At 36.3% G+C, this 111,273-nt stretch overlaps 6 protein-coding genes and 3 long non-coding RNA genes across 11 annotated transcripts; 4 read left to right on the top strand and 5 right to left on the bottom strand.

Moving 5' to 3' along the window:
* Positions 1-6,651: 6,651 nt before the first annotated feature.
* On the top strand, positions 6,652-7,788 carry LOC144429789 (protein FAM200C-like). The gene has a single exon (XM_078117998.1). The coding sequence runs from the start codon at positions 6,652-6,654 to the stop codon at positions 7,786-7,788; it is 1,137 nt and encodes a 378-aa protein (XP_077974124.1).
* An 8,812-nt stretch (positions 7,789-16,600) lies between these two features.
* LOC120347943 (uncharacterized) lies at positions 16,601-25,032 on the bottom strand. Of its 2 annotated transcripts, XM_039418053.2 has the most exons (10): positions 24,875-25,032; positions 24,021-24,095; positions 22,483-22,557; positions 21,014-21,088; positions 20,605-20,676; positions 19,029-19,103; positions 18,594-18,665; positions 17,944-18,009; positions 17,311-17,385; positions 16,601-16,727 (listed from the first exon to the last, which is right to left on the bottom strand). In XM_039418053.2, exons 1-10 carry the CDS (start codon positions 24,948-24,950, stop codon positions 16,711-16,713), a joined length of 678 nt encoding a protein of 225 aa, XP_039273987.2. In that variant the 5' UTR covers positions 24,951-25,032; the 3' UTR covers positions 16,601-16,710. The 2 variants fall into 2 exon arrangements, with proteins under 2 accessions (XP_039273987.2, XP_039273989.2); XM_039418055.2 differs by lacking the exon at positions 19,029-19,103.
* A 2,710-nt stretch (positions 25,033-27,742) lies between these two features.
* On the bottom strand, positions 27,743-31,517 carry LOC120348035 (uncharacterized). The gene is made up of 5 exons (XM_078118182.1): positions 30,353-31,517; positions 29,888-29,962; positions 29,277-29,348; positions 28,844-28,912; positions 27,743-27,959 (listed from the first exon to the last, which is right to left on the bottom strand). The coding sequence occupies exons 1-5, from the start codon at positions 30,435-30,437 to the stop codon at positions 27,952-27,954; spliced, it is 309 nt and encodes a 102-aa protein (XP_077974308.1). The 5' UTR covers positions 30,438-31,517; the 3' UTR covers positions 27,743-27,951.
* Positions 31,518-41,898: 10,381 nt separating this feature from the next.
* On the top strand, positions 41,899-43,388 carry LOC144429563 (uncharacterized). 2 transcript variants are annotated; one of them, XR_013478851.1, is made up of 4 exons: positions 41,902-41,976; positions 42,429-42,552; positions 42,781-42,855; positions 43,286-43,388. It is a non-coding gene; the product is annotated as an uncharacterized LOC144429563 (long non-coding RNA). The 2 variants fall into 2 exon arrangements; XR_013478850.1 differs by lacking the exon at positions 42,429-42,552 and having other exon boundaries at positions 41,899-41,976.
* Positions 43,389-51,523: 8,135 nt separating this feature from the next.
* Positions 51,524-55,188, top strand: LOC120346965 (uncharacterized). The gene is made up of 7 exons (XM_078118212.1): positions 51,524-51,931; positions 52,179-52,250; positions 52,827-52,898; positions 53,248-53,319; positions 53,910-53,981; positions 54,543-54,617; positions 55,066-55,188. The coding sequence occupies exons 1-7, from the start codon at positions 51,853-51,855 to the stop codon at positions 55,071-55,073; spliced, it is 450 nt and encodes a 149-aa protein (XP_077974338.1). The 5' UTR covers positions 51,524-51,852; the 3' UTR covers positions 55,074-55,188.
* Positions 55,189-59,350: 4,162 nt separating this feature from the next.
* Positions 59,351-60,778, bottom strand: LOC144429581 (uncharacterized). Its single transcript, XR_013478877.1, has 2 exons — positions 60,596-60,778; positions 59,351-60,015 (listed from the first exon to the last, which is right to left on the bottom strand). It is a non-coding gene; the product is annotated as an uncharacterized LOC144429581 (long non-coding RNA).
* Positions 60,779-61,676: 898 nt separating this feature from the next.
* Positions 61,677-67,951, bottom strand: LOC120348018 (uncharacterized). Its single transcript, XM_078117997.1, has 9 exons — positions 67,842-67,951; positions 66,728-66,786; positions 66,390-66,429; positions 65,840-66,064; positions 65,526-65,651; positions 64,138-64,239; positions 63,938-64,076; positions 62,602-62,686; positions 61,677-61,802 (listed from the first exon to the last, which is right to left on the bottom strand). Exons 1-9 carry the CDS (start codon positions 67,900-67,902, stop codon positions 61,677-61,679), a joined length of 963 nt encoding a protein of 320 aa, XP_077974123.1. The 5' UTR covers positions 67,903-67,951.
* A 16,816-nt stretch (positions 67,952-84,767) lies between these two features.
* LOC120346966 (uncharacterized) lies at positions 84,768-93,811 on the bottom strand. The gene is made up of 12 exons (XM_078117996.1): positions 93,695-93,811; positions 92,575-92,633; positions 92,237-92,276; positions 91,721-91,912; positions 91,407-91,532; positions 91,281-91,299; positions 89,630-89,775; positions 88,846-88,984; positions 87,532-87,616; positions 86,681-86,762; positions 85,556-85,764; positions 84,768-84,968 (listed from the first exon to the last, which is right to left on the bottom strand). Exons 1-12 carry the CDS (start codon positions 93,753-93,755, stop codon positions 84,768-84,770), a joined length of 1,359 nt encoding a protein of 452 aa, XP_077974122.1. The 5' UTR covers positions 93,756-93,811.
* Positions 93,812-99,778: 5,967 nt separating this feature from the next.
* Positions 99,779-100,905, top strand: LOC144429660 (uncharacterized). The gene is made up of 3 exons (XR_013478959.1): positions 99,779-99,840; positions 100,222-100,293; positions 100,875-100,905. It is a non-coding gene; the product is annotated as an uncharacterized LOC144429660 (long non-coding RNA).
* Positions 100,906-111,273: the final 10,368 nt, after the last annotated feature.

Below are 111,273 nucleotides of genomic sequence, written 5' to 3'. Positions count from 1 at the left end.
AGTAACGTTATGCAGATTTATTCCTTGGCTCGACGTCAACTTGTCAATAAATCGCCACCCCGTGCCGGTACTGTACTTCGGCCGCACCGGTATATATAAAGCCTAAAGGTAGCCTGTATAGTACAGGTACCGAAGTTACTGTAAGTTATGTGAATTCGTTTTATCCTAAGTGTTCATTTGAACTGGTTCGCTCTAACGCTTTTGAGTATATATTCTAATACCGAACGTGAAAAATCAGAAATACCGTGACAGAGCTGACGAACGCCACCTCCAAATTAAAAAAATATTCCAAGGCGGAGAAGAAACCATTCCCGCCATTTCTGTATGTAGTGGCTTGAGTCGACGTAAATATAAGATAACATTTTTGAATATGAAATGAATCAATCGTGTCGCAAAATTTGTTGTAAAAGTGTTTTATTCTTTATATGAAAATGTAATATAAATTACTATAAGAAATACTAATTGGGACCTGGAATAACTTATCTATAAACAAGCCATCGAACTAATAAATTTTTCATGTATCGAAAATATACATCATGCAGGTTCACGTACCCGGTATGTTAGTCGTTGCACGGACCATAATGTCCGTGTTTATGTTGTGTATATATATTTTCGTGTTTATATGAATACCCCGTCTCCAATGCTGTTTTGTCGAATTTTAGTATTATGGCAACATTAGAATTTGCAACATAAGACCTCTTGCCATTTATAACGCGCCGAGAAAAAATTGGCATCGGCTTCCTTTGAGTTATATTTGTTGTCATTACTTATCGATCTTGATCGGTAAGTATGTTAATAGGTATTTGTCTGTTGGATACACGCGATATCTCACGAAAGCGAAGGTTGAATCCGCTCCAAATTCTGCATGTATATTCATCATATCTTGGACCAGAAGCCTATCGATTTCGGATGAATTATGTTGTATAATTAGGGAGTTATTAATTAATTAGTGGTGGAACACGCGGTGTCGCTTTTGAATCAAAGCGAAGGAATCGAAACTAATTGTGTGCGTCACAATGTCCTGTTTGCAATGTGGAGTGTTCAGGAATTTTGATTGCACGACGCTAGATCGATAAGTTGGCGGTCCCTGATTGTTATCTCGTTTTATTCTTGGACGATTTAGTAAAATCTGACATCCCTGTATTGCTATCAATAATCCATTCATATAATGAACCAGTCGAGATCGATGAAATTCCCCGGCCTTGTATATCTCAGACAACTTCGACAGCGGAATAAGTCTGTGGAGAGATGATTTAAGACAGGGGTCACCAACGCGTTGCCCGCGGGCACCAAGTCGCCCGTGAAGACCATATGAGTCGCCCGCAGGTCTGTTCCAAACTAAGCTCAATAACGGCGCTTATGAGTAAGCTACATCAAATAAATTTTGTCCTGCTATTCTTGTATAAATCACACTTATATGAGAATCGGGAATGGCACTATATTAATTATTGTAATCATCAACCTGATTTTTATTTGACCTCAGTCATGTGATGGGTCAATTAACCTCTTCCAATTATGACATCACACTGATATCACTTACCACGAACCCGCGCTTTTTCTTGTCCGTTGGTTTGTGGAGCAGCAATAATTTGATTCCAAAGAAAAATGGCAGAAAAACGATGAATAACCCACCATTTTCACGATGAATGAATGGGGTGGATATATTTTTACCAACATGAAAACAGCCTGCGCGTGTCTCATTTGTGGGGCGATTGTAGCGACGGCAAAGCGAAAAGATATTTCACGGCTTGTCACGCAATCTACCGCGCTAACTAACTATCCACTGGTCAGCGCAGTACGGGCAGAAAAAACTCTCGATTCAAATTATACAGCAATTCTATTTTACGAGACCATTGTTTCGTTCAACCTATCTTTGTGAATCAACATTTTTGACATAAACTCAGGATAGGATGGGATTTACATATTTATCCCGGGGGAGAAGATAGACGATAAGACGGCTTAACCATATGACGAACCAAGGCCTCTCGTCTGGTTACCATTTCATGTCGGGTATGGGATTAGTTAGTTATTGGTTTTCGTAAGCATGGACTTGATGGCGAGGGAAGCCATCCCAACGGCGGCAAGGGATCCAGCAATCCTCTCGCACATAACAATTCTCGCATGGGATTCTAACCTGCGAACCTAACGCTTAGCACACTAACGATGGCCACACAGCCGCGACTTTTTAGAAGTGTACATAGAATTGGTAGCCCGCGGCTTAATCTGTACCCAGAAAGTAGCCCTCGGCCTCGAAAAGGTTGGTGACCCTTGATATCAGATATCAGTGGCGGCTTTTTTCTAGTCTTGTTTGAAGAAAAAGTCAGGAATAACATTCGTATTCTATCATTGCATCAAAAAATGGGTCCCAAGTGTGCCCCCCAATTAAAATGTCAAATCTATTGGGAATCACATAAATCTTATTTTCGAATCATGTTTGGCTATACATACTGTGGATGACACGTTCGTGGTACGTAGTAGGCAGTTTAAACGTTATACACATAGCCTACGTATGGATTATATATATCCTGATGATGCTTTATGCTCGTCCAAATACTCTGATCTGCCCCAAAAGAAATATTTCACAAAATGATATAATAATATTGTTGAATATATTTTTATTTCATATTCAGCAAAGTCAAATTTATTTTCTCTATTTGCGTTGATCTTGAAAGACTTGACTCTTTAATGAATTATGACCATCAGTTCTATTTAAAACTTTAAGAGACAACAATATACTTTATGAACAACATTTTTTGGACCAGTATAGGGCCGATGATATTGTAGAAATTAAAAGTGTGGTTGCTTGCTACTATAAATTTATCTTTAAGACAAACCCCATTAGACCGATCGCAAAATTGCGATGAATTACATTCATCGTCAATATAAATTAGAAATCCACGGCTATCAAATCATTCCTCTTTCCAAGTAAAACTGAATTTGTATTGGACCAATTTTTACGGGTTGTTATATCTAATTGATATTATGCCTAATATGGCATTAATCCATCTTTAATTTACGGGAGAGTATAATGTTTTGTAACTTTGTGGTATACTGTATTATGGCACCCTTTATTTCATGCATGAGTGACCTTGGTTCCTCTTTCGCCCTTCTTCTTTTGTTGATGCTTCAGTCGATGACTGCGTGTTTCTGCAATACATTTTGAATATCTACAAACATCGTCTATTCTTCGAGTTCACGACACAATATATAATGGCGACGAGTATGCTTAAAGAATTCTAATGCCGGTGGATTAATTTTATACGCAATGTAACCTTACTTTACGTGAAAAGCGACGGTAAATACTCCGGACATTTTGCTGATTGTCACTGCCTGCTTGATACAAAAAGCTAGCCTACACACCGTTTTGCTGTTTCTGCATTGCTACAATTTCTGCTACCTTAATATTCTATTTACGGAGAAACGAGTTCTCACGGATTTCCACCACCTGCTATGTTTTTGGCCAATTCTGGAAAACCACCAGTTGCATGGAAGCAATGGATTGCGTTGTTCCAAAACTACATGGTTGCTACTGACCATACTGAATTGCTGCTAAAAAAAAGCTATACTACTACACTGCCTATGTGCTGAAGGCCAAAGATTATTTTACACATTGACAGAAGATGCAGTTGTGTTCGATGAAAATGATGATGTATACATGAAAGCTGTTAAAATGCTTGAAAAATATTTTCTACCTGCTGTAAGTGTTATTGCTGAGAGATATCGGTTCCGACAACGTTCTCAATTACCTGGTGAATCCATTGATGGATATCTTGCTGCATTACGTGAGTTAATAACCGGTCTTACTACTTACTGAATACAGCGCGAAACACCGCAAAGAGCGCAAAACAGAGGGAAACGGCGCAAAACAGTGGGGAAACAGCGCGAAAGAGCGCAAAACAGAGGGAAACAGTGTGAAGCAGAAAATTTTTTTGCAATGAGTTCGGGGCACCTTGTTTCGAGTTGGAGTACCACGGCAGCAAATTAAAAACAAAAACCAACGTATGTAGCCAGTAATGCTGTAATGGCAGGGTCTGCCCCTGCTGGTGACACATTTTGGGTACCATAATTTAGAACATTTTCCATATGGATATGGTTGGCTTTAGGGTTAGGGTTAGATCAAAAGGGACCTCCAGAAGTATGTGCACCAAGATGGCGCACAACCTGAAAATAGTATGTGTGTGTGTAGAGGATTCAGGTTGTGCGACATATTGCTGCACATACTTCTGGAGCACCAAAAAGGCGGTCTTACTACTTACTGAATACGGCGCGAAACAGAGGGAAACAGCGCAAAACAGTGGGGAAAGAGCGCAAAACAGAGGGAAAGAGTGTGAAGCAGAAAAAAATTTTGCACTGAGTTCGGGGCACCTTGTTTTGAGTTGGAGTACCACGGCAGCAAATTAAAAAGACAAACCAACGTATGTAGCCAGTAATGCTGTAATGGCAGGTCTGCCCCTGCTGGTGACACTTTTTGGATACCATAATTTAGAACATTTTCCATAGGGATATGGTTGGCTTTAGGGTTAGGTGAAAAGGGCTTCCACAAGTATGTGCACCAAGATGGCGCACAACCTGAAAATAGTATGCGTGTGTGTGTGTAGCAGATTCAGGTTCACCAAGAGGTAGATATATTTTTGCATGATGACCTATAATCCGGTACATAACCTTGTAAATATACCGGAAATAGCGCCATAAAACCATGGCGAGAGGCGCCGCGGTTCTTTCGTGGCAGGAGGTGGTAATGACTGCGTCTCCTATTTTGCGCTGTTTCCCTCTGGTTGCCTTCTGTTTCGCGCCCTTTTGCGCTCTTTGCGGTGTTTCGCGCTGTATTCAGTAAGTAGTAAGACCCGTTAATAACTGATTGTAATTTTTGTGATCCCGATGAAATGATTCGTGACCAAATCGTGGAAAAAACTAGCGTGAATAAAATTTCCCCCTTTGAAAAAAAATATGTACAGTAGCAAAGTACAAAAGCAATATAAGCATGCGTAAATCCCATTTGATAATCTCTATGCCATTTTGGAGGTACACGTATTCTAGAACTTCTACGAGTCAATTCAGAATTAACAGTGTCAGAATTATCATTAGCAGTATTATCAACAGAAGGTATCACAGTATCATTAGAATCAGGTAAAGCATCATTAGTGAATGGGATGACAAGCAGATATATGTACACACCCTGACTTCAATCAGCAAGTATTTGTGGTGTCAAGAATTCTTCTGATGAGTCGCTAATGGGGGGGGCTTGCCTTCCGGGTTTGGACGCACTGAACCTGACAGCCGCTGAATTTCTCATGCACAAAACCAGACACAGTTCCGAAACGAACTTGCTTTATTTTCCACTCAACATAAAGTGCTATTGTGGCCACTCGTGTGAGGTTAAGTGATTTAAAATAGTTTGGACTACAATGCTTCCAAACCCTAATTGATTAGATACACAGATGTAACTAAATGCACAATAAAACAGTTTGAAGTTTAAACCTAATGACTAATCCCTATCCTAACACATCTCTGCATAAATTACAATCCTAATTTTCCTATAAGTTAACATTAAAGCTACAGCATAAAAAATCACGCTCCTTCACCAAACACTGATGAACCAAGAGACTGTCGCAATAACAGGTTGCCACAATATGCGCAAAGTGACAATTAAGATAGGGCACTAGACTGCAATAACAAATTATTATCTCAATGGAATAAGAGTCATCAAAGTGATACCTAACACAATTCTAAATAGGTGAGATAATATGCAAACGCCAATGTGAAGTGACATTTACATCGAAATATGTACATAAGACACAATATGTGGCAACACTTTAAACCATGCTTTTTTTTATACAGAAAAAAGGGTAATTGACTCTATGTCGTCACCTAACAGAATAACTAGATGAGAATGAAAGAGATAACTATTAATCATCCTCAACAATTAGAATCAGGTAAAGTATCATTTTGTACAGGGTTAGGATTAGCACATGGAGAAATTTTGGATTGATTCTATCTACGACCATCACTTGTAGAATATGTAGCAGGACCATGTACACCAGTTATCTTTACAGGTTCTCCGAACTTCATTTGACCTTTTGCAACATGACCAGGTTTTTTAATTCTCACATAGTCACCAATATTCAAATCAAGTTGTTTGGCACTGCGTTTCTCTTCAGTATATTCTTTACTTGCATTTTGTTTCTTCATAACATGTTCGTATACGTTTTCACTTGATCAGTCTTTCATCATATTATGAATTTCAAGAATATCAAGACCAGTTCTCATTTGTCTATTGTGTAGCACAGGGGTCGGGAACCTATGGCTCGCGAGCCATATATGGCTCTTTTGGTGACCGCATATGACTCCCAGTGAAAATCATATATTCTAGGGTTAATCTTAGTATTGTTACCAGATTTCAGACTATTTTATGGCCAGGTATGGCAGAAAATTCGCCTACGCGCTTGATAAACGCGCTCAGCGCATGTCTATGTTTTGTGAGAGAATTGACAGACAAGCATTGTGACAAAACAGAGGAATCTGGAACTTTGAGACATCACGAAGTGATAGAATCGCGGAGCAACGAAGCCTACCGTCCTATTGTACACTCCTCATTTGTAACTTTAATATTGAGACTGGATTAGCAAAACTAATTTTTAAAGCACTACAGATATGACCAACAGAAAGAAAGATGATGAGTATGGGGGATTTCAGCTTGAATGGACAGAGAAATTTGCCTTTGTGGAGAGAAAAGATCATTTAGTTTGTCTAATATGCAATGCTCAAATCGCGTCGATGAAACGGTCGAATGTAAAGAGACATTTTCACACATCTTTCGCATCTAAATATCCAGAGGGAGACATCAGGAAGAGGGCATGCTTAGAACTACTACGCCAAGTGAAAGCGAGTCAGCAGCAACTTCGAGCATGGTCTCAGAAAGGTAACTGTAATTCGGCTAGCTTTGCTGCCTCTTTAGCAATAGTGAAGAACGGAAAGCCGTTTACAGATGGCGACTATGCCAAAATATTTATGCTTGATGTGGCCAATGAGCTTTTTGAGGACTTGTCAAATAAAGATACAATAATAAAAAGAATTAAAGACGTGCCTCTGTCAGCACGTACTGTTCACGATCGCGCTATCATGATGGCAAATGAAGTGGAGGAAATACAATTAAAGGATATAAATACAGCGGAATTATTTTCTCTTGCTTTTGATGAGTCTACGGACGTAAGCCATTTATCACAGTTCAGTGTAATTGCAAGGTATGTTGTGGGTGACACACTGCGTGAAGAAAGTCTTGCTGTTTTGCCACTGAAAGGAACAACACGAGGAGAAGATTTATTTCGGACTTTCATGGAGTTTGCAACGGAAAAAAAGCTGCCGATTGATAATCTTGTTTCAGTGTGCCCTGACGGAGCTCCTTGTATGATGGGGAAAAACAAAGGGTTTGTAGCGCTTCTTCGTGAACATGAAAAAAGACCCATCCTAAGTTTCCACTGCATTCTACATCAGGAAGCCCTTTGTGCTCAATTGTGTGGCAAGCAGTTTAGCGACGTAATGGATGTGGTCACTTCGGTGGTTAATTTTATTGTTGCCCGAGCTTTAAATGATCGCCAGTTTAAATCACTGATGGCTGAAGTTGGAAACAATTATCCCGGTTTGCTTTTGCACAGCAATGTGCGTTGGTTGTCAAGAGGGAAGGTGCTCAACCGTTTTGCAGAATGCTTGAATGAAATCCGGACTTTTCTTGAGATGAAAAACGTTACGCATCCTGAGTTAACCAATCCTGACTGGCTCCGGAAGTTTTAATATCTCGTGGACATGACTGAACATCTTAATCAGCTCAATGTGAAAATGCAAGGAATTGGAAATACAATCCTATCCCTTCAACAAACTTTGTTTGCATTTGAAAAAAGGCTGGAGTTATTTATTGAGAATCTTGGAACGGGTCGGTCGTCTGTTACATTTCAAAAGGCTGAAAAACTTCAAAGATGTAATCACTGCAAATAATCCCACTCATGATTTCGATCTCCAGCAGCTAGTTGGCTTCACATGTAATCTCCTGCAGTCATTCAAAGCGCGATTTGCAGAATTTTGTGAGCGCATTAGTCTTTTTAAGTTCATCACTCATCCATATGAGTGTGCTGTAAACGACGTCGACTTGAGTTACATTCCTGGTGTCTACATCAAAAATTTTGAGTTAGAAGTTGCTGACCTAAAGGTTTCAGACGTATGGGTCAACAAGTTCAAATCACTAAATGAAAATTTGGAAACACTTCAACGACAACATGCGGAGCTCGCGATCAACCATATATGCACAGAAATGAAAAAACTTCAACCCGCAGACCAGTTGATTGTCAAAACTTGGAACGCGCTTCCAGCCACTTACCGCGAGTGTGTATTGCTGTATTGACCATGTTTGGATCCACATATGCATGTGAGCAGTCGTTCTCACACTTGAAAAACATTAAGACAAACCAGCGATCTCGTTTAACAGATGAAAGCCTCAACGCCTGTATGAAACTTAACCTCACCAATTATCAACCAGACTTCAAGACCCTCAGTGACAACATGCAGCATCAGAAGTCACATTAAATGTATATTGGGACATTGTATGTTTTGATTTTTGAGTACAAATTCGTTTTATGGCTCGCACAGAAATAAAATTGAAAATATATTCGTTTTATGGCTCTCTTGACAATAAAGGTTCCCGACCCCTGGTGTAGCAGAACCGAAGGAGAATGTCCAGTAGTAGCATGTTTAGTGCATCTATATATATAAAAAGAAATAGTTGAATAGCATCTTTCAACGGCTGTACAGTCAGTAGAGCAGTTTTTACAGCATTCCAACGTTCAATTTCACCAGATGCTTGGGGATAGTAAAGTGAAGAGTAACTATGTTTAATATTTCTTTGACTTAAAAATTCTTCAAACATTTGTGATCGAAATTGTACACCATTGTCACTGAGAATTTCATTGCAGTAACCTTCTTTGCAAAAAACATTTTTCAAAAATTTTATCACAGAAGGTGTATCAACTTTCGAAGTAAACATAACTTCAGGTCATTTACTGTAGTAATCAATCAATGTAATAGCAAAACGACATTCAGCAGGAGCACTTTCATTAGGACCAACAATGTCAATACCCAGCTTTTGCCAAGGTTGTTTAGGCAAAGGAAAAGGTTTCAATGGAGCAATTACAAGTTTAGAAGATTTATCATGAGTATTGCAGACAGAGCAATGACGAATCAAGTCTTCAACTTGTTTATCCATATCTTTCCACCAGTATAGATCTCGTAATCTTTGTTTAGTACGAACAATTCCTTGATATGTCATATGTGCAAGGTTAATCAACTTAGTAGTAAGAGCATTAGGAACAAGGATTCTTTCATCTCGGATTATCAACTCTTTGTAAATTGTCAGCTCATCATGTACATGATAAAATGTTTGTAAAGCAGAATCAACATCTTTTTTGTAAGGCCATCCATTACAAATGTAACCTTTCATTTTAGAGAGCATAGAATCATTACGTGTCACTTCTTGTAATTCTAGTAATGAAATGGATAAATCAGTATCCGTAGTATTCAGAAAATTGCACACAACATCATCTTCGCAATCAGCATTTTCAGTAGAATTAAAGGTAATCTAGATAGAGCATCAAATTTATTTTCAGCACCAGATTTGTATTTCACTGTATAATCATAGTGTAGCGAACGAGCATTCCATCGAGCAATTCTCATAGATTGTTGAGTATTTCCTTGGGATGTAAGCAAAGTAGTACGAGCTTGATGATCAGTTTGCAGCTCAAATTTTCTACCCCATATGTAATTATGGAATTTTTCACATGCCCATACACAAGCAAGTGCCTCACGTTCACCAACGGAGTATTTTTTTCTCATTCTCAAGTGTTTTGGATGCACATGTTATAACACGTTCAGTCTCATTTGCATCAATTTGACTCAAAATAGCACCCAAACCATAGCCACAAGCATCAGTAGTAATTATAGTAGGCAAATTAGGATCATAAAAAGCAAGCGTAATATGGTCAGAAATACACTTTTTAGCAGTAATAAAACTTTTCTGAGCATCAGTATCCCAGCAAAAAGTAACATCTTTGCGTAAAAGACGTCTCATTGGTTCAACAATAGTAGCAAAATCATGACAAAATTTAGAATAGTATCCAATCAAACCAAGAAAGGAACGTAAAGAAGTAGCATCATGAGGGGAGGGAGCATTTAGTATAGCATTAGACAATTTAGGGTGTGGCATTAAACCCTGAGCAGTAAGAACATGTCCAAAAAATTCAATTTTGTCAACATTAAACTCACATTTATCATACAATTTCAAACCAAGCTTCAAAAGTCGTTCAAAAATTTTATGTAAATTAGCATCATGTTCTTGTTTGGTACGACAAACAATTTTTCCGTCAAGTGTTCAATGACACTTTTAATTTCGATAAGTTGATTCAATTAATCATGTGAAATACAATTTTTCATTTCACGAAAAACATGATCCAATGAGCTTTGATCATCAATAACTTTGACAAACATGTCTTTAATTTTTTGTTTATCATCACAGCATAAAAGTAGCCTTTTGCACCTTGCAATGCTTCTCTTTAGAAAATCCAGCATTTCAACAAACTGAGCCTTGATTTTATCACCTGAAGAAATCTTGACAATAGCATTTTTCTGTGAATGCTTGCCACTTTCGGCTCTGGACTGTTCCAGTTCTGAAATTCCATCAGTCTATGTTTTCGGTGATAAAATGTCTTCTGCATCTACTTCAGTTTTTCTACTCGTACTGGTGCTGGATGAACCATTTCCTGACGCCATGATCCAAAGCGTCTCAACTGGTGATTGGATTTATAGTATTCCAATATACTGATTATTGCACCGATCCACACAACAAATTTTCTCCCGGTTCAACACTTCCCGGTAATTTGAGACTAAATTACTGTAGTGTATTGCAGACGGGGCAATGGACCTTCCCCCGACCTTTGACCTTTATTGTTTTGATTTTGGTCGCTCAGACAAACATTGCAAATATTCAGGCTTGTGTAGGGCGATAGAGTGGTGGTACGTTGCTCGTTTTAAAGGCTTTCGAATGGCATTTCACTTGTGATGGCGGTATTTTCGTGCTTCTAAAGTTATAACATATTGTCAAGTGATTTATTATTAACGTTATTCCGCCTTCACATTGCCGTTACCGTACCTAACTTTGTTCCAAAAGCTTATTTAACATACAAAAATGGAATCACTCAGAGATGATTTTTCTATGACTTGGTTCTCCACGAACTTTGTTTTCCACAAGCTGGAGAAGGATACAAACTTTTCATTGAAAGGTGATATTTAAACTTATATGGTTGAAGAATGTCAGTGGACTGGGAGACCTGCGTGACTGCCGGTACCGTATCCCATGGTTCATAGACTAATAGATAGCGTCCAAGTTGGGACTGAATTGGTGTCAGTCGTCAATCTTGGTTCAACGCTAGATTTCAAAGCCAGGTGCTATAGATAAGTTCAGGAGTATCTGCCACCACATCATCTTCAAATAGTGGTGTCGCTGAATAGTCACCAAATCTCTGATGCAATTTGTACATGCTAGGCACGGTGAGGGCACTTAAGTTTATATCGTATCATAGAAACACAGATTTATCAGCTCATTAAGATGGGTGCAAATATACTATTGAAAGATTAGATTCAACAGGTTTATTGAGGTATTATGATCGATTACATACCAAATAAAATTACAAGACCAATAATTTTATAGTGATAAACATGGTTTGAAAATTGCTACATATTCATCAGAACTACTGGTGCTTGTTGCCATATTGCTGGACCAACTAAGACCATCTAACAGATGAAATTGAGAGGAATAAAAAAATTTCCGCTGAGCCAAGCATGTACAAGCCTTCCCCAGCATTGGTGACAACCTATATGGTGGGAACAAAATAGATCCAACAGTTTTGTCGTCTGTAGTTGGTGCTAAGCCCACAAAGTTAGATCAAGCCAGAGTTCCGATCATACCGGTTTAACCAAAAACAGTCTGGTATCTGATAGGATTTACAATATAGTTTATTCATTCAGTGTAGAAATAGAATATAACACATTATAAAAATATATATGATGAAGGAACAAGCAAGTTAATCCAAGAAAATTACTACAAATTATACAGTTTTCCAGATATTGTGTTGCATAGGATAAAAATACACACCAGATATATGCTTTCAGGCACAACAAACAAAATCCATGAAAGCAATGGAACGTCAAAATAATAGAAGTAAATCCATTTCACAATTCCATTCACAGACATAATGTATCACAATGATTTTACTGCAGAGTTATTTTAATAAAGCTGCCTGGTTTCATCTCTTGATAATATGGAAGAATTGCGCTCTCTGAGCACTCACCTCCTTGTTATTTAGACAGCCCATAGTCAAATGGGCAAACATCCACCACTTGGTTCGGTTCTAAAGTTGTCAGGTGATTATGAACAAGTTGTAATTTATATGACCGTGATAAATGAAAAACAACCTAACAAAATAAGGATATTTATCACACACCACAGTTACTACCAAGTGCAGGGCCAACTCTTGGTATCGGGAGCAGCTTGGTGTGACCATTCCGCACAAATAAAGATATTGCAATCACCAGGGTCGCACCGGACATGGCATGCATGCGAATTATTCTCCATAAAGTAACATCCATTTATCACCAATGGATTGTAAATGATTCTGCATGGAACCCAAGTCATCAATATTAATTTCCTTCTTTATTTAATATTTTTACAGTTAGCAAATAGGACAACAATGCTGGAAGAAGTATGTGTTTTCTCATTTTGAATTACGTTAAAAGTGTTGCCCGATTCTGAATCTTGTTAATTCTTTAGTGCCCTTTATTATTATTATTTTATTTTCTGGTAGGTAGCCGCGTACTTTTGAAAAGTTATGCTCGACTTCCAGTTATCTCTGCATTTTGCTTGTATATTGACTTTTTGTGTTGTTTTATGCCAGAGAACCAAAATAAAATGATGATGATGCTTGCTTACATTTTTCTGCTGTCTGACAAAGCGCTGTCATTTTCATCAGCGGCACTTTAGGTAGTTTCAACTAAAGAGTCTAGGGCCAGATATGGTTGGATCCCTGACAATCCTTTTTCACTTATGTCAGATTTGCATGTCTCTGTATCAAATGAAGTAGCTGGTGACAGATCCTGTTAAATTATGGTATAAGTAATCCTTACCTCACAATTTGATAGTGATTTTTTGTTGGGCGACAAGAATCTGATATAGGGTCACAGTATTCATCAGTTGGCTCATCGCCTCCATGAAAATGCATAATGGAACGCATTGCTTGTATGATAATTTATTTTATATAAGAATTAACATATTGAATATATCATAGGTATCGAAAACAATATTTATGTTGGCCTACCTTGGTACACACATAGGTATTTCTGGTGATTTTTCATAGATTAAATTGACTGTGAGGCCTGTTGCATTACTTTATCCACCTCATTGTTTTTTTTGGCGGCCAATATGTGGCTTTGAAAAAGGCACAAATACTACTGTAATGGAACGGCAGGGGTACCGTACAGGTTGCCAGACCAACAAATACCATATGCGCAGCGTTTACACATAATTAGTCTACCGAAATGATTTACTTATAGATTCTGTTTAATGAAAATGCAACATCGTATCGAAGACGAATTCTTCCGTACTGACATAGGTACGGTAGGCTTCCGGTACCCTTGATTGCATCAGCATGACTGTCTACTATTTTTTGGTTCGAAATAGCAGTTGGTTGACCTGTACGGTACCGTACCTGTAAGGTGGCTGCAACGGGTACAACCTTTTAGTATAGATATATAGATTACGTGAACTTGATTTGCAACAAGTAACATACAGTATTACAGCTTTCTAATTCTCGCAGTCCTGTGAAGGAAACAAAAAGCGAAAAGGGGGACAAAGATCTGCCTAAACCGCCAGCAGTGCGGAACGCGTCCAAAGTTGTCTGAGCGACTTTTCAGCGGAGAATGTTTGTTTACATCTGCCCGCTTGTGATTGGTTGAGAATACGGATGATTTGATGTCGGGAAAGGTCCATTAACCTAACGCGCAGTACGTCGAGAACACAAGTTAACACCACGTGGTACTATCCCAAAGTAAGAAGGTGATTGCTCTCCCGCAACACCTAGTGGACATAAACCCACAGGTACGTGTGCCAATAGTGCACTTCGTAAATCAATGACCATTACACACTTAAAGCAACCAAAGCTGGACGCCTGGACCCAATACTTTTTTTAGGAAAAGACTGATTTCCATATTTGGCATGATTTAATCAGATCAAACTTAATGTATCGATAATCAATTTTCCTGGATGAACTATATTTGTCTTACCAAATTTCTGCAGACGACTCAATTGAAGTATATTTCTGATTTGTCCTTTGTGTAGGTAGTAATGAAGACAATGGGACAATATTTGAACATTTTGTAAACTTTGCATTTGGGCATATCAGAGCATGAAACATCATTAAAATATATATATATCTCCTCACGTATGTATGTATAACGTATAAACTTTTTACTACATACCAAGAACGCGCCATCTACAGTATAGCCAAACATGATGCGAAAAGGTTTGAAAGAGATTTCTAGAGTGCTTAGAATACAAATTTCGACTCGAAGTTTTCCCTGTTTAAGATTTATTCCGATGTTTTGCCATATTCTGGTCGTTTCCCGTGTTATTTGTCAGTTTTCATTTGTGTTTCCAAAAATTAGTTGCAAATTGAATAGTTGGATTTTCTTTATGTTTTTCGTTGAGCTTTGGTTTTGTTGCAATATTCGAAATATCTTCCCGCGAATACTGCGATGGATAGACAAGGCTAAAATTAGATATCGTTCGGTATGTTTAATCGCCTGTGGTTAAATTCGGTTAAAAATAATAGTTTTGAACAGGTAAACTAGTTTATAAATACTAAATCCTTAATTTAATCTCAAAATAAACGTCGACAGTTCAATAGTCAAGTGTAGGGAAAATGGTTCTGGGGTCAAGGGTCGGGGTAACATCCATCACTTGTTCAAAAATTGGTGCTCCCAAAGTATGTAATGGCGGACAGCGGTACGTAGTATGTGTATCAGGTTGAGGTTAGGCTTTAATTTCAGGTACAAATACTACAGGAGTCAATTGGCTAGTCTCCGAACTCGTAATACAAATAAAATAAAAAAATTGGAATGAAATGATGACGTAACAGTAACCTAGTACACATACTACGTTTCGGTTTCCGCCATTTTGGTTCTCATACTTCTGGGAGTACCCAAATATTTTCCTAATCCAAATCTCATCGGGACTGGAATACCCGGATAGCGGATATTCGAATAACCGAGATTTTTTTTACTGACATACGGATGATATTGTGTGGTTAACCGGATACTGAAGTAGTATAATATTGCATATGCTCATTAGTGAATTTGTTAAAGGGGCATCCACACAACATATTTTGGGCATTTTGGATCGAAATAGTATATTGTCGAGTAAATGAGGCAAATGGTGCCGTGTTTTAGTTCGTAACTAGAAACAATCATTAATCAATAAAGCACGATTGACGCCGGCTATGTATCGTCGGGCCTTGCCAAAGGTGGATTGCATTGGACTGTTTGTTTGTGGATAAAAACATAACTGTTCAGATTACTTTCGTATACTATGAATATAACATAGACATCGTCAATTAATGCACTAAGCGACATACAGTGCAGCTGGCAAGAGAGAAGGAGAGAGGATGCTCAACAGTGTCATCAAGCGACATTAAAAAAGCAATAATAATATTTACGTCATAAATTTTTTATTACATGATTTCAGGTACTATGTTACATTTGGATTTTTTTATGATCAGACACGGCTGCTATTATTGTTTCTTATCTGCTGCGTTTTGCTTTTATGAACATATAATAGGTCGACACTGTGGGAAGTGCAAGTCACAGATTACTTATTTTGTTGCTTTTCGTCTGGGTGTGACGTTTAGTTATTGCAGTGTATTGAGTGAACGCTTTTATGATGAAACAACCACGTGAGAGTTTTGAAGGCTAATTTCCCAATCTCTAGAATAAAAGATATTTTAAGTGACTAAATTTAAGAGCCTTTATAAAGGAATTCAAATGATTTAAAAGTGACAATATTTTGTGGAACTACTTTCTTCGATCTAGAAATGGCGGTAGGGGAAATTGCGAAACGTCTGAACAAGACCAATTTATGCATTACGCTTCATGCGAAATGCATTACAGAAACAGTAACAATCACGCTCTTCTGAAACCTTATTCTGTGTCAGAATGCTTCACCAAAAAAAATGCATGACTTCCCTTGTGTTCATGATTAAATTTACAAATCTGCTCGTACAGTGTATGTGTATATATATATATACAATAAAATTGTTTCCTGTTACTTGACCATTTTCTCACAAAAACATTTTGTAATCGATTAACAATTAGCAGTAAATATCCTGTTAACCGAATACTCAAAATTCGAAATACAGTCATGCCTCGGTAGTCGACCATAATTCGTCTTTTATATATATATTCTAATGTTTTATGCTCTGAAAAGCCCAACTGCTCCAAAGTTAACAAAATTAAATATTATGTAGAATATTTTATTATTTCATATTCAACAAATTCAAATTTATTTTCTTTGTTTGCATTGATCTTTCTCTTTGCAAAACTTGACTCTTGACTGACTCATGACCATTATTCTTCTATCTCATCTTTGTGAATTCATGAAACAAATTAGGAAAGTGGGAAACAATACAAAATAAATAAAAGTATTATTTATAGAAAATACCGATATATCGGAAAAGTGAATGATAGAGTTTGAAAATGCCCTTGAACACGCATGAAAATACCTAAGAGTCAACAATAGGCTTTTTCGAAGTTGAGTTTATGAACCAATTCTGTTGCTTAAGAGTGATCCACACACTAATATGTGCTCGGGATTGATTCTAAATTCAGTTTGGACCAGTATAGGGCCAATGGTATTGAAGAAATTGAAAGTGGGGTTGCATAATATTATAAAATTACCTTTATTACAAAAAATTGCATTGAATCAACCGCAAACTTTTTCAGAATTGCATTCTTTGTTAAGATAAGTTATAGATTTACTGTAACTAAATATTCTCTTTCCCTCGTAAATCTGTGTGTTTTATTATCTCAAAATTCGTATATGACTATTTTTTTGTGGTTGTTATATATGATTGGTAATATGCTTAATATGGAATTATTTGATCATTAATTAATACGACCGAATACTGTTTAGTAACTTCCTACTTTCCAGACGAAACATAAATTTACCTGGCTCATCATAACATTGCCATCTTTCTTGGTCACAATATTGCCAATATGAACAATCTTTTTTTGTTTTACATCCTACACAAAAAACAAATTAGAACACAATATAACTAAATTATTGACTTCAATGTGGTAAGACAAATTAACTACCATGCATAAAAAATTGTCGATCTATATTTTCTGTGATATCTGGAGGCCATAAGCAAATATTGATTTACGAGCGCGAAGCCCACAAAGATTTGTCGCAATATTAGACAGAATCTCGGCCATTGTCTCCATTACAATCTACACCAAGAACAAATTATAAATATACCTCAGCTGTCCTCAACTAAGTAATTTACAACGATCTGGTAAAACAATTATAGGTCATGCAGAAAATTGATGACCGATGCATTTAGTTATATCGGAGGAATATCATAATATATACGGAAATCAGTCCGTTTCTGAGGAGTGTGAAGGTGATACTGATCAAAATAGCATACAATTGGTGTCACTTTAATATGCGTTTATTCTCATAGAATTCAGTTCCTAGCCCGGACCAAAATAAACGGGATCACACAAATGCCGATATCATATGGGCTGGAACCATGGTAACTGTAGAAAATGAAATATTTGTTGATAATAGTATGAATTTACCTTTTTCTTCGCAAATCCACAACTCGCAATAGTGGTTGGAATCACAACCATTGTTGTCTTTGCATTCTACAAAACACAAACTAGAAATACCGTATACCGTATGGCGTATTATAAGGCGCACTGCCATTAAATTTCTGAGATTTTGTTTTTATCACACATAAAGCGCAAGGGCCCTGTGAGAGACAATGGATTTGGGGTGTAGGCAAACAAGCACTACCTGATCTATACATTAGGGAAGGTAAACTGGCCTATGAGTCGCACGATCGCCTTTGGAGAGAAATAAAGGATTTAAAGTGCAATTCATGGTATGTGAAATACAGTACTGTAACTAAATCATTTACCAGATCTGATAAGAAAAATATCGGCTATGCAGAAAATTGATGATCGATACATTTAGTTATATCTGACTGATATCATGATAAATATGGGGATCAGTTCATCTCTGATAAAAGTAATGGAATTAACTTTGGTTGCTTAACGTGACATTGATCTCAATACCATACAATCAGTGTCGCTTTGGTATACGTTTATTCTCATAGAATTCAGTTTCTAACCCAAATTAAAACAACCGTAATCACAAAACCGCTGAGATCATATGAACTGGGGACCAATGGTTAATGTAGAATCGCTGCAAAATATTAGAAATTTACCTTTATCAACGCATTCCCACCAAATGGTGCTACAAAATTTCCCAAGTCCACAATCGTAGTCGTTTTGACATACTGCACAAAGAACAAATATAAGTACAATGTAACTGGGTCAATTACATTATTACAACAATCTGGGAAGACAAAAATCTGTCATGCAGAAAAGTTGATTATCGATATATTTAATTATATCATGCATAATATAGAATCAGTTTATCTCTGAGGAGTATAATGAGTCCAACTTTGGTTGCTTATTAACGTGATACTGATCTCAATACATTACAATTGGTGTGAATTTTGGTATGCGTTTATTCTCATAGAATTCAGTTCCTAGCCCAAAATGAAATAACAGGGATCACACAGCTGCTGAGATGATATGAGCTACAACCACGGTAACTGTAGAAAATAACATATTTGTTGGTAATGGTATGAATTTACCTTTATCTTCACAACGCCTTGTATCACCCGAGCAGTATTTGCCAGAAGCACAATCATCGTCGACATAACAAGCAACTAAAGCAAAATCAGAAATACAGTATGGACTATAAGTCGTACCTTATTATAGGCGACAGTGCTGATAATTTTTTTAGATTGTGATATTATTCATACATATGGCGCAATAGCCTTATATAATACACAATGGCTTTAAAGCGATAACGGTACCGGTCTTGAGCGTAGGCCAGCGGTTCCTAAACGCTTTGTTCATGGACTGCATGAATATAAAGGAAAAACTTAACTGCACAATTAAAATATGCTGTTTTTAACAAAAACTCATGTTTGTGATCATTAATATGTACTTTATGCCTCTAAAACTTAACCAAATCATTCAAAACAATCTGTTAAGACAAATAAACGGTCATGCATAAAAAGTTGTCGGTCTGTATTTCTGTTATTTCGGAAGGCCATACCCAAATATTTGTATTGTACGAGTGCGAAACCCAAGACAAAGATTCGCTGCAATATTAGACAGAATCTATGTCATTGTATCCATTACAACCTACGAAAAGGACAAATTAGAAATATACTCCAACTAAGTCATTTACTACGATCTGGTAGGACAAATATCGGTCATGCAGGAAAATTGATGTTCGATACATTTAGTTATATCTGATTGATATCGTAATAATATGAGAATCAATTGATCCCTGAAAAAAGTAATGGGTCCAACTTTGCTTGCTTAGCTGACCTCAATACCATACAATTCGCCGGATGAGAACAGAACAGGCCTAAGTCACAATTTTGAGTTTTGAGAAAAACGCAATAAACAATTTGGAATTTTTTTATTTTTGAATTTCTAGATATTCACACTTAGTAAAGACCTGAGCTCTGGTTATTTTAATGTGGATGTGAATATCTTTGTAATCAATATTTTTTGGCACTTCAGCTTCAATTCCTTCCTGCTTTTTTAACCCCATAATGGAATTTGGCCCATTCTGTTCTCAACAACTTCTGAATTTTTTTTGTATGGGATGCAAGGTAAAACAAAGTGACTTAGGCCTAAGTTGCACTGAAAAATTTTTTAGGGATGTAAGTTTCGGACATTTCATTTCTGATGTTCATGCCCATCATATTGGAACTTGGGACTATCTTTTTTCAGTATTTTGGGGTTTTGAGCCATGCTCTACAAGGTGGTGGTCTTGAAATTATAAATTTCATAATATTAAAAATTTTAGCTGGACTTATGCCCATTCTGTTTTTAACCTCTACAGTCCTAAGTCCAGCTAAAATTTTTATTATTGAGAAATTCATAATTTCAAGACCACCACCTTGTAGAGCATGGCTCAAAACCCCAAAATATTGAAAAAAGTGAATTTAGCAAAAATGTGACTTAGGCCCCTTCTGTTCTCATCCGGCGAATTGGTGTCACATTGGTATCCGTTTATTCTTATAGAATTCATTTCTTAAAATCCGAACAAATAAAATTACCGGAATCGCACAGCGGCTAAGATCATATTGGTCGGGGCCAATGTTTCATGTAGAAATTAGATATTGCTGCAAATCATTAGAAATTTACCTTTTTCATGGCATGCCCACAAATCGGTGTTACAGAATTGCTTAGGTTTACAATCGTCGTCTTTTATACATGCTGCACAAAAAACAATGTAACTGAGTCATTTAAAACAATCTAGTCAGACAAATATCGTCCATGCAGGAAAATTGATGATCGATACATTTAGTCATATTGAATATGGGAATCAGGCAATCCCTTTAAAAGTAATAGGTCCAACTTTGGTTGCTTAACGTTATACTTGCTGATCGCATCAGATTTCAATTGATGTCACTTTGTTACGCGTTTATTCTCATAAGATTAAGTGTCTAACTCAAACTAAAATAACAGAAATCGCTCAACCGCTGAGATCATATTGGCTGAAACCCTGGTAACTGTAGAAATAACATATTTGTTGATATAAGTATGAATTTACCTTTACGTTCACATGTCTGTAAAAATTGATGACAGTATTGATCAGATTTGCAATAAGTGTCGTCATAACAAGTCTCTGGAAAAAAATAGAAATACAGTATACCGACACAGTGGGTTTTACAGCGATAACGGTACCGATTTTGGGCGTAGAACAGCGGTTCGCGAAGTTTATGTTCGTGGGGCGCCAAAATACAGAGGAAAAAACATACGGCACACTCAAAATATGCTGTTTTTAAATCAAACTCATGTTTTTGATCATTAATATGTACCTTATGCCTTTAAAAGTTTGTAAACATGCAGGTTTAAAGAAGAAGGAATTGATAAAACAGTCGTTGTTTCCTTCCCATACTACACAAAGAACAAATTGGAAATACAATATAACTAAATCATTCAAAACAATCTTGTAAGTCAAATAAACGGACTTGCACTTGTCGGTCTATATAAGTGTTACCATTTCCAGAAAGACATAATTCCGACAAAATTTTAATGAGTCACCTTGACCCATTTTGCAACCAAGACAAGTATATTATGGTATAAATTCACGATGTCGCAAAAGGTATAAGCTGTCGTCGCTTTTTCGTGAGAATAAATATAAATATAGAACAAAACGAAAAGAGCAAAATTGTTGCTTAATCTTCAACTTAACACTAGGACAGAGTGAATTACAGGTACCGACAGTGCAACCAAAACACCGATTACAAAATGCTGGCAATTTAGGTCGTCTGTGACATCACAATAATCTGAATGCGACGCAATCCGTGTTGCACAAAAATGCTTACTTGTGACATTTCTTTGAAAAAAAAATAGGATTTCGTGGAAGCGCAATATCTGGAAACTCGAGAATTTGTTGCAGGGATTTGCAGTATTTGAAAATCCTGGACATTTTGAGCACTTTTAAACATTTCTCCCTGATGCAAATGTTACCACTAAAATTGCGAACAGGTCAGGGAAAAATCAGACGTATGTCAACCGTGGCCTATATTTTCTGTTATATCTGAAGACCATATGCAAATATTCGTAACAATCTTGATTTACGAGAGCGAAACCCACAAAGAATTGTAGCAATATTAGGCAGAATCTAGGCCATTGCCTCCATTACAACTTACAAAAATGACAAATTAGTAATATACTTCAACTAACTAATTTACTACGATCTGATAAGACAAATATCAGTCATGCAGAAAAACTTATGACCGATACATTTAGTTACATCTAACTGATATTATGCTAAATATGGGCATCGATGTATCTATGCATGAGGAGTGTGATAGGTCCAGCTTTGGTTGCCTAACGTGATACTGATCTAAATAGCATACAATTGGTGTCACTTTGGTATGGGTTTATTATCATAGAATTCAGTTCTTAACCCGAAAACTAGAATGACCGGGATCAGACAACTCTGAGATCATATGAGCTGAAACCCTGGCATCTTTGGAAATAGCATATTTGTTGATAACAGTATAAACTTACCTTTATTTTCACATATCTTTGTATACCAGTCGCAGTATTGGCCAGGATCACAATCATTGGTTTTAACACAAGAAACTAAAAAAAAAATTAGAAATACAGTATACCGTATTCTATGATCTATAAGTCGTATCCTATATTAGAGGACAGTTTCTAATAATTTTCTTAGAATGCGTTTTTATTTATACAAATGGCGCAATGACCCTATACGACCCAATGGGTTTTAATTGGATAACAGTACCGGTTTTTGGAGTGGGCCAGCGGTTCACAAACTTTTTGTTCGTGGGGCGCCAAAGTATAAAGAAAACAACACACAGCACACTTGAAATATGCTTGTTTTAAATAAAACTCATGTTTTACTCATTAATGTGCACTTTATGCATTTGAAAGTTTGTAAACATGCAGGTCTAATGAAGAAGGAACGAAGAAAACAATCATTGTGTCCTTCACACACAAAGAACAAATCAGAAATACAATGTAAATCATTCAAAACAATCCTGCAAGTCAAATAAACGGACTTGCATAAAAATTGTCGGTCTATATTAGTGTTACCATATCCAGGAAGACATAATTCCGACAAAATTTTAATGATTCACCTTAACCCATTTTGCAACCAAAACACGTATATTATGGTATAAATGCACAATGTCGCAAAAGGCATGCCATAGGCTGTCGTCGCTTTCTCGTGAGAATAAATATAAATATAGAACAAAACGAAAGGAGCAAAATTGTTGCTTAATTTTCAACTAAACCCTAGCAAGGAGTGAATTAAAGGTACCGATAGTGCAACCTAAACACTGATTACAAAACGCTGGTGATTCAGGTCATATGTGACATCACAATAATCTGTATGCGATGCAATCCGAGTTGCACAAAAATGCTTACTTGTGACATATCTATGAAAAAAAATTGGGATTTCGTGTATGCGCATTATCTGAAAACTCGAAGATTTGTAGCAAGGAATTTACAGTATTTAATTCCCTGACATGTAAGCACTTTTTATCATTTTTCCCTGATGTAAATTTGACCACTAAATCAGGGAAATATCTGGCGTATTGCAAGTGACAGTCTATATTTTCTCTTATATCTGGAGGCCATATGCGAATATTCGTAACAATCTTGATTTACTAGAGCGAAACCTACAAAGTTTCGTCGCAGTATTAGGCAGAATCTAGGCCATTGTATCTCTTACAACCTACAAATATGACAAATTCGAAATATACTTCAACTAAGTCATTTACTACGATCTGGTAAGACAAAATATCGTTCATGCTGAAAAATTGATGACAGATACATTTAGTTATATCTGACTGATGTAATAATAAATATATATGGGAATAAGTTCATCCCTGAAGAATGAAATAGGTGATACTGATCTCAATACCATAAAATTGGTGTCGCTTTGGTATGCGTTTATCTCATAGAATTCAGTTCCTAACCCGAACTAGAAAAACCGGGATCACCCAACCGCTGAGATCATATGGGCTGAAACCCTGATAACTGTAGAAATACCATATTAGTTGATAACAGTATAAACTTACCTCTTTTTTCACATATATTTGTATTCCAATCGCAGTATTGTCCAGAATCACAATCATTGTTGTTAACACAGGCAACTAAAGAAAAATTAGAAATACATTATACTGTATTCTATGGACTATAAGTCGTACCCCATTATGGGAGACACTCAGTGGCGCAGCCAGGGGTCGGGGTCGAATTCCCCTTCGCCCTGAAAATTGGAAAATTGGAAAAGTCGCCAATAATGTGTGCAATTGCCTTCTGCTAAAATCGCCGTTTGTTTTCATCAACGTTGCGTGTTATTTAGGCAGTAAACGCCCTTTACATTGGTGTTTATTCTTTCTAAATCACAAATTTGTGCCACGGGAACGATGATAATTATTTTATTTTTTTACTCGCACGGAATTGTGAATTCGGTGAGAGTTAGTATACGTTCATCGGCGGCGGGGTTCTAAAGACAAATGAAGGAGTAAATCCGCGATCTAAATTTTTTGATTGTAAAGCGGCAATATAAAATACTGAAAATAAAACCGTAAACAATAAAAGTTCCGCGACAGTCTAGAAACGCTTTTCTAGGCATTGGAAATTGCCTAATTTCGTGTGTCTACGGCACACATAACTGTTGAATGTAGGACCTACGGTTTCCAAACTTCTTGTTCATGGGGCGCCAAAATATAGAGGCAAAAACTCATGAAACACTCAAAATATACTGTTTTTTTTTTAACAAAATTCATGTATCTGATCTTTAATGTGAACTTTATTCTTTTAAAAGTTTGTAAACAGCGGGTCTAGGAAATAAAGTTGTCTATAGTTGAGACCATCGACCCTTGTTGTTCAATAAAATGAAATTTTACTGAATAAATAGATTTTTACTAACCTACGTATGCATGATCAAGTAACATAGACATTACAGCAGCCGACAGCAAGAGAGATACAAACTTTTTCTGCATCATGAATTCGAACTCGTTTAGATAGTTTTTCCTAGAATTAAAAGAAATACTAAGTTAGTGCTTAACATAAGGTAGAGAATAATAAAAGAGAACAGTATCGTGTCGCAAGTAAAGAATGATCGTTTCAACCAATGGTGACATCAAAATATTAAGAACAGGGTCTACTTCGTTAAAAACAGAATCTAGCAACACATTTTTCATTTCTCAAAATGGTCATTATGTTATATATCGGTTCGCGCAAATTTTAGTATACAAATGAAAATTTATGAATATTTTTTACTAACAGAAAAATCTAACATTCTATAAACGAAACATCATGACGCCTGTCTGTTAAATTATTGAAAAATCCTATACTGAATATTTGCTAAATTGCTGATGTTTGAGCCTGAAATTTTTTTAAACAAATGCACGAGTTGAAGTTTCGCTATTTTTGTCGCAATCGCGTAGGGTTTGAAGTCCTCGACAGAAAAAAAGTCTACGTTAAAGATAGTTGTAATCGAATTCCCTAGCAAAAGAAAATGAATGAACTTCTGATATCCTGATTCCTTCGAGTTGAACAAGTTTAATTCTTTGCCAAGATGTTTGCGCGATGCCCTATCGGTTAAAGCGTTAGATTCTAACGGTTAGAATATAAGACATAGAGAAGATTTTGCTATCTTCACCGATATATAACAAACGGTTCGAAAAGTACTAATTTCGGTCTTGGAACCTCAACAAGCTATAGTCCCACACAAACTAATATTCCCTGCTCAAAGTATGGAGATTATATAATCGTTCTTTGCTTGTTTCTTTTTTTATCAAATGTTGCAGTTTACATAAAACGAGAGAAAAAAAGTTACATAAAAGAAATAAATGATTGCAAATATGAAACATCAACATAGGCAAATGTTTCTACTTAATTAAGTTAGAGCATTGGGTAATCCTTAGAAGAGAGCAAATTAATGTGGGTCATTAGATTTGGTTAAATAAACGAATATCCTATTTCATTTTTGGGAATATTCATTATTAGAAGCTGTCTTTGCAAAATTTTGGCGCGAGTTTAGCTAGCGAGAACAATAGTTGCGGAAATGGGAATTCGCGGAACGTTTCTAGCAGTACTTAACACTCTTTTTATTTTGCAATGCGTCGGCCTAATTTTGAAAAATAGGAAGCGACTAGCTTGCAAAAACAATTATTTGGGAAATAGGAATCCGCTGAACATCTTACGAACTACTTAATACTCAAATTAGTTTCCGCAAACAATCCTTTGGCAATTTGAAAAAATACAAAATGGCTAGTTAGCTAGAACAATTGTATTGATGGTAAAATTAGCGGAAAGTTTCGGGCAGTTTTTTACACATAATTTTATTTATTTAAACAATCAGAATTTTTTAAAGGTTTTTGCAAAGCCTTGCTTATTTAGAAAAATAGGAAACGGTTAATTAGCGAGAACAACTATTTGAGAAATAAAAATTCGTAGAAGGTTTTCCGCAAATATTGCTAAATGTATCTGCGTGTTTGTTAATGATTAATGGTCACATTATTACCAATGCCCAGCATAGCGTTATTATGAATAAAGAATAATAACAATTATAGGAATGTAACTAGTGTTTCGTGTTTTATGAAATTGAAAAAGTAAGTTTCCGTATTCATTACTGATTGAAGGATTTAATTTAGATTATATTTTTTTTGAATAGTTCTCATGCCCACGAACATTTATAGAGCAATTTAAAATGATAGTTGGGTGATAAAAACAAGTAAAATTTATATAAATCAAGAATTATTAAGGTCTGAATCGTTTCTTAAATATGACCTATCATTTTAATAAAAATGAAGGCAACATTGAAAATATGAAAGTTTCCGTGGTGCACCCTTCTCATTAATCCCCTTTGCAAGTTTTTATTTTGCTAATTGTCATCCCTGGCTACAACATGCTTGCAATATTATACGCCTACAAATCTGTCAGACTAATATTGCAAGACTAGATAGAGGTAATCTCGTCTTGCAATCCAAACTAATACCTTCAGTGAAATGGAATATTAAGACTATTGAAGTTACGGTGAAATGCTATTTAAACTTTTGAAAAGTACTGTTAAAAAGTGTCAGTCGTTAAACATTTTCGTCGTAAATTCAATACTGTTGTCGACATCTACATTAAATCATCTAACCAAACTAACTTTGTTTATTTCGTGAGCTAGTTGGCCTGGTGGATAGTGCTAGTCTGTAAATCCTATGCTATGTAAATCGCATAGTATATTTCCCAGTACCGGTAGTCTGACCACCCGATCGCTCAGATGTGATCAGGGGACCACGGTACGTGCGGTGATCAATTTTTTATCTTGATGACGTCATCACACTAATTTTTAAAGTGAGAAACGAATTCCCCAGTTAGCAATAATATGAAGAATATAAGCAAAATGATAAGGTCCTTTTCGTGTACGAAAAATTTGGTGTCGAAGATCGGAGATACATCAATCAATTTTCAATTGACATTGGCGACGACCTATAAAGGATAGCAGAATCTAAATAAGTTTGAATATCTCACATTGCCGACTCCAACCACCACCGGTAAGGCCTGATGATACATAGCCGGCGTCGATCGTGCTTTATTGGGGTTGAATGTTTACAGCCCTGAACTAAAACACGCCACGATTTGGCTCATTTTCCCGACAATATACCGGAATCCCAATGGCAAAAATAGCGACCCCTGACACCAAAATCGCCAAAATATACATATATTGGACCCATATTGTTTGTTTCTACGGCGGATGACGCGTTCTTGGTATGTCGTAAGAAGTTTGAACGTTATACGCATATAAATATAGATGTATATATATTACAATGCTGTTTAATGTCCGTTTAAATACTCTGATATGACCCAAATGCAAAGTTAACAAAATGATCAATTATTATTGTAGAATATTTTTTTATTCCATATTCAGCAAAGTCAAATTTATTTTTCTCTGTTTGCGTTGATCTTTGTCTTTGCGAAACTTGATTCTTGAATGACTCATGACCATCGACGTCACCATTCTGTGCGAATTCAAAAGACAAATTAGGAAAGTGGAAAAATAATTCAAAACAAATCAAAATATTTTTTTCAGAAAATACCGATATACCGGTAAAAGAAAATAATAGAGTTTAAAAATGTCTCCTAACACGCATAAAAATATTTAAAAAACCATAAGCATGTTCGGAGTTGAGTTTATGAACCAAACTTGTTTCTTAAAAGTGATCCCCATGCTACTATGTATCTGAGATTGATGCTAATTGCAGTTCGGACCAGTATAGGGCCGATAATATTGTGGCCGATGGCCGAAATTGTGGTTGCATAATGTCATAAATAGATCTTTATTAGGAAAAATTCCATTGGATTGATCTCAAAATTGCTCAGAATTACACAAACTGGTAAGACAAACAACGGGCCATGCAAAAAGAGATGCGGTCACTCATTTCTGCATGATATATATGTAGGCAATACGCAAATATTCGTGAAAAGCAAGAATTACAAGCGCGAAACACACAAATATTCTTCGCAATATTGGCCAGAATCTTGACCATTGTCTCCATTACAACCTACACAAAAGGAAAATTGGAAATATACTTCAATAAAGTCATTTACAACAATTTGGTAAGACAAATATCGGTCATACAGGAAAATTGATTATCGATACATTTATTTAGGTCTGATTAAATCATGCCAAATATGAGAGAGAGTCCATCCTAAAAAAGTAACGAGTATCGGTTTGCTTGCTTAGCGTGATACTGATTTTAATACCACACAACTGGTGTCACTTTGGTATGCGTTTATTCTCATAGAATTCAGTTCCTAATCCAAACTAAAATAACCGAAATCTTCCGACCGCTGAGATTATATTGACTCATAGGATCAATGGTTTATGTTTATGTAAATTTACCTTCTAAACTGCATTCGTACTTAAAGTCACAATATTCCCCACGTTCACAATCATCGTCTTTTTCACATTCTGCACACAAAAAAAATTAAAAATAAAATGTAAATAAATCATTTGAAACAATCTGGTAAGACAAATATCGGTCATTCAGGAAAATTGATTATCAATACATTTAGTTATATCTGATTAAATCATGCCAAATATGGGAATCTGTTGATCCCTGAAAAAAGTAATGGGTCCAACTTTGGTTGCTTAACGTGATTCTGATCTCAATAGCATACAATTGGTGTCACTTTGGTATGCGTTTATAATCATAGAATTCAGTTCCTAAACTAAACTAAAATTACTGAGATCACACAACCGTTGAGATCCTATTGACTGGGACCAATGGCTCCTGTAAAAAAGAGATATTGCTGCAAAAATAGTGGAAATTTACCTTTATCGTAGCAATCAAACCAATAGCCGTGACAAACTTGATTAGGCCCACATTCGTCGTCATCTTCACAAACTGCACAAGAACAAATTAGAAATACAATGTAAGTAAATAATACATAACAATCTGGTAAAACAAACAACGGCCATGCAAAAAAATTCCGGACTATTTGGATGCCATACGCAAATATTCGTAAAAAGCAAGGGTTAAAAGAGCGAAACCCTTAAAGATTAGTCGCAATATTGGGCAGGAGCTCTACCATTGTCTGCAATAAAACCTACACAAAAGACAAATCGGAAATATACTTCAACTGAGTCATTTAAAAACAATTTGGTAAGACAAATATATATAGTTCATCCAGGTAAATTGATTATCAATACACTAAGTTAAATCTGATTAAAGCATGCCAAATATCGGAATCAGTTCATTCCTGATAAAAGTAATTGCTCCAACTTTGGTTGTTCAACGTGATACTGAATACTCAATATCATAAAATTGGTGTCACTTTGGTATGTGTAAATTCACCGGGATCAAACAACCGCTGAGATCATATTGACTGGGACCAATGGTTCCTGTAGAAAATAGATATTGCTGCAAATTAGTGGAAAATTTACCTTTATTGCGGCATTTATACCAAAAAATGTCACAAAATTCCTTAGGTCCACAATCCTTGTCTTCTTTACATGTCGCTGCACAATAAACAAAATTAAAAATACAATGTAACTGAGTCAATTACAACAATCTAGTAAGACAAATGTCGGTCATGCAGGAAAATTGGTGATTGACATATTCAGTCATATGTGCTTGGTATTATGATAAATATTGAATTGTTGGAACTAACTCACTTCCATTTTTTTTTATACAAATGCAAATTTGTTTGACTATGATAGAAGATTTAACGGCCGAATACGAGTTTGAGCATAAATGATGCTTTCGAGGCACAAGACAAAACATCCGACTTTTGCACAACAGTAATCTTCATGTTTTTAGGATTTGGTGTGATGATAATTATAGAACTTGAAAACGATTGTTATATCCTATGTAGAAAGCCGTAAATATATATGTAAATTTTGACTAACGCAAAACATCCAAGCCGTATGCTTGACCCAGCAACACAGACATTACAGCAGCTGACAGCAAGAGACACACAAGAAATTTCGGCATTATGACTTGGAACCTAATTAAAGGCGTTCAGATAGATTTTCCTAGAATGAGATGAAATACTAAGTTAGTGCATATATATAAATTAGAGAATAAGAAAATGCACGGTCCAGTGTCGCAACTCGCAAGTTATGAATTGTTGTTAAAACCGGTAATGATATCATAGCGACACCAGGGGTGGTTCTCGTCGGTCACGACGCGTTGACGCGTTCAGTTTTTGGTCGTATTCGAGATTCGACTTGACACTCTCGCACAAATCAATTGCAAGTTATGTTTTACTCTTTATCGCTATTTTATATTGTTTCATCTTTGCCGTTTTTAACTAAAGAATATTTTACACAATCAAGCAATCTCGTTAAGAGACTTTGAAGCTCACAGTTAAAAGGAAACCCAGTCTTGGCACGCGCGGAATCATATGGAACAACATCCAGGAAACCCTATAGAAAGTTGGTGACATCCCAATGTCATAAAGATCAACTTTCTAACGGGTTTGTGAATGTTGTTTGCTATCTCTCTGCGCGTTCGAGACAGGGCTTGATTGTGTCACCTGCAAAATGTTCTTAAAATTTCCTACGTGTCGCTATAACATCAAAATTTAAGAAACGGATTCTCTCTTGTGTCAAATTCCCTAACAATATGGTCTCATTTTTGAAAATGAATGGATCTCAATGGTCAGGAACGGGATCGCGGACTTTCCAAGAACCGCTTTGCAAAAATTTTGATATTATTATATAAATGAAAACGTATATAGGGTTTTCAACATTCCATAAATGCAACATCATGTTGCCTGTCAGTTAAATTATTGACAAAATCGATAAATTGCTGAAGTTGGAGCCTAAAATTATATTTATTTTAAGCAAATGCACGAGTCAAAGTGTTGCAATCATTGACGCGATTGTGTCTGATTTGAATTTTAAAGTTATGCCAATTTGGACAAGTTTTTTTTTGCCAAGATGTTTGCGCGATGGCCTATTGGAAGCGTTAGGCTATATTCTATAGCATATAGAAACGATTAAGCTACTTTCAACGATATATTACAAATGGTTCGGAAAGTACTAATTTCATTTCTGGAAACTCAACAAGCTCTTGTCCCCAAGCAAACTGATATTCCCTGCTCGAAGTACCGAGAATATATAACGTTTTTCGCTTGTTTCTTTTTTTATTAAATGCACTGTTGTATTTCATTCAAAACGAGAGAAACAAAGTTATATTAAATAAATAAATGATTTTGTGAACTGTTTTTGCAAAACTCGGCTTATTTAAGAAAATTAGAAACGACTAGCTAGCGAGAACCTAAGTTTCGGAGGTAAAAATTCGCGGAACGTTTCCAGCAGTACTTTGCACTGATATTGTTTCATAAAACATTTATAATTTGTGAGCTGTTTTCGCAATTACTCGGCTTATTTCAGAAAATTTGAAACGACTTGCTAGCGAGAACCAATGTTTTGGACGTAAAAATTCGCGGAACGTTTCAAGCAGAACTTTACACTTATTTTGTTTCCTAAAACATTCAAAATTTCTGAGCTGTTTTTGCAAAGCATCGGCTTATTTCAGAAAAATGGAAACGACTAGCTAGCGAGTGGGATTGTTTTGGAAGTACAAATTCACGGAACGTTTCAAGCAGTTCTTTACACGTATTTTATTTCCTAAAACATTCATATTTGTGAGCTGTTTTTGCAAAAACTCGGCTAGAAATACGCAGAACGTTTTTAGCACATATTGCTAAATGCTGAAAAGTCGCTCTACATTTTAACTGTAACTAATGCACAGCTAAACGATATTTATTACACAGTATAGCCATCTTTACTTTGTATTGTCTTGGTAGACTGCACACTGATTATCTGGGGACTCATTGTTGAATATTGATGATATAACCAGACTCGAATCATTGTCTATGGGACTGGTGCCCTATATCTGAAACATACTTACAATAGGAATGTAACTATTGTTCCGTGTTATCTATAATTGAAAAAGTAAGTTTCAGTATATCCATTATTGATTGAAGGCTAATTTAATTTACATGGTGCGTTTTTCGAAATAGTTCTCATCTTATAGCTACGAAAATTTATTTATCTCAACCGAGCCAATATTGAGGTCTGAATCATCTTTCCAAGCTGACCAATCATTTCATTAAACACAGTGGCACTATTGAAATTCGTCTATGAAAATTGACGAAAATCTATTTTGCGGTGCCGTCTTTCTTTCGTGCCCAAGGCAAGTTCTTATTCTGCTTACTGGTTAATTCATCCCTGGCTACAACATCCTTGCACTATTAAACGCCTAAAAATCTGTCAAACTAATAGAGCAAGATAATAATCTCGAGTTGTATTTTGAACTAAGACCCACAGTAAAATCAAATATGAAAAGTAATTAAACTGAAGCTTTATAACAGCATTGAGGAGATAAATGATTATAAATATAAAACCTAAATATGAGCAAATGTTTTTACCTATTATTATTAAGCTTGGGCATTGCTTAACCATTTAAAAGCATCAAAATTAATTCGGGTCAATGGGTTGAATTAAATAAAGCGAATTATTTCATTTTCAGAAATAATCATAATTTGAGGCTGCTTTTGCAAAATTTTGGCGCGGGTCTAGCTAACGAGAACAATAGTTGCGGAAATGGAAATTCGCGGAACGTTTCAAGCAGTCCTTTACACTTAATTTCATTTACTAAAATAATCATAATTTGTGGAATGTTTTCGCAAAGACTTGGCTTAGTTTAGAAAATAGAAAACGACTAGCTAGCGAGGACAGTTGTTTTGGAGGTAAAATTCGCGGAACGTTTAGAGCAGTTTTTTACACTTATTTTATTTCCTGAAACATTTATAATTTGTGAGCTGTTTTTGCCAAAACTCTGCTCATTTTTGAAAATTGGAAATGGCTAGCTAGCTAGCTAGAGAACATTTGTTTGGGAGTAGAAATACGCAGAACGTTTTTCCCAAATATTTCTGTATTTTTGAGTTTCAAAATTCCTTAATGTTGAAGGCTAATTTAATTTACATGATATTTTTTTTTATAATAGTTCTACAAACATTTATAGAAAGGGTTAAGGTGATATTTGGGTAATATTTCGGCTAACCAAGCTGACCAATCATTTCATTAAACACTGATGCACTATTGACATTCTTTCATGACATGCCTTCCTTCTCAAATGGATCAAATAAACTTCTGTCATTCAAATCCAATCCCATTCGGATAAGATAAAACTATTTTAAGATCAGATCTTATAGGAACATTATAAGCACCATAACTATATGAGCATCAAATTTCTGTTCTGGTGAATACTTTCCCCATAAGATATCTTGTTAAAATTGTTTTGTTTATGCCACTTTCATTTTATCCGTGTGGGATGAGTTTTGAATGACTAAAGTCCAATAGTTGGATAATGCGAAAGAACAAAAATCTTCCAAGCCCTCCTAAAATGTATTGATTCTTCGCGCTGAGAGCTTTACACAGAGCCTTAAATGTTCTCGCGGGCTTATCAGTAAATAGCAGTTGACACGAAATTGAACAAGTCGAGTTAACACAGCCAACGATAAAATTTTGGCCACGGCCACGGGAACCAACCTACGGTAGCAAGTCAGATACCCTCTTGCACATAAATATCACCCACGATATTCTAACATACAAATCCAGAGATACGGTGGCAAATGTATTTCTAACGCTAAGCAGATATTTTAGAGTTGGGCGTATGCGACACATGACTGACAGTAACATGGAACACGTATATGTCTACTGATATAAATTGGCGCGCAACCTGTTATCATTCCCCAGACAACGAGTAGTTTGTCGACACTTATCGCCTGTCGGTAATAAAGTATTCTGCTTTGACCTCTGGCACAGTCAGGTATAATTTGTACGCAACAAAGCCGACACCTGAATATGCAATGGGAATCTAGTCATACACAAACAAAAGTTCACAAATACGTAACAACGTTTTCTATTAATTAACAATATATTATTTTTACATCGAAATTACGATTTACATGTAATCCATTATTCAAGTTTTCAGCTGGCTGTTCTTCTTACGGAAATTCAGGAACTCTTTAATCAATCAACCCCAGAAAATGTTAATATTTCGCTGCTCACGTTAAGCACACTGATTAGTTCTGTGCAAATTTTCAATTGCCTAAGTAATCTGGACATCCGCAATATGGTGTATTTGATGGTATGTAGGATAAAGCTATAATTCTCTGCTTCAAATGGCAACTAAAAAACCTAGGTTGTCCACTCCAGTTTGCTGTGTATGTAGGATATAATACCATATTTATAAACACCAATTCACCCATTCTAGACCATTTCCATAACCCCAAATAGGGCACCGTGATTGGATATAACGATTTTAATTTTAGGCCGAGATTATTAGGGGAATAATTGGTCGCCATCTGTACAATAACTTTCCAGAAAATTAGTTCATGGATGGTTTTTAGTTTAATCTAATATTTACGAGTAATTCCAATTACTTTGCGTCGCAATGGTTCTATATGAGCTTGTGAAAGCGAACAAGGCATGTCACAGGATCAATAACCAAAATTGTCGTGTCTGCAACTAATAGAAAGTCTATGTTAAGTGAAGGTGCGGCCCACGGTTACATCCAGTTATTTGTAAATGGCCTAAACCAAAACTTGTCACTAGTTAACGTCGAGCTACGTGGGGAAGTACAGACTTGTCCCAGTTTGGTTCTATTACACGATTATTTCATACTTTCTCTTGCAGCGCACATATTACGATTATTTATTATTTTCCGGCCTCGCCCGGGATCACGTACTATATTTTTAGTATATCGTATTTTGCGCGTGCACGCTACTGTATCATTCTCGTTTTAAAATATAAAACATGCGCTGCATTAAACTTGGTTCGAATCAATTTTTTCAGATTTGTTATCATATCCACTAAACATCTGACGCGATCGACTACTCGAGACGCGACGATCGACGTGTTGGCCACCCTAATTTCATTCCACGATCAACCATATTTTCTCTTGTCTATAGCAGAATGACGCCAGTTGGGTATCGGTGATGATACCGTCAATGAAGGATTTGTTTGCAAACAGAAGTAAAACACAGACGATATTGGGAATCGCAATATGGAATGAAGTGTTATCACAGCCTGAGGGTAAAGAGGAGGTGAGACCGTGTTGTTCAAGGATGAGATCCTTGGGATCGATTTTTGTTTTGCACAATAATAAGGAATTACAAATTATAATAATTAAAATTATCATTTAATTCAACCAAAGAGCGCTATAAGTTTATTGTATTTGTTGTGTCGTAGCTATCGGTAAAAAAGACTTTAGCGACCACTTACATGCCGATAGGGCGCGAAATGGCTCGTGGTTGAAGTGTCGGAATTAACTATCATAATCCCATGCCTTCCATCTCACTTAGGTTGTATCAAATAAACCTCAGTCATTCGAATATGATCCCATGCGGATAAAACAAGACTATTCTAACATTAGATTTTATAGCAACCAGAACTGTATGAGCATCAAATTTCCTCGCTGGCGAACACAAATATCTCTTATTAAACTTGTTTTGTTCAAGCCACTTTCATTTAATCCGCGTGGGATGGGTTTTGAATGATCAAGGTCCAATAGTTGGTTAGTCGTCTTTCAAAGCTGACCAATTTTTTCATTAAACACTGAGGCACTATTAAAAAGTGTATATGAAAACTTCTGCGGTGCCTCATTTCCGTGGTGCCATAGTCAAGTGCCCATTTTTGCGTAATCCCTGGCTACAACATCCTTGCATTATATTGCACGCCTCCGAATCTTTCAAACTAATAGAACAAGATTAGATAGAATCTCGAGTTGTATTTTAAACTAATACCCACAGTGAAATTAAATATGAAAAGTAATTGAAATGACGCTTTATAACAGCACTGAGAAAATAAATGATTATAAATAGAAAACCTAAATATGAGAAAATGTTTCTAACTATCAGTATCAAGCTTGGGCATTTCTTAACCATTGAAATCAAGCAAAATTAAATGCGGGTCAATAGGTTAAATTGAATAAAGCGAATTATTTCATTTTCAGAAATAATCATAATTTGAGGCTGCTCTTGCAAAATTTTGGCGCGATTCTAGCTAACGAGAACAACAGTTGCGGAAATGGAAATTCGCTGAACGTTTCAAGCGGTACTTAACACGTAATTTCATTCACTAAAATATTCATAATTTGTGAGCAATTTTTGCGCCTCGGCTTAAAGCTAGCTAGAAAGAACAATTGTTTCGGAGGTAGAAATTCGCAGAACGTTTCAAGCAGTTTATTACACTTATTCTATTTTATAAAACATTCATAATATTTGAGTTATTTTTTCAAAACCTCGGCTTTTTCAGAAAATTGGAAACTATTAGCTAACGAGAACAATCCCTTTGCAAAAAACATTCGCGGAACGTTTCGAGCAGTAATTTACACTGATTTTCTTTCCTAAAAAATTCATGATTTGTGAGATGTTTTTGCAAAAACTCTGTTTATTTTAGAAAATTGGAAACGACTAGCTATAGCGACAACGATTATTTAGAAGTCGAAATACGCAGAGCGTTTTCTAAAAAACAGTAAAATGCCATTATTTACACAATATGGCCATCTTTACTGGAATGGTCTTGATAGAATATAATATTGGGAATATATTGTTGATACAACTAAGGCAGTATCATTGCCCCTAGGTTTTTGGTAACCCTATATATAATACATACTAATAATAGGAACGAAACTAGTGTTCCCTGTTATCTGAAATTGAATAAGCAAGTTTCAGACTTCATTACTGATTAAAGGTCAATTCAATTTACATGATATTTTTTCGAAATAGTTCTACAAACATTTATAGCGAGGTTTAAGATGATTTTTGGAAAAGAAAAACAAGCAAACATTATCTCAACCAGACCGATATTGAGGCCTGAATTGTCTTTCCAAACTGACCAATCATTTCATTAAACCAGCGTTTCCCAACCTTTTTCGGTCGTGGACTATATTCTCACCCGCGAAAACCTTTGCGGACTCAAATTGCGTTTATTGCAAACTGTGCGAAGAAGTAATAAAATCAAATACAACAGAATTGTAACGAATTTCAAATTCGCAAATTCGCCGCAATTACGCGTTCGTTAAAAAGAGCCGACTTTTTTAGTGTATAATTGGCTTTCCGTCTTACAATATTCAATCCAATGGCTTTCTATATTAATTTAATTGTGTTCATGGTAACTCGCGGTTGCGTCGACTTACGACAAGATGAAAGCATTTCTTCTCTAAAATGCCAATCGGCAATCTGCGAACATAATAATGTGAGAATATATTGCCCGATTATATTTAGTTTTGTTACATATTTTTGCGACTTTGCGAATTTGTTATCGTCGTTAGAAAAATCTCACTATCTGTTATAAATTTCCAGAAAGTACAACTTGATTCAGTATATAAGTAAATGAAAAAAGAATATTCATCGGCTTGCTTTATTATTAATTTATTTTCGATCATTTTAATCTGCGATTGTGTTGGCGAAATAAAGCAATACTACTCAGAAAATATCATGACAATCCGTGGACACAAAAATGCGTGGTAATGTGCCCGATTATATTTTGTTTTAATTCCTATTTTTGTGAATTCGACAAATCTGAGCTGTTTGTACAACACTTACCAGTACTGTACGGCGTATCAATGTTGAGGCAGTAAAGCAAACAATACTAAGGGAGAATGCTCTGGTACGTATACTACGGTAGCACCCGAAATTTTGCGTTTTGCAATGTCTAAATAAGCGGTTTTAATCGGTCGCGGACCATCATAAAACGAAACATATGGTGTTCTCTGTTTTATTTTTAGTGTTTTGTATTGCCGCTTTTCAATTTGGAAAATTCGGGTTGCCACCATCTATCGACGCGTATGCCGACTTGTGTGTTTTCGTCGAAAATTCGTGAGTGAGTTGTGAAATCCAATCGTTTGATTAAGTGATCAAGTGACCTGTCGCGTCACCTGTTACCAAATTTTCGAATATTAAATTGTTGTTCTAATAGTTGAATATTCGAATATATGCCCAGCCCCACTCAGTAACCAGTAACTATTGACTCGATTTATGTTTTGAGAATAAACTTGCTTTTCATGTTTTATGTAAATTCTAACGTAAATTGGCTGATAGTTAAGTTCCGCAAAATCGTTTGCGGCTCGCCCGAATTTTTGACTCGTTGCGGACTCATTCAAACGCTCCGCTGACTCATTTGAGACGGCGGACTCGGGTTGGGAAACACTGTATTGAACTCTCAGGCAATATTGAAAATCGTCTCTTTTCTCTTTAATCACTGGACCAATTGCTTTGAATTTTTCGGTGGATACAGATTGTTGTTGCCACCAGAGGGTTATTATCATGGGTTTCGTTTTTTTACTCCGAAGCTTTGTGTGAAGACGTCATCAAAATTAAAAATGGTTTCGTGCGGTTCCGTGATCACATCTCACTGATCTGGTGATCAGACTACCCGTTCTGTATAAGATTTGATACTATTTCGTGTCCGTGTATTTGAGCATTGCTCTGTTGTTGATGTCAATGGTTTTTAAACATTTTTGATTGTCTCAAGATACTTGGACATTGACTGATTCTAATGTTTAGGCTTAAAGGCAAGCGTACGTGTATGACAACACCCGAGCCGTGAACCAAATTTTTTAAATTTCGAAGTAAATTGTTTATATAATGTTTTATGACCACAGAAGTAACTAAAACTTTACGGTAAAAACTTTTCCGCTCTCGAATGAAAAAACACATTTATAGCCTAAGAAACTAATGCTTTTTTAAAACAGTTATAACTAAGTCAGGTTTTGGTTAAAGATGGCTTGATTATTAGCAATAAAGACTGCATAAGGAAAAGTACAATTACTATTCAATATATTGAAGTCCTAACTTCAATAATTTTTTGTAGAAAAAAAAGCCCTTCCACCACTCCGATAACAAGAAAGAAAGATGACAAAATGAAAATAGATAACGAAGTTTTTCGTGACGTCATAAAAAGACCCGAGACAGGTGATTGAACGACAATAGTATTCATAGCTGGACGAATGAGAACTGCGAAATTGTTTTTACTCAATTTTATTATGAGATATCTCAGAGTTATGATGGTGAGTTATTTTTTGATGATTGGGAAGGCGATGGTTGTATATCCCATCTACTCTAGTTTCAAATTATTGTTTCTAACGTGGACTGGTTACAGTATGAGCGACCTTACGTCTCGATATGATCGGGCCGCCTTATCTGTTCTCTCTCCCTCGGTATAGAAGTTGATCAAAAAATCGGTTACATTGTCTTAGGACCAGTTTTAAAATTTACTATACATATAGGAACTATATTTTCGCCTACGTTCATTGCACACATCACCATTTCCATCACATGCAGATTGCATCTATGGCTATATGTACTCATGGACTTTGTCGCATGCATATTTGCACTCGCGGACATGTTATTGAAAATACCAGTTCATTTTGAGAACGATTGTTTTGGAGGTAAAAATTCGCGGAAAGTTTCAAGAAGTTCTTTACACTGATTTTATTTTCTAAAACATTCATAATTTGTGAGCTGTTTTTAAAAAACCTCTGCTTATTTAGCAAATATTTGCAAGATTTTTTGCGTATTTCTTGCCAAGTTTTTGCAAAAACAGCTCACAAATATGAATGCTTCAGGAAATAAAATTAGTGTAAAAAACAGCTTCAAACGTTTCGTGAATTTTTACCTCCAAAACAATTTCTCTCGCTAGGCTAGTCGTTTCCAATTTTCCTAAATAAGTTGAGTTTTTGCAAAAACAGCTCACAAATTATCAATGTTTTAGGAAATGAAATAAGTGTAAAGGACTACTTGAAACGTTCCGTGAATTTTTACCTCCAAAACATTGGTTCTCGCTAGCTAGTCGTTTCCAATTTTCTAAAATAAGCTGAGTCTTTGCAAAAACAACTCACAAAATCATTTATTTTATGTAAACTTTGTTTCGCTCGTTTTGAATAAAATACAACAGTGCATTTGATAAAAAAAGAAACAAGCGAAGAACGATTATATATCCTCGATACTTTGAGCAGGGAATATCAGTTTGCTTGAGGGCTAAGAGCTTGTTGAGGTTCCAGGACCGAAATTAGTACTTTTCGAACCGTTTGGCATATATCAATCATCTTCGCAAAAAATAAAACTTGTCCAAATCGGCATTTGGATATCAGGATCCGATTTCATTCCCTTCTGCTGAGGAATTTGGTACAAAATAATTTCAACCCAAATTTTGGCCAAAATAGTTATTTTTTTCTGTCGAGGAATTTAAATCCTACACAATCGCGTCAAAGTTTGCAACACTTTGACTCGTGCATTCGCTTAAAGTAAATATAATTTCAGGCTCCGACTTTAGCAATTTATCGAGTAACCAGTATTAAATTCTGTCGATAATTTACCTGACAGGAGACATGATGTCGCATTTATGGAATGTTGAATTTTTCCGGTAGTCATTTATAATTTATATAATAATTTGATATAAAAATGTTCACGAACCGGTTCTTGGTAATTCCGCGATCCCGTTCCTGATCATTGAGATCCATTTATTTTCAGAAATGAGACCTTGTTGTTAGCAAATTCGATACACGAGAGAAACCATTTTTATAATTTAGATGTTATCTCAAAACCCAGGATATTTTAAGAATATTTTACAGGTTACACAATCAAGCCCTGTCTCGCACGCGTAGAGTCATAGGGAACAACATTCACAAACCCGTTAGAAAGTTGATCTTTATCACATTGGGATATCACCAAATTTCTATAGCGTTTCTTGGATGTTGTTACATATGATTTCGCGCGTGTCGAGACTGGGCTTTAGTTAAAAGCGGCAAAGATAAAACAATATAAAATAGCGATAAACAGTAAAACATAACTTGCAGTTGAGTTGTGCGCTGTACGAGAGTATTAAGTCAAGTGTCGAATCTCGAATACGCTCAAAAACTAACGCGTCAACGCGTCGTGACCGACAAGACCTAGGTGTCGCTATGATATCATTACAGGTTTAAACAACAATTCATAACTTGCGAGACTAAACTGTGCTTTTTCATTATTCTATAATTTATATTTGTGCACTTACTAAGTATTTCATCTCATTCTAGAAAAAAAATATGTGAACGCCTTTAATTAAGTTCCAAGCCATAATGCCGAAATTTTTTGTGTGTCTCTTGCTGTCGACTGCTGTAATATCTATTTTACTGGATCAAGCATACGTATGGGGTAATTGGGGTTAGTCGATCTTTACATATTTACGGCTTTCTACATAGGATCCAAAATTGTTTTTAAGTTCTATAATTATCATCACATTTAGTCTTAAAAACATGAAGAACACTTTGGAAGTTACTTTGTTCAAATAATTCCATATTTATCATAATACCAATCACATATGACTGAAAGTGTCAATCAATTTTTCAATCAGACTGTTGAAACTAACCCAGTTATTTGTACTTCTAATTTGTTTTTAGTGCAGGATGTGAAAACGACAACAATTGCGAACCTAAACAATTTTGCGACATCCATTGGTCGGAATGCCGTATAAAGGTAAATTCTCACTATTTTGCAGCAATACCTCTTTTCTATAGAAACCATTGGTTCCAGCAGCTGATCTCAGCAGTTGTTTGATTTCAGTGATTTTAGTTCAGGTTAGGAACTGTATTCTATGGAAATAAACGTATAACAAAGTGACACCAATAGTATGGCATCGATAGTATCACGTTAAGCAACCAAAGTTGGACCCATTACTTTTATCAGGAATGGACTGATTCCCATATTTTGCATGATTTTAATAAAATTTAACTTGATGTATCTATAATCAATTTACCTGGATGAACTATATTTGTCTTACCGAAATGTTATGAATGATTTAGTTGCATCGTATTTCTAATTTTTTTGTGTGCAGAATGTGGAAATGACGACGTTTGTGAACCTTAGCAAGTTTGTGACAAATTTTGGTTGGATTGCCTTGATAAAGGCAAATTTCAAATATTTTTCAGCAATATCTTCTTTCTACGGGAACCATTGGTTTCCATCCAATATGATCTCAGCGGTTATGTAATCCCGGTTGTTTTAGTTCGGCTTAGGAACTGAATTTAATGAGAATAACGCATACCACCAATTGTAAGTAACACCAATGTATGCTATTGAGATCAGTATCACGTTAACAACCAAAATGAGCCCCATTACTTTTTTTCAAGGATAAACTGATTACAATATTTTGGCATGATTTAATCAAATATAACTAAATGTATTCATCATCAATTTTACTGCATGACGAACCGATATTTGTCTTACCAAATTGCCTGAATGATTCAGTTACACTGTTTTTCTAATTCGTTCTTTGTGCAGAATGCCAAGGAGACGAAGATTGTGAACCTGGGAAATATTGTGACGACTTTTCACTGAAATGCTATGTTCCTGAAGGTAAATTTTTAATATTTTGCAGCATTATCTCATTTTCACAGATACCATTGCCCCCCAGCCGATTCTGAAATCTGAATACGTATTTACTTTGTTAAGTCTGGGAGAAAAATCTGAAGCTAACGTGACCTAAATTGTATCATGTCATATAAGCAAATGCATTCAAATAATTCTATATTATGCATAATACTAATCAGGCATAGCAACCACTAAAAAATAGTCATATTTCACTGGGAAAGGGAAGAATTTACCTACAGTAAATTTCTAATTTATTCCGATTATGAATGGGATTTATTTTTATGCATGGTAAAAGACATTTTAAAATTTTATCATTCTATTTTACCGATACATCGGTATTTTCTAAAAACTAAGATTTTGATTTGTTCTGAATTATTTTTTTCACTTGTCTAATTTGTCTAATGAATTCGCACAGGTTTTGGACGCAAATGGCTATGAGTCAATCAAGAGCCAAATTTTGCAAAGAGAAAGATCAATGCAAACAGAGAAAGTAAATTTGACTGAAATTGCTGAACATGTATTAATAAAATATTCCACAATAATATTTGATTATTTGTGAAATTTGAATTTGGGACATATCAGAGTTTTTAAACAGGAATAAAAGAGCATTAGAATATAATATATACATTCATATGTATATGTTTATAACGTTCAAACTTCTCAATGCATGCCAAAAATGGGTCATCCGCAGTCTAGCCAACCACGATCGAAAAATGCTCAATAGAGGTTTATGAAGCACTTTTTAGATTTTAAATTTTGATTCGGAGTTTTCCCTGATTAAGTTTTTTTTTCAATGGTTGCCCTGTTCTTGACGTTTCGCGTGTTATTTGTCAGTATTCAATTATGTTTCTACAATAAGTTGTAAATTGAATACCTTGATTTTCTTTGTCTTTCGAGAAGCTTTAGTTTAGTTGCTATACTCAATATATCTTCCCGCAAATGCTGCGATAGATAGACTGGGCCAAAATTACAGGTACGTGCAAGTGGCATGTCGTTAAATTTGGTCAAAAAATAATAGTTTTGAAGAGTTTGTAAAAACTAACCCTTCGAAGCAATATCAAAACGAGCGTATAATGTTTATTAAATATATGGAGAATTTTATTAGGGTCAAGGGTCGGGGTAACACACATCCCTTGTTCAAACATTGGTTTTTTCGAAGTATGTGAACCAAGATGGCGGACACCGGAACGTAGTATGTTAGGGTATGTTAGGGTTAGACCATAATTCCAGGGACAAATGCTACGGGAGTCACTTGGCTAGTCCCCGAACTCGTAATAGAATTGAAATAAGGAAAATTGAAATAAAACTTTGGCCTAACCGTAACCTGGTACACATACTATTTTCCGGTGTCCACCATATTGGTTAACATACTTCGGGAGTGCCCACAAATTATTCTAAGCCAAATCTCATCGGGATTGGAATACCCGAATAGCGGATATTCGGATAACTGAGAATTACTGTTATACTGACATAAGAATGATATTGTGTGGTTAACCGGATACTGAAGTAGTGTAATATTGCATATGATCATTAGTGATTTTGTTATATTTTGTTAAATGATGGCATCCCGCACAGCATATTATAACAACTTATTCAAAATTCTTTGTCCATATTATTGCGGTTTTGATGATGACTGTTTTTCGTGTCGCTATTTTTTTTTTCTTTTGGACTGGGATACATTGTGGGGAACATAAGGCAAATGGTGGCGTGTTTCGGTTCGGGACTGGAAACAATCAACAACCAGTATAGCACAATCGACGCCGGCTATGTATCGTCGGGCCTTGCTGCGGGTGGATTGCATCAATACTGTTTGTTTGTTGGTAAATACATAACTGTTTATATTATCTCAGTATATCATTAATATACCACAGAAATCATCAATCATTGCACTAAGCGACATGCAGTGCAGGTGGAAAGAGAAAGAGATCTCAACAGTGTCATCAAGTGACATAAATAAAGCAATAATAATTACGTCATAAATTTCATATTCCAATACTACGGGTACTATCCCACATTTAAATTTTGTTTATGGTCAGGCGCGGCTGCTGCTTCGCCTACTTCGAATACTTATTTCACAATCTCTAGCGAGATAAAGATATTTTGAGTGACTAAATTCAAAAACCATTATAATGGAATTCAAATGAGTTGAAAGTGACAATCTTTTGAGGAACTAATTTCTGCAATCTAGAAATGGCGGTAGGGGAAATTGCGAAACGTCTGAACAAGACTTTAATTCATGCATTGTGCTTCATACGAAATGCATTGCAGGAACAGTAACCATCACGCTCGCCTGAAACCCTATTCTGTTGCAGAATTCTTCTCACCAAAAAATTCATGAATTTCTTTATGTTCGTGATTTTGCATATATGCTGGTAGTCTATAGTGTATGTGTATATAATTACAATAAAACTGTGTCGTGGTTTTTGATCCCTACAAAAATATTTCGTAATCCATTCTCTAACAATGAGCAGTGAAACAATTAGCAGTGAAACCAGGTTAACCAAATACTACAAATACGAAATACAGTGATGCCTCGGTAGTCGACCATAATTCTTCCCAGATCAGTGTTCTACTACTGATTTGTTCAAGTACCGAAACTGTATTTTCACCAATGAATTTTTCTCAGAATTATAAATAAGGATTAAACAAAAAACTATTTATTTTGTGTACCAGTACTAAGAAACCAGCGGGCAGCAAGGCGACAAAACCGACCCAATGTATGCAAGTTGTCCTGGGGTTCTAATTAAAAAGAGAAATAATTGAATAAACCTATTATAGCTACACAAATTAAAGTGCTTTGATCATAGAATATTTAAAATAGGAATATAAATAAATATGCAAACTTTGAACCAAACGAAAAGCTTTGACTCTACAAGCAAGGTGTACGAGCATACTTTCCTGGCAGTCCGAAATTGAATATGGTTGTGATACTGAGTACACTAAAATCAATAAGTTATATTAGAATAGTACTTGATTTAACTTGGATATTTCCAATAGACACTTGGGGATCAATATAACTTGAAAATTTAGCGGTACACAGCAAAAAAATGGTGGAAAGACATGTTTCAGACAATGAGTTAGGGCATAGGTTCTCAAAGTGCTCCGTACGGAGCCCCAGGGCTCCGCGAGAGAAACCCAGGGGCTCCGCGAGCTATTCGATGACTTTTCACAATAATGACTTGGCTAATTTTGTAACTGCTCAAAGAAGCAATAACAGCTTTGATAAAATTTGACAACAATATAGCCTCGAAAAATGCGGAATTAAAAAATGACATTATTTATAAGCTGTAGCGCAGCCAGGATTCTTAAGAGGTGGGGATTTGAATCGGAAATTTCCGCGCAACATTCTTTGCGATTATAAAAAAACGGATAACCAGATTTCTGTTGCGTAAAATATTCAATGCATGGCCGTTGAAGTGTCTTGTCGTAATATTTCAATTGTACTCATAGTTACTCACGTTTCATTCGAGATTACTATCAGGATTACTGAAATGAAAGAATACTATTCTAAAATAACATAAAATACGTGATAAACTGCCAACTATAAATAAATTGGAGTCGTATTTTTGCGATATTGGAATTTGTCAAACTTGATTTGTTCTTTTACACTTGAGATTATAATTAAGCAAGATATCGCCGTTCAAAAACTCACAAGATCTGGGCAAAATACGAACGAATAAAATTTATTTTAATGCATGCGGCTCCGTCGGTAGAATAAAAAAAGATAAATCGCGCACACAATTGACTGTGTTTCGATTTCGCAGTTACTAAACGATGAATAACCGAAGAAAACCTAACATAACACCAACTTTTGTGATTTACAATGCCTATAAAAGCGTTTTTAATCTGACGTGAGTCTGCTAAAACCAAACATATAGTGTGATCTTTTATTTTAAGTTTTAATATTTTAGAATGCCGTTTTTCAATCAAGAAATTTGGGTTGCGGATTTACCTCTTTATTATTAATTATTATTTTTAACACTTCGTCGCCGATGACTATATGGTAACATGTTTTTCACATAAAACTCATAATTCCCCACGAGAACAAAAAAGCAATTATCGTCGTCATTGTGGAACAATACATGTATATGCCAAAGAAAATTTTTGATTTAGGGAGAATAAACACCGGCGTAAAGATGTTTAAAAACATGCCATGCTGACGAAAACTATCGGTGATTGTGACAAAATGCAATCGCGCACGTTATTAGCGGCCTTCCGAAAATGTCAAAAGAGAAAAGATTCGACCCCTAGTTTAATATGTTTGTCAAGTGTCAAATTTACAGCTTCAGTAAGAGTATATATAATTTATCTTTGAAATTGAGATTTATTTATGACTTGCATTAACCCTATTAAAAAAGGTTCAGCATTTAAATTAAGTAAAGTACGTTTAACTTGCTCAGGAATATTAATCTGAAAGTAACAATTTTAACATTTATTTTGGGGCTCCGTGAATAATAGTCAACCTTTTCAAGGGCTCCGCAACACCAAAAGTTTGAGAACCCCTGAGTTAGGGAAAGACTTCTTGAAACACAAATGTATTAAATATCCGACTCTATTTTTCGATATTGGAGTACGTAAGCGGTGCGCTGACTAGCTCGATTTCACACAAACTGAACTTCTTATTACGATTTGCATGCTTTACAACGTATCCACATGTCGCAATCAAGCTGGAATTATTATGAATAAAACCTGAATGCTGTTGCTTTTATACAGTTGCATCAAATTCGACGATGAGAGTTCACTATCGGGTGAACTTTTTCCCGTTACCTCAATTATTGCGACCTATTTTTACCTGGACTTACATCTGCTGTGATGTGTGAGTAGCAAGTAGTAATTGACTTTGTGCCTCCTCTGCCTACATTGGTTTTCTACTGCTTCAAACAAAAACTGCTGGAGCCGCTCAGATTCATGGGAGCTAGAGCTTCGAGAACTAAGTGACGCATGCGGCTCTTGAACAGCAGATTGCCGATTGCTGGTCTATCACAATATATTTTATGGATTCTTTTAGAAAGCATTGAGATGTTCAAATAAAAAATGAGACTCGTACTAACCCACACATCGCGTAAGTATGAATGTACAGAAGTTGTAATGCTTTATATCCATCTGAAACGCCCCAACTACAATGCTTACAAAGATTGAATGCTGTTTTTGGAATAATTTTATTATTTCATTCCTAGCTCATTATGATAGATTTCCAAATCTCTGTTTGTGTTATTTTTGCAAAACGTTGAGAGACGCAATAAAAACGCAATAAGTTTTGCAAGTTTTTCGGTTATTTTATTTTTAGAAATATTAAATTGCTGTTACTTACTATACTTCTTGAATTTTTCCTTACTTTCCTGACCCAATAATAAAAATCCTAGGAATGAGACAAACACAATTACATTGGGAAACCTATGCACCGGGGTTTGCAATGACAAAATTCCCTTCTGGAATTACAATTGCTGTCCTAGGTGCGCTCTCTTAAAATTCAAAGAACAGATCAGGTATTTTAATTTTTTTTTATATTTTTACTGATAATTGTCTATATCAGTAGTGTGCAACCTTCAATACAGCAGGGCCATTTATGAATAACTAGGTGAAACCGCGGGCCGCACCGTGCTGTTCATTTCGCATGAACTATCTGTTGAAGGCATCGATAATAAATTGGACTCAGGCAACTTTGTAATGTATAGAGATTGGAATTAATAAATGATGGGTGCACACTATTCAAAATCAGCACCCCTCCACGGGACGCACGAGATTTTGCTCGCGGGCGGCAGGTTGCACACTGCTGATCTATATATTCGAACAGGAATATATATCAATTCACTTTCTCAAATAGAAAAATAGGAAACTTCATGCAGAATATGATATTTACTAAAATCACATGATATAGCCACAACACAAAAAAACAAAGTGTAATTGTGCGGCAAAGCGCAATAAACACGCAATAAATTTGTGAGTACAAAACATTTTTAGGAATAGTTAAGTTTCTGAATTTTATTCCAGAGTAGTAACTGTCTAGAGTTCCCATACCTGTACTACGTCTTAATACTATAGCGAAGAACGGTTCCTACTTCGGATTCAAGGCCGCATTAGAATTATAATGCGCTGGAAGTAGCATCTGTCATGAACTAAACTATCCACTTATCTGGCATGGCCAGTGTGCGTTTTATCCGTAAATTATGATAAAAGAATTGTGTCGAGTACGATTGACGCCAACATTCTAAATTCTTCGGTAAAATGACTATAGGTTGTGAGAGATCCTCTTTTAAGCATAATACAAATATGGGGCAAAGATACAGCGTTTCCCAAGTAGGGAGGAATTCAAATATTTTCATGCAGAAAAATTTTACTATGTATTTGTCTGTAATTTTACCAACATTTTTACTTTTCAGTATAATTGTAATGCATATATATATGATAAATTAAATGACATCACTAGGCTCGCCCCTCCTCCGATCATACGAAAAATAAATAGGGAGAGAGACTAAACAAGAGAGAACTCTCTCGCTTTCACCGAGGCAAGGAACGGTTAAAATTTAAAAACCGACCTCGGCACGAATAGTGATTACGAAGTAAAATAATATGTGTACGTGAACAGACTAGGTTAAATAATGGAAACCTCTCGTTTTATTCTTCAAGTTCATTTAAATTGAAGGCTGTTTTCGCAACACTGGCTAATTCTGAAAAACAGGAAACGGCAAGCTAGAAGAATTATTGGTTGTAGAAGTAAAAATTCGCAGAAAGTTTCCAACAAAAGCCTACAACTGCAAGCACTGCTAAATACGCCATGAACTCGTTGTGTATCATTTGTGAACCAGACTCAAAAGACATAAGCGAAATTCTTTGTGAGATTCAACAGATCGAAATTTATGAAATTCAGGCAGCAACGCAACTATATTTGAATGTTATGTTAAATATGGATTCTAAGTAAACTTATATATATTACCCGGGTTGGCTATGGGGCCACATTATAGGGTTCCACATGTGAGCAACATTTGCTAACATTATCAGACTTTATATTTTTTTCAGGGTTGTTACCTCTATTTAAGTTTAACAATTTTCTCGTGTTTTGAATAAACCCCCAAAAATTTTATTTTAGAAAAAAGGGCAAATAATATATATATGTCAATGGTTCCCAAAGTCGATTGACCGGGAGCCAAAATTAAAAGCGGAAGGACTTTCGCGGCCCGGAGGGGGAAACATGCAAGGACGAAGCTCGTATATGTAATTCTAGGTGACCATACATTTGAACCCATGCATATATTCGCGAGTTCAATCTATATCCGGATGCTAAAACCCATGGGTTAGGGTATGGGTTAAAATATCCGTAAAACAAAAACATTTCCATAGGTGCAATAGTATGCAGGTGCAATTGCCGTGGATTCAAATGTACGTGGGTTCAAATGTACGGGAACCTCTACTGATAGTTAAAAACATTGAGTGTTAATTAAGAGGTTCGGCGGGCCATTTGAAATCGTTACGCAGGCCAGGGTTTGGCAACTGACATATGTATTCGCGATACATTCAAGAGGGTGATATAAATAGGTTCGCTAGGCGAGGGGCAGCTTATTACACTTTTAGAACTGTAATTAGTATTTTATACGGATTTTCATGAATCAATGTAATGTAAATCATTCGCTAAAAGTGTGTTTTTAAATTTCTCATATTTCGTTAGATTTTTGACACTCTGAGTTGTAAGGCCCTGCATTAGAGTAAATTTCTGCGGCATATCACAGCGAAATTTATTAACATATAAACTTTTTTTTTAACGGAAATCCCTTGCAGACGAGACAAACGCCTTCTCTAATTTCAAAACTGTATCAATTTAAGCAATTCATTTCCCAGCAAGAAGTTCTTTAACGGAAATTTTTTCCAGAAGAGACAAACGCCTTCTTCAATTTCAAAACTGTACTAATTTAAGCAATTCATTTCTGAGCAAAAAGTTCTGAAACGGAAATCCTTTCCAGACGAGACAAACGACTTCTCAAATTTCAAAACTGTATCAATTTAAGTAATTCATTTCCCAGCAAGGAGTTCTTCAACGGAAATCTTTTCCAGAAGAGACAAACGCCTTCTTCAATTTCAAAACTGTACCAATTTAAGCAATTCATTTCTGAGCAAAAAGTTCTGAAACGGAAATCCTTCCCAGACGAGACAAACGACTTCTCAAATTTCTGAACCTTGCCAATTTCATCACGTCTCTTCTCAGCTTTATGTAATTCTCCTCACAGTTCTAAGTTATGATGCGGTTTGTCTGAAATTTGTCACACTTTGCTTTGTGAGGCACTGGATTAATACTGCAGCGTATACAGTTGTTCCAGGCAAAGTTTATGTATCAGGTTTTGTAACGACGATATGTATGCGAGACCAACGCCTTCTATAAATTCTAAACCAGTGGTTCTCAAGGGGGTTGGTTCGCACCACAAGGAATGCTTAGAGTTTAGACAATTTTTCGAGGCAGCGAACGCCTTCTACAAATTCTAAACCAGTGGGTCTCAAAAAATTTGGGGTGGGGCTCAGACAATTTTAGAGGCAGCGTGAAGCTAATTCAAAGTATTTGTTAGATTTGATGATTTGATCTTTCCCGCCTTATTTTGCATATTCACATTTCTTTATTTGGGATGTTTTCGTTCACTACACGTATTTTGAAAGTGTTTTAAATAAAACACACTTTCACCTTACTATCTTTTTTGTAGCTTATTGTTAGCTAGTTATTCTTGAGACGGGCTCGACACCAGACAAATTCTTAAAAAGGGGCGCGTTTAAAAAAGTTTGAGAACCATTGTTCTAAAAGTTAGATACATACGTGGAAGGCTGTTGTTAGCGTTCGATACAAAGGAGAGCTCGTTCTTAAAATTTCGATCCCGCCGATGGTTGAAACGATAATTACTCGTTATATTATATATAATTATTCTCCAATTTATATTTAAACACTAACCTAGTGATTCATCTATTTCTGGGAAAAACTATCTAAACGACTTAAAGTTCAAAGTCATGATGCAGAAATTTTTTATATCTCTCTTGCTGTCCGCTGCTGTAATGTCTATGTTACTTGATCATGCATACGGAAAAGGTAGTTGGTCGAAATTTATTAATTCATTGAAACCTTGAATTATAGAATTATTCTCTTTCCAACAAATTTGCATATATATGTATAAAAAATTTAAGTTACTTTTAATAATTCAATATTTATCATAATACCAAGCACATATGACTGAAAAGAAATCATCAATTTTCCTGCATGACCGATATTTGACTTACCAGGTTGTTGTAATTGACTTAGTTACATTTTATTTCTAATTTTTTTTTTTTTTATGCAGAATGTGAATTAGACAGCGATTGTGGACATAAGCAATTTTGCGACTTCTATTTCGATGAATGCCGTAATAAAGGTAAATTCCAAATATTTTGCAGCAATATCTCATTTCTACAGGACCCATTGGTCCCCAGCCAATATGATCTCGGCGGTTGTGAGATGTCGGTGATTTTAGTTCCTGTTAGAAACTGAATTCCATGAGAATGAACGCATACTAGAATAACACCAATTGTACGGTATTGAGATCAGAATCACGTGAAGCAACCAAAGCTGAACCCTTTACTTTTATCAAAAATGGACTGATTCCCATATTTAGCATGCTTTAATCAGATTTGACTTGTATTGATAATCAATTTTCCAGGACGAACTATATTCGTCTTATCAAATTGTTGTAAATGACTTTGTCAAAGTATATTTCTGATTTATCCTTTGTGTAGGTTGTAGTGGAGAAAATGGTCGAGCTCCTGCCCAATATTGCGACTAATCATGTTAGGTATCGCTTTCATAATCCTTGCTTTTTATGAATATTTGCGTATGGCCCCCAAATATAACAAAAAAAATAGTCCTGCATTTTTTTGTATGGCCGTTGTTAGGCTCACAAGTTTGTACTGGAGGACTTCATTACATTTTTTCTCTAATTTGTTTTGTGCAGAATGTGAAAAAGACAACGATTGTGAACCTAAGGGATTTTGTATCAAAGATGGATGGCAATGCATTGATATAGGTACACTTCTAATATTTTGCAGCAATATCTCATTTCTACAGGAACCATTGGTCCCCAGTCAATGTGCCCCTGTACGATTTCGGTGATTTTAGTTCGTGTTAGGAACTTAGTACTATGCAAATAAACGCATACCAAAGTGACACCAATATTATGGTATTGAGATCAGTATCGCGCTGAGCAACCAAAATTAGACCCATTACTTTTTTCGGGGATGAATCGATTTCCATATTTGACATGATTTATTCAGATATAACTATCAGATAACTTTTCCTGCGTGACCGATATTTGTCTTACCAGATTGTTTTGTATATTCAGTTACATTTTATTTCTAATTTTGTTTTGGGCGCAGAATGCGAAGAAGACGGCGATTGTGAATCTGGGAAATACTGTGAACGGTCTTTTGGGAAATGCTATCATAAAGGTAAATTTATAATATTTTGCAGCAATATCACATTTCTACAGAAATCACTGATCCAATTATTCAAATGATTTCAGCGGTTGTGATATTTCCGTGATTCTAGTTTGGGTCAGGAACTGAATTCTTTGAGAATAAACGTATACCAAAGGGACACCAATAGTATGTTATTAAAATCAGTATCACGTTAATCAATCAAAGTGGGACCCATTACTTTTTACAGGGATGAATTGATTCCCATATTTGGCATGATTTGATCAGATATAACTAAATGTATCCATCATCCATTTTCCTGCATGACAGATATTTGTCTGACCAGATTGAGGTAAATGACTTTGTCAAAGTATATTTCAAATTTGGCAATTGTGTAGGCTGTAATGGAGACAATGGTCGGGTTTCTGGCCATTATTGCGACGAATTTATTTTTGTGTGTCTTGCGCTTGTAATCCCTGCTTATTGCGAATTTTTACGTATAGTTTCAAAATATAACATGCAGAAAATATAGATCGATATTTTTTTTGCATGGCGTTATTTGTCTTACCAGATTATTACGAATGATTTACTTACATTGTATTTCTAATTTGTTCCTTGTATAGGATGTGAAACAAACAACGATTGTGGAACAGGGGAATATTGTTACAAAGATGACTGGAAATGCCGCTATATAGGTAAATTTCTAATATTTTGCAGCAATATCTCATTTCTACTGAAACCATTGATCCTATGAATCAATATGATCTCAGCGGTCGAAAGATTTCGGTGATTTTAGTTTGGATTAGGAACTGAATTCTATGGGAATAAACGCATACCAAAGTGACACCAATTGTATGGTATTGAAATCAGTATCATCGTTACATTTTTTAAGGACCGATTGACATATTTAGCATGATTTAATCAGATATAACTAAATGCCTCGATCATCGATTTTTCTGCATGACTGATTTTTGTCTTACCAAATTGTTGTAAATAACCTTGTCAAAGTATAATTCCAAATTTTTCTTTGTGTAGGTTGTAATGGAGGCAATGGCAGAGATTCTGGCCAATATTGCGAATAATCTTTGTGGGTTTCGCGCTCGTAATTCTTGCGTTTTACGAATATTTGCGTTTTGCCTTCATTTATAACATGCAGAAATAATTGACCGCATCTCTTTTTGCAATGCCCGGTGTTTGTCTTATCAATTTGTGTTATGTTTATTTCACATTTCATTCCTAATTTTATTTTTGCGTAGTATGTGAAAAAAACGAAGATTGTAAACATGGGGAATTTTGTGACCTATCTTCGCGGGAGTGCCATGTTGTTGGAGGTGAATTTCTAATAATTTGCAGCAATATTCTATTTCTACAATTACCTCTACAATATCTATCAACTCATCTATCAGTGTAATTCTGAGCAATTTTGTGTACAATCCAATGGAATTTTTCCTAATAGAGATCAATTTATGATATTTTGCAACCACAATTTCGGCCAACTGCCACAATATTATCGGCCCTATACTGGTCCAAACTGAATTTAGCATCAATCTCAAGTACATAGTAGCATAGGGATCACTTTTGAGAAACAGGGTTGGTTCATAAACTCAACTCCGAACATGCTTTTTGTTGTCTTTCAAATATTTTTATGCGTGTTAGAAGACATTTTTAAACTCTATTATTCTCTTTTATCGGTATATCGGTATTTTCTGAAAAAAAAATATTTCGATTTGTTTTGAATTATGTTTCCACTTTTCTAATTTGTCTTATGCATTCGAACAGATTGGTGACGCCGATGGTCATGAGTCATTCAAGAGTCAAGTTCTGCAAAGAGAAAGATCAAGGCAAACGGAGAAAATAAATTTGACTTTGCTGAATATGGAATAAAAAGATTTTCTATAACAATAATTGATCATTTTGTTATCTTTGCCTTCGGGTCATATCAGAGTATTTAAACGAGCCTAAAACAGCATTAGAATATATATGCACTCATATCTATGTGTGTATAACGTTTAAACTTCTTACCGTATAATTCTTACCGCTGTATAACTAGGGTTACCATATTTTTGTGGTCTCAAAGCGGGACGCCTCCAAAGACCATAGCTGTGATTTTTGCAACTTCAAATTTTACATTGGGTGCCTACATTTAAAACCATCCCGATCGTCTTCATTGACCATATTGTAATCAAAAGTTCATGAGCAGTCTATCTAAATATCGGTTCCAGTTCAAGAAATAGAAGAAAATTTACGTTATCGTAAAGCACCCTTTTGGCGTACGGGGCTTACACGTAACAAAATGTAGCAATTATCCGCTAACAAAACAACGAAACAAACAAAACCACGCACGCGCTTTTAGGAAGAAGGCTAACGGTACGCTACACAGCAACAACAGTATGAACAAGAATATCGGTCAGCGACCGAAGACTTATCGATCGAAAATTAGCGGATCCCTAAAACAGCGCTCTTACTTCATAGTGACCCCTTGTGTCCCATCACTAATTAATTAATAACTCGCTAATTATACGACATATTTAATCCAAAATAAATAGGCTTCTGGTCCGAGATAAGATGAATGCACATGCAGAATCTGGAGCATATTCAATCTCGCTTTCGTGAGATATCGCGTGCATCTAACAGACATACAGACGGACAAATACCTATCAACATACTTACCGATTAAAATCGATCAGTAATAACATTCTAATTGGTATTGTTTGTGTAATATGATGACTGATTGAACGCCAAAGCGGGACATTTGGCTGACCTGTCGGGACTAAGGATGCTAAGTATGATTACCTATAAGTATTCGATTCTTATCCGATTCCTAAATTGTCAATTCCGATTCTCAATTCTGAATCTCGATTCCCTAACATAGCTTACAGAGAAAAAATACCCACTTAAACAATACCATATGAAATCAAACACAAGAGCGATGTTCAAATATATGCACGCGAAAGCCTAAACTAAGTATTATGGATATTCAATCTGTCACATCAGACCAAATCACACACAAAAAAAAAATTATCCCTTATAGCCCACAGAATTTTTTGAAATACATAGACGCAATACCCCTCTAGCTAGAGAAAAATACAATTTTTAACCACTGAAAATTTCAAAGCTATTGGTCCAGTAAGTAATAAGAAAACATATTTTTTCATAACAAGAAAATGAATTCTAACAACAACAACATAATAACAAAACGATCTATAGGTCCACTTTAAGTTGAAATAATTACTGTCATAGCAAACATTCATTGCAATTTAAAGTTCAATTCGTTCACATGTCTTCCTGTGAGTCTGGATCGTAATTTGGAGACGATAAGTCCCGCTAAGATTAATGCTCTTTCTAATGCAGCGAATGTTGCTGGGACACAGAGGTACTTTTGGGTGAAAACTGCGATATTTGATAAGTTTGTTTTGTTGCCGTTGGCACGTGTCCTTCACCCGCGCAAACGAGCAAGTGGGAGGAGAGTGTAAAAATATAGTGAAGTTTCCGGCGTCGTAGCAACTCCACATAGCAGTTTATACATTTATGCGAAGGAATTGACACAAAACGTTATACCGTGTTTGCAACCAACTTTTAATCCTAAGAATCGACTCCAATGCATCGAAATCGATTCTATTCGATTCCTCTAAGAATCGATTCCGGAGTCGATTCCGCCATCTCTAGTCGGGACACCGGGACAAGACGTTGAAAAGCGGGACTGTCTCGCCTAAAGCGGGACGTATGGTAAGCCTACGTATACCAAAACAATTTGTGTAAAATATATGTATATTTTGGCGATTTTGGTGTCTGTTTTTGTGGTTGCTATTTTTGTCATTGGAATCCCAGTATATTGTCTGAAAAATGAGGTAAATCGTGGCATTTTTTAGTTCGAGACTGTAAACATTCAACCCCAATACAACACGATCGACGCCGGCTATGTATCATCGGGCCTTAGCGTGGGTACATGGCATCAGTACCGTTTGTTTGTGGGTGAAGCAGCATGCAGTGCAGCAAGAGAGAGCTCCACAGTGACACCAAGCGAAACAAATGGAGTTTAATAATGCGTCATAAAATACATCTTGTACGATTACAGGTAATATCCTGCATTTGGAATTTGTATGTGGGCTAGCGCGGCTGTTTGGTACAATTTGATTTTTCTTCTTATCTGGTGTATTTTGATTACCTGCATATATGACTTAGGCCTACACTCTAGGAAGTGTGATTCACGTATTACTTATTTTGTTGCTTTTTGGTTCGGTGTGATTTTCAATTATTGCAGTGTGGACCTACGTGCAATAGGATGCACATATGCACCATTGTGGGCAATGACGTAATGACAAAGATTAATAGTTGAGCACCGTGTCGTGATCGCATCTGAGCGATCGGGTGGTCAGACTACCGGTACTGGGAAATTTACTATGGGATTTACATAGCATAGGGTTTACAGACTAGCACTTTATCCACCAGGCCAACTAGCTCACGAAATAAACTAAGTTACTTTGGTTAGATAATTTAATGTAGATGTCTGTCAATGTGCTTTCAAGTGCTGCCTAGGGTCTTCCCACTCAATTGATTGTTCCTCTATTTTGTTTTGTAATCTGCATTCTATCAGTTCTATAGTCAAGTATAGCGTGTGATATTCCATGTGCACAACTAACTTGAATATTTATAAGTCACTCACTTAATCTTGACGCGAGACAGCGCCGTCAGAACACAGAAAAACGCAGAAAGTCTCACGATGATTTTCGAAGCAATAAAAATCTGTCAGCACCAAGTCAAGCGTGTCGGCGAATTCAACATCGGAAGAAATTTCCGGAGTTACACGGGGTTGCTCAAACTAATACCTTCAATGAAATCAAATATTAAGGATGTTGAAGTTCCGTTGAAATGCTATTTAAAGTTTAAAGACTGGTGCTTTTAACAGTATTGAGGTAACGGTAAAATACTGATTAAACGTTTAACGACTGACGCTTTTTAATAGTACTGTTAAAAAGCGTCAGTCGTTAAACGTTTTATATAACATTCCGCCATGAATTCAATATTGTGCGTGATTGAAGATTAAGAAAATGTACCACGTAACCTAATTCGAAAACTACAATTCTGAGAACGTTACCCCCGCTTGAGTTTCGGGGGAACTAATGTTATAACTAGCCATAACAATAAATGCAAAGTCATTGCGAACCAGTCGGGATTTAATTTGGAATTCCATCTATAAAAACATCCCGCAAGGATACACATCATTACGTGCAGCAGTATTCAGTACGCATGCGGTATTTTGTAAGTTAATTAAGCAAGTTCCCACAAGAGCCGGTTGTCTGAATTTGTCGAAATTGTGGATTTTCAATGGTTTCAAAATAAGTCGAAACTTCCTCATTAATTCAAAAAACTTTATGATACTTCAGAAGTATTCGTACCAGGTTATGGTTGGGCCATAATTTCATTCGGATTTTCCTTGTTTTATTTCTATTACGAGCTTGGCGACTGTCAGTGTTAGCCAAGTGAATATCCCTCTGTCCAGAGGTTACAGTCCCTTTAAACAAATTGATGTAAAATAGGCGAACAAAATTAGTTACCTCAATATTGGTACTCATACTTCAGGAACGTCAATTTTAATGTTCGTTCGTAAATTTCCACTGAGGAAAGCTTTATTTTTAAATATTTAGAGGTAACAGATACGAAGCTGTATTTAGTAAGTATCAAACAGTTTTGTAATTTGCTAAAATTTTTGGAACATAAAATATATACTTGAATAAACCAAATCGCCAACATTTCAAGATTATTTACATTCACTCAGAAACAAATTTGGTTAACCCTTTTAATGCCTAAAAGAGTAAACTTTGAAATCCTCCATTATTTTTGTACTTGACCCTGACAACTTCAAACCCATATAACGTTCTAAATTTTTATTCAATTATCATCAATGATAATTCATTAGAAAGAATAGCTAGAGCACTTTCAATATATTAAAAAATTACAGACAGGATTTGATTAATTGTTGTAAATTTGAACGATTCTTGAACACATCTAAGAAATAAAAAATAGTTTGTTCGGTGAATGAATGCAGTTTTATTAAAATTCCGACCCAAGAAAAGCTTGACAGACAGACAAATAGAATAACTGAGAATTAAATGGCATCGGTTCAACATATAGGCTTCATGTTTGAATTCAGTGGAATTGATTGCGTGAAGTAAATAAGAGAACATGGTCACCGATTTATCGACTCGTCCCTTTTCAGTTTAATTTTAAATCTTTTTCCAATTATCAGGTGTACATACAACCGTCTAATATATCACAGTTCGAGCGGAGCCAAACAAAACGATTCTTAGTTTTCTAAGAATAATCGACTCCCTGTGCAGAGCCTTGTTCAGAGTCAGGATTTGAAAGACCTCAGGCTTTTACGCTAATTCTATCATTGTGACGTTGTAAATGCATTCAATAAATAAAAGTATCGGTAAATTAACCGTCTTATACAAGTGATAAGTAGTTACCCTATACACAAGTAATTCTAAATTTTTTTTTTGTTTATCGATCATTCAATGGACAGAGTTATAATTCATTTTCACAGATGGCTCCATTATACTCATAGGAAGGAGAAACATTAAAAATCCCTTGAAATTTATCTTCCGGGTTTTGATCGACACCTACAACAACAGTTGTCCGCGATGCAACGGAAGACGGATAAGTAGAAAGCCAAAACTCAGTTGGCAGAGAGATAGCTTGGTCCGTTGTTGACTGCAGCTGACTGTTCTGTTGAAATATAAAATATGTTAAGAAATATAACAAATGGCACTTTTGGAATATAGCTGAGTATGGTTAAACCTTGTCTTGTCGTGTGATCTGAAAAAGCGAAACAATCTTATTTGGTCTCCAGTAAGAAACTGAATGAAGCGTGACGTGATTATTTCGCTCAATCACATTCCAGTGATTACAGTTGGTGGATGTGAATTGAATGAAATAGACGCATAAATCAAATTATTTGGGATTCTCTGATTTAGTATCAGAGCTGTAAAGTTGAAGCGTTCCACTGGTGTTGGAATCAAATTGTTGAATTAGCTGGAACATTACATAAAAGAAGTTTTTGACAAAAATTGAAAAACGCTGGCAAATGAAGTTTTCAAATCCAATAAAGAAGTCAAATTTGATACCAGTTTGGAGTAGTCAGTGTTCTAAATGGCTTGATTTCAACTACTATCCTATGATAGAGCTATATGGGTTTAATCTCAAGATAAAATGTAATAGCCCACAGTATTGTAGAAATAATATCGCCCTCATTTTATGATGACTTCATGAATGGCCGCATAAGCAACATGATTCAGACTCGACCTACCTTGTAAGTCATTCCTGTTCGAAAAACAATGTATGTTTCCCCATCTGGAATCAGTGATCGTAAATAATCTTGAAGCAATTTGTAGTGTGTGACGTCATAAAAATTAGCTAGGTTGTTTTTGCAAATAGATTCAGCGACGCTTAATGAGACGTTGTTCACATCATTAAGGATCGCTCGAAAACATTTGGAATTATAAACAACGCCACATTCTGAAACAAAGACCACAGTTTGAAGTCAGATATTTATTAAACTATTATTGAGGACAATATTTATTTCTACGTTTTAATTAATAAGTTTATATATTTAATACAGAATAATTGTCTTTTGTAGTTTTCTACAATAATATGATCATGAGCCCTTTAGTAGTTTTGACCATACGTCATCTTATTTGCTTCAAGAAAGGTCACGTAAACTCCCTCAGAAATAAACTGAACGTTTTTCTGGGCAAATTACTAAGCCACTAAGCTATTGAACTATAATGTATGGAAAATATTATTTATTTTTTTTTAAAAAAATGTTGGTTAAAAACTTTTTTATCCACAACGACGAGATTGTTAGCGATGGATATATGGCCCGATCGCTAATTAAATGGCCTCCCTCATACAGGGCTATTGGGCTTCCATATAGACAGAAGGTTAAGAATAATCTATTGGATGTATGTCGCTATTTGAATGGCCTCCCTCATATAGGGCTATTTTATATCACGTCTAATTTTAATGGGCGTGGCCTAAACATTTCAGCACCCAATATAGGGCAGAGTAAAATATCCTCAAAATGGTGTCCATAGAGCGCTGTCTCACTTTATGCCCTTTGGTGCTGTCGTTTCGCTGCGGGCCTCGAAAAATCGGGGCCTGGTATAGTTTAGTACCACAGTCCACAAGTACTTACAGTGGGAGTAGCATAACTATTTTGGCATGTGTTATTCCGAACCGCCACCTGACTACGTCATTCAAAAAGGCAAGCCGAAGTATATTGACGTTTTCTCAAGGATTTCGTATTTTTAATGGCGTATTCTGCCCAATTTCTAAACCTAACTGAAATGTGGTTTTAACCTAACAAGATCGAAGAGAACATTCAAAGCTTAAACAACTTTTTCATTGACTATATAGAAATTGATGCACTTGCCTAGACCATAACATTCAGAAGAGTTCAAAGTTGTTATGTTGTCTAACTCTACATTCCCGGATGCCTCAAGCTCGAGTTGGAACTGTATGAAATAAAAAAAAAAAGATTGAAGTTTTAGCAGGGCTGCAAGTCTAGAGTGGAAGTCGAGAGTGCTTTCATTGAAAAGTCGGAATTGAACTTTCTAACCACGAAGGCAGCAACCTTGCTTCCGGATTTCTGAATGTGATAATTGTAAACGAATTTCCAACAGATCGCGAATGCATTACGTTTACTAATCATTTTCAACAGGCATGCAATTATGGTCACAAAATTTTGGTTTCCGTTGTTTGACTCAAAGTAGGGTAATTAGAATCAGAATTTTTTGTCAATTTCGAGACAGTCCTTGAATGGATTCTCATTGAGTCAAAAGATATTTATTTAAGGTTTATACATGCGTAGAGGAAAGTTGATAAAAGTCTAATATGTGTTCCCAATTTGTAAAGGAATTCTAGAGAAACTCCAATTATGCAAAGAAATGATTACAACCCTCTGCACGCTGATCAAACAAGACTAAGCCCTACCAATTTCAACCAAACGCCCATGTAAGATGAAATCCCCGTAGTACGTGTACCAGGTTGGCTTAGGCCAATATTTTATTCCCATATTTTTTTATTTTAGTTCTATTACGAGTTCGGGAACTGTCTATGTTAGCCAAGTGATATACCCTCTTTCCATAGGTTTACTTTACACAACATTGGGTAAAATAGGCGAACAAAATTACTTGACTCCATATTGATACAGATACGCCCGGAGCGCCAAAACGTTTGCATAGTATGTGATGGGATTCACATCCAAAGCAACTCTGATTTAAAAAGATTCTCAATAACAAATGTGTTGCAAACCTCGATATCTGCAGAGTTTATTTTCGTTAAAATGAATTTCTCGATCTTCCAGGTAGTCGAGGCAGAAAACGACCGGATTGCTTTCCTAAAAATTAAAAAAACACATCATTGCTGTATTCACATAGACTTACAAAATAAATCAAATTTTGCTATATTCTGCTTTCTCCAGGAACCTCATTTATATGGAATCAATTATTTAGATCTTCCTCCGAGCGCATCAACTTTAATTGCCCCATGTCTCCCCACCAATCAGTACTTACTAATGTGGAATGCACCGCTATAGTTATTTATAGTTTCAGCAGCTCCTCACATTACAGTGGTTGCCAGTAATTCTGTTTACAGATGATCCTCAAAGATAATTTTTTTTTAAAACAATTTAAAAAAGGGGCGTGCAATCTTTAATACAGAGGGCCATATACAAATAACTGAGTGAAGCCGCGGGCTGAAACTTTATTCAACACAGGCTTTGCGAGACAACATGAGTTGTTCACGGGCATAGATCATATATTGCAGGGGTGTCCAACACGTCGATCGCGATCGACCGGTCGATCGCCACGTCTCGAGTAGTCGATCGCGTCTGATGTTAAGTGAATTCAATAACATTCCCCCAAATAATGAACCTTAAACCAGTTTCATGCAGCGCCTGTTGTAACTTTTAAAACGCCGTCAAAGTTTGGGAATGAATTTGCCGATTATCGTTTTCAACACTTATGACTAAAAATTCGACAGGCCTCAGATCTGATTCTAATGAATCTTGAACAAATGATGAAAATTTACTCCCGGTACAATCACATAATCAAATTAAATTAAAAATACAAATTTTCGTGGCGATTTTAGAATTCGCCCTCAGAGCCGAGCTTATTGGCAGCGGTGGAATGTTTTTATATATACGCATGTATCTGCAAATTCAGTACTCGTTCGTTTTTGTGTATGTACTTATTATCGATCAGTCGATCGCGAGCTATTTGGAAGAATTTAGTCGATCGCGGTCGAAAGCAGGTTGGCCACCCCTGATATAATGGACCCAGGTATAGGTTTTGCCACGCAAAGGGATTGGAATCACTGGCACGTATCAGATTAAACTAAATTAAAAATTGGTTTCGCGTGCCGCAAATTAGTCAAAACTGGCACTATTTCGCATGTCGCACAATTTTTTTGTGGGTCGCATTTTTACCGCAGCATGGCGACAGGTTGCAAACCCCTAAAACACTGAATTTCAAATTTCCTTATTGGTTCATAAAAATAATAATTTTTCACTGTACATTGACAAAGCATTCTCTGGAGTGAAAGCGGCAAATAGTATGGTAAAAAATTAAATGCAGTGTTAGTTACTCACATTTCAGTTCCATTGTAAGCCTTGACCACAAGTTCTCCATCAGATGTCCCTTTTATGTCGACACTCATGCATAGTTCATCATTGCCAGCCCAAGCCTTGGGTAAGGATCTGATTGTACCATTACCAGCAAGAACATAACCTAGGATGAAAAACGGAAGTAAATCAGACTCATCTGTAAGAGTTTCATATAGAAACAATACCTGTAACTTCATTATTTCTGTATTCTCTCTGAAATGTCCCATTAACTCTCGTATAGCCGCATGTAGGGTTGGTTGAAGACTCAAAATCACATGTAAGATCGACTGAAAAACGCAAAAGAAAATTTTTAGAGTCCGAGCCTCGTATTCTGGCGTAAACCGAATATTATTTTATTCTGAACAGGGCTGGGAAGTCGGATGAAATTCACAATTGACAATGTCAGACTTTCAATGGTGACAATGCATGGAGTGGATTTAAGAGCAATCTTCTTTAAAGTAAGAGTCTGATTAAAAGTTGGCTCAATTCTTAAGATAGGATTTTCAATAGGCGCTTCTGAAGTATGCATACCAAGATGGCGGACACCGAAACGTAGTATGTGTACCAGGTTAGGGTTAGTTAGTAGGGTCAAATTATGCGCCATAATTTAATGTACAAATACCACGGGAGTCACTTGGCTAGTCTCCTAGTAACTCGTAATAGAACTAAAATAAGGAAAAATGGAAATAAATTATGGCCTAACCCCAACCTGGTACACATACTACGTCCCGGTGTCCGCCATATTGGTATTTTAGGGCAAAGGCCAAAAATTCTGCCCACATAGACTGGCGGGCCATAAGATTGTGACGTAAAAAGTTACATTTTATGAACAATGTCTACAGCGTTACAAAAGCAAAAGTGGAGCACAAAAGCCTCTTGTCAAAACTAAAATAAATAGCAATCTCAACAAATTCCTTGACCTATTTCATCAAAATTTGGTTTTATTTTGGTTGTGGCAGCATCAGATGGGTCAGATTAAATTATCCAACGGACCGGATTTGGTTCGCAAGTCGGGTGATCGTATGCACGTTTTGACGAACGTCCGTGTATTCTAAATTCTCTTATTACATTACTATGATTTTTAGATGGCGTAGTGAGATTATCAATAGTCATATATGGGTTAGGAATGACTGGCTAACTAATACCATACGGACATGGACTGGTGAGCAAACGGGAGGCAAAGGTTTGCCATATGAATAAGCCATCATTTGCTTTCCCTGAATTAATGTGTAAACCCTATCCTTCATTTGGCAAAAAATATCACCAACCGGAAGTGAACGATAAACAACATGAGAAACGATGTTTTTGAGTCTTGTATAGTTCCATATCACATATATATCTTGTATATTCCATATCACAACACATACGAAAATGGTTATGTCACGCTTACTGGAATTACTTGTGGTACTATACTATACATATATAACTATACCAAACCCAGATTTCTCGAGTCCGCGGCAAAACGGCAACGCCAAAAATCATGAAGCCGGGCAACCCCCAGACTATGGACGCCATCTTGAGGCAATTTTGCTCTGTCATATATTAAGACGTCTTGCGGAGAGACCACACCAACCTGTACTCTGTTCGACTTTTGTAGTTTGTGGGCGAAAAGTAGAGAGAAAGGCTTCCTTAGATGACCACGGGGATGTAGCAGGTAAGGTTGAGATACGGGCCGAAGAAGTTTTCTTGTCTTTGTATCCTGTGTTAAAAAACTTTATATCACGACTTATAATTTTGAGATACTGAATTATGGCAATGTGGATATATTTCAATTTTTTCCAAATTAACGTATTCGCAAAACAGCCGTATCATTAACTTTGACTGAACAGGACTATTGTAATATATATTCTAGTGCATGCGATACCAAAAGACATAGATTTTTCTTACCCTGGGGAGTGGTCGTTTCCTTGACACCTACAACAGAGGGCGTAGTCGTTTCCTTGACACCTACAACAGAGGGCGTAGTCGTTTCCTTGTCACCTACAACAGAGGGCGTGGTCGTATTTTTGACACCTACAACAGAAGGCGTCAGTGAGTTTGTCTCTGATTCTTCCATCGTCTTTTTCAATTGATGGAGGTTACTTTCCATTCCGTCTAGTTTTGTCGTTAAAGCTGCGAAACATAAACGAAAATAGAATTTAAATTGAGTCTCCAGTTTTACAGTCCATATTCAGTAAATTTTTGTAAGAAGATATGTACTCATCTCTCTCTCTCTGATTAAAAATAGGAATATGATATAGATATTGTTAAACTATACGTTATGATGTGATTGTTGAAAATAGCGCCATAAAAATATAAAATATTTCATATTTTATAAAAATATTTTATGTTTTTCTAATAAAACGATTATTTGAGGGCATGTTTGTTACCAGATCGTTTGACAAATATAAGAAAATTGCAAACGTATTTGGAAGGAAATTATATTGTGGACACGAACCTTCCAAAGCCTTCTCTTCTTCTTTTGTGCACTGTCCCGTCTGAAATAGAACAAGAGAGAAACGTTCAAACGTATGGTCATGAAAGCTGCACATCGCTAAAATATTGCTTTAGCTGAGTAGGTTTTCCCTGTGAAAAAGTGTTCCCGTGGATTAAAGTGTAAACGTAAAATCTGGGATGAGGTATCGATTAAAGTAAGTTTCAAACCTTCAGAACTTATAGATGGAAGAAAATGCTAAAAAGTTCAATTTAATCATTTTTATTTCCAGATTTAAAAAAAAAACAGTTTTATTTTTATAAATGATACCAACAGTAAGGAACTATTACTAAGGGTCGCACCGTAACGTTTCTCCAAGTAGGTTTCCCGTCGCAAACCATAGGCATCCAGCATTTCTCACCTGTTGAAAGAAAATTAGAAATCGAGGAATAGAAATAGGTTTAAAACAGATAAACCAAAATTAAGGTACTTTTTTCATAACGAGACTAATTCAGTACCTATTTACCTATGGCGCACATTCTCTCATTCCATATTTAATTTTATAGTGCTGCGCACGTATTGCGAACGAACTATTTTCCTCGATGATGATTGGTCGAATCGAATTTGTAATATTACGCCCGCCTTTGGGGAACCTGATAATGTTTGGCGTTACTGCAAGCATGGGCTAATAAAATCTGATTTAATACCCGCGATTCAGTTTCGAGAATCTGATAATCGTATCAATTTTTTCTGTCGAGCAATAAACTCAGGAATAAACAATAAACTCAAAGTACTCAAAGTGTTAACGAACGGATACGTTATTAGCTGCAATATTTCAGACGGGACGCAATCTTGTTGATTCGGCATTGCTTATTCATTTTACAACACCCTGGTTGAGGTGGTGGGTATGAAATTGAACCCGACATTCTACCCCGCGATGCCAGAATATCCGAATAAAAAGCTTCAACAATGGGCCACCACGCCGATAATTTACGATCAAATTTTCTCTTCTGAACATAATGATTACAGTTTATATTACGATACCAAAATTTTAGGTTCAAAAACTAAAACATTCCGTTGCTCTCATCAGAGAGTTTAAAAGCCAAAGCGTTGTATCGTATATATATATATATATTATAATGATGGAACGGCCATTTAGCACAATCTACGGTACGTGAGCGGCGACACATTGAATACGAACAATCATCATTTATTTTTATATCTATGGCGGCCTCCGCTTTGGGAGTTTAAACGAAGTTTGAGTTAGTATTTCTTTCTTAGTTCTTAGTTCAAATTTTAACGTGAAATCGAGGTTTGCCATATTTTCACACCGCCATACTGGCCCTTTCCATGCCGGATTAAATAAATATTCCGCTTGATGCAAATAAATAATCCGAGGAGCGAAAAACGAGTATTTCTTCTCGCGCAAAAAACAAAACCAATGCAAGCAAGTAAAGCATGCACGGTTATACTGACCTTTAACCAATGGAAATGCCTCGATAAACATAAGAAGAATGTATTGAATAGGAATCCTCATTTTGAATCCAAAATTTTCTCAAAATTGCTCCGATGAAAGTCGATTCCCGAACAGATTGGGTTAGAATGAAGCTTCAATCTATTCGCGTCGGAATATATCCTTTGTAAGCTCACTCACTACTCTAAAGCGGAAAGAGAAGTTGTTTTCTCTCTCTCTTGTAAGATACGTGTTGCGTCACAAAAAAAGTGAGTTTGGTAAATGCCTCTCTTTCTATCTTTATGAAACGATGACGGCGATGTCACTAACACGCCCGTAAGAGTAATACCTGGTTGAATTTGTTGGCAATAGCCAGGGTTATGTTAGTTTGAAACGGCAGAGGTTTCAAACGTTCATTTCCTGAAATTCAATGGGTCATAAAAGTTAAAAACAAGTTAAACAGGTTAAAATATTTTTAATATCGAATTCTAATATTTGAATCAAAAATATCAACTGCACTGAATATATTAGTCAAGGACCTGATTTCGATATCAACTTAAGCACTTTCCAGATTTCTCTGAAAACTGAGACAACACACATGATAATGCAACATAAGACCGCTGTTCAAGTACATGTAACACCTATCAGCCTGGGCTCTGATGACATTTTTAATTGAAGTACTTTCTACAGTTTTCTCAAAACCTAGATAATACACATACATGCTCATGAAAATAACGTGATTCAGGGACAAAAACACGCTGAACTTTCCTTTTTCAAAGTCGGTGATTACTTGACCAAGTGATTTATACCGAAGTCGGGACTTGCGTCGTAGTTAATTGCGTCCGAGTTATTTCATTCAGATAACTCGAGTCAATCCAGGTCATTGATATTCATTCATTAAAGACTCCACAATGCTGCTACTTTCACGTTGCAATATTTGACAAAAACCTTACTGTTAAAATATATTTCGGGGTTATTCACCGCTTTTAGATGGGAGTGCAGGGAAATAACTGTCGCTAGTGATACTTGCACAAATGCCGTTATTTTTGGGCCACGTTTCAAACGAATTTTAAATTTTAATATAATAAAACATGTTCAATTAGTATAAAGTTACAATACATTTCAGTCAATGTCTTGGATATCAATGCCAGTGGATTGCAAGCCATTCGGGGGAGGGATGCTATTTGGAGCGTGATATTTGGTTTAATTCGTTGGAAATGGTTGTAATGTGCAAAATATGATGCCAGGGTTATGCTAGTTTGAAACGACAAATGTTTCAAACGTTCATTTCCTGAAATCCAGCAGAAACATCCATTTCTCACAGTTGAATCAGTAACTTTAGTTTTGTTATGCAACATGACCCCTGCTCATGTCCAATTGCTGAGACTGTTTTCTGCATAGCAATTTTGTTTGAAGTTTGTGTAACATTATATGAAGCAAGTTGAACATTTAATAATCATTTAAAAACCTGGTTATGATATTAATCAAAACGCTTTCCAGATTTTTCACTTTCTGAGATAATACACATACATACTCATGAAAATATTTTGCTTCAGGGACAAACAGCACGCATATTTTAGCTCTGTTTGAAATTCCAATCGAAATTCTCAGTGTATATATCTCTGAAAACACATGCACAAATAAAAATAAGTACTTCCGAAGTATGTGAACCAAGATGGCGGACTTCGGAACGTGGTATGTGTATCAAGCTTGTGTTAGGCCATAATTTTATTCCAATTTTCCTTATTTTAGTTTTATCACGAGCTCGGGGACTAGTCGAGTGACTCCCGTAGTTATTGTACACGAGATTAGCGACTAACCCTAACCAGGTACACATACTACGTTCCGGTGTCCGCCATCTTAGTAAACATATTTCGGGATTACCTAAAAATGCGTAGAATTACCATGATTCAGAGATAAAACACGCTGAACTTTCCTTTTTTTTTAAGTCCTTAATCACTTGACCAAGTCAGGACTTTCAGTCGAAATAGCAACGATTTTAAACCCCAGAGCTAAATATTAGTTCAGCTGGTGTCTTACGACTCAATACAATATTGCGCGCTGTGTTGTTCATATTTTGTCCTAACAGTTAACAGAGCTTGGGAAATTATTCATTTTGCCCGTGAGTGAGTTTTGTGAATTGATTGAAATCTTTTTAGGTGACGCAATGCGAAATTTCAGGTGTCAAAGTGATGGGTTTAAAATATCAAATATTATGAATATTGAGTTGATTTGGATAAATGATTCGTCTTGGACGTCAGAATAAGTTGCCCGATGGGAAGAAGCCAGGCAAGAATGATACTCAGAAGAAGCACTTTCCAGTTGTGGCGGAAATCCTCAAACCTCAAGTCCAAGTCAAGTCAATCCTTGTGCCGAGTCTTATCGGAGGTTATTTGCGTCCGAGTTATTTCATTCAGATAACTCGAGTCAATCCACGTCATTGATATTCATTCATTAGAGACTCCACAGTGCTGCTACTTTCACGTTGCAATATTTGACAAAAACCTTACTGTTAAAATATATTTCGGTGGGAGGGTTTTTCACCGCTTTTAGATGGGAGTGCAGGGAAATAACTGTCGCTAGTGATACTTGCACAAATGCCGTTATTTTCAGGCCACGTTTCAAACGAATTTTAAATTTTATTACAATAAAACATGTTCAATTAGTATAAAGTTACAATACATTTCAGTCAATGTCTTGGATGTCAATGCCAGTGGATTGCAAGCCATTCGGGGAGGGATGATATTTGGAGCGTAATATTTGGTTTAATTCGTTGGAAATGGTTATAATGTGCAAAATATGATGCCAGGGTTATGCTAGTTTGAAACGACAAATGTTTCAAACGTTCATTTCCTGAAATCCAGCAGAAACACATCCATTTCTCACAGTTGAATCAGTAACTTTAGTTTTGTTATGCAACGTGACCCCTGCCCATGTCCAATTGCTGAGACTGTTTTCTGCATAGCAATTTCGTTTGAAGTTTGTGTAACATTATATGAAGCAAGTTGAACATTTAATAATTATTTAAAAACCTGGTTATAATATTAATCAAAACACTTTCCAGATTTTTTACTTTCTGAGATAATACATATACATACTCATGAAAATATTTTGCTTCAGGGACAAACAGCACGCATATTTTAGCTCTGTTTGAAATTCCAATGGAAATTTTTAGTGTATATATCTCTAAAAACACATGCACAAATAAAAATAAGTACTTCCGAAGTATGTGAACCAAATTGACGGACTTCGGAACGTGGTATGTGTATCAAGTTAGTGTTAGGCCATCATTTTATTCCAATTTTTCTTGTTTTAGTTTTATCACGAGCTCGGGGACTAGTCGAGTGACTCCCGTAGTTATTGTACACGAGATTAGCGACTAACCCTAACCAGGTACACATACTACGCTCCGGTGTCCGCCATCTTGGGAAACCTATTTCGGGATTACCTAAAAATGCGTAGAATTACCATGATTCAGAGACAAAACACGCTGAACTTTCCTTTTTTTGAAGTCGGTAATCACTTGACCAAGTCAGGACTTCAGTCGAAATAGCAACGATTTTAAACCCCAGAGCTAAAAATTAGTTCAGCTAGCGTCTTACGACTCAATAAAATATTCCGTGCTATATTGTTCAGATTTTGTCCTAACAGTTAACAGAGCTTGGGAAAATATTCATTTTGCCCGTGAGTGAGTTTTTGTAAATTGATTAAAATCTTTTTAGGTGACGCAATGCGAAATTTCAGGTGTCAAAGTGATGGGTTTAAAATATTAAATATTATGAATATTGAGTTGATTTGGATAAATGATTCGTCTTGGACGTCAGAATAAGTTGCCCGATGGGAAGAAGCCAGGCAAGAATGATACTCAGAAGAAGCACTTTTCAGTTGTGGCGGAGATCCTCAAACCTCAAGTCCAAGTCAGGTCAACCATTGTGCCGAGTCTTATCGGTGGTTATTTGCGTCCGAGTTATTTCATTCAGGTAACTCGAGTCAATCCAGGTCATTGATAAATTGTCATTCTAGCCTTCACGGCGCTGATAATTCATGTTGCAATATTTGACAAAAGCTTTACTCTTAAAATTATTTCAGCGGAAGAGTTATTCACCGCTTTTAGAGGGAGTGTGTAAGGAAATCAATGTTTCTAGTGATACATGCACAGTTACTGTTAGTTTCAGCCCACGTTTCAAACGAATTTTATTTCTTATTATAATAAAACATGTCCAACTGGTAGAAAGTTAACAATACCATTCAGTCAATGTCTTGGATGTCAATGACAGTGGATATCAAGCCTTTCGGTGGAGCGGTAATATTTGAAGAGTAATATTTCGTTGAATTCGTTGGCAATGGTTAGCATGTGTAAACTCTGATGCCCGGGTTTTACTAGTTTCAATGGGCAAAATATTCAAACGCTCATTTCCTGATATCAAGCAGGTCAAAAAAAATTGAAAACAAGTTGAACAGGTTAAAATACTATATATATCGATTACTCACAGTTGAATCAGGAATATCAAATATTATTGTTGTGTTATGCAACGTGGCCTTTCCCTGCTCATGTCAAATCGCTGAGATCAAAGTACTTTTACAGTTCTCTTTAAACTACGATAATACACATAGAAACTCATGATATATTGTGATTCAAGGACAACTAGCACGATGAGAGTTCCCACATGTACAACTACTATGGGCGAGATTTCAAATACTATATTATATATAAATTATACAATAAAATTTATAAAAATGAAATCCATACTTTTCGAGTTTTCGTAGATAAAACAAGCAACCCAGTGTTGGGTCGCCACCCAAAGATTTGGAGGCAGTGATCTAGAGTGTCGCGATTACCCGCTTGAAAACCACCTTTATATTTAAACCCAATATTTATACATCGATATGTTGGCTAAGCAGTATTGTGTGCTTCTCACCAGTTATTCATGTATTACTATAATTTTTTATATGACCACAGATTAGGCCTATTAGATGTAGGGCTGACCATTTTGAATCTAATCGTAAATAAATCAAATCGGACTATCATGGTACTTGTAGTCGACATATGTAACGATTTTTTTGTGTTAAAAGTCAGACACATTTTATTATTGTAAGTGTTGTAGAAGATTTACTCCAAACAAACATCAAAATTGCTCGAGCAGATGTTATTTAAGATTTTAGATATTTCAGATGCCATGCGCACGCAGAACTTACACTCAATCTCAATCATGATCGGAGAATCTTCAACCCACTAAAATACTAAAAGCCTTCAGCCGGGATTCTGGAACCTGGATGAAATGAGGTATGGGGTTGCTGAATAACCGTGTGATGACTAGGAGTATCTTTCTTCCAAGACTTTACCGAGCCTCTCTATGCCAAAATTGTGTGAGATTCACAAGAAAGTTCAGTTTACGTATTGGTCTGACTTGGCATGCAGCAACCTTGGTGTCCAGGCAAGGGACACCCATTCATCGGACTTGAACGTGATGTTACACAGACCTTGCCTAATAGGAGATCCCTTGATCAAGTGATTTGAGGGGCCGAAGTTGTGCAACGTTCGTGAAGGTCGTTGAACGTGGACAACGTAGGAATTTCCTTTGATGTTGTTGCGTCTACTGACTCTCCATGAAAAATCTCCATTCCTTTAAACGCTTGCAACCTTCGGCGACGCATCCACAGGCCGGAAAGAGTGGCGTCGGCGTCACAAATAAAGCTCCAAAAGCGCGCGTGTTAGATGTTGCTCCAGCAGACATTCTGGTTTGCACCGGCGCCGAGAGGCAAGTGTGTCCTGGCAGACATAGCAAAAAACTTGAAGAAGCCAAGTTATAAAGAATGACTACCAAAAGAAGCTATAGAACCTATTTTACTATGTTATTATTATAGTGGCTGATTGTAGAAAAAAAAAAGCTAAAGGGACTATACTATGCTAGTTATCAAGGTAGTAAAATATAAGACTAAAACTGAGGACTATTAAGTTAACAAAAAAAAACAAAGCGTTAACGTTTATATTTAACAAACTATAGCGGAAACGCCAGGGTTGGCAGGCTGAAGGGTTGGGTGGAGGATGGGAAGGCTGAGAGTCGCAAATATCAAAATCGGGTATAGACTTTGCAACACAAAGGAATTAAAAATTACTTGAACGTACTGGGTTAAACTAAATTTAAAAAAATTAGTCCGCGGGCCAGTCAAAATTGGCATTTTTGCGGGGTGCGCCATTTTTTTTGCGAGCCGCATTAGGCCCGCGGGTCGCACACCCCTGTTTTAGTGAATATACCATTTGTATTTACAAGAAGTGATTTTATCATCTTAGAGCCAATAATCAAGGTGCGCTACTGCTGAAGCGTCCAGCCGTTTGCGCAATCAAGTATACTTTCATGCTCTAAGGCAGGGGTGTCCAACCTTCAATACAAGAGTGCCAAATAGAAATAAATGAGTGAAACCGCGAGTCGCACCTTCATTCAACATAGACTTCCTAGTAGTTGCAGACACAAAAATTTTAGTTATTGTGTTATGATATGCATTTTCGCATCGCACAAGCCAGCTGTTAAGACATTGTAACATAGGAATAGATATTAAATTGGACTCAGGTCATAGCCTTTGGAATGACGCGAGAAGATTGGAAATACTCGCATGTCTCATATTAAATTCAATTAAAAACTTGTTTCGCGGACCGCACATCATTCAAAATTGGCATTTCTACGCGAGCCTCACAATTTATTTTTGTCCCACAATAGTATAGCTTTTTTATCACAAAATCTGTAACAAATAATGGAATAAACTACACTTTGAAAAATAAATTTTGTATGAGGGGCCAGGCCATGAAACTGTAGTGTAGGACCTAACGTATACTATGTTTACTTTTTAGCTATTCTTATTGACTTTGTACTTATGAACTATACGTTTATCTGTACTGATTTTGAAGCAATAAGAGTGTATGTTTTTTTAACGCGGCTTAATAATTACCTAATGGCATGTAATCTGAGTTACAAAACAAATTGTTGGTCGTACACGAAACGTTAATCACGCAACAGAAACTTTAGGTTTCAATGGACGACGTGTGATTATTATCCAATAGGAAGGGTCTACCAGTTGTGAGCTGTCTACTATTTTGTTTTGCAACACTGTAAATAAGAGGTGTGCAAACTGTAGAATAAGGGGCCAGATACAAATAACTGGGTAAAACCGTAGGCCGCATTTTTATTCAACATAGTCTTCCTAGTAGTTGTAGCTACCAAAATTTTGATTTTTGATCTTATGATCTTATTTTTGATCTGCGTAATTCGCTCCGCACAAGCTCAGGTATATGCAACGCAAAAGGGTTGGAATTACTGCGACGTACCAAATCAGAGGTGACGAACCTGCGGCGCGCACATCATTTAAAATTGACATTTCTCGGCAGACCGCACAATTTTTTCTTGCAAGAAGCATTTGGCCCGCGGGCCGCAGGTTGCACACCCCCTCCTGTAAGTAACAAACTAGACTCGTCTTGTGTGATGGCTGCGTTCTCAAGCCAAGCACCTTGTAACGGAGGTTACGCTATATTTTACGTAAGATTGTATCTTTTCGGTAGGATTCGTTCATAGATAATCTGAAAATTATTGTTACCATCTTGAACATGTGAAAATAACGTATTCACAAAATAGGTAACCAAATTTTGAATCATGTACAACAATGTAAATTTCCTATGATTATTTTATGTCTATTCTTATTGGCCTTGTTCTTCCTAAATTGTATAACTTCTTTCTTTTGGAAAGATTTTCATTCAGTGCACAGAAAAAAAAAAATTTTACGTTTTGGGGACAGACTTTTCATTTCACTCACTAACTGCCTTTCAACAACAAATTCATCCAGTTTATTGATCGATGTAATAGTATTTCAAAAATCTTGGTTACTCTCTATAATACAACAAAATGCACAGTTTAGAGAAGTGGTTCCCAGACGATGGGGCGCGCCCAACAAGGAAAACGTAGACAATTTTTGAGGAGGCGTGAAGCTAATTTGAAAACAAAAATATTTGTTAGATTTACACTTGCGCGTTACTTTGGATATTTATGTTTCTTTATATTGAATACTTACGTTCCATCCACGTATTTTCAACGTGTTTTTTAATGAAACATAATTTCGCCTCACTGTCGGTTACCTGTAACCTATTGTTTGCTATTTTCTTTTAATTTGGGCCGCGATACTTAACAAATTCTAAATAACGAGCAGGGCTCAAAAAGTTTGGGAACCACTGGTTTAGAATGTAGCTGTTTAGTGAGGGAGTGAGACGCTTCCAAGTTATAGCTGTATGCTCTCTCCACATAGATACCCAAGTGCGAAAAGACTCGTCAGGCATGTGTCTTTTCGCGTTCCATTCGAGCTGTCTTTCGCAAACCAATCAAGGCGAAATGTGCGTGATAATTATTTTGTTGTTGTTTGTTTGTTTTACAGATTATTACATTAGCACTATATATTTGCTAATATTAGCATGTCATCGCTTGATCCAGATGTGGTTAGGGTAAGTTTCGTTACAGCAGAGGTGTGCAACCGTTAATACAAGAGGGACAGATACAAATAACTGGGCGAAACCGCGGGCCGCACCTCCATTTAACATTTATTTTCAGTCGTTGCGTCAAAACACTTTTGGTTATTGATATCAAGACATGCGTTGTTCGCTTCGCACAATCTAGCTATTACGGCATTGCAACGTCATAGCCATAGATAATTGCACTCGGGATTGGAATTACTCGCACGTACCAGATTAAATTGAATTAAAACTCGTTTAGCGGGCCGCATATCATTCAAAATTGACACTTATAAGCGGGCCGCACAATTTTTCGTGTGGGCCGCAGGTTGCACACCCCTGATATACAGTTTGGAATGATGAAATGCCTCTACTACGTGTACCATGACCTGAAGACTCTAATACCGGAAGTAGGCTATATAAACCGAGGTAAAAGATATGTCTTTGATGGTTCAATATCATCAGCTAAGTAAATAAATATATAGTTCATGTAAATTTTTCTAAATTTAGAATATCATCCTGTATAGACTCTCATATCAGACATAGTTTATTGATTATTCGAAATTTACTAAATGTAGTCTATAACTGACTGAAATGTTTAGGAAATTTATAAAATTCTGAATCCGTAAGTGGTACGAATAAGTCTGGTTCTGCAGTAAAAACTCGTTTTGCTTAAATAACGTTAGGTAAATACCAACTGACATACTGATTGTTTTCTTTGCAGATCGGAAGAGGAGTATGGAAACGTGCCAGAACAGCAAGAGATAATGTCAAAATTATGTAAAGCAGATAGAGACCACAAGGGTTGTGCCGCCGAATATTTCTCCTATGCCCTGCCCCCTACCTTTTTAGTCGATGAAGTAGTTTGAATACCAGATCATAAACCGGTTAACTTTTATGGGAGTAGAGTTTCATCAGTTCTAGGTTCCGTGATTACTCAGCCCTGACAACAATAAACTTGGCGTCAATCATCTTGTATCACCCAAAATACGTCATTGTCATTCTACTCATTGACATTCACGAAAGATAAAATCACTAAAGTGTCACTAAATTAATTTTTTTTAAACTTTTTTCGAAAAACAATTCAGATCATTTACCATTCTCATGACTTTTTAATCTATAATAGAACCGTTTTGAATCCTTCAAGTTAAAATCACTGGAGCGTGAGAAGTGTAAAGCAAAATTTTTTTTTTTCAATAAAAATGAGTTAATACCAATATTTCCAATTATGCCTATGCCATTTGATTCCTAATAAAACCTCTGCAACAAGCCAAAATCACTGGACCATGACTGGGTAGGGGAGGGAAAAATTCCTTTTAAACATAATTTGAAAAACTGAACATTCCGATTTAATTTATATCGTAATTTGTCCCGTCTGAGGCATTCAATATTTAATCTGTTGGAGAATTGATGAATGCATTGCCCGAAAAATCGTAAGAGGCATGGCTTTTCACAAATTTTCTCGCCACAGATGACGAGTGGTACTGCCCCCGTCGCCAAAAGTACTTAAAAAAATTCCCAGTTGTTGATCAAATGCTATCCCGCCTAGGAAACAGCGCTTAATGGCCCCTAAACCGTAAAATCACAAAAGTGTGACTTGATTGACGGCTTGATCTCCAACAGATCACAAAACAAAAAACACATGAAGCTTGTTTTCATCGAACTCGAATAGATTTGGTTGGCTGGTTAAGGTGGAAACATAAAACGACTCTCATAAATAGTAGAATCGCTGTGGACAAATGGTATAAACGACTACATTAGACCATCTTAATATTTTAGAGATCGCAAAAATTTAATATTATGAGATGCATATATATTTATATATCAGTGGCGGCGCGTGGTCATTTTGACAACCGGGGCAAGCTACTGCGGGACCAAGTCACCCCCATCTACGGGGACAGGATGAGCGCTGTAAGTTCTCCCATCATTTTATGAGCATAAAAACCATTCCATCGGTAATAACCAATCGGCAAAAGCGACAATTTTTAACGATAAGAAAGTGTCTTTAAAACCGGTCCAAGCCAAGGGATTAATAAATATAGACATAGTTTATTTTGAAACCTCTTTCAAAAGGAAAGGCAATATTTACCCAGATAAATACAATGACATAGTAACAGAAACTTCGGGAGAGCAGACAAAACCTAAAATAAGGTTTAAAACGTTACTATGAAGAAAGGAAAGTTAATGCAAAGATAAGGACATGCGTCGCTCACTCATAGATATATATGCTGCTAGACTTCTACTGCTTGAACATATATGCAACACGCCCCGGTTTCTTGGAAGCAAAATGCTCAATAGCGCGCTGATTAAAGTCATGCATCCCAGAAATAACGTCTCTGTGAATGGATAAAACAGCCAAGGAATTTAATCTATCTTGCTTCATTGTGTTTCTTAGATACGTTTTAATACGCTTCAGCGTGCTGAATGTTCGCTCTGCGTCGGTGGAAGAAATAGGCGTCGTCAAAATGATGTCCAGAAATTTTGCAGACGCCGCAAAGGTAGTTACTAGAATGTTATCTATGAGGAACCCACAGAGCGCGCAAGTTGATGTGATGTTCAAAAAAGTTTGATTGGTGTATATACATCGCAATTCATTTTCCAATTTACCCACGTTTATCATGGGGTAAAATTTGGAGACAGTAGCCAACAAATGGATGGGAAATTGACATGCAAATTTTGAAATATTTTTGGGGTTCATCAAAGAGAACGCGGCAAGGTGTTCAGTGCGCAGACGATTGCCTATCTGATTCACCAGAATGTCACAGCATTCCTTTGCAGACAAAATCAAACGCTGCGTTGTTTGCCCGCGGCGTAAAGAAGCACTCCATGTGTCGTCGTATTTTATTGTTTCCCGGATACGAGATACAGCATCGCAGAAATCTGAAATACACGACTGCGCAGACGCTCCATCCATTAGCCTTGACTGCAATGCGCCGTATAATACATCCACGTGATAGAATATTGTGGAGAAAAAAGCGAGAAAAAATGAAAACTCACCATCTTCTAGCAGACGCTTTAGACCTGCCGCCTCCCTCACAGAGCGTTCGTCCCAAACCGGAGAGCTCTGAATGCCATTGAAACACTCAATGAGCTCAGGCCTAATTTCGGACACGCCCTGCACCACGCGTGATTGGAAGTTCCAACGTGTTGGTGCACAAGCTGGGAGACGGCGGCTACATATCTGGCGAAGGAGGTCAGAGCGCTTCGGCGAAACAGAAAAAAAATGAAGAAAACCCCGAAACATTTGCAAAAAATATACGGACGAGAGGGGTATCAAGACACATATTTTTAATAACAAGGTTAAATTGGTGTGCATAACAATGTAAAAAATGCGCATGAGGAAAATCTTCTTTTATATAAACTTGAACACCATGTTTCGACCCACTCATGACTGCCGCGCCGTCATAAGTTTGAGCTATCAATTTTGACTTCGCGTTGTAAGGCTGTAACACTTCTTTCAGTATATATCAGAAATATCCCGCAAGCCGTGCGATCAACGATTGGTACAAAGCTGTGAAATCTCTCGGTGTTCACTATCTTTCACAAACCGAAAAATCACAGCCAGTTGGGAAACGCACGTGATGTCAGTTGTCTCGTCAGACTGAATCGAAAGGAACTGACAATTCTCAATTTCCAGAGCCAAATGTTGTAAATAAATTTTATACATTGAGTCGAGCAAATCATTTTGGATATCCTTAGATGTCCCTTTCGAAACAGTTGCGGCATCAAGATGATCTCTCAATACTGTATCTAGGGATGCGGTGTATTCCACCATATCCAAAAATACCCCTCTATTAGAAGAGCTAGCCCGTTCATCGTGCCCACGGAGGGACAGCTCGTGACAACCAATGAACTTCAAAACATCTATCAATCGACCGAGAACATGGCGGTTTTTCTCGACGTTTTGGTTGTGCCGACGAATAGAAACCGCGCGTCCTTCATCCAACTGTGCTGCAATATTAACATTTCTGAATGTTCGGTATTTTAATGCATTGTCCAGATGCTCCATAGAAGATTGATGATCCCTGGCACGCTCGGAAAGATGTTTAAGATCTCTAAAACCAAATTTACACCAACGTGAGTCATGGGCAGTAGCAAAAAGTAGGCAATAAAAACAAAAAAGTGCATTTTTGTCCTCGCTGTAACACAACCATTCGTGTTTTTTATACCAAGTTTCTGCGCAGAATGTACGCCGACGCTTTCCTCCGTCATGGGATTGTTCCAGTGAACAATTTTTTGGTTGATAAAGCCCAAGACGTTGTACCTCTAATTTTTGTTCCAGCGGCAGCTGCGAAAACGGAGTGCGAAGTAGTGCATCAACCTTATTCATTATGAGGTCTAAGGCTAAGAAATGCGAAGCCGGAAAGAAGTGAGGAGCTCAAAAGGAATGTGGAAAATCGAAAGCAAATGGACTAATGGTCTCTAACTGATTCAAATAGCGAAACAAGCGACAAAAACGAAGGTGAGGAAACTATCAACTCTTCAAGCAACAAACGAACGAGAAGGAATGCGTGAATATGTCAACACGTTGTTGTAAGAAACGTCGGCATTGTGTCGTCATAATTTCGGGGCTAGCCCCGATCGGCCTCGATGATTTAGTAAAAGAAACAGAAAACAAACGAGACAAACGCGGCGAGTGGAAGATAAAAGAGAGAATACGATATACAATGAGCAACCGGGGCAAAATCGGCGTCGCCCCGTCGACGTTCGGCGAAGGCTTTGCGAGCGAAAAATGAACCATGCCGGGAGAATATGGCTAGTGTAGAGTCTACACTGTAGACAGTCTGTGCAACCGATATTGAGGTATTTTTCGAATATTTTTTATTATACCGAAAAAACAACCGGGGCATTGCCCCGGTTGGCCCTATTGACGCGCCCCCACTGCAAAAAAGGTATTTTGCAGTTTGCAAAATTTGGCATTGCTTCAATTTCAGAAATAATAATCATGATCCAAGTATTTAAATAATCAATAGGAGATAGATCTAATAGGAAAGTACAAATGAATTATTACCCAAAACAGTTCTTTGGGCTATACCTGTGCTTAATATTTAACAGACATTTTTATCAAGCTATTGAGTTAAACATGTTGGTCTATTAGTTTACATGGCTGTTTCAAATGTTTTTTAGACATATCTTTATAAATTCCCTCTAGATGTGTTTCCATGCCAAAACGGTGACCGTACATTTGAAGCCATGTACATATCCACGGGTTCAATCTATATGTGGGTGCTAAAACCCATGGGTTCGGGTTAGTATGGGTTTAACTAACCGTGAAACAAAAAAAATTCCATAGGTGCAATAGCATACAGGTGCAATTGTCATGGGTTCAAATGTACGTGAGTTCAAATGTAATGAAACCTGCCAAAACCCCATCTGGTGACAGCAAATCAGTCTTAAAAATTGTTTCGAGACGTCTACAAAAATTTATATTTTAGTTTCGATATTTTGAAATAAATTGCCCACAACGATTGAACCTTGTCTACCATTTAAGCAAGCATGTATGTGTTTATATATAAGTATAACAGCCACTTTGACAAAGTATTATTTGAAACAAAAATGTGAATACCACACAAAACAAATTGGAATTAATAAAATGTAACGTTTCCAGGAGAAAAATTAATGCATTCAATTAATATGGTGGATTTTGCTGTAGCAAAAAAAATTTTGCTATTGATCACAAATCAATAATTTAAAAACAATCGACAAAATAATTCAAAACTTTTTGGCACATCTAAAATTATAAATATATATATATATATGTTGAAGCCATGTTTAGATAATAGCAATAATAGGTATCCAATTTATGTGAAAATAGTTATTAGTACTAGCCTGAAATCAAGCAAAATGGATTATCATGGCATACGTAAAACACCTCTTATGTTGTAATATGCAGCTGGTGACTTTGTATACAATGACAGAATGAGTCTCGGAAAAAATTATCAAGATCAGTAGAACTCCATCATAAAACACTAATTAATTGAAGTTAAAATATGTGTGTTTAATTTATGTTTTTCATACAGACGTCACAATTTCAATCACCCATCAGTCAATTTATATTCTTGCTTACTGCTTTGATCACACAGCATAAATCCTCACACTGCGACTTTATTATGATCCGAAAATACACATATCTCTTATCAAAATTTACATTTCTTGACAAATCATTACTGTATTGGGTACATATAAAAACATTTATAACTTACTCTTTTTTTATGCTGAACAATCGTAGCACAAAGCGGCTCTCTAATAGCCTACATCTACTCATGGGAGCTTTAAAGTGAATTTAAAATCTTACTGTCAATGTGCTTTCAAGTGCTGCCTAGGGTCTTCCCACTCAATTGATTGTTCCTCTATTTTGTTTTGTAATCTGCATTCTATCAGTTCTATAGTCAAGTATAACGTGTAATATTCCATGTGCACAACTAACTTGAATAATAAGTCACTCACTTAATCTTGACGCGAGACAGCGCCGTCAGAACACAGAAAAATGCAGGAAGTCGCACGATGATTTTCGAAGCAATAAAAATCTGTCAGCACCAAGTAGGGATGGGACGAGTCCGGCATTACAGAGATTCGACGAATCCGAGTAATAGGTCATGGACTCGAATCGAATCCTCCGAGTCCGTGACGTCACAATGTTAAAGTAGAAAACACGTTTTTGACCATACTACAGCATCGCGCGCTCACAAACATACATCGTAGCTCATATTTTTTCCCCAGTGGTTCCGCAGATGGCTGTTGAATCAATTTGAAAATATACTTTTCTTCTTTTTCGGCGGTCATAATACAAACGTAACTGTGGATCAATGTGCGCCTTGGTTGTGAACTGGATTTCCAGCCCACCACTTTGCGTCAATTCTGGGCGGCTATTCAGAAATTCTCACGTGTCAATATGAAAAATTAAAAGCTTTTGACTACAATGATTTCCCATAATTCCAGATATTTATTGCCCTAAATTTACTATGTCGTGTGCGCAAATGGTAGAGAGATGCCACTCGTCGTCAATACAATGCTTGCAATTTAGTAGTTCATGTAAACGTTCTAAAAAGCTCCATGTTTTCCATTGCTCCCTTTTTAGAGAAAGGATTGCACGTAAATAACTCGATTTAAAAGAGGTATTGATGAAATTCCCTCTTGGGTTGTTCCTGCACCTGTTTCATATTTATTTACGCGAATCGAAAACTCAAAAATATTGCGCTAACACATATTTTATTGTGTACTACATGTATACCAAAAAGGATAGATAGTTTGAAGGCGACTGTCGCATCATTGTTATAAGCGATCAATAGTTTTTAACTTACGTTATATTATCTGGATATCTGTCGTCCTTTTTATTAGGAGTGTTTATAATACACATTAGTGATATTGTTAAATATCTAACCTTGAATTTTAACTAGTTAAGGTATGTAGTGAAATTTATAAGGGTAAAAGTACAAATATAGGCGTAAATTAGTAAAAACAGAATTGATTATAGACTCGGTAAAAACGACGTGGACTCGAAATCGAATCCGAGTCCAAAAAATGCCTGTTACAGTCCCTTTAAACAAATTAATGTAAAATAGGCGAACAAAATTAGTTACCTCAATATTGGTACTCATACTTCAGGAACGCCAATTTTAACGTTCGTTCGTAAATTTCCATCGAAAAAAGCTTTATTTTTTTTAATATTTAGAGGTAACAGATACGAAGCTGTATTTAGTAAGTATCATTTGGTTAACCCTTTTAATGCCTAAAAAAGTAAACTTTGAAATCCTCCATTATTTTTGTACTTGACCCTGACAACTTCAAACCCATATAACGTTCTAAACTTTTATTCAATTATCATCAATAACAATTCCTTAGAAAGAATAGCTAGAGCACTTTCAATATATTAAAAAATTACAGACAGGATTTGATTAATTGTTGTAAATTTGAACGATTCTTGAACACATCTAAGAAATAAAAAATAGTTTGTTCGGTGGGAATTTAACAATGAATGCAGTTTTATCAAAATTCCGACCCAGGAAAAGCTTGACAGACAGACAAATAGAATAACTGAGAATTAAATGGCAACGATTCAACATATAGGCTTCATGTTTCAATTAGTGGAATTGATTGCGTGAAGTTAATAAGAGAACATGGTCACCGATTTATCGACTCGTCTCTTTTCAGTATAATTTTAAATCTTATTCCAATTATCAGGTGTACATACAACCGTCTAATATATCACAGTTCGAGCGGAGCCAAACAAAACGATTCTTAGTTTTCTAAGAATAATCGACTCCCTGTGCAGAGCCTTGTTTAGAGTAAGGATTTGAAAGACCTCAGGCTTTTACGCAAATTCTATCATTGTGACGTTGTTAATGCATTCATTAAATAAAAGTATCGGTAAATTAACCGTCTTATACAAGTGATAAGTAGTTACCCTATACACAAGTAATTCTAAATTTTTTTTTGTTTATCGATCATTCAATGGACAGAGTTATAATTCATTTTCACAGATGGCTCCATTATACTCATAGGAAGGAGAAACATTAAAAGTCCCTTGAAATTTATCTTCCGGGTTTTGATCGACACCTACAACAACAGTTGTCCGCGATGCAACGGAAGACGGATGGGTAGAAAGCCAAAACTCACTTGGCAGAGATATAGCTTGGTCCGTTGTTGACTGCAGCTGACCGTTCTGTTGAAATATAAAATATGTTAAGAAATATAACAAATGGCACTTTTGGAATATAGCTGAGTATGGTTAAACCTTGTCTTGTCGTGTGATCTGACAATGCAAAACAATCTTATTTGGTCTCCAGTAAGAAACTGAATGAAGCGTGACGTGATTATTTCGCTCAATCACATTCCAGTGATTACAGTTGGTGGATGTGAATTGAATGAAATAGACGCATAAATCAAATTATTTTGGATTAGTCTTCTCTGATTTAGTATCAGAGCTGTAAAGTTGAAGCGTTCCACTGGTGTTGGAGTCAAATTGATGAATTAGCTGGAAACATTACATAAAAGAAGTTTTTGACAAAAATTGAAAAACGCTGGCAAATGAAGTTTTCAAATCCAATAAAGAAGTCAAATTTGATACCAGTGTGAAGTAGTCAGTGTTCTAAATGGCTTGATTTCAACTACTATCCTATGATAAAGCTATATGGGTTCAATCTCAAGATGAAATGTAATAGCACACAGTATTGTAGAAATAATATCGCCCTCATTTTATGATGAGTTCATGAATGGCCGCATAAGCAACATGATTCAGACTCGACCTACCTCGTAAGTCATTCCTGTTCGAAAAACAATGTATGTTTCCCCATCTGGAATCAGTGATCGTAAATAATCTTGAAGCAATTTGTAGTGTGTGACGTCATAAAAATTAGCTAGGTTGTTTTTGCAAATAGATTCAGCGACGCTTAATGAGACGTTGTTCACATCATTAATGATCGCTCGAAAACATTTGGAATTATAAACAACGCCACATTCTGAAACAAAGACCACAGTTTGAAGTCAGATATTTATGAAACTATTATTGAGGACAATATTTATTTCTACGTTTTAATTAATAAGTTTATATATTTAATTCAGAATAATTGTCTTTTGTAGTTTTTTACAATAATATGATCATGAGCCCTTTAGTAGTTTTGACAATACGTCATCTTATTTGCTTCAAGAAAGGTCACGTAAACTCTCTAAGAAATAAACTGAACGTTTTCCTGGGCAAATTACTAAGCCACTGCGCTATTGAACTATAATGTATGAGAGATTAGATTTATAGATTTTTTAAAAAATGTCGGTTAAAAACTTTTTTACCCACAACGACGAGATTGTTAGCGATGGATATATGGCCAGATCGCTGATTGAATGACCTCCCTCATACAGGGCTATTGGGCTGCCATATAGACAGAAGGTTAAGAATAATGTATTGGATGTATGTCGCTATTTGAATGGCCTCCTTCATATAGGGCTATTTTATATCACATCTAATTTTAATGGGCGTGGCTTAAACATTTCAGCACCCAATATAGGGCAGAGTAAAATATCCTCAAAATGGTGTCCATAGAGCGCTGTCTCACTTTATGCCCTTTGGTGCTGTCGTTTCGCTGCGGGCCTCGAAAAATCGGGGCCTGGTATAGTTTAGTACCACAGTCCACAAGTACTTACAGTGGGAGTAGCATAACTATTTTGGCATGTGTTATTCCGAACCGCCACCTGACTACGTCATTCAAAAAGGCAAGCCGAAGTATATTGACGTTTTCTCAAGGATTTCGTATTTTTAATGGCGTATTCTGCCCATTTTCTAAACCTAACTGAAATGTGGTTTGAACCTAACAAGATCGGAGAGAACATTCAAAGCTTAAACAACTTTTTCATTGACTATATAGAAATTGGTGCACTTACCTAGACCATAACATTCAGAAGAGTTCAAAGTTGTTATGTTGTCTAACTCTACATTCCCGGATGCCTCAAGCTCGAGTTGGAACTGTATGAAATAAAAAAAAGATTGAAGTTTTAGCAGGGCTGCGAGTCTAGAGTGGAAGTCGAGAGTGCTTTCATTGAAAAGTCGGAATTGAACTTTCTAACCACGAAGGCAGCAACCTTGCTTCCGGATTTCTGAATGTGATAATTGTACACGATTTTCCAACAGATCGCGAATGCATTACGTTTACTAATCATTTTCAACAGGCATGCAATTATCGTCACAAAATTTTGGTTTCCGTTGTTTGTCAATTTCGAGTCAGTCCTTGAAGGGATTCTCATTCAAAAGAGTCAAAAGATATTTATTAAAGGTTTATACATGCGTAGAGGAAAGTTGATAAAACGTCTAATATGTTTTCCCAGTTTGTAAAGGAATTCTAGAGAAACTCCAATTATGCAAAGAAATGATTACAACCCTCTGCACGCTGATCAAACAAGACTAAGCCCTACCAATCTCAACCAAACGCCCATGTGAGATGAGATCCCCGTAGTATGTGTACCAGGTTGGCTCAGGCCAATATTTTATTTCCATATTTTGTTTTGTTTTAGTTCTATTACGAGTTCGGGAACTGTCTATGTTAGCCAAGTGATATACCCCCTTTCCATAGGTTTACTTTACACAACATTGTGTAAAATAGGCGAACAAAATTACTTGACTCCATATTGATACAGATACGCATGGAGCGCCAAAACGTTTGCATAATATGTGATGGGATTCACATCCAAAGCAACTCTGATTTAGAAAGATTCTCAATAACAAATGTGTTGCAAACCTCGGTATCTGCAGAGTTTATTTTCTTTAAAATGAATTTCTCGATCTTCCAGGTAGTCGAGGCAGAAAACGACCGGATTGCTTTCCTAAAAATTAAAAAACACATCATTGCTGTATTCACTTAGACTTACAAAATAAATCAAATTTAGTTATATTCTGCTTTCTCCAGGAACCTCATTTATATGGAATCAATTATTTAGCTCTTCCTCCGAGCGCATCAACTTTAATTGCCCCATGTCTCCCCACCAATCAGTATTTACTAATGTGGAATGCACCGCTATAGTTATTTGTAGTTTCAGCAGCTCCTCACATTACAGTGGTTGCCAGTAATTCTGTTTACAGATGATCCTCAAAGCTAATTTTTTTTTAAAACAATTTAAAAAAGGGACGTGCAACCTTTAATACAGAGGGCCATATACAAATAACTGAGTGAAGCCGCGGGCTGAAACTTTATTATGAGTTGTTCACGGGCATACATCATATATTGCAGGGGTGTCCAACACGTCGATCGCGATCGACCGGTCGATCGCCACGTCTCGAGTAGTCGATCGCGTCTGATGTTGAGTGAATTCAAAAACATACCCCCAAATAATGAACCTTAAACCAGTTTCATGCAGCGTCTGTTGAAACTTTTAAAACGCCGTCAAAGTTTGGGAATGAATTTGCCGATTATCGTTTTCAACACTTATGACTAAAAATTAGACAGGTCTAAGATCTGATTCTAATGAATCTTAAACAAATGATGAAAATTTACTCCCGGTACAATCACATAATCAAATTAACTTTAAAAAACAAATTTTCGTGGCGTTTTTAGAATTCGCCCTCAGAGCCGAGCTTATTGGCAGCGGTGGAATTTTTGTATATATACGCATGTATCTGCATATTCAGTACTCGTTCGTTTTTGTGTATGTACTTATTATCGATCAGTCGATCGCGAGCTATTTGGAAGAATTTAGTCGATCGCGATCGAAAGCAGGTTGGCCACCTCTGATATAATGGACCCAGGTATAGGTTTTGCCACGCAAAGGGATTGGAATTACTGGCACGTATCAGATTAAACTAAATTAAAAATTGGTTTCGCGTGCCGCAAATTAGTCAAAACTGGCACTATTTCGCATGTCGCACAATTTTTTTTGTGGGTCGCATTTTTCCCGCAGCATGGCGACAGGTTGCAAACGCCTAAAACACTGAATTTCAAATTTCCTTTTTGGTTCAAAAAAAAAATAATTTTTTACTGTACATTGACAAAGTATGCTCTGGAGTGAAAGCGACAAATAGTATGGTAAAAAAATTAAATGCAGTGTTAGCTACTCACACAACAGTTCCATTGTAAGCCTTGACCACAAGTTCTCCATCAGATGTCCCTTTTATGTCGACACTCATGCATAGTTCATCATTGCCAGCCCAAGCCTTGGGTAAGGATTTGATTGTACCATTACCAGCAAGAACATAACCTAGGATGAATTTGAATACAAAAATTAGAGTGTATCTGGTGAGAGATACGGAGACACAGCATCTTTAAATTCTTGTGAGAGAGTCTAAAATCTGACCGCGCAATACAACGGTGCAGTTTGGCGCATCATGCTAAGCGGTATACTTGTGCCTGCTATCGAGAGGCTGTGGTTCGCTATATGATTAAGTCGTCTTGTCGGCTTACTTTCTCTTTGCAAAAAAAAAAAAAATAGTCAAGGATTCGCTATTTCAGATTTGATTCAAGTATTCTAGAATATTGATTTATTCTGATTATTCTATCCCTAGTCAGAAGTTACAAGCACTTACTCAGAACTAAGAAAGACTCATGTTAAAAACTTACCAGCTCTCACTTAAAAGTAAATATCTCGGAGCATAGTTATAAAATCTGACTCAGAAGTAAAGGAGACCCAACTAAGAGCAAAGTTATGAGAACTCACCCACAGGTAAAGATGACTCATTTGTAAGCAAAGTTACGAGCACTCACTCAAAAGTAAAGGATATTCATTCTGAGCAAAGTTACGAAAACTGACTCGGAAGTAAAGGTGACTCATTTGTAAGCAAAGTCACAAGCAATTACTCGGAAGTAAATCAGACTCATCTGTAAGAGTTTCATATAGAAACAATACCTGTAACTTCATTATCTCTGTATTCTCTCTGAAATGTCCCATTAACTCTCGTATAGTCGCATGTAGGGTTGGTTGAAGACTCAAAATCACATGTAAGATCGACTGAAAAACGCAAAAGAACTTTTTTAGAGTCCGAGCCTCGTATTCTGGCGTAAACCGAATATTATTTTATTCTGAACAGGGCTGTGAAGTCGGATGAAATTCACAATCGACATCGGGTTGAAACAATTTTTATCTCCGACTCAGCTTTGAAGTCCAGATATAATCAAATGTCGGAATGTCAGATTTTCAATGGTGACAATGCATGGACTGGATTTAAGAGCAAACTTCTTTAAAATAAGAGTCTGATTAGAAGTTGGCTCAATTCTTAAGATAGGATTTTCAATAGGCGCTTCTGAAGTATGCATACCAAGATGGCCGACACCGGAACGTAGTATGTGTACCAGGTTAGAGTTAGTTAGTAGGGTTAAATTATGCGCCATAATTTAATGTACAAATACCACGGGAGTCACTTGGCTAGTCTCCTCGTAACTCGTAATAGAACTAAAATAAGGAAAATTGGATATAAAGTATGGCCTAACCCCAACCTGGTACACATACTACGTCCCGGTGTCCGTCATATTGGTATTTTAGGGCAAAGGCCAAAAATTCTGCCCACATAGACTGGCGGGCCATAAGATTGTGACGTAAAAAGTTACATTTTATGAACAATGTCTAGAGCGTTACAGAAGCAAAAGTGGAGCACAAAAGCCTCTTGTCAAAACTAAATTAAATAGCAATCTCAACAAATTCCTTGACCTATTTCATAAAAATTTGGTTTTATTTTGGTTGTGGCAGCATCAGATGGGATAGATTAAATTACCCAAAAGGCCGGATTTGGTTTGCAAGCCGGGTGATCGTATGCACGTTTTGGACGAACGTCGGTCTATTCTAAATTGCCGTATTACATTACTATGATTTTTAGATGGCGTAGTGAGATTATCAATAGTCATATATGGGTTAGGAATGACTGGCTAACTAATACCATACGGACATGGGCTGGTAAGCAAACGGGAGGCAAAGGTTTGCCATATGAATAAGCCATCATTTGCTTTCCCGGAATTAATGTGTAAACCCTATCCTTCATTTGGCAAAAAATATCACCAACCGGAAGTGAACAATAAACAACATGAGAAACGATGTTTTTTGAGTCTTGTATAGTTCCATATCACATGTACTTCGTGGCCTAACCAGTTTTGCATATGGTATTTCTAACCCCCACGCAAAAATATACGGATGTTTCTTAGGAATACTTTTTGAATAATGTAGTCATATGAGGGTCAGGAATAACACATACGAAAATGGTTATGTTACGCTTACTGGAATTACTTGTGGTACTATACTATACATATATAACTATACCAAACCCAGATTTCTCGAGTCCGCGGCAAAACGGCAACGACAAAAACCATGAAGCTGGGCAACCCCCAGACTATGGACGCCATCTTGGGGCAATTTTGCTCTGTCATATATTAAGGCGTCTTGCGGAGAGTAACAAAGTAATTTTTCAAATACATTGCGTGATATTTAAATCCCACTCCTAACAAGACACTAGACAAGACAATACCTATTACATAAGGTTATATTTTCCTTGAAAGTATCGCAACTTTACCTGTTATTGACCTCAGGTGCTGAGGAATTTCAAATTAAGATATTTGACGCGTACCAAAAAAGCGGAGAGAAAATGGTAAAAATTTTTTTTTTGAGTAAAAAACGAGAAAGAAAAGACCACACTAACCTGTACTCTGTTCGAATTTTGTAGTTTGTGGGCGAAAAGTAGAGAGAAAGGCTTCCTTAGATGACCACGGGGATGTAGCAGGTAAGGTTGAGATACGGGCCGAAGAAGTTTTCTTGTCTTTGTATCCTGTGTTAAAAAACTTTATATCAAGATTTATAATTTTGAGAGACTGAATAATGGCAATGTGGATACATTTCAATTTTTTCCAAATTAACGTATTCGCAAAACCGCCATATCATTAACTTTGACTGAACAGGACTATTGTAATATATATTCTAGTGCATGCGATACTAAAAGACATAGATTTTTCTTACCCTGGGGAGTGGTCGTTTCCTTGACACCTACAGCAGAGGGCGTAGTCGTTTCCTTGACACCTAAAACAGAGGGCGTGGTCGTATTTTCGACACCTACAACAGAAGGCGTCAGTGAGTTTGTCTCTGATTCTTCCATCGTCTTTTTCAATTGATGGAGCTTACTTTCCATTCCGTCTAGTTTTGTCGTTAAAGCTGCAAAACATAAACAAAAATAGAATTTAAATTGAGTCTCCAGTTTTACAGTCCATATTCAGTAAATTTTTTGTAAGAAGATATGTACTCCTCTCTCTCTCTGGTTAAAAATAGGAATATGATATGGATAATGTTAAACTATACGTTATGATGTGATTGTTGAAAATAGCGCCATAAAAATATGAAATCTTTCATATTTTATAAAAATATTTTATGTTTTTCTAATAAAACGATTGTTTGAGGGCATGTTTGTTACCAGATCGTTTGACAAATATAAGAAAATTGCAAACGTATTTGAAAGAAAATTATATTGTGGACACAAACCGTCCAAAGCCTTCTCTTCTTCTTTTGTGCACTGTCCCGTCTGAAATAGAACAAGAGAGAAACGTTCAAACGTATGGGCATGAAAGCTGCACATCGCTAAACTATTGCCTTAACTGAGTAGGTTTTCCCTTTGAAAAAGTGTTCCCGTGGATTAAAGTGTAAAGGTAAAATCTGTGATGAGGTATCGATTAAAGTAAGTTTCAAACCTTCAGAACTTATAGATGGAAGAAAATGCTAAAAAGTTCAATTTAATCATTTTTATTTCCAGATTTAAAAAAAAAACAGTTTTATTTTTATAAATGATACCAACATTGGGGAACTATTACTAAGGGTCGCACCGTAACGTTTCTCCAAGTAGGTTTCCCGTCGCAAACCATAGGCATCCAGCATTTCTCACCTGTTGAAAGAAAATTAGAAATCGAGGAATAGAAATAGGTTTAAAACAGATAAACCAAAATTAAGGTACTTTTTTTATAACGAGACTAATTCAGTACCTATTTAACTATGGCGCACATTCTCTCATTCCATATTTAATTTTATGGTGCTGCGCAGGTATTGCGAACGCACTATTTTCCTCGATGATGATTGGTCGAATCGAATTTGTAATATTACGCCCGCCATTGGGGAACCTGATAATGTTTAGCGTTACTGCAAGCATAGGCTAATAAGATCTGATTAATACCCGCGATTCAGTTTCGAGAATCTGATAATCGTATCAATTTTTTCTGTCGAGCAATAAACTCAGGAATAAACAATAAACTCAAAGTACTCAAAGTGTTAACGAACTGATACGTTATTAGCTGCAATATTTCAGACGGGAAGTAATCTTGTTGATTCGGCATTGCTTATTCATTTTACAACACCCTTGGTGAGCTGGTGGGTATGGAATTGAACCCGACATTCTACCCCGCGATGCCAGAATATCCGAATCCAACGCTTCACCAATGGGCCACCCTGCCGATAATCTACCATCGAATTTTCTCGTCTGAACATTACGATTACAGTGTATATTACGATACCAAAAATTTAGGTTCAAAAACTAAAACATTTCGTATGAGGTTACGCTCTCATCAAAGATTTTAAAGCCAAAGCGTTGTATCGCATATAGATATATATATTATGATGATGGAACGGCCATTTAGCACAATCTACGGTACGTGAGCGGCGACACATTGAATACGAACAATCATCATTTATTTTTATATCTATGGCGGCCTCCGCTTTGGGAGTTTAACGAAGTTTGAGTTAGTATTTCTTTCTCCGTTCTTAATTCAAATTTTAACGTGAAATCGAGGTTTGCCATATTTTCACACCGCCATACTGGCCTTTTCCATGCCGGAATAAATAAATATTCCGCCTGATGCAAATAAATAATCGGAGGAGCGAAAAACGAGTATTTCTTTTCGCGCAAAAAACAAAACCAATGCAAGCAAGTAAAGCATGCACGGTTATACTGACCTTTAACCAATGGAAATGCCTCGATAAACATAAGAAGAATGTATTGAATAGGAATCCTCATTTTGAATCCAAAATTTTCTCAAAATTGCTCCGATGAAAGTCGATTCCCGAACAGATTGGGTTAGAATGAAGCTTCAATCTATTCGCGTCGGAATATATCCTTTGTAAGCTCACTCACTACTCTAAAGCGGAAAGAGAAGTTGTTTTCTCTCTCTCTCTTGTAAACTACGTGTTGCGTCACAAAAAAGTGAGTTTGGTAAATGCCTCTCTTTCTATCTTTATGAAACGATGACGGCGATGTCACTAACACGCCCGTAAGAGTAATACCGGGTTGAATTTGTTGGCAATAGCCAGGGTTATGTTAGTTTGAAACGGCAGAGGTTTCAAACGTTCATTTCCTGAAATTCAATGGGTCATAAAAGTTAAAAACAAGTTAAACAGGTTAAAATATTTTTAATATCGAATTCTAATATTTGAATCAAAAATATCAACTGCACTGAATATATTAGTCAAGGACCTGATTTTGATATCAACTTAAGCACTTTCCAGATTTCTCTGAAAACTGAGACAACACACATGATAATGCAACATAAGACCGCTGTTCAAATACATGTAAAACCTATCAGCCTGGGCTCTGATGACATTTTTTATTGAAGTACTTTCTACAGTTTTCTCAAAACCTAAATAATACACATACATGCTCATGAAAATATCGTGATTTAGGGACAAAAACACGCTGAACTTTCCTTTTTCAAAGTCGGTGATCACTTGACCAAGTGATTAACGAGAATATCGGTTGGAAACCGAAGACTTATCGATCGATAGTTAGGAGATCCCCCAAAACAGAAACTGCAGTTTCGATTCATCCGCTCTTGTAACTTGCGCACTGCGCATCGCACACACACACTCGGCGGGTCTCAAAATTCTCTCGCTTTACAAAAATCTAGATCACTATATCAATAATTGATTGATAACTCGCTAATTATACGACATAATTCGCCCAAAATCAATAGGTTTCTGGTCCGAGATAAGATGAATGCACATGCAAAATTTGGAGCAGATTCAACCTCGCATTCGCGAGATATCGCGTTCATCTAACAGACAGACAGACAGACAGACAGACAGACAGACAGACATACATACAGACATACATACAGACAAATACCTATCAATATACTTACCGATCTTAAGATCGATAAGTAATAACGAAGTCGGGACTTCAAGTCGTAATGACGAACTTTCTTTCTGGGCGAAGCCTTGTACAGGTAGTCACGGAGTATATGTCATCTCATCCAAAATTCTGAAAGATTGCTGTTAATATTGTGAATAAACTTTTAATTATAGAAACGTTTTATATGTGGGGAATCAATTGATTCAATACCTATCAAGTTGTCGGTCATTGCGGTTTTATGCCTCAGAGCTGAATAATAGTTAGGCTTGCGTCTTATGACTCAATAAAATATAGCCGGCTGTAATAGTCAGCGTTTGCCTTAACAAATCGGCGATCGAACTCTGGCGATTTATTTATTTAGTCCGTGAGTGAGTTTTTGTAAATTGAATGAATCTCTTATAAATGAGTCACTTGAAGATTTCAGGTATTGAAATGGTTGATTTAATATATCGAATATAATTAATTTCGAATTGATTTGGATATTTGATTCGTTTCGGACGTCAGAATTAGTTGCCAGATGGGAAGAAACTAGGCAGGAATGGTATACTTAAAACAAGCATATTCCAGTTATTGCGGAAATTCTCAAACCTCGAGTCCAAGTCGAGTCAATCACTTTGTTGAGGGTCACCGGTAGTTAATTGCGTCCGAGGTATTTCATTCCGATAACTCGAGTCAATCCAGGTCATTGATAAATCGTCATCAAAGACTCCACAGTGCTGCTACTTTCACGTTGCAATATTTGACAAAAACCTTAAAATATATTTCGATGGGAGGGTTATTCATCGCTTTTAGATGGGAGTGCAGGGAAATAACTGTCGCTAGTGATACTTGCACAAATGCCGTTATTTTCAGGCCACGTTTCAAACAAATTTTAAATTTTATTACAATAAAACATGTTAAACTGGTATAAAGTTAACAATACAATTCAATCAATGCTTTGGATGTCAATACAGTGGTTCTCAAGCCATTCGGGGGAGCGATACTATTTGGAGCGTAATATTTGGTTTAATTCGTTGGAAAAGGTAATAATGTGCAAAATCTGATGCCAGGGTTATAATAGTTTGAAACGACAAATGTTTCAAACGTTCATTTCCTGAAATCCAGCAGAAACATCCATTACTCACAGTTGAATCAGTAACTTTTGTTGTGTTATGCAACATGACCCCTGCTCGTGTCCAATCGCTAAGACTGTTTTCTGCATAGCAATTTTGTTTGACGTTTGTGTAACATTATATGAAGCAAGTTGAACACTTAATAATTATTTAAAGACCTGGCTATGATATTAATCAAAACACTTTCCAGATTTTACACTTTCTTAGATAATACACATACATACTAATGAAAATATTTTGCTTCAGGGACAAACAGCACGCATATTTTAGCTCTGTTTGAAATTCCAATCGAAATTCTCAGTGTATATATCTCTGAAAACACATGCACAAATAAAAATAAGTACTTCCGAAGTATGTGAACCAAAATGGCGGACTTCGGAACGTGGTATGTGTATCAAGTTTGTGTTAGGCCATAATTTTATTCCAATTTTTTTCATTTTAGTTTTATCACGAGCTCGGGGACTAGTCGAGTGACTCCCGTAGTTATTGTACACGAGATTAGCGACTAACCCTAACCAGGTACACATACTACGCTCCGGTGTCCGCCATCTTGGTAAACCTATTTCGGGATTATCTAAAAATGCGTAGAATTACCATGATTCAGAGATAAAACACGCTGAATTTCCTTTTTTTTTTGAAGTCGGTAATCACTTGACTAAGTCAGGACTTTCAGTCGAAATAGCAACGATTTCAAACCCCAGAGCTAAATATTAGTTCAGCTGGCGTCTTGCGACTCAATAGAATATTGCGCGTCGTATTGTTCAGATTTTGTTCTAACAGATAACAGAGCTTAGGAAATTTTTCATTTTGTCCGTGAGTGTGTTTTTGTGTATTGATTGAAATCTTTTTTGGTGACGCAATGCGAAATTTCTGGTGTCAAAGTGATGGGTTTAAAATATCAAATATTATGAATTTTGAGTTGATTTGGATAAACGATTTGTCTTGGACGTCAGAATAAGTTGCCCGATGGGGAGAAGCCAAGCAAGAATGATACTCAGAAGAAGCACTTTCCAGTTGTGGCGGAAATCCTCAAGTCCAAGTCAGGTCAATCCTTGTGCCGAGTCTTATCGGAGGTTATTTGCGTCCGAGTTATTTCATTAAGGTATCTCGAGTCAATCCAGGTCATTGATAAATCGTCATTCTAGCATTCACAGCGCTGCTAATTTATGTTGCAATATTTGACAAAAGCTTTACTGTTAAAATATATTTCAGCGGAAGGGTTATTCACCGCTTTCAGAGGGTGTCTGCAGGAATATCACTGTCTGTAGTGATACATGCACAAATGCTGTTGGTTTTATTAGCCCACGTTTTAAACGAATTTCATACTCTAATATAATAAAACATGTTCAATTAGTATAAAGTTACAATACATTTCAGTCAATGTCTTGGATGTCAATGCCAGTGGATTGCAAGCCTTTCGAGCGGTGATATTTAGAGAGTAATATTTGGTTTATTTCGTTGGCAATGGTTAGTATGTGCATAATCTGATGCAAGGGTTATGCTAGTGTGAAAAGACAAAGGTTTCAAACGTTCATTTCCTGAAATCAAACAGATCAAAAAAGTTGAAAACAAGTGGAACAGGTTGAAATACTATTTATATCGATTACTCACAGTTGAACCAGAAATAACAGTGATAATTGTTGTGCTACGCAACGTGGCCCATGCTCTTGTCCAGCCGCTAAGACTGTTTTCTGCATAGCTATTTCGTTCACCGTTAATATAACTTTATGCAAAGCAAATTTAACACTGAATATATCAGTCTCATTATCATTTTGCTGAAGGCTGAGACAACACAAATTAAAATGCACTTCAGGGACCAACCCACGCTAAAATTCCCGTTTTTAAAGTCGGTGATCATTTGATCAAGAGATTTTAACTCCGAAGTTGGGACTTCAAGTCGGAATGGCAGACTTTCATTTGTACAAGGCTTTGTAGAGGTATAATTCACAACATCTAAAAATCTAGAAGATTGCTGTTTACTGTGATTAAACTTTTAATGAAGAAAACGTTTTATAAGTAAGAAATCGGCAATAAGATTTTAGCGTCAAAATTGATTTAATACCTATTAATCTCTCGGTCATTGCGATTTTATGTTTCAGAGCTAAACAATAGTTAGGCTGGCTTCTTTCAATAAAATATAGCTTTTGGCCTAAAAAATAGCAGAGCTCTGGCGATTCATTTATTTCGTCTGTGAATGAGTTTTTGTAAATTGAATGAAATCCTTTTAGGTGACATACTGCGAGGTTTCATGTGTTAAAGTGACGAATTTGAGATATCGAATATAAATCATTTCGGGTTGACTCGCATTTTATTCAGGTAACTTAAGTCCCTAAAAAGTGGTCACTCGAACCCTCAATGTGCTGGTAATTTCAGGTTACAATATTTGACATAAGCTGTTAAAGCTGCTGTTAAAATAACTTGCAATGGGTCGGGGTATTCACCATTTATATATGGGGGTGATACACGCACAATTGATGTTAGCCTGAGCACGAATTTTATTTTCCTCTATAATAAAACGTGGTCAACTGGTAAAAAGCAAATAATACAATTCAGTCAATATCTTGGATGTCAATGCCAGTGGTTTCAAGCTATTCGGTGAAGCAGAACGCCAACTATGCACTAAGATATTCATATAGTGCGTTTAATTTATCCCGAGCTTCTGGCAAATCAGCGTCATTCAAATCATTTTGAGTCTCGGTTGGTTTAGCTTTAGATTGATCGGGACATGGCGCCAAGTCTTTCACAGAAACTGTAGTTTGTCTTCCATCTGAGTGGCGTACCAGTGCATATTTGGAATTGGCATCCAATAGATCCACCACGTCCTCGTACGGTTTCACTACATCGTTGAAAATAGCAAAATCGTTTCTATATGCTATAGAATATAGCCTAACGCTTCCAATAGGCCATCGCGCAAACATCTTGGCAAAAAATAGAACTTGTCCAAATTTGCTTAACTTTAAATCAGACACGATGATTGCAACACTTTGACTCGTGCATTCGCTAAAAATAAATATGATTTAAGTCTCCAACTTCAGCAATTTATCGAATAACCAGTATTGGATTTTGTCAATAATTTAACTGACATACGACATGATGTTGCATTTATGGAATGTTGAATTTTTCCGGTAGTAAAAACTCTATTTAAATTTAAATTTAAAAAAAATTTAAGATCAAAATTATCGCGAACCGGTTCTTTGAAAGTCCGCGATCCCGTTCCTGACCATTAAGATCCATTCATTTTCAGAAATGAGACCATATTGTTAGCGAATTCGATACAAGAGTGAACCCGTTTCTGAAATTTTGATGGCATAGTGACACCTAAGATATTTTAAGAATATTTCACAGGTTACACAATCAATCCCTGTCTCGAACGCGCAGATTCATTGCAAACAACATTCACAAACCCGTTAGAAAGTTGATCTTTATCATATTGGGATATCACCAACTATAGAGTTTCCTGGATGTTGTTCCATATGATTCCGCGCGTGCCAAGTCTGGGCTTCCTGCCAGCTTCAAAGTCTCTTAACGAGATTGCTTGATTGCGTAAAATAACTTGCAGTTGAGTTGTGCGCTGTCCGTGATTTTCAAGTCGAATGTCTAATATCGAATACGCCCAAAAACTGAACGCGACCTGGTGTCGCTATAATATCATTACCGGTTTTACAACAATTCATAACTTGCGAGTTGCGACACTACACCGTACTTTTTCATTATTCTCTAATCTATATTTAAGCACTAACTTAGTATTTTATCTCCTTCTAGGAAAAACTATCTGAACGCCTTCCAAGTCATGATGTGGAAATTTTTTTTGTCTCTCTTGCTGTCGGTTGCTGTAATGTTATTGGATCAAGCACACGTACGGGGTTGGTCAAAATTTATATATTCACGGATTTCTACATATGATCCAACATATGTTTTTAAGTTCTATAATTATCATCACCTTAAATCTTAAAAACATGAGGATTACTTTTGTGCAAAAGTCGGATGTTTTGTCTTGTGCTTTGCAGGCATCATTCATTCTCATACTCGGATTCGGCCGTTAAATCTTCTATAATAGTCAGACAAATTCGCATATTTTTGGAAAATGGAAGTTACTTCCAATAATTCAATATTTATCATAATACCAAGCACATATGACTGAAAGTGTCAATCACCAATTTTCCTGCATGACCGACAATTGTCTTACTAGATTGTTGTAATTAACTCAGTTACATTGTATTTTTAATTTTGTTTTTTTTGTGAAGCATGTGAAGAAGACAACGAGTGTGGACCTAGGCAATATTGTGACTACTATTGGTCTGATTGCAAAGATAAAGGTAAATTTTCACTATTTTGCAGCAATATCTATTTTCTACAGGAACCATTGGTCCCAATCAATATGATCTCAGCGGTTGTTTGATCCCGGTGATTTTAGTTCGGGTTAGGAACTGAATTCTATGAGATTAAACGCATGCCAGAGTGACACCAATTTTATGATATTGAGTATTCAGTCTCACGTTGAACAACCAAAGTTGGACCCCATCATTTTATCAGGGATGGACTGATTTCCATATTTGGCATGCTTTAATCAGATTTAACTTAATGTATTGATAATCAATTAACCCGGATGAACTATATTTGGCTTACCAAATTGTTGTAAATGACTCAGTTGAAGTATATTTCCGATTTGTCTTTTGTGTAGGTTGTAATGAATACAATGGTCGAGCTCCTGCGCAATATTGCGACTAATCTTTATGGGTTTCGCTCTCATAATCCTTGCTTTTTACGAATATTTGCGTATGGCATCCAAATATAACAGAAAATATAGTTCGGCATTTTTTTGCATGGCCGTTATTTGGTTTACTAGATTGTTATGAATGATTTACTTACATGGTATTTCTAATTTGTTTTTGTGCAGATTGTGAACATGACGACCAATGTGGACCTAAGCAATTTTGTCACGGCATTTGGTATAAAGGCGATTATAAAGGTAAATTTCCACTATTTTGCAGCAATATCTCTTTTCTACAGAAACCATTGGTCCCAGCCAATAGGATCTCAACTGTTGTGTGATCTCAGTAATTTTAGTTCGGTTTAGGAACTGAATTCTATGATTATAAACGCATACCAAAGTGACACCAATTTCATGGTATTGAGATCAGTATCACTTTAAGCAACCAAAGTTGGACCCATTACTTTTTTCAGGATTTCCCATATTTGGCATTATTTAATCAGATAAAACTATATGTATCCTTCATCAATTTTCCTGCATGACCGATATTTGTCTTACCAGATTGTTTTGAGTGATTCAGTTACATTTTATTTCTAATTTTTTTCATGTGCAGAATGCGAAGGAGACTACGATTGTGATAATGGGCAATATTGTGACTTTTTGTACCAATGCCATTGGAAAGGTAAATTTCGAATATTTTGCAAAAATATCTCATTTTTACAGGAACCATTGATTCTATAAGTCAATATGATCCCAGCGGTCGGAAGATTTCGGTAATTTAAGTTTGGATTAGGAACTGGATTCTATGAGATCAAACGTATACCAAAGTGACACCAATTGTATGGTATTGATATCAGTATCACGGTGAGCAACCAAAATTGGATCCATTACTCTTTTCATGGATGAATCGATTCCCATATTTGGCATGATTAAATAATATTTATTGATTATCAATTTTCCTGGATAATTTTTGTGAACGATTCAGTTGAAGTATATTTCCAATTTTTATTTCGTGTAATTCTGAGCGATTTTGAGATCGAACCTATGGAGTTTGCCTCAATAGGGATCAATTAGAGATATTATGCAACCACACTTTCGGCCATCGGCCACAATATCTTCGGCTCTATACTAGTCCGAACTGCATTTAGCATCAATCTCAGGTGCATAGTAACACGGCGATCACTAATAAGAAACGAGGTTGGTTCAGAAACTCAACTCTGGACATGCTTATTGTTATCTCCAAAATATTGTTATGCGTGTTAGAAGACATTTTTAAACACTATTATTCTCTTTTAACGGTATATCGTATTTTTTGAAAATAAATATTTTGATTTGTTTTGAAATATGTTTTCACTTTCCTAATTTGCCTTATGCATTTGCACAGATTGGTGAAATTTATAAGAGCCCAATAGATATTTATGGAGCACTTGATAGATTTGCAATTTGGACTCGGAGTTTTCCTTGTTTATAGTTTCCCGATGTTTGCCCCGTTTTTGTCCTTTCGAGTGTTATTTGTCAGTTTTCAGTTGCGTTTCCAAACATTAGTTACAAATTGAATTTTCTTCTTCATGTTTTTTGAGAAGCTTTAGTATAGTTGCAATACTTGAAATATATATCCAGCCAATGCTGGGATATATAGACTAGGCCAGCTATCGGTACGTGTAAGCAGCATGTTGTTGAATTTAATTAAAAAAGTAATGGTTTTAAACAGATAAATCAGTTTCCGAACTAACTTACTTTCCTAGGCCATCTCAAAACGAGCGCCAAACGTTTAATAATCAAGTATGGGAGAATGGTTCTGGGGTCAAGTGACGGAGTATCATCTATCCTTTCAAGTTAATTTGGTGCTACTGAAGTATTTAAATCAAGATGTAGGACACCGGAACGTAGTATGTGTACCAGGTTAGGGATAGGCCATAATTTCCAACATAAATTATAGCCTTACCGTAACATGGTATACATACTACGTTCCGGCGTCCGCCATCTTGGTTCACGTACTCCGGGAGTACCCAAATATCTTTAAAGTTGTTGCTCTTTTTTGTTGCTGTTTCCCACGCAAACGTCCTAACAAATTTGTCAAACCCTGCTCCGCTGTAAACAAATGTGGATTGGTTTTTGAGTAACTTGTATTGATCGCCTTAATTTTAAATTTTTTTCGTGATTTCAGAAAACGAAAGAGGAAGCATAAAACGTATTCATATATACATAATTATAGGGAAAATATATTAATATCTTTATTAAATCTCAAACAACTAACTTTATTTCTGAAATCTCAAAATCGATATAATAATATACGAAATAGTCGCTAACCGTTAGTTATATACGATACAAAATAGGCTTTTCTGGAATATAGTAGCTCATGAGCTTACCCGTTTCATGTAACCCTCACTTTCGTGAAAATCCAAAAATTATTCAACTAAGTTTACACGCCAGCAAGAAATATGCGCTTTATAAGTGTGTGTGCCAATATGGAGGTAAATAATTTTGTTCGCCTATGTTACATCAATTTGTGTAAAGGGACTGAAACCTATGGGCAAAGGGGGCTAACACAGACAGTCCCCAAACTCGTAATAAAACGAAAATAAGAAAAATCGGAACAAATTTATGGCCTAACCCTTACCTGGTACACACACTACGAAAGAAACATGAAATATATACAATGATATGAAAATTATAAAATTCAAAATTATTTGGAGTTTTTTTTTCATCAAAAATTGTCCTAGGTGTGATAGCATTGTGAGTAAAAAGCACTTTAATTATTTAAGCATTTCATAATATACAATTGATAATAATAATCAAAATGAAATAAATCCTAGATAAAGTTTATTCATATTTAATAAATCTCAAACGATTAGGTTTAGTTTCAAAGTCGATATAAAAATAGGAGGTATAGTCCATAACTGGTATTTATATACTAGATAAATACACTTTATACGATACACTTTACGAATTAAGGCCTAACTTCAACCTTTTGCCTATACACTACGGGAGTACTGCGAAATATTCACAATGATTTAAAAATAATAAAATTCGAAATTCTTTTTTGTCGTTTAATTAGTTCTTTTTTGCAATAAAAATTTTCCCAAGTGTGGGAGCATTGTTAGTAAAAATAGCTTTTATTATTCAGGCAGTCCGTATAGCATTTCATTGTTATATATATATATATATATATTTGAATTCGCCTGTCTTGTGATTTTTTACACCGATGATTTGAAGCATTTAGGCTTAATTAAAGAAGTGCGTTTTTCAGCGTTATTTCCAATCACCATGCATGTTGTCTTCTGATTTCACCGCTTGAAAGGTAAAACATAAGGTATTGGAAATTGTGAAAATAGTAATTCCAGAAATAACTGTCATAAAGCAAAAATGTATTGAAGTTATGACAGATAAACATATAATTTACTAATCTGGACCATCTAATATTTTGAACATCTACATAAGATTAAACGGACATCCAAAATTAGACTATTGAAAATCAGAATTTGACTATTAAGAAAAATGCCAGTTATCCATATTTCTTGTTTAGTTTGAGATGTCTCGGAAGTAGTACTATTTTTATCATTCATTCATTGTACAGATCTAACTTCTCGTTATTAACATTAGAAACGTCTAGAATACGAAGAGAGCAATGCTTAAATATATGGACACGAAAGCCAAAATGGCCAAATGGAAAAATAGGTTCATTTCGTGCCCAATATCATTATACGTTATACATTATACACGTATGAATTATATACGTTTGTATAACAATATTTATGTTGGGGGAAATCCTTCCGGTCAGAAATAGGGCTGTACATTATGTACATAATATATAATTGCTTATTCTTGGATGGAAATAACAACAGATCTGGCTGAGCAAAAAACGAACTATAGTGATTCATACCTTGGTACACACGATGTTCTCCTCCTATGTGTACATCGCTGTGGGGATTTAAAGTGGAGAAACCAATGCATCCTTTACCATCCATCCGTTTAAAAGATCGTTCTTGAATCCACTCTTTTCCGTTATCTGGCAATCTCAGTATATAAACATCGACGTCGTCTTCTTGAGCTGAAGAGATTACAGCTGATTCAAATGAGATGTCAATGAAATCTGAGAGCGGTGCACTGATGTCTACGTCCAATAAACGACTGGCTGGGAAAAATTCTCCATCTAGCATATTGTCAGCAAACATGGAAAACTGATTGACCGTGGCGCCATTTTTAAGAGATCCAAATAGGAAATTCACACATGTTCCAGCATCTTTTATGGTGCCTCCATGTTTGGAGATATCTGGAAACAATTCTTATTAGTGGGAGTTTTGTGTGAAATTCTGGAATTATAATAGTTTCAAGCAAAGTCGTTATAGTGGTATTCGAGTACATAACCACTTATGTAATTTTTTCTGTAGTTGTGGCGTCATTTTCCAGGCTTGTCCATGGAAATCCGGAAACGTCCCATGGAATGGGAGAGCACACATTTGTATTTCCCATTGGACTCGTGGTACACGTATAGGGAAAGCGGGTGAGACAAGTTTATATAAGCTTACTAAATTTACATTATGTACTTAGCAGTTCGGTTTTAACATTCCAGTGAGGTTACGTGTTACCAAGATAGAGCATAAATGAGAGTCTGAAATTGCTGCGCGTATAGCGTTAGGGAAGTGATACGTAATAATAATACAAGAAGGTGGGACGTGTGACACAGTGGAAAATCATCTCCCACAATCATACTATATCCGGAATGAGGTCTGCGGTCCTATGTTTGAGTTCGCCTACCGATGAGTTGCAACGACCCCACAAACGGAAAGGGGGGTTCAGACCGACGCAAGTTATGAGATGAAATTGTTTTGTGGGGTTTGAAACTAAAATTTCGCCATCTCAATCTTTTCTTTTCTCTACTTTAGGCTCTTCAAGAAGACAAACCAATGTCTGATATATTTAGCTCTAGTTTATCTTGAAATATTCAGAACGTTGGCGAGTGGATGTGCCTTCTTAATTTTGACATGGGACAGGCTGAAAATATTTGTTACCCATGAGGAACAATGAAACAGGGATCAGTGGGACATTCTCCACTGGGCACAATCGACGGTGTTTGATCAATTAAGGGCTTAGAGATGCGTTATGTTTTGTGTAATATTAGGGTATCTTTTTCCAATGGCCAAATATGATATACATTGTAGATTTAAAAATATTTTTCAGATTCAGATTCGAAAAAGTAGATATTTGCTTTTGGCGGAATTATAAATTTTACTCGTTAATATATACATGTTGGTTTTGTTTTATTGGACGCAGTGAACAGTTTAGTAATTAAAAAATCGTTTCTTGTTCTTTTTTGACAACACTCAGAACCTGTATTTAATGTTTATGGCTTTTTTAACAAAGAACTGTCATCGTTGAGAATAGAGAAGTTTCAGAACTCATTTCCATTGGCTCAAATTAAGCATAATCCAAAAGTAAAACAATCAAATTATTTCAGATTTAATAAAAATCAGAATATCAAAAAGTGAATCTACAAGGCAAACGTTTTTCAAAGCATTTTGGTGGTAAGATGTGTGTCGCAAAGGAATTTCTTAGTCTTTGAATAATAACTACATTTATAATAAATTAGCCACGCAATGTTAAATGAATGTGCAGATTATAGGGCTCAAAAGATGCAAAGAAAAAAAAGTGTCTCAATCTTCCCTATTTTGCCCTACATTCTAGAGCGTGGACACAATTCCCAGAAAATGGAGATGGGGTCCTCATAATAAATCGGGGGAGACTTCCCTACTTTCCGAACGGGGGATTTTTTCCAATTTTAACATGTGTTTCACGTATGTACACCAAATATACTGTTTTGATGAATTGGTACAGAAAGACTTTTTCAAGGTGTATTAAGTTTTTTGGTGGTTTTAGCGTGGGTTATCTTAATAAATGCCAAATACTGATCAATGTGTTTGCACAATAAAAGCAAGTGTTTCTTTTGTATAGCACAGTTTACCTATTATTGGCACTATTGTGGCCCGCAAACAATGCAAAAATAGTTTGGCTCCCGGATCCGACAACCTTGGACCACCCTGACCTAGATAAATTGACGATTTCGTCGATTTTTTTGATGAACTGGGGGGGAAATTTCAAGTCAAAATTTGATTTTTACGGAATTCAAGTGAAATTTTGATTTTCCTGAGTTTCGAGTGGAAATTAGTTTTCTGGGAGTTCGAATCAAAGTTTGACCCTTTGAGAGTTCAAGTGATACTCTGGTATTACTCCAGAAAAATTTTGTCCTGTAAACCCAATTTGGATAGAACTACCATTAAAAATTGCAATTCTCCGATGAAGCTAATTACTTAGTTTTCTGAGAAATAAATTTAGTTTCTATCTTTTTTAAAATACATCGAGAATGTTTTGCAAGACAATTTTATTTCAAACAAAAGTCAAATAATATTTCGGCACTAAAAGTTCAAATTATTTTTCATGAATTTTATTTGATAAGTTAAATTTGTGGAAAATATTTTGTTCTGACAAAATATTTTGTCGGAAATAATAGGCTTCAGAAACACGTCTAATAATAAATAAAATATCTAAACAAAGTTAAGGAAAAAATTGAATTTCACATTAATGCATAAACAAGAATAACGAAAAGTAAAGGAAATGAAATTTTTTGCCATGTTTTTAGAGCCCGGGAGAAAGAGGAGAGGAGGCATACAAATTATAAAAATTGCATACTTTGAAACGAAAACAACGGTGTAATTGATTCTGGTTTGAAACTGCCTGGCAATTTTTACTTCGGAACACAAACATCAGTTGCCTACAATTCATTCTTATTTTTTTAACTTGTTATTTCAAGTAAATAAACGCTGACAACTCGGTAATATTACCCAAGAACATGTGGACCTACTGACCGTAAATGAGGAACTCTATGCTATTTGTTCATTGTTGCGATCATTTCTCAAGATTCATCGTTATTGAGGGCCTAGTAAGACTGCCATCTTGCGAACGCAGGCTGATAGGCTTGACATCAAAAGTTCATTTTCTCGGCCAGTCCGAGTTTGTCGAGGTAGGGGCCCGAATTCGGAGTCTAACGTGTTGTACAATATTTTCAGTTTTGGACATCGCATAAAGGAATTTATTGTTGTTTGTCTTTGGTAGCAATTTCATTTCTATTTTTTAATAAAGTGCTTTTGTTATGACAATAACATAAGTACACATGCGTGTAGGTGAATGGAAGTTCTAACATTGTTTTTATGTCTGTTTGAAATCTCTGACATCGCCAAATGCAGAATCACGAAGTTATCAAATATTATTGTTGGAGACGATTTGATTGGACAATAAAAATGGACAATAAAGAAGAGAAATAAAACTCTTGAGTTTGAAAATTTGGACTGTGGACAACTTTGGACTTTGGAATGTGCGTTTCTTCTCCGTTCTGGGATCAGAGTGATCAACAATAGGTCATAGACAAACTCAACCACCAAAAATTGGGAAATCGTATGTGCACATTTAAATGAACGAGTACAATAAAGGCAATTCATTTGGATAATCAAATGGATCGGAACTGTTACGAGGAAACCTATCGGCACTTGGCTACATTCAAGAGCGTAATGAATATGATCGGCACAGCTTACGCCACTACACCTATAGACAAAAAAACAGTAAAAAAAAATAGACAGGAACGACACATCATCAACATCAATAGAAAAAATGAGGAAAAGAAAATCTCATGACAAAACAACATAATAGAAACAAGAGAGCAATGCTCAAATATATGGACACGCAGAACAACTCCCTCAAAATCATATGAGGTGACTTACCAGTACCTGTATCGGGGTACCGTGACGGTACAGGAACTGTCATATATATTTTAGGTCCTGTGGCAATGATCCATTCTTCTTGATTATTTTGAAACATCGATTGAAATATCTCGTGATATGAGTCAATTATGTACCGTATTATCGAATCAGGTACCGAACCACAGTAAAACATTTCACATAAAAACGTTTCTAAATAACATGCGTCAACTTAACACCACATAGCCGTTTAGGGTTGATGGACAATTCGACTACACGAACAACTCACCAGGCCTATCTGTAGTCGAGTTGTCTCTGGTGAGTTGTCCGTGTGTAGTCGAGTTGTCAGCCTCCCATTTCACATGTCCCGTGGCAATGATCTATTCTTCTCCATTCAATTGCAACATGAATTGAAATACTAAATTATCCGTTTTATTCCCTTCTCCATTATTGGAACAAAATTTAAAAAACAAGCCTCGCTTTTACGAGACAGCTACGAGTTATATCAGTGTCACCGCGCTGTGTTACGGTACCAGAACTGCTCTATCTTTAGAAGTTCCTGTCTTGTGACAGCGTGAATTGAAATGGTCCGTCTCACAACTGTAGTAACACCAACGATCCGAGTCAATACTGTAATATACCACTAAGTACGGCACTATTTGCCATTCACCATTCCCCAAATCCTAACAAAACAAGGACTCCGTTACGAACCACCGACGTCCGATGGCACTTGATCAAAGCCAGCATATGCGTCGCAGAACGTTCAGTGACGTCATAGCAAACAAAAACAAATCTCACAGAGCTAACAGGAATATTTTAAATAAATAAAAGTAATAGACTTCTGGAGAAAAATTTCCTTTTTAACCACTAAAAATTTCAAAGCAATTGGTCCAGTAATCAAGGAGAAAAGCTACTTTTCAGATTCTCCAAAAAGTGTCAAAGAACAACATAACAACAAAACGATCGTTGTGTCCACTACGTTTCCAAATATGAGACATGCAAAAATAAAAGTTACTATGTAATTGTATATCGTTTTGGATATTGATTACGCTAATCAAGCCTGGAACCAACAAACGTATAACTTGCCCGTGCGTAACTTCTAAATATAGATATGGGAAATCTGCCATAAGGTGCCAATAGTATGATACACCAGTGGCTCGTCAATAGGGCCAACCGGGGCAATGCCCCGGTTGTTTTTTTGGTATAATAAAAAATATTCGAAAAATACCTCAATATCGGTTGCACAGACTGTCTACACTAGCCATATTCTCCCAACATGGTTCATTTTTCGCTCGCAAAGCCTTCGCCGAACGTAGACGGGGCGACGCCGATTTTGCCCCGGTTGCTCATTGTATATCGTATTCTCTCTTTTATCTTCCACTCGCCGCGTTGGTCTCGTTTGTTTTCTGTTTCTTTTACTAAATCATCGGGGCCGATCGGGCCTAGCCCCGAAATTATGACGACACAATGCCGACGTTTCTTACAACAACGTGTTGACATATTCACGCATTCCTTCTCGTTCGTTGGTTGCTTGAAGAGTTGATAGTTTCTTCGCCTTCGTTTTTGTCGTTTGTTTCGCTATTTGAATCAGTTAGAGACCTTTAGTCCATTTGCTTTCGATTTTCCACATTCCTTTTGAGCTCCTCACTTCTTTCCGGCTTCGCATTTCTTAGCCTTAGACCTCATAATGAATAAGGTTGATGCACTACTTCGCACTCCGTTTTCGCAGCTGCCGCTGGAACAAAAATTAGAGGTACAACGTCTTGGGCCTTATCAACCAAAAAATTGTTCACTGGAACAATCCCATGACGGAAGAAAGCGTCGGCGTACATTCTGCGCAGAAACTTGGTTTAAAAAACACGAATGGTTGTGTTCCAGCGAGGACAAAAATGCACTTTTTTGTTTTTATTGCCTACTTTTTGCTACCGCCCGTGACTCACGTTGGTATAAATTTGGTTTTAGAGATCTTAAACATCTTTCCGAGCGTGCCAGGGATCATCAATCTTCTATGGAGCATCTGGACAATGCAGTAAAATACCGAACATTCGGAAATGTTAATATTGCAGCACAGTTGGATGAAGGACGCGCGCTTTCTATTCGTCGGCACAATCAAAACGTCGAGAAACACCGCCATGTTCTCGGTCGATTGATAGATGTTTTGAAGTTCATTGGTTGTCACGAGTGGTCCCTCCGTGGGCACGATGAACGGCTCTCCTTATAGAGGGGTATTTTTGGATATGGTGGAATACACCGCATCCCTAGATACAGTATTGAGAGATCATCTTGATGCCGCAACTGTTTCGAAAGGGACATCTAAGGATATCCAAAATGATTTGCTCGACTCAATGTATAAAATTTATTTACAACATTTGGCTCTGGAAATTGAGAATTGCCAGTTCCTTTCGATTCAGTCTGACGAGACAACTGACATCACGTGCGTTTCCCAACTGGCTGTGATTTTTCGGTTTGTGAAAGTTGGTAAACCTACCGAGAGATTTCACAGCTTTGTACCAATCGTTAATCGCACGGCTTGCGGGATATGGGCTGTACTGAAAGAAGTGTTACAGCCTTACAACGCGAAGTCAAAATTGATAGCTCAAACTTATGACGGCGCGGCAGTCATGAGTGGGTCGAAACATGGTGTTCAAGTTTATATAAAAGAAGATTTTCCTCATGCGCATTTTTTACATTGTTATTCACACCAATTTAACCTCGTTATTAAAAATATGTGTCTTGATACCCCTCTCGTCCGTATATTTTTTGCAAATGTTTCGGGGTTTTCTTCATTTTTTTCCGTTTCGCCGAAACGCTCTGACCTCCTTCGCCAGATATGTAGC

This window comes from Styela clava, chromosome 11, assembly GCF_964204865.1.
Source record: "Styela clava chromosome 11, kaStyClav1.hap1.2, whole genome shotgun sequence".
Lineage (NCBI taxonomy): Eukaryota > Metazoa > Chordata > Ascidiacea > Stolidobranchia > Styelidae > Styela > Styela clava.
Note: the sequence above shows the minus strand (reverse complement) of the source record. Positions and strands in the feature narration are given on the sequence as shown.

Excerpts from the sequence above, each read along its gene's own strand:
- LOC120348018 (XM_078117997.1), bottom strand. The coding sequence starts at position 67,902 with ATGAGGATTCCTATTCAATACATTCTTCTTATGTTTATCGAGGCATTT. Across the intron at positions 66,065-66,389 it reads AGAAGAGAAGGCTTTGGAAG|CTTTAACGACAAAACTAGAC; the intron begins GTTCGTGTCCAC and ends TATGTTTCGCAG. Across the intron at positions 62,687-63,937 it reads GCTTACAATGGAACTGAAAT|GAAAGCAATCCGGTCGTTTT; the intron begins GTGAGTAACTAA and ends TTTAATTTTTAG.
- LOC120346965 (XM_078118212.1), top strand. The coding sequence starts at position 51,853 with ATGATGCAGAAATTTTTTATATCTCTCTTGCTGTCCGCTGCTGTAATG. Across the intron at positions 52,251-52,826 it reads CGATGAATGCCGTAATAAAG|AATGTGAAAAAGACAACGAT; the intron begins GTAAATTCCAAA and ends TGTTTTGTGCAG. Across the intron at positions 53,320-53,909 it reads TGGGAAATGCTATCATAAAG|GATGTGAAACAAACAACGAT; the intron begins GTAAATTTATAA and ends TTCCTTGTATAG.
- LOC144429789 (XM_078117998.1), top strand. The coding sequence starts at position 6,652 with ATGACCAACAGAAAGAAAGATGATGAGTATGGGGGATTTCAGCTTGAA.
- LOC120346966 (XM_078117996.1), bottom strand. The coding sequence starts at position 93,755 with ATGAGGATTCCTATTCAATACATTCTTCTTATGTTTATCGAGGCATTT. Across the intron at positions 92,277-92,574 it reads CTACTTGGAGAAACGTTACG|ACGGGACAGTGCACAAAAGA; the intron begins GTGCGACCCTTA and ends GTTCTATTTCAG. Across the intron at positions 86,763-87,531 it reads TAAACTCTGCAGATACCGAG|TTCCAACTCGAGCTTGAGGC; the intron begins GTTTGCAACACA and ends TATTTCATACAG.
- LOC120348035 (XM_078118182.1), bottom strand. The coding sequence starts at position 30,437 with ATGCCGAAATTTCTTGTGTGTCTCTTGCTGTCAGCTGCTGTAATGTCT. Across the intron at positions 29,963-30,352 it reads ATACGGCTTGGATGTTTTGC|CGACATGTAAAGAAGACAAG; the intron begins GTTAGTCAAAAT and ends TTTATTGTGCAG. Across the intron at positions 28,913-29,276 it reads GTTTGATTGCTACGATAAAG|AATGTGAAAAAGACGATGAT; the intron begins GTAAATTTCCAC and ends TTTTGTGTGCAG.
- LOC120347943 (XM_039418053.2), bottom strand. The coding sequence starts at position 24,950 with ATGATGCAGAAAAAGTTTGTATCTCTCTTGCTGTCGGCTGCTGTAATG. Across the intron at positions 18,010-18,593 it reads GTGGGAATGCGTTGATAAAG|AATGCAAAGACAACAATGGT; the intron begins GTAAATTTCTAA and ends TGTGTTTTGTAG. Across the intron at positions 17,386-17,943 it reads GTGGATTTGCGAAGAAAAAG|GATGTAAAACAAAAAAAGAT; the intron begins GTAAATTCATAC and ends TTTTTTGTGTAG.